We start from the raw sequence: 132,292 nt of genomic DNA on the forward strand, positions 1-132,292 counted from the left end.
AAAGAAAGGGCTAATTATATTATTATCTTATTATTTTCAACCTGAGGCTGAAGAACACAACTTCCTTCTTATGACCCATTTGTTTCCTTGTCACCCTGATACAGGGAGAACAGGATTGTCTTTGCAGACCTGAGGCAAAGCGTGCAGAGGCACCAGCAGCATTAACACCTGGGTGAGGTTGTTTTGAAACCTCATCATAATGTCGCACTTCTGTAATCCCTATAGAGACCATATGTACCAGAGTCACCATGTCCCTTCCACAGGCTTTGGATGAGAAGCTAAACTCTCAGGGAATAATGCATCAAAATATATTTGATACAGAATACCTTTTCTGAGGCAGGTATTAACTTTTCTATTGTGTCTGAGAATACCATCAAATTGAAGCTGGGCTGTAAGTGTGATGGAGATGAGGTCTCAAAAGGGAAAGGCTAGTCGATTGAAAATTTTGTTTTTCAGCCAGAACAATACAATCCAGACAAGTTTCAAGCTTTGTGGCTCCAAAAGAAAGCCATGTGCTGGAGAGAGATTATTTTGCTTTCAAATGCTTGTAGTTGCAAGTCTGTGTCTCTGAAATAATTTTCCACGGATCAGAGGAAATGTATTTGTCACATATTGGTGACTGTCTGATCCTGGGCAGAGGAGGAGCATGAAACAAACCATGTACCTTGAACATGAGACAGAAAAGTGTACTGAATATCAATGATAAGAAGTTGCTGCAGCATGGAGCAGAGCACCTCACAGACTACAGCCACAGCACATGGCATAAATAATCTGGCAGTCTGCTTGACCTTGATCCCAGACCATTCATGCAAAAAACTGGGTACTAGGGCACAACAGAAACACAGTTTTTAAGGTCAGCTGAGCAAGGGATTACTGTAAGTGACAGTTCTACCATTAAAGTCTGAGGCAAATTATTCTAACAAGCCACACTAGAATTTAGAGGGTGAAGAGTCATGACCCCACTGAAATCAGTGGTAAAACTTTTGTCTTCAGTGTGGTAGTTCCATTGAGATTTTTTTTTTTAAGGCTTAGAACTTTCCCAACTCTGAATTTAGTTGCCTGATTATGGGTCTTAAAAAAAAAAAAAAAAATCAACCTCCCAATCTTCAGACATTACTGGAGTTTAACTGCCCAAAAAGCTAACTGCAGGGATAAGGATAGTTTCCAGGGGCTCTGATTTTCTGTTTGTACACTTGTATATCATTCCTCTTTTTGTGGATCTTTTGTTGTTTTGTCCAGTTTTTATTGTTTTTAAAGACTTGTTTGATTGAAACCAAGCAGAAAGCTCTAGAAGATGTAGAGTCCCTGAAAGGCCCAGGAGTACAAGGCTCTTAAAAGAAATGAACTGGGTACAGAAAGGAGCTTGAGGGAACAAGTGACATGGCCAAACAAGTGCATTGAAGAAACTAATGATTAGTTTTACAAACACATAACCTAATGCTCCCAGAAACCTTAGGAGTGAAATAGTGACAAGTGTTATGTGGAATACTAAGGAGCATTACAAAAAATGAAGCTACTGTCAAAATAATGAAGTAAGCATTGTATTTATTGACAACTGGTTTCATTTCAGCAGTTGCTAGTACAGAAATTGTTTCACTGACATAAGCAAAGTGTTTACTCTCTAGAAATATAATATTTCACTTTCTGAAAATTAGAATTCTCCAAATCTTACTTTACAGCTGCAGTAGGTACAGAACTCCAGGCATTGAGACACAGCGGTAAAAGACCTTCTTTCCTGCCTAAAGATGCTATTGTTCTCCACCAATTTCTTCTTATTTAATGAACAGAAGAGGACTCAAAGGCTGGAGATGTTTTTGTCAAATAATGAAAATTCATGCCAGAAAATTAAATCTTAAGTAAACAAAATTTTAAAAATCTGAGGATAAACAGCTAAGAACTGATATAGCCTTAAAGTTTGGCACTGTGTACACTACAGTACGTGCTTCTTCATAAAGCTCAGAGCTAAAGGTTAAACAAAGATGTCATCATCCAAGCCAGACCAAGGAAGCTTTTTCATTGGTTTCACCTCTAAGTGGTTGCAGAAATAGGTTGGTCCTGTAGCAAGTGTTTACCATGACAGAGAACCATGGTCTGTTCTACCAATTGGGTCACCTGCCCAACAGCAAACTTCATTTTAAAGACCACCAGAAGTGGTACAGGAGTTTTGTCTATTGTGTGGGAAGATCAGAATAGAGGGTGAGCAATGAAGCTGCTTCTGTATGAGAGAGTATTTGTGGATAAAGCATGGGAGAAGCTGGCACTGCCTGTCATCAACATATATATTAAACAAGAAAGGTTTATGAAGGTCTTGTGGTGGTGCCAATAAAGAGGATTCTTTCCACCATCAGTAAATGGTAGGAGGGCTGCATTCAGTTTAAACATGCTGCATTTAAGGACCAAGCACCTGAACCATTCAAATGTATTTCTTCCTTTCCTGCAGCTTGGAGCTAGACAACTGATATCAGCAATATCTCTTCACTGATCTTGGATGCCATTTAAAAGAGATGGGTCACCAGCCAAATTCTGGTGAACTTGTGGACATTCAGGACTAGAATTGTTGTATGGTTTGTTCCCTTTCTCAGCAATGCTTCAGGAACAGAAACTGTGTTACTGACATTAGAAGCTTTGCAAGCATCATCACATCTTGGTGTTATCTATAGTTTTTGATGCCCAGGCATTCAACAAAAATAGAACAGAAAGAGGGCAGTTATATCAGAGAAATTTATATAGTGTTACTGGGATGAAAGAAGTTCTATTAAATTCCAAACAATGCTACATCCGTCCCCACTCTTTGTTTCTTAATTCATTCCTCTTGATCTTCCCAGTGACTGTCTTTGGCAGCTCTTGGACAAATTCCACCTAAATAAAAAGACAGAAAACAATGTAGCATGTTCTACAGAGATGGTTTTTCAAGACCGGCTCTCAGTGTAAGTAGAGAACTAAGAGGACTCCCACCAGTAAGAACTGCTTGCCTAAATGACCAAGTCCAACCCAAATCGAGGCAGCACACTGTGCCACATGTGAAACAATTTCTTTGGCTGCCTACATAGTCAAACATCTGTGTAGTTTCCTCCCAGCTAACCAAACTGGGTACTGAAACATGAGTATTGTAATAGAAGGATGAATACCTAAATGGTACCAGAGGTCAGAGATGAATGAGAAAAAGAATTAATAAAGGGATGTTATTAGCACAAAGTCTTTAATAATCCTTAGTTCCTATGAGTTCTACACAAGTGAACCAAGGCACTGCTACGACCTCTTTTCCTGTAGTGCTGGGATTACTGAGAAACACCAAGTGTATGCTCCTGGGCTTTCCTCTTATTTATTAACTATGAGGACCAGTAGATCAAAACATTCATATTCAGTCAAGTACTACCCTAAAGTCATCAGAGAGTGCTTGGTTGAAGATTCAATACAAAATGGAGAATTACGATTGTGAGCCTGACTTAGAACATGCAGATCTAACTAGGATATCATATAAAGCGTGTAAATTTTTGAGAGGTTTAAATAAACAATTTACTCAAATGCATGAAAAACAATGTAAACTAATGTTATTTAGGAAAGATTTTCTGGAGCCAGTGCTCTAGCTGAATCTTTACCGCTGTCTCTTTTAGGTGAATTGTGAAAATCAAAATAGTAATTCTCCTGAAATTTATGGAAGGGTTCCCTGGTTTAAAATCTCAGAAGCATTTACCTTTCTAGGGTATTTATATGGAGCGGTAGTTTTCTTGACATGCTCCTGCAAGTCACAGGCTAAGCTCTCCAGGTCACTGGATGAAAAGGTTGGGGACAGGACCACAAACGCTTTCACAACCTGTGAGGTAAGGTCAACAAAAGTGATCTGATACCATCCATTTTTAAGAGCTGATACACACGTTACCAGTGAGCAGTACTGCTTAGTCATGATGTGCAAAAGGGAGGAACAGAGAAACCAGCACAGTATAAGGAATGGTTTTGCTGAGCTTTTGCACAACGTATGTGCAGAAGGGAAAGATGAAAGCATAGTTTTCCTGCCCTCATTCCAAAGCAAGAGGATTTGCTTTATCCTCTCTGCGGGGGTCAAGAAGATGGAGTAATAAGAGGTGTCTCTGCAGAGTTCTCCCTGAAGCTGTGGGACATTTTGTTTCTCTCTGAAGTTCACAGTGAGGACAGTAGGCCCACATCATCCCTGCACATGACTGTGCTTTCTCCAAAAGTGTAGCCCAAGCCTAATGCTAGGGCAGCTATAGTTTAACTTTGGCTACATCAAGACAGCCCAAAAAGACAAGCACTTTCTATGTACTGAAATTAACAACAAGGGGAAAGTAAACATCACTGTAATGTTCTCCACAGGATGAAAAGAAACTAAGAGCAAAGGCATCTAAATGGGAAGGGATTTTGCCTGTCACCCCAAGTAGGATTACCCATGATGACATGACTGGCTTAGAGCTATATGTTATTCAGTGGAGTAGGAACTGCTTTATATAGTTATATATTTAAACAAATATATTTCTTCCCCCACCACTGTTCAGCATCATTACCTCTCCTCTGAGGGGATCTGGGCTGCTGACAACAGCTGTTTCTGCTACTGCTGGGTGCTCTATCAGGGCACTCTCTACTTCAAATGGCCCAATGCGATATCTAGGCAAGGAAAGAAAAATGTACAATTTGGTTTTATGAGCCAGTATGAAATGTTTTTTAATTGTCATACTGAAGAAAAAAACGAAACCAGACCAACAGTCAGCTACAGAAACTTTAGGCAGAACGGGAAAGCTGGCTGTGTTAGAAGATAGGAGCATTTCATGGTGGTCATGTGGTACAGGACTGCTGGGGCTATGGATGCCTCTCCATCTCTCCCCTCTCCTTGTGGCTCCTAAGCTGGAGTTCCATCCCACCCTGATAGTTGGGGGTCTGCAGCACCAGCTGTTGCCACGTTATGGTATCACATCATGAAATATCAAATTGTTTCATTTCAACATGTTAAAAATAAAATGTTTCAATGTTCTTTGAATCCAGTAGAGATGTCCTTCAATTTTAGTCAAAAACCAAACTAGATTAAAATCCCTCTTCTGCCAATGGAAACCTTCACTTTTTGTTGAAACAGATGAGATATTGCAGGGGAAACGGATACAGAGATGCCACTGACGTCATCAAGATGATACTGCAGGTCTATGAAAAGCTAATATTAAAAGCAAGTATTCTTAAGACAAGAGGTCAATCACAGGACTATTAAGTCAGAAGCTAACCAGGAACACAAAATGCAAAATTATATAATGTTAGATTTATAAAGGAAGCATGCAAACTAACCCTGAAGAAATGATAATGTCATCGTCTCTTCCAATAAACTGAAAATATCCATCTTCGTCCATAGTCCCTCTGTCTCCAGTGACATAAAAATCCCCACGTTCACTTTCTGCAGTTTTCTTAGGGTTATCCTCAAAGTGGTTTATAAACAGTAGTTTAGATTTTGAGCATGCATTAGCTATACATTATGCTATAATGCACGTAACATTAAATGCACTGCAGATTAATTTTTCAGTCAAGGATATTCAAGAATTGTACTGACTTTGCTAGAAAATACAATAAAATAGGTTTAATTTTTTAGAAAAAATCGTAACTCAATCTTGAGCAAATTCTTCTCTTCCCTTTTCTAACATTCATCAGTCTAAAGAGACAAATTACTCTCATAACAAATAATAAACCGGTGAAAAATATTCAACCTTCTGAACCACTACACAGTTGGAGAGATTTTAGGGAGATTGGTGGTGGTGAGGAATAAAATAAAGTCCTTACTACATATTCAGAGAAAAAACCAATTGGTCTTATAGGTTTGCTTCTGACAGCAATTTCCCCCTGCTGTCCTGGAGGCAGAATATTGGCATTTTTGTCTATGATCTAGAATTAAAAACAAAACATATTTTAGTCCAATGGAAGAAAAAAGAGTCCCAAACCAACCAAACAAAAAATCCCTAATGAAAGAATCTAAAGAGCAGCCAACAAACCTGAACATCATAGAGGGGAGCTGCCTTCCCCATTGATCCAGGTTTAATCTTCATTCCTTTAAAAACAGAGCAGATTACTCCCTGTAAAAATCAAAATCAACCCAACATTTTACAATAGGAAACTACTACATTCACATTCAATTAATTAAATGTATTTTCGAGACTAATTCCAAAGTAAGAAATTAAGATTCACAGGATCCTATGTATCATTGCTGCATGGTACAGATAAGCAAAATCAAGAAACTCTCTGAAAGAATCCTGCTCCATTATCTGCGAAGAATTCATGTCCTCTGAGAACCAGTCTTCTTTCTTAGATTCAAACTCTGCTCTCTTGCCTGTCACTGTCACTTGGAATTTGCTTAAGGACATTTACGTAAATATTAGAGCACATCTCCTCCCAACAGTCCACGTGAGGAGAGCCATGAAAGGGTGTTCTTTCATAGGTTATAAGGGGAGGAGATTATGGAAACTTTTACAGAAATGTGAAGGGAAAACAGGCTATGTTCTTTCAAAACAAACCTTAAAACATCATAAAGCAAAAAGGAATTACAAAGATTTAATAGAATATTGACCCTACAGATGTACCATTTCAGTCTGGCCATACACTTCATGGATGTCCAGCCCAGTCTTGCTTTTCCACTGCTCCATGACTTCTGGGTTGACTGGCTCCCCTCCACTCATGCAGTGCTTCAGGTTCATGAATTTGTAGCTTCACCCAGAGTTAAAAAACAAGAGAGGTAGTACTTAAATCTATTGGGCAAGACAAGGAGCATGCAACTATAGCCAAATAATACTGGAGAGCCGTATAGTGGGAGAGTTAGTTCCATGAAGTGGGGAAATCAGAGGATTCCTGGTCCTTTGGCTCCTGGTACAGCAAGGATATCAGTCTGTGCTCAACACTATACATATGAGTAGTAGTAGTAGGCAGAGTTAAACACACATGAAAAATAAGGTAAAATTTTTGCTGAAGCCAGCTGGGATTTAAGGGCATGCCTATAACTAACCACAGAATGATTTGCTGAGCCAGGGCCCTGATTGCTGACCCTCTGCAACAGCCCAAGTGAGAAAGTGCAAGAGGGGAGGAAGGAACGGTGGCAGGCAGTGAGAACTGGAGCAGGGGATGAGGTATAACTGCCACACCAAGTCACTCCCTCACAGTTATGTTGACACTGACTTTCTAGGATGACAGTCCTTCCCGAAGAATGGACAATTAATGTGGTAATTGAAAATTATGATAAAGAATTTAACAGGTGCTCAGTTTCTCTGTGTTTATTCTACGTTTGATCATAAAACTCATCAACACTTACAGATTTTGTATGACAGTTTTTTCATGAAGATATTTTAAATTACCACCCTATTTTGGGTCAGGCAGCTAGATCTGGGAGTTCACTAAAGTTTAGTGAGGGTAAATTAAACATTAGTAAATAAATCTTGACATACTTGGAGAGATCATTTTGCACCAGCATGCGGAACAATGTTGGAGCACCAACCAGCACGTCAATGGGGAATTTGCAGAGTGTCTAGTGAGTTAAACAAGAGGGACATATGAAGCTCAGACAAAAAACTGCCTTGTGGATGTTCAGTAAACAGGTGATACAGGGGCAAATGTAGCTCTTCTTTCTATGTAAAAGCATCATATGCTCTCTGTTGGGTAAGAAATCCTCCTACACTTGGTGTAATATGCAGAGATTCACAGTACATTTGATTGGAGAAAATCCCCTGCTAACGTGTCTACATGACACCCAGACAGCACAGTTTGGAGCATGGCCAGAATACGCCTGTCTCTGTCTACATTATAAGAAGGTTTTCACCTTCATCTTGGCTTCAGTTTCAGTCTGCATTAATACCAGCTGATATTACTTCCACAGTCACTAGAACAAAAGGCAAGCAATTAGTGCTGCTTCTGGATGCTTTTCATTCATGTGCTTATCAGCTATAAGCAAAATGTAGGAATTAACCACAGGTTTGGCCCCTTCTGTGTACATTAAATATGCAAATAGGGGCTTTACGCAACAGTTACAACATCTTGAACACAACTATGGACACAACCCTCAGGAGATCTATGGATGCTCTTAAGAATTATTTTTTTGTGACTCTTCTGCAGATTAACACATCTCCATGAGTTTTTCCTTACATTTAGGATGTCTGCTGATTCAACCTGTGGTAGTTTATGTATAAAGATGCATGATCCAAAAACCCAGGGATCAAAAACAGATGACAGTGAAGCAAGTATCCATCCTGTGTCTGCTGTGCTCCATATCACATCTGAGGGAGTCAAATCCAGCCAGTACCTGAGAGCAGAAAAAAAATGAACAAAAAGACAATGAAAAATTATTGCTTAAAAAATACCCCAACTGAAATCACAAACAAAGCAAAAAAATCCCTCAACAAGCCTAAGATTTCTCATAAGGTACATGGGCACTGGGCACTCTGAATCAGTTTATTTTATGAGCTGGCTGTAGGATAAAAGGGCACCTAACAATGTGTTTGTATAAATACATACATACACACACATACATATATCATACATATATGTATCACATCATATATCAATACATATCATAGAATAGCGTAAGGGAAAGAGAGGAGTCTCCATTTCAATAAAGTGGCTTTCCACTGGGTAGGAAGATAGGGCTGAAGCAGCAGCGTTCGTGGATGCTGTGATGGACAGCAGGTATTTCAGTTCTAAGGCTGCTGAGGGACCAGAGTGACATGTGCAACCAACATAAACTCTGCCTCTGCTCACCTACATGTCACAAAGCTTTTTTCAGCATGGTATCTCTTGGTTTTTTGCACTAAAGTATTCCAAGATGATGGCTGTCCTTTGAACCACTCTAAAGAAAGGGTAAGAGATATTAATTGAGAAACAGAAACACTGGGGGTGATCCTGCTCCCCTAGAAATCTGCTGGAGATCTAGTCTGATTTTAGAGGGAGAAGCACTGGGGCTGCACATTGGCATTTCGTATTCAGTAATTTTTCATTAGTTTTACTATGCAGCTTCAATTATTTCATGTTCAGCCAGGCTCAAACCTTTCATACCTTTCACTTAAAAGGGGTCTGAAGCCAAGACTACCCTGGGAATGTTCAGTCATCTTTGGAGAACCTGTGGTTCCACTGGTGAAGAAGATACTCATTGGGTCTTGAATCGTTGTTTTGACACAGGAATGGTCAGCAGATTGGTTTCTTTAAAACAGAGGATGCAATTGTGACTTCAATGGTTACTTTATACATGCTTCAGAATATAATTATTGCATATTGCAGAACTCATACTCCAAATAAGCTTCACAGAAGCTCTTCACCAAATTAGACTAAAATATTGTGGAGTTACACTTCTTCAAAGACAGACTTCCCCTTAAGAGGAACAGATAAAACTTCCCAGAACAAGATCACTGTTAGCAAACAACTCTGATGTGGATCAACAATCAAGGAGTCACAATGAACACTTTAATGTTGGCATTTGATGAGTATTTGTAGTTGATGAATACTTGTAAATGAGCACTTGTGGAGAACAGGTCTGCTTTCTGCATCATGACTGCTGTGTCACTAACTCCTACTCACCTGTGCAGGTCAGTGAAGTTCAGCCATCCCTCCCTACCACCTTTGGACACGATTAGCTTGGTTTTCAGAAACTGACACTCAGATGCCACTGAGTCCACAGCAGGAGCCACTGTGTCATTGGTGATGATGCACGTGGCCTTTGATGCCTGGAGTCGATATAGTATATCTTTGGCTGATAGTGTGGATATTCCTGGAATTAAGACAATTCCTGGAAGAGCAATAAAGTTAGTTTGGGATGGCATTTTTTACATCTGATTCTTTTCTAAGAAGCTAAACTATTATATTAACTGTTCCCAAACTAAGATGAATGTGCCCTGGCACTCCCAAGCCAAACAGTTATAGTGGAGTCATGCAGCTGCTTGTGTCCTCCTGTAAGGAATGAAATGTGGGCCTGTCTCGTGAATTCCACAGATCTTCCCTGACTTCTGTCATCTCCAGGCCTACTACACAGGCCACCTGTCTTATGGAACCTAGTGCAGAATCTTCAGGACTGCCTATATAATTGGTAGCTAGGCCACTCACTAGATTATTAAATTATTTTTCCTTTATAAACCGTATAAATTCTTGATCCTCTCAACTGATTTGCATTAAGCAGTTTCACCAGTCTCAGGTATGCTCACTGACCTGCTCGCATGCAAGCCACATTCACCAGCCACCATTCTGGGATTCGTGGCAGGATGACAACAATTCTGTCCCCCTTCTGCAGTCCACATACTTTAGTCAGGACATTGGCCGCTTTCCGAGACAGGAACGCCAGCTCCTCAAAGCTCCACTTCACTTCTTCTCCTTTTCCATCTACCCACCAAAAGGCAGGGTTTGATGACCTCTTTCCAGCCTACAAAACATAGGGATTCAAAACCACATTTTCCTCTGAAAGACCATGAAATTGTAATGCACAAGAATCTGCAAATTATCGAAGATACTAATATTTAACAACTGGAATATAAGCTATTATTTTTCCCTTGTCCTTAATGGATCAAGATTTGCTATGAATCAAGCTCAGATATTCTCAATAAATTCTTCTTTTCTGAACCTGAAATGTTTACCAGCCCAATTGTCTCCAGACTCATGTCCGAGTCTGGATCCTATTTCAGTTTAAGCCTTAAGTGGAGCATAAATGCTCTGACAAAATAACAGATACTGTAAATACTTTACATAAAGTATATACAGTTAAGTGGTCTCTAACTACAGGGCATCCGGTCAAATGAAGAATCCACTTTGGAGAAAGGCAATTAGACATTTGTGGGAGAATTCTCCCTAGCACGCAATATTATTGTTGTTACCTGTATTTTTATGATGTGAGTATCTAATATTATAGTATGCAGAAAGAATAAGCACAGCCATTCTGAGGACAAATCAAAGTCAAAAGGAACTTACCATTGCTTTTTCTACCTACATAGGAAGCACCAAGGGTCAGAACCACTTTTCAAATAAAGCAGGAAAGAATGAGACATTGTGTAATTTTCTAATGCAAATTGGTCCTGGCCACTACTTTCTTTGATAAAAGAAAAACTCCCGGCTTGTTTCAAATGATATTTTTAATTAAAGTATCTCATCTGCACTATGAAAGACAATATACCTTTTCAATCTCAGACCATTTATCCAGTACATCACTTGCAAAGTTAAAGTACTTCGGTATTTCCTGCTCGCCCCGCCTGACAGACTCGTACTGTGAATATACATCAGAGGCCAGCAGCCTGGGGTGTCCATGGAAAGTCCTGTTAGGAGGCTTCAGAGTCCACAAAGATTTTAGAGTTCGTAATTTAAGCAACAATTTCATGGCAGAAGATGATGTATGTAGATGCTGTAGAGTATCTAAGAAAACTAGCAAAATTGTTGCTATGAATCCTGCAACAGCAACAAGAAAAAGGAAATAATCTTGAGATTATCCAAAGACAATTCAGTTACGAATTGATGAGTTATAAATTGAAGTCACTTAGGCTAGTCACAGCCAAACTGATTTTTTTAACAGTTCAATTAAATGTGAAGTTCCCCATCCTGCTTTTTTATATTTGTTACCACCAGCTTTTTAAGGACTTACTGTACTTATCTGGCATCTTGTCTGTAGCTCAGCTGATCCTTATATATTCTTGATGTGTTTTTTGCGGCTGCTAATTGCCCACAACTCTCCTTAGTCAAACACAGCATCAGATATTATTGTCTGCATTATAGGAAGATTAATGTTTTTTACACCAGAGCATTCACTAGCTTATTCTCTATTCCTTTTCCTTCATGTAGAGCTGAAGGATGTTTTCAGACTACTTCCATCAAAATTTTCACTCTTTAGCTTTAAGTTGCTGACTGATTTATCCATTCACCACATATATATCCCAAGAACCTTCACTTCAGTAATCCCTTATGTAGGCCCCCATTTTGATTTAGACACTTCTACATTTGCTGGCTGTAAATGCCCTCTTCCATCTGTACTCAACATAATGATCCTAAAAGCTCTCAAGTCCAATTACTTTCTTCCTTTCCATTCCCACTTTTTTTTTTCTCTTTTAACATTATTATTATTATTTATTATTATTATTATCAGCCTAGATTGCTTTAGAAATGTGCTCAACTCTAAAAATTTTAATGGTATTTAGAGGCTTCTTGTAAGTGCACATCAAGGTTATCAAACATGATAAAAAAACCTGGCTCATGTCTGGAAGAGCCAGCAGTCAGAGCAGGAGTCAGTGGAATCCTGGAAGCTTATGATGATTCTAAAACCTGTGTCCATCTATTGATTCTCCTTTTTCAACCACAAAACACAAGTTACTAAACTCAATACAAGGTTAGGTGAGTGACTGTTGAAATACAGGTTAATTTTCTTTTCCATTTTTACAAAGGATGAAGCCACCCACAAACTAGGAACAAAACAATAGGTAAACTCTTGATTAAATTCCTTTCCATGTGGAATTTCTGTGGCCTGAGTGAAGTTGCAAAGTTTTGCCCTTTGTCCCAGGTTTTTAAGTTCATTTTGTGTAATTTACCTCTTGTCCTGATGTCGAAAGAACAGAGTTAAAAGTTATAAAGATTCCAAATTGAGCAAATATGCAGGCTTGTGGGAGAACATCCAACCCTGATCACATTGAAACCTTAGAAAGTACCTAATCTCGAACAAAGACAGCGCTCCCTAGATCTCAGTAGCGAGCTCCTTTGCACTTGGATTCACTGGTGCAGGATTTTCAACCTGGAGACTTAGTTTATATTCGCACTTGGAAAGATGAGCCACTGAAAGAAAAATGGCCCTACATCATTTTGCTGACCATCTCCACAGCAGTAGAACTGGAAGGAATCAGCTCTTGGATTCACTACACATGAGTCAAGCAAGCTCCTTTGTCAGAACTTAAAGATGAGTGGAAGGCCACACTGACGGCTAAAGACTACACTGTTGTGCAAATGGACCATAAATGAAGGATTATGCACCTTCTGTTCTTTTTCAGGTGTTTCGGTACTTTTTCAGTGTGCTGATTGGGTCTCCACACTAGATGAAGAACTCAGTTTTGGGACAACGGTCCCGTGTCTTCAACCATAACTACTTATCCTTGCATCTCTGATGCATGAGTCTCAGTTTTGGTTGAAATTTATTCCCCTAGAAAAAGCAATTTATTTAACAGTGGAATTATTTCCTTATTCCTTAGCAGGAGTTTTTACAGTAATATTTAATCTTTCTATCCAGTGAATGAACTCAAATACCTGGAACTTGCACAAATTAATCTTTTCAGTGGTATCTGACAGCATAAAAAATCTGGATGCAGATTTTCCTCCCAGAACAGATACACTGTCAAAACCAACAGTAATTCACGGTGTTCTCCATGCTACATGGAGGCAGAGAAATATGAGCAGCTGTAAATAATCCTATAGGATATAATTTGCTCCTGAGAAAGAATCATAGGACATGAATATAAAATTGTTATTATGTCCCTAAATGCCACCCACTTCAGAATCAGGTATATAGAGCAGAAATGTATGTGGATGGTACTTAAATTTTAAATCAAAACTCTATTAACAGGACCTGGTGGAAAAAATTATTCTAAAAAGGTTTTACTGGTGAAAAATGTTCTTTTAAATATTTCCTAAATACATCCATAGAAAATAGAAATTAATAAAGGGGTTTTATGTCATATTCTGAGATACACATTCATGTTTATTGCTTTTTCTTACTTAAGGAAACAACTGCCAGCAAAAATATCAGGATTTTTAGTGAATATAACCTTTGAGGTTGTGACCTCCACTGTTAATGCTAAAAACCGATGGATCCACTTTCATTCCTTTAAGAGAAAACCCTAATAATTTTGATTATTCTTTTTAATAATATAATAGGATATTTCTCATTTCTTAGTCTGCTCTAATTCTATGATTTAGCTACAATCTACAGAGTTCAAAGTACTGCAAAGACAAAATCGACACAATATCCTGTAAACAAAAGAGGAGAGAAGGAACATTCAGGAACACTATTCAAGATTGGAAATGGTATTCGAGATTGGCAAGATGAAAAACATTTTAAATAGGATTCCCTAGTGGTCTCCAAAAATGTCTGCAAAGTTTTGCTATGAGAACCTTCAACAGTTTTTAGCACGTTTTCACCTGCAATCACAGAGGTGAAAACGAAGAAATCTGAGGAAAAGACCCAGTAATGGCAAAGTCCTCTGAACTGCTGCAAGAATCAGAAATTGCTTTTCCTGATTTAGCACCATCTGCTTCTTCTCCATGAACAGCAATACTAGGAATTCAGACAAACGACACTTTCCTGACCTGTTTGTTGTGGACAGTATAGATTGAGAGCTGGCTGGGGTAGATCCTCTTCATTCAGTTCATTCAGCTTTCAGGACCTGTGTTTCCCAAACGATGTGCTGTAAAGATTAGCCTTTATCTGGAGACACGAAACCTGGATGGTCTGTCAAAAAGGATTTGGAGCGAAACCTTTTCTATTTTATTGTTTTCTCCTTTTGAAGTAATGAGAACAGAACATAGCACAAAACAGACCAGGCAGCACAATTATTTCTGTGGCATAACCTTTTTCTTGTAATCATTTACACCGTTGTTGTTTATAATTTGCACCTTAACCTAAAGCACTTTGTATCTTCTCTTTTTCCCAACTTTAACCATTTAAGTAATCACAAATTCATCAAGATGAAGAGAAGTAGTTGAAACAATATCTCTTTCTCTTCCACTCAGAAAGAATTTGAAAATGTTACAGTGATAGTTTTTGAAGAGAGAATATCACTTCACTGCTGATACCCACTGCAGGACAAAGATTATTTTTATTAATTTATCATTTATTTGTAGATTTGTAATTATCAAAATGTTGTAGTTACACTTTTTTTAAAAAAACTTATTTTTTTAAAGGAAGCTGTTTATACTAATTACAGTAGAAAAATTAAACCTTTGTAAGCTCCTGGATCTGTCCCTTCTCTCTCCCATTTCTCATTCTTAATTACTTGTACCTTGTCCCTTCTGAAAATTTGTAGGTTGATGGCAAAAGTGGTTCTAATATCACATATCCTCAAGCCATATGAGTGTTATCTCCTTCTTTTTCCATAGCTTGATTTTCCATATGTTCTCCTAGTGCTCTGGGTCGTGACCACATGTCAAATGTGATGTCCCATGCTTGGTATGGATGACAAAAATTTTCTGTCCTCAGTTTCCGGATCATGTCATACCCTTCCCCACTCTTTGTTCCTTAGAACCTTTCTTTGGATTTTCCCAGTAGCCGTCTTTGGCAGATCCTGAACAAATTCCACCTGAAAGGCAAAATTGCTCACTTTTAGCATTCTGATTAATCTCCCGGGTGCAGGGAAAGACACACCTTTATTATTATGGCTGGTGTAAAAAGATGGGAAGCTGCACAGCTTGGGGTTGGGACATTCCTTACCTCACATTTTAGCTGACCGCACGGGCAGTACTTGCAGGGACAAGTACCACAATCCTGAAGAGACGAGTGCTTCAGCTGACAGGACAGAGACTTATTGGTCTCTTTCCTGGTTGTAAGGGATGGATTCAAACCCCTCTGATGCCAGTAGGAACTTCCCTTTTGTTTTGGCTGAGTCTGAACAAAGCCCAAGGGCGGAACTGATAAGAGCTGAACGCCTTGCCCAGTTGAGTTGCTGTGAAAACCCTAGTACTTCATGAAAGGAAGACTAGACCCTATAAAGGTAAGTTACATTACTATTTCCTCCCTTTGGGTCCTTTCTAGCACAAAGAGTGAATGCAAGGCTACTGTTGCAACAGATTCTGTAATTTACTTTTATTTTATTTAACTATGGTAGGAGTGTTTGTCAGAATACAGTTGAAAAGAAGCCAAGGCAGGACAAAAATGTTCAATTTTTCATACAGTTAGAAGACCTATCTTTTTTTGTGGTGTACCTACCTTCCTCGGATATTTGTAAGGTGCAGTCACCTTCTTGACATGTTGCTGAAGCTCATGAGTTAATTTTTCTGGATCGTGTGATACAAAAGCAGGAGCTAAAACAACGAAGGCTTTGACTACCTGTACCACAAAAGTTAAGGGACTCCATTAACTTCCAGAAGTGGGAATAAAGGGATACATTTGTTGCCAAAACTGAGTATCAAAATTCAAAATGCAAAAATTTGACGTTTTTCTTTAATTTCCCTTTTCACTGGCTGTTTATTACAGAATGTAATGTTATGAAGGATATATTCTGCAGCACAGGATTTTTTGCTATTTTCCCACTTTTTTTTCTTCTTAACTTTATACACTACTAAACTTTCAAGAAGTTGTAGAACAGAAAAAAAGACAACTGAAAATCCCACCCCAGTGCTCAAAGAAATGTTGCAAAGTTGAAAAATATAAAAAGAGAAATTAAACACTCTGGATATCATTGCCACCATGTGCTTAGTGAGAAAAAGAGAAATAATTCGAATTCTGTTTCTTAGACAAAAAACGCCACAGTAAATCAGAGGAGCCAAACTTTTTTTCCACATCAAACCTTGCAAACAGCAAAAGAATTCTGAAATTCTAAGATCTGTCAAGGTATGGTTTTAAAATTGTTTTAACCCATTTAATTTCAAAAATCTGCAACACATTTAATTCCAAGAAAGCCTAGTGCACATACGGAACTTGATGCTTAGAATGAAGTCCATTTCTTTTTATATATTTTTTGTTCTTTTTACCTCTCCTCGAACTGGATCAGGACTGCTGACAACAGCTGACTCTGAGACTGCAGGGTGTTGTATTAATGCACTTTCAACTTCAAATGGGCCAATACGATACCTAAGGGAAAATGCAGGTATGACAGCCATAGCAAGGTAGCCATTCAATTGTCTTTCCAGATTGAATTTTAACAGGCAAATGAACAAATCTAAAAGCAACTGACTTACCCAGAAGAATTAATTATATCATCAGCTCTTCCAACAAACCAAACATATCCTTCTTCATCCATAATCCCTCTGTCCCCAGTGACATAAAAATTTCCACACACAGAGGCAGCAGTTTTCTCTGGATTATCCTGACAACGATCAGACATTTTGAAAATGTATCTGATTATTAGTGAAATGTAATGCATTTACTTTGTAGTAGTGCTAAATATGATCAAGACAATTTTTTAAGTTGTTCTCAAAATGAGTATGTTCAATTTTATGCCTTTAATTAAAAAAACCCCAGAGCTGCTTTAATTAGCAGTTTTGTGTATATGCATGAGGTGGAAAAAAGCACTTGTGTATATATAGATCCATATTCTAGGGAAAAAAAGCTGTGCTCTATCAAAATGTCCATCCATCATAGAAAATCACTAAAATGTATAACTCTTCAGAAAGACAATTTATCATTGCAGGGGGTTGCCACAATAACCCCCTGTCAATGTAAACTTTTTACCCCTAATCTTCAAGGCCAAAACACAAATGAGATGACCTACAGGAAAAACTTTACTATCTACATTGATCTATTGGGTCTAGATTACTCAAGAAAAACTCTTTGACAACAGAAGACATAATGAAAAAGTGAAGTAGTAGTACTGAACCAAAAGAAGTTTTTTATCAGATAGTGAGCAATTTTTCTGTGCAAGTTGTTTGAGGATGCTACAAATACCTTAATATTATGGGGTTCAGAAGAAGGTTAAACACATAGATAGGTTCCCCAAAGCTTATTCAACATGACCAAATGCAGTGGAGAATATATCTGCCCGATTCTAGTTTTCGCAAGTATGTGCTACAACTCAGCACCACCACAGACGGAATACTAGCTTAGATGGACCTTTGACCTGAACTGAAATAGCCATTCTTCCAGCACAGTTTTAAAGCCTGTTCTGCTTTCAGTGGGTAGAGCATTCCCATTTGAATAGTAATGTTAGATTATGTACACCACTGCCACAAAACCATATGATCATCTACACTTGAGGGTTTTGTGCTGTAGTTTGTCTTTGCGCTGTTGATCTGGTGCACAACATCTGTGTGACAGGCAACTGTACAAAGGTGTCTCTGACAACAGAAATACGCGCATGCTGGAAAGCGTACATTTTAAAGATTTAAAAGATCAATCTGTGGATACCTCTGACAGTGGTATGAGGGAGTAAGATACTTGTATTCTTTGGAAAGCCTCACTGAGCTTCTGACATATTAGAGTAGCCTTTATGAGCCTCCTTTGTGAACACTTAACCAAGAATAGGAGTGGAATGGAAGGGAAAGGAGTGATGCACTGAACATGAAGCCTATGCCAGCTGCCAGGGACAAGTCTGGAACAAGGTAAGCCCTGGTTCATGTTGCATCTTGAAGCAATACTCTGCCAGTCAGTCTGTTCCTGGAATAGCAGAACAATGTACTGATCAGGCTCAAAGCCCTCAACTAACCTGGTGATACCTTGTGAAGACCCTGGATGAAATTCTGCTCCTTGAATAAGCCAACAGAACTTTGCCCTGGGTCTCTCTTGAGCTTCTCAGCAGGCACAGGCAGACCAATTCAGACTTACCACATACTCAGAGAACAGACAGAATGGTCGCTTCGGTTGAACTCGGACAGCAATGTTGCCTTCCACTCCTGCAGGCAGAATAGCCCCATGGTCATCTATGATCTGCAGAAAGGACGTATTGTTATTGCTTTGACTAGCTCAGTGAAATATCTGTTATAGCACAGTGCAGGACAGAGAAGGGACATAGACAGCATTCCCTTACTCTTGTACCCACAACTGCAGCTGAGCTCAGATGTGACATATCAACCTACCTGCACATCATATGGGGGAACAGCTTTTCCCAAAGAGCCAGGTTTAATTTCCATTCCTTTCATATTGGCACATATTGTCACCTGTATAATAGATTATTTTTGAAAAAATTGTGCAACATCTTGTAGACTTTATTATTGTTTGCATTAGGCATGACACCTCTTCATGACTTTGTTGTGACAAGGACTAAATCAGGACTAAAGCACTGTGGTTCTCAAGCACATCGGAGAGGGGTTGAGAGGCATTTCAGGTCAGTCCTGTGGAATGAGGTTGCCTGTGCTCAGTCTGAGCCAGTTGGTTCTTCTGCAAACATTTGAATTTGCAAGACAGCAGATGTGAAATGATTACAGATCTTATTTCAATAACGGGACAATTAATTTGGGACCATATCAAGTGTAAGAGGAGAGAATGCTGAAATCTGACTCTTAATAGTTTCGTTAACATTCACTTACAGAGAAGTCTGGGATGTGAACTGATTTAATATTTTTCATTAAAACCTTGGACAGGCCAAACGAATACCCATAGCAAATGATTTTTTTTAATTTTGCCTTTTAAGTGAAGATGATGAAGGGATCTACTACAGGTTATTTGATCTGAGGTAATCTGCTGTGTTTTTTGTTGTGGGGCTGAAGTCTGTAGTCACAGTGTTTCCTTTAAACATTAAAATATGAAGCTAGTTGATTTTGGAACTATATAATCATAATTATAGATAGCCTCCTTTTTTAAAAGTTCATTTAAATGATTCTCACCTTTTCTATTGATTTATCAAGCACATTGTGCCTCTGGTATTGTTATCTTTGAAAGGGCATAATGCAAGAATTAATGCAAACATACTGTTTCAGTCTGGCCATAACCTTCCCAGATATTCAGCCCCGTCTGGACTTTCCACTTCGCCATCACTTCAGGATTAAGTGGTTCCCCTCCAGATAGACAGTGTTTCAGACTCATGAATTTGTAGCTTGAGAGGAATAGCAAATGAAATATTTTTCTTAATTCCTGAAAAGAGCAGTGAATGGCCTTAACTGAACAGCCTCCCTCAACTTTTGAAGTAAGCATGCCTGAAACTTCACAAGTTACTTTGGCAATTACAATAATCATCCTGTTACACAGTCCTGGATTGGCCTCCTAGATTGCTCATGTTACTATTGAGGATAACGTGGTTTATCTCTGTGTCACTGGATGTAGGTTTCTGGAAAAAGAGTGAGCAAAGGTGTTTTCTTGGAAGAGCTGACAAGAAGGAGAAATCTGAGCAAGAACATCAGATATTCATGGAAAGCTCACTTATGTGCCAACATCCAAGATCAAATAAAACACCAAGAATTTTCTAGAGCAAAAGGAAGGCTGAATAGGAACACAGAGTCTGAGCTCTCTGCTAAACCAGGAATAACTTTTGTCAGGATGAAAGACCTATGTGAGAGGAATAAGTATCTTACTGAAGATGTGAAAACTCCTTACAAATCACACTGACTACTCATAAGCCAAGTATTTTAGAGTGTAACAAACTGGTAGGAACAGCTACCAAATAACTCTCAGCATGTGAAAGTCTTCTAACTGCTCACATCATTCTCATGTATATGGGAACAACTCCACAGTACTCCAGTAATTCCCTGATCCAGTGCTGTCTGAAACCTTGACTTAAATTTAACTGTGAACTGTATTCAGAGGAGGTGACAACTTAAAAAAAATAATCTCATTTGTTTTGTCTCTGCTGTCTTTTCAGAGACCCATTCCTGAAGCCTGAATGGCCTAAGGTGTTATTCTCATATTTAAGAACATAGCTTTATTTTCTGAGAGCAAATTTTGCTAATTAAATTTCCTTTAATTGAAAAAAAATTAAGCAACATAAGGAACTAAGCAGTCAGAGCTGTCACAGCATTACATCCCAGCCTCTCTCTGCTACCCCTGCAACAGACAGATGTGCAGTACCTGCTCAAATCATGTTGGACCAGCATGCGGTAGGCAGTGGGAGCTGTGCAAAAGGCAGTGATGGGATATCTTGAGAGAGTCTAGAAAAATAGAATTTTATTTTGTTGAAAATAAAATGTAATGGGGAGTCTGACTCTGTAAATGTGCATGTGATTAACACAATTTATGTGCTCAACTGTCTGCCAGATGAAAACCATAAAAATGACACATACATTCAACACAGAGAATGACTATGGATTAGTGACTATGAATCCTGACCTCAGAGCTGTAACAGTCAGTGCTACTGCTGTAGAAAATATAGTACTTTCTGTCCAACAAAAATCACTCGTGTATATGAATGACTACTGAGAGTAGTAGCTCCAAGACTGTTTTCTGGTTTCCAAGGTAACCGTGTCCCAGGCTCAAGACTAAGTGACAATAGTGATCTAGACCAAAGCTTTTCCAATTTTATTCTTGGGAAAGTCTGGGTCTCCTCTCCACACAAGAGGACAATGTTGAGGAGAACAGGCCAGCTGACTGGTTTTGCAAAATGGTAGAGAGGAGGAATAGGCATTCTGACAACTCATTGAAAATTCAGGATAATGGGGCCCCGATTCAGGTCTGTGCCATACTCTGATTACTGGCCCATGCTCACCCTGAGCCCAAAGTAGCTGGGAGTCCGTATCTGAAATGAGCTTTAGGCTAAATACGGGATGAGACAGCAGTGATCCTGAATTCTTTTTATCCTGCATCTTTTACCACATCTCCTCAACACTGTAGCCATGTCATGTGGCCTAACCAGGAAGGAAAACACTTGCTCTTCTAGCTTACTGGGCACCAAAGGGAGGGATGATTCCTTGGGATGTGGGAAGTACTATCCCTGCTGCTACAAGGTACCCATGCAGGGGAGCCCAGATTGTTTGTTTCACTTAAGCAAAATGGAAGTAAAACTCACCGTATAAAATGATATGCTTACCTCTGCAATAACTGCTGGTTTGAACTGTGGCATATTGTGCACAAAGACACATGATCCACAGATCCATGGTGCAAAAACACTGCTCCAAGCTGCTTTTACCCAGCCAGTATCAGAGGTATTCCACATTATATCTGAAGGAGTCAAGTTCATCCAGTACCTGACGATAAAGCAGAGATGAAAACAATGCTTCATAGAGTGTGAGAGACTGAGGCACAGGTCTCAGCATCATTAAAGGAAAGGGTAGGAGGCTTCCATTAGAGATGTAGCATCAGCAAGTGGGTCTCTTTAGAAAGTTAAACAATCTCTTATTTCCCTTCGCTCCACCCTGTTTAACATTTCCAGTGTTTGCTTTTCTCCCGAACAGTGCAATACATCCTTGGCTTGAGTTGCAGAATCTGGATCTAGATCAAAAACCAAGCAGGTCATTTGGAGTAGGCTTTTCCCACCTTGTGGATTAGAGACATCAGCTAAATCACATCTTATTTCTCTAGGAAACTAACCAATTGCCTCTGTGGACTCTATGCCACCAACTTCCAACTCAGAATGCCTTGGGAAATGTATCCTTTGATCTTCATGAAATTTCTCACTCCTTGGGAAGCATAAATAAAAGATGTACAATGAAAGCAAATCAGTACCAAGCCACAGATTTAAACTGAACTCTAACTTTTTAAGGTATAATGCTATGGTCCAGGGTTGCTTTGGTTCTCAAGTAAGGTTTATATAATACTAAGGCACTTGACTTTATCTGGTTTTGCTATAAGGATGCTATCCTTATTGCTAGTCTGCAATCAGCCCCCTGAGCAACAGAACACTGTGTTTCATGATCTCAGCCAAGTCTTCAGGATTTTAATAACGAGGGTTTCACCATGAGAGGGGAAAGGTGAGGAGGAAGCAAGATCCTACACTCATGAAACGCCTACATTTACTGGAGCTGTTACGGTCACATTTTCAATTTAATTGCGATCATGTCACTTATTCAGGACACTGGGAGCGACTGCAAGGTATACCTGCCACTGGTTGCAAATCCGATGCCATAACTGCTGTGGGACTGCACCACCATTTTTGGAGAGCCTGTACTTCCACTAGTAAAATAGATCAGCATTGGGTCTTCACTCCTTGTCTTGACACATTTATGGTCAGCAGATGTCACCCTTCAGAAGAAACAGTATATGACAGTTACTGTACATAGTTTTTCACAAAGGAAGCAGGTTTTTTTAAGGTTTAGGAGACAAACAGGAAAATGGCCCCAAATCATATGACCTCACTAGATAGTTGCATCAGATACCACAGGTAAGAGTTAGAGAACACATTTTGTTAGCCATGAGTGTGCTCTGTATGCCATAACTTTCAAGATGTAAGCACCTACAGTACATTCCAGTCATTTTGTCTACCACTATTTTGCAAGAGCACTCAAGGTTCTTATATGGAACAGCAGATAGATGCAAAACCAACTTCTGCCTCAAGACATACCGTCTCCCAGTCTGAAGTCAATGGGGGCCACATTCAGGCTATTATGCCTTAGACACGTATTATACCATTTATGTTCAAGAGACTGATGAATAATTCTGATTGTCTGTGCTACAAAGATATTCAAGAGAAGAAATCACTGATGCCACGTTAGCTGAGCACCAAGAGCTGGCAGTGGCTATCTTCTCAAGGAATTCAAGAGGCATTAGGCTGGGCTGTAGAAGGAAAAGCACAGAACAACTGCAAGATTAGTACTTCCTGTGCTTGTCTTTTGATCACAGTAGAAGCAGACAGCTTTTAAAAGCTGGCAGGCTGCTAAGTAAGGAGAAGCTGAAAGACCTGAATACAGCTCCCAAAAAGTGTTTTTGAGGAATTTGTACTTAATGCAGTGATTACAGTGAGCTGGCAGAGGGATGCAAAAATGTAACTCATTTGTATTTTGGAAATTAATCCCAAGTCTCAGCAATGTCCCCTGACTGACACAGCATCCTTCACCTCATAGGGATGATGGTAATACTGCTTGATACTCACACAAAAAGTTCTTTGAGGTTCAGCCACCCATCTCTCCTCCCTTTGGCTACAATTAGTTTGCTTTTCAGAAACTGACAGTCAGGCATGACAGATTCCACTGCAGGTGCCAGTGTATCATTGGTAATAATGCACTTGGCCTTTGAAGCCTGGAGTCGGTATAAGAGGTCTTTGGCTGTTAATTGGGATGTTCCTGGAATAAAGACAATTCCTGGAAAAAAGCAACAAGCAATTTAGAAAATCGACCATTCGTTTTTATTATGTTCACAGGACATGACCCAAGCTGTAGAAAAGCTGAGCTACTTGCCAAGAACTTATTCTTTGAGAAACACAGGTCAAGTTTAACTCATGTTTGAAGGCAGAGCTTGGGTGGATTTGTGGCCTAGGAACGGCCTGGGATCATCTGGTTCTGAAAGACCTCCAAACCCTGTAACACTGATGTTGAGTTTTGTGTCATCCATATTAAAGGTATCTAGATGATGAGTAAGATCTAGAGTATTTTTGAGCACTTTCTTCATGATTTGTAACTCAGGAAGGAAGTGCTGAGATTATCACACCCTTAATTAAGTATATGAATAAGGCCAGCGTTTGGATTATATTTATATTTTGAATAAAGACATTATTTATTTCAGTAAGGAATGAATGCCTCTGATATGGCATAAATAGATTGAGGTCAGGTAGTTTACATACATTGCTCAGTCAACAAACCCCTCAAGCTTGGATTCATTTTGTTATGTGAACAAACATAAGTGTGGATACGGAATACAATGTGACTGAAATCATATCTCTAGAGAGGGGAAAAAAAAAATCAATTTAGAGCATTTCTATACCTCCTTTTTCCAAGAATTTCAACAGACTTGACCTACAGACCAATTTCAGTCTTCTTGCACCTTCAGAGGTGTCTACGAAATTTTACAATTGGGAAATTGAGGCACTGAGATACTGAATGATGCTTCCACACTTAAGTCCAGAAAATCTTGGATATGATAAAATTGGATTCATTGAGTCTTAACCCCATTTACACCTGCAAGAATCACAGAGTTTAAAAGTGGGACAAAAATACTTGATCATGTCCCTGTTGATGTGCTGAATTATTCCATCATGGGTGTTCAGCTGTCTAAAAATGCAATAGATCAAATTCTTCCTAAGAATTTGCAAAACTGTAACAGCAGATCAAAAAAATATTGAATTATTAACCCGTCTAGTCATGTAACTAACCGCATTAAAACTGGCCACACTGATAATGTATCTGGTCAAATCTGGTCTTAGACTGTAACCTTTCAACTTCACTGGCTTCAACTGAGGATGCTGTTTAACTGGACCATGTCTGTTCAGCACCTAGTACAATGTTGCTTTGGTTCCTGTGTGGGTGCTGCCATGCTCCTTCTATGCAAAAGCTGAATTGTACAGGGCACAGCATCATATTCCTGCTTATGTTTTTCTCAAATTAATTTAGCCCATTTTTTTTGTATCTTCTATTTATTTTCTTTCTACATTCAAGAGATCATGAAGGTCACTCACCTGTTCGCATACAGGCTACATTCAGTAGCCACCATTCAGGAATACGAGGCAGAACTGCTATAATTCTGTCTCCTCTCTGCAAACCACATGCCTCAGAAAGTATATTAGCTGCTTTCCTAGACAGAAATCCCAACTCTTCAAAGCTCCACTTCACCTCCTCTCCTTCATCATTTACCCACCAAAAAGCTGGATTTGCTGGTCGTCTTCCATCCTAGAATGCAACAGAAGATACTAAAATAAGAAGACAAACCATAAAAAGTTTCATTTCAGTCCAAAATAATTCCAGACCAAGCAAATCATCCCTGGCAACTAGTCTCTTAAAGTGATACCTATATTTCTGACAAAGAAAATAAAATAGTGCATTCTACTCTGCAACTAATACTATCCAGTATTCATCAGGAAAATCATTTGTATCATCTGAGATTTGTTCCAATGACTACGAAGTAAAAGAAAAATACTACCTTTTCCAGTCGCAACCACTCATCTAAGACATCACTTGCAAAGTTGAAATATTCCGGCAGTTCCGTTTTACACTGGTTTATAGAGTCATAATATGAAATAATCTGTGATGTAAGAAGCCTGTTGCATCCATGGAAAAATCTGCAAGGAGGCCTGAGAATCCGCAAACACTGAGGTATCCATGATTTAATAACTGTTCTCATGATAAACAATGCCTTATCAGACAGTGGGAAAAAAAGAATCAGACGGATGCCTACAGGAATCAGTCATCTGAAATGAAAGAAAATATATTTTAAAATAGCCAGGTATTGGATGCTGTCTAGTTTGTAATGTTGGATAAATTAATGCAAACCAGCTTGAATAAACAGGTTGTTTGTGCTCCTCCTTGTTTTCCCCATTATTTTATGTGATTCTTAAAATATGTTCTTCCTTTTCTGGCAAAGAAATTGTGCACTGTTTTTTCATCATAAACTTTGTCCTCTACTTTTTCAGTTGATGAATGAATCTCATACCTCTAAATTTTCACTTGCCAGTCCTTTTCTAAATATCTGTCTCTTGATTCCTGTAAATTTTATATTTTACTTTGCCTGCTTACAGAAATAAAATGCCACTTGTGTTTTGAGGACCCTGTAATTATGCTATGTCTTAAATATACACTAGATGGCGATTGACACTGAACTTACGCACCAACAAAAGTGATGAAGCTCTGACTTACTTCATTGTGAGTTCGATTTTCACTGAGGGCATGGAATAAACACAGAATAAACACCAGGCCAGCAAAGGTGAAATGCCAAAGACTTCCATTTGCTTTGCACTTCAGCTGAAGTGTGCAACTTTGAAAAAGTTACATGTAAAACAAACTTGCAAAGAAAATTCCAGCACTTCCAGTTTCTCCTAGTCTTTCCTATACAATATACAGGTATATGTAGCAGAGACAGAATGGATGATACTGCAGTTATTTAAAGCCCAGCCTTGGAAGTCAAGAAAACTGGATCTTTACTCATAGATGCAGAACCTTCTGATAAACTTGCTTGGAGTGTAATCAAGTCCTTAAGAATCAGCCCTACACATTAAATCTAAAGGAATCTTTCCCTCAATTCAATGGTGCCAGATTTGCTTTTAAACCTTTGAGTTACAACCTTCTCCTTATTTAATAGCCAACAGCACACACCTATCTCACAGGCATACTACGCAGCTACTTTCACCTTTGCATTATGTATTGCAAGTGTAGATGTAGTGACAGCTTAAAGTGTTCAATGCCAATAAATAACAGTAACTGACATCACTCATCACTCTGTGAGGCAAAACAGTGAAATGCAAACAGAAGGTGCTCACATGTGAGGCATGTGTCAATGGCTCTCGATCACACGATTTTCAGGGTGTAACAAAGCAAAAGGCCCAAGAATTGTATTTATCCTGCATCCTAAATTTCCTGTTGACTGGCCTGTGACCTCTGCAGAAGGCAGATTTTCCATAGCTCTCAAACTGTAAAGCACATAATGAAAGAACCAGAACTAGTTAGCACCGTTGAAGAAATGTTCAGAAATGTGACAATCTGCTGTATGCCTAAAAGAAAACATTGTACTTTACCAATTTTCTACTCAGTTCTGCTAAATCCCACTCCTTTCCTCACTGCAAATCTGTCCTGGTGGGACTGACTGCTGTATGATCCTCCTCTTACTGCAGTTTCCTTCCAGGACATAAGAGGTTAGAAGCCCTTTCCAACATGGTGCCTATTTCCTGGTAGGAGATTTCCAGGACGGATTTGAGTTGACTGCTATTGGTTTCAGTGGCAGACAGAGGAAAACCAGCTCTTTAAGCAAATGGTTTTGTCATCCTACCTGTGCTCTGAGAGCCTTAGGCTGCGTTCTGAGCTTAGAACATGGCCTGTTCTGTTAGTTTTTCCCTGTACTTCTGAAAGATGCATTTTAACCGTCCTAGGATGTTATTTGAAAGACATCTTTGGAAAAGAACCTGTTATGAAGAGAAAAAGACCACAAAGTCAAACAGGAGACTCTTATCTGGTGGTTTTTTGTTTTTTTTTTCTTCAGTACCTGATTGCTGCATCTGTATTTACATGTGATCTTATCTTTTGAGCAGCCAGAATACACAGCTCCCTCTGAATTCATTAGGCACCCTGTAAGAGTGCTAACAGAACATATCTCAAGGTGCATTACAACCCAAAGCCTTTGACACTGACAGGAAAGAGTTCACTTGAAACCCAGCCTCAGTCACATCAGGCATCAAAACAACCTAAATTGAAGCAACAAGCCACCCAAGATCCTTCACCCCCAAGAAAATGGAGGTTACCACATCAACCATCATTATGAACACTTGTTCCTTTTAGCAGTACCCTCCTGATACCAGATTTTTCATCTTTTATTCTAAGGGCACGAAGGAGCGGAGCGAAGCAGCACTTACTTCTCCTCAAGAGGAAGGAAGTTATTCTTGGAGGGACCCACCTGTCCTCAAGTCAGGTCTGTCCTTGTCTGTGCCAGCAGAACAACCACCAGAATACCTGCTCCCCTCTAGAGAGGCTACAGCTTTGGGTGTGCAGTTCATAAATTTCAGCACAGTTTAAGGGTCAAAGATGATTCTACTACAATTACAAACTAGCAGATATTTACAGAAATAACCATTTCTCAGTAAATGGTGTCTTCTTAATCTTTTTGTAAGATATTTCTTAAAATGTTCGGAAAAGACTAGGTAGTGAGGCCTCATAGTTCACAGACACAGTTGGTAGATATCCTAAGGATGAAAAAGTCATTTGGTCCCTTCAGTTTACTGTACAGGTAATAGCTACATGAAATTGTGCTACCCCTGAAAACCAATGGCAAAATCTTCTCGTTTAACACACAAAGGAGTAACTTACTTGAGATAAGTAAGACACTTGGCACTTAAGCAGAGATGGGAGCCTCACAGACAAGGCACTGAAGAAACACAGACATTAAAATGACATATGCAAAGCAATGAGTTTTTCCCATTCAGCACGATCTGAATCAGATCTGTAAGTAGCTCCAGAATACAACAGACAACCAAATACTAAGCAGAGGAGCAGCCCTCAAATACTGTCCCTCGTACCTCACTGTTTTGTCTGCAGCTCTGTGCTGGGTAACAGTGACAAGAGCAGGCTGTCTACTTAGAGACGTGCACTATGAATCTAGTGGTGCTTCTGCAAGCAAGCGCTTGCTCCTGTGTTCCTCACCCTCTCCCCAGGGTTCTGATTATTTACTGAAACAGTAAACCCACCTTCCCCACAGACATCTTTTTTTTCCAAATGCTGCTAAAGATGGGGAAGTAATTAACTATATTAATCTTCCAGTGGAAATGTGCAGTCGGCTCCACTGGTGGTAGACTCCGTTATCAACCTTATCAGCGTCTTGGTTTGGCTGATACAACAGCAGCCATTTGAGCAGCAAACCCTGCTGTGTAGTGCTCCTTTGCTTCCTTCTTTCTCAGTAACCGCACAAAGGCAGGACAAGATGAAGACACATCAGTTTTTCCTTCTGCCATTACTGTTTCTCACAGGCTTCTTGGCAGCAAACAGCATAAGTCCAAATGAAACAAAGCCAAAGAAAGCCAAACTCCCCAAAATAAAAAAGGAGAACAATGTACTCTTGCTGAAAAAGAGCAACTTTGACAGAGCATTGAAGGAAACTAAGTACCTGCTGGTGGAGTTCTGTGAGTATCAATTTCCACTGTCTCTTACCCTGATGGCTCTGCAGAGCATGACTGATGCTGGGGCACACAGGTATGCTTATTTTACTGTTGCTTTGTCGTCCAGTAGTCCTTGTTTGTTTTGGTTTTCTCCATGTATCTATTTCTGACTGTAACTACGGTAATTTATTCCTTCTTGGGGTGGTTAAATACCAGTCTGCTACATAAGATAGATACTGTGAGTAAGACGGGTCCTCACACAGTACTGAGTTGGTATTCTCTGCTTCCACTGCCTAATTTCACCAGTGTATGTTTCACAGCAGTGATGGAAGAAAATCTAGGTATTAAAAACAAAAAAGCAAAACAGAGAGGGCTTTTCTTCCTCTTTTATTTTCATCGGCACTTTGTATGAGGTTTTTGCCAGATGATATTTCTCCTCTGTGAGTGTTTGGGCTTCGGGGAATGTCTTTTTACAACATTTTGGTATCTGTAATTGCATTATATTGGACTCTTCCCTGAAATTAGCACTTGATTAGGTGGAGGTCGCTTTGTGGTTTTTCTATTAGGGTCATGTTCATTCCTCATGGGGAGGAAACTAGTGGGGCCTTTGGAGTAACTTTATTAGAAGGTCTGGCCATCTGAGCCTTACAGAAAGTAAATCGCAAAATCGGTATATTCTCATGATGTTACGCATCTAAAAGTTTAAGCCGCTGCACAATTTCCCACTCCACAGACATGGAGCTGTATTCATAGCAACTTGCTGATAGCAGAAACTCTTCAATCTGCATAAGACAGCAAAAACTCTGTCTCTGTTGCTTGGGCTTGACCTTGCTTCACTGTGCCATACACACTGAGCTCACTGCACACATTCACTTAGCCTTAAATTATACAGAACACCTTGCAAACTAGCACTCCTTTGGAGGCAGGCATTAGAGACAGGCACAAGATGAAAACCCCAATCTATTCCACATTTGAAAGGGATATTTGAAAATAAGGTGATATACTAACTTTACAGAAGTGCATGTAAATTGTTCTTGTGCCTCACTACCAAACCTGGGTGATTATGATAATAATAATAAATAGAGTAGTAGTAGTGTAGGTCAGTCTGAAATGAAAACACTTGTATTCTTCCAACAACAAAACCTAAATTACACTAACACAGATAAATGGACACTCAAAGGATGTGGGAGATCTAAATCAGGATTTCTTTCCCCTACTTCAGAGCAGAGTCTTGGACCTCTTTCTCTGATATCCCACCACCCTCACAACTAGCTTTCTTCAGAAAGGAAGGACAAACATATCCTTCCATTCCATGCTGCATCTTCCACAAAAGTCAAAGATGAAACGTTGCTCCCCAACCACACCTTGCTCCAGTGATCCTCACTGCCTTCTAGTTTGGACTACAGGTCACTGTGTCTATCTGAAGGGCTTACTGAAAACTCATGGATTGCCTTTCCACCAGTCCCTGCAGAGAATTATGGAATTACTCATGAGACTAATGAGCTCCACAGCCCAGATACATTATCTAGAAATCACTGGTCTCAATCTCAATAGCTCCCTTTGGAGACATGCCACTGAACTGCCTCTGGGGCACAGAAAAATTATCATGCAGTGAGGCACTGCCCCAGGCTGTAGGAAACCTGAGTCCACAATGCTGAGCCAGCTGGTGCATTTGATGTAATCATTTGCATTGCCACAGCACAAAGAGATTAAAGATTCCCATCTTTAGATGCACATGCACCTGCACAGAGAAGCCATAAAGCCCTAATATTTTATGTCCTACTCCTTAAAACAGGCCATCTAAAGAAACAATCTATGTGAACATGGAACTATTAAGGGAACTTAGATAATGAGAGAAAGCAATATTCCCTAGATCACACAGGAAATCTGTGGGGCTGCCAGGAATTAGCTTTAGAAATCCAGAATGAATTCAAGACCCAAGACCTTTCTCTTCTCGATCCATTCTCAAAGAGACACAATCAGAGAACGGGAAGGAATCCCACACTTCCCTGAAAGTGCTGGTGCTGTACCGACATAGAGAAAAGTCTGAGCTCCAAACTTTGATTCAGCACTCTAGGATCTGCCTTAGGCCTATCTATTATGAGCAAACCCTAATGCTTTCCCTGTTGCATACATTATCTACTTACCGGTCCCACAATATTTATCAGGAGAGGCCTGCTTTAATGTCTTCTGCCCAGTGACGCCCAAGTCCTCCTAATGCCCTTCAGTTCCACTCTCACAGTGTCCCTTGCCTGCCTTATTTCAGGCAAGGTTTACTATAAAAACATATGCTGAGTATCTGCCAAGCTGTATCAGGCTACCCTCAGAAGCTGAGCAAAGTACACAGGGCAAGTACCCAGCTTGGAAACAAACTAATAGCCCAGAAAACCGGCACTCTTCCACAACAAAAAAATAGCTGAAGGGGCAGCATTGAAGAGAGTGAGGAAGGACACAGGAACAGAGGTTCTGGCTTCTTCATGTTTTTTAGGAAGACACAGAGAACAATGTCTGAAAGCAATGCAAGCAGCACACAGCACTGTACCTACTGGACACAAGCCCTGCTGCCTGCCTGAGTTCCCTAATGTCAACTCTCAATTAAAAGTGCTCTTCTGATGCAGTCTGTGGCATCTCCCCATGCACGCTAAAGTGATCTAAATACCACACAAATGCCTATTAGAGCACTTGCCACCAACAGAAGGTAGATCTTCCACCAGTGTTGCCTGCATGGGAGAATTTTACTGTTTATACTATACATTAGCTGAATATAAGTCCCTGTGTTGACTTTAATTGCAGGATATGGTTGCTTAAAAAAACCCCCAAAACCAAAAAAAAACCTCAACAAAAAATCAAACTAAACCAAACCCAACAATCCCAAGCACTTTAAGAAATATCATCATCACAGGGAAAATAAACTTTGTACACCTATAAACACAAACACTAAAAGCACTGCTGCACACCACTGCAAACTGTAACCAACTGAAGTCATGTATTAACTTCAAGTTTTCCCAGGGACAGCACTGTCTGAACACAGTAAAGAGCATCTCTTATTCAATTTCTCATTAAAAGTCTTTCATAAACCTTTCCAATTTTCTGCTGTCAGAATGGTTTCCACAGGACTTTGCAACTGCCCTGTATCTATCCATGCAAGAACAGCCTTCAGATCCCCCAAACAGTGCAGTGAATACTATTCATGTTTAAGGCTTTCCCAGGCCAGAGAGGCAGAAACAGCCCACAATCTGCTCCAGCCCAGGGCCAAAATATAGTGCATCAGCCCATATCAGCAACTGACCATACTGTGACTGAGAGGAGACATGTTACATGTACCCAACTACACTGTTTCTGCAAAGAAGCGGTATTAAACTGTTCTTCATCTTCACTGGCAATATAATGGGTTTAAACACAGCAGACAGAGGCAGGGATAAAGATGACCATTTATCTGGAAGGTTAATGATGCACTGGATCATGCTTAGGGGGGCTCTGGTATCTCCATTCATGACAATATTTAAAGCCAGATTAGTCAAACAGCTTTCAAGATTGCTTTAGACATGGTTTAACTTGCCTTAGGCCAGACCAACCAACTCTCCAAGTCCCTTACAGCTCTAGTTCTGTAAGTCTTTAACTTGGCTAGTGGCATATTCTGGGAAACAAAATGGGTGCAGAGCACATGTTAACACCACTTTCTCCTGCCTATCAGAATAATTCAGGAAAAGGCCCAGACTTAAGGGAATGTTTGACTCCCCAGATCTCTGAGAATAACTGCTCCTGTCCTTTCCAGTGAAAAGTTTTCAGTTCCTAGATAAACATGGAGATAACCTAAGGACAAGCACACAAGTGGTGCAGACCTTATGCTACTGCTCTGTGTGCCGAGTGCAATCTCATTTATGAAAAAGTGATGTTTACCTTTTCTAGCAGTACATTTGTATACCCAGTGAGGCACTGGGTCAGCTGTAGGATTCCTGCAGCTGTGACTGACAAACTATGCTGAGATAATGACATTTAATAGGCAAGATAAGGGTTATCCATAAAGACAAATATCTCCTTTTCAAGGCACAAAACCTGAAGGTGATGTTATTGAAAAAAACCAAGAAATTGCTGTCTATGTATATATAGTCCATAAAAAGGGGGATTTCTAGAAAGCAGAGAGGGCATGACTGATCTTAAATCAATTATATAGATCAGATGGTGAGCTCACTTATAAAGCCAACATCCAAAGCATATTCACTCCTGTGCTAAGAACTCATTTCAGCATAAGCGGTCTCCTCACCACAGGAGGTGAATGCAAACAGTTCAAAACCACACAGAATAGGTATTCTTACAACTAAGCTTCCCGCAGGAATCTAGTGCAGTTTGAAAGATAGTGGAATGTGGGTGTGAAAGATAGTGGAATGTTGGTACCTCATTCCTGTAGGCTTCATCAGAAATCTTTGTCAGTCATTTGGGAAGAGTCACTTAAATTATTTGCAAACTATGCCTATAAAAATGAGCAGGACAGTGGAAACACAGGTACAGAGTCACTAGATGATGCTCTAGTTGCCGGCTGCACAGACTTACTGATTAGCATGGGTCCCTTATGTAGGTGTCTCTTACACATGCTGATTTTATTGAATGCTTTGAATAAGGGTCCAAACTGTAGAATAATCCTCAAGTATCCAAACTGTAGAATAAACCTCGATGTTTGCATAGCAGAAGATCTCGAGGGAACTGCAAACATCAGTTTAAAAGTACAGAGGTCAGCAGAGGACATTATGGGCTGTATCTCACCGTAGAAGAGAATGGGAGAACTCAAGGTCACACAAGAAAATTTGCAACTGCAGCAAGATTAACATCCTTCCACTCTGATATGTTAAATATGAATCCATCCTTCATCTCAAGAGTCTTCTACAGAGAAAATTATATATCTGTAGTGAAACTGTAAAAGCAGCCTATGCAGAAGTTGAAAAGTAGGACTGCTAAAATGACTTTCTGACCATGCCAGACACGAACAGCTAGGAAATCAGTATTTAGCATGACAACAGGCATATTCACAGTGACTGCAGCAATCACTAGACCATCAATACAGACTGCAGAATGAAATTGGAGGCCACCAGCAAGTAGCTAAAGAAGGAAGAATAAGCTCAACTGTTATCAAAAAGGAAAGAAAGAGTAGAAATTGAAGAGGACACTGCATGCAAGCTTCTAACTCTCCTAGTTCTGTGGCCTTATTTAATTCTTCCCATATCTGAGACAAAGAGCTGAATTGTTCTCAGACACTGGATAATTTATTTTCAGGATCTTCTGTACCCATGATCAAATGGTGGCAATCTGTTAAGATATTCCTTTGGAGGTCCACATCTGTTTTGAAAAGGACACTCCACAAAACAGTGATGACACAGGGTGGGAGGAAATTCAGTGATACTTTCAAAAGACAGGTTGAAACCATTATCTAAGGGAAAAAAATTAAAAATCTTAACAAGCCCTGAAATCATCCTTCTTATTTACAACACAACTAAAACTACTGATAATGAAGACATTCTCCCGTTGTTAATACAATGCTGTTCCAGAGCTGATGGCTTCTGGCAGCTGTGGCACAGCACACTGGTTCCCATGGTGTCCCACCACACCCACATGTCTTCTCTGGTGACATTGCCACCAACTCTGTTACCTCCCATCTGTGTCTGTCCTTGTACTCCGCTGGTGCTCACGTCTCCTTGAGTACGAAGTCTGTGATGCTGTGTTAGCTTCAGCAGCTGCTTCCTCACGACAATGCCTGAAGTGATCAGTGTCAATAAAAATCTGAAACAGAGGAGGTGAAACAAAACTCAAGAAAAGGCTCCAAATAAAAGGAGTGATGATTTCCTGCAACACTCAAGCAACTTGAAAAATAAAGCACCTGGGAGGCAAACAGAGAATGAGTGGAATGAAAAGGAATTGATGGAAAGATGAAGAGGAGTCTGATCACTCAGGAAAGCAGGGGAAAGGTGTGTGATGGATGTTTCCACATGCTTTCGGGGTAGTCAAGGAAACAGTTTTTATCTGTCTGATGAAGAAAGCTGTTCACTCACTGAACTCTGGTCTTGCAGTTATCAGGTTAATGCTACTCAGATTTCTCCTGGTCTCTGAGTGCAGTGATTACTTTTTATGGGATGGAGTCATGCACTTTTCCCAGCTCCAGCCAGGAGGTACTAACTCTACCAACTCTCATTACCTAAGCATGCTAGATACGTTACTGGTTACCTTCAACTCTGCCTATTCAGGTCATTCAGTGGTAAGAGATCATTCTAAAATATCTGTTTGGAATTGAAATATTTCAGAGAAAAATGGATCCTAAAGACACTCAGACAATCTACATACATGTCTAATGTCCATTCCCTGTATATTTGGGAAACCTCTATGTGATTTCGGCTTCTGTGTCTGGACTTCATCAACAATTTCTTCTGGCTCTTCCCAAGAGAGTCCCATTTCACTGTGCAATAAGCATTTGATCTTCCAAATCCCTGCTGTGGTAAAACAGCTGTGCATCCTTAGGTAATTAGGAAAAAGTCTTTATATTGAAATTGCCCCAGTGTAAAACATTGCCTTGAATTAGCTAGAAGGTGCTGGATCCCTAATTGTGATGTGGCTTCCTGCTCCTTATTCCAACAGCACTCTGTCCAGAGCCATACACCCTTCCTCTTGCAAAGCCCAATAACTCGGTCTAACTGTTCCGAGCTAACCCTGCCACATGCAGTCATTGTGTACCAGCACTCTTAAATTGCACAGCAAATACCCCATGTTTTATTTAAAAGCCCGTCTATCTTTACAATCATTTTAAGCAAAGATATTTCATAAAGGCTCAGCACACAGTGTCCCTAGAAGCAGTAGTATTTTTCTCGGGGAGACACGCTATTTCTTATGACAACTGGTCAGAACTTCTAATAGATATGGTTTTCTGCAGTTACCTCTAGAGCATATCGAGATACAACTGGAGATACTACTCCAATTGTTTTTGTGCTAGGAGATAACACATTACAAATGTTGGGGAAAAGGTTCGTAAGACCATTTTTATAATCCAGAAAAAGGAAATTGGAAGTTAGGATAAAATCTCTTTGAAAATCTCTCTGTAAAATCAAAATAAATTTATTCGGTGAAACAGTAATTTTACAGCCAATTAGAACACAATTTTCTCCGGACTGATGCCTTAAGGCTCATTTACTTTATTGAAAGAAGCACCTTTTATTCATCAGCATAGTATCTGAGCGCCCCCTGAACAGACATTAAGTTTTGTTCTACTAACAATAACACCCTTTGGCATGTTAGCAGCTGGAGTAGCTGTTTCAGTGCCACGGTTTTTGAGAGCCTAAGCCAAGATGGGTTTATATGTAACAGAATTTGGAAGGGTCTATCATGGTAATATTTTGAGAAAATAACATTATTTAATGTTACTCTTCACACTCCCTGCTGTAGCAGTTAGGTGGAAGAAAATGATTGATGGCTGGGATTCAGAGGAAGGATAATGATGAATAATGCAAAAAATGTAACTCAGCACTGAGTTAGATTAGTGTTTTTATCTTTCATTTATTAGAACCCATACATAAATGTGCATTCACTTTTTGGCTATAAATTATGTAGGGTAATTACAAATTCATAAATATGAAGACATTGGTCTTCACCAGGTGGGATACAGAGAAGTGCATCTGTAATTTTGTGAAAGAACCAAAGAAAGTTACATTGTCAGATTTATGCTGATTAATGTAGATTTACACATGTGTGTGCTTGTGTAAGTATATATGTATATATGTAAGCATATACAAACACACACATATATATACACATAAATGTATGAAACCAAGATTAACTTGGAGGTTTTTCATCTGTTCCTATTTGAAAGTGTATTGATGAAACTAAAAATTTTCTGTGTAGAATCTAAAAAAAAGCTTTTGCTCTTTATAATAAAAGGAATTTAACAAGATAGGGTATCTCAATTTTATCAAGAGAGACAAATTCATTTTCTTTTCCACCCAAGTTGCAAAACTGTAAAGCTCCAGGCCTTTACCTCTTATTTGAATACAGAGCAGCCGATGTGTGACTAGTTTATTTTCTTGTCCTTTTACAATGTTAACATAATTTACAGCTCCAGGGCCCAGACTAGGATGGCCCTTCTCCTTCCTCCAAACACACAACTGTCGTTTGAGCTAGAGAAGGGCTGGCACACAGCACAGCATGCAAAAATACATCACCAGTCTCTAAAAGACCATACTCTGTTGCTCTTCTTCCTTCCTCCATATCTTGTTTGGAAAAGTAGTTTCTGAATTACAAAGCTCTGCCTCAGTGAAGTGCTTACAATTATTATTAATTAGATTTATATTTTATAAGATTAATATTTATATTAACAATATTTATTTAGAGTAATACTTATATTTAATAATATTTTTAAATGGTTGGTATTTAATATTATTTCCTATTAATGAGTCCTAATGTGAGTAATATCTAACTCTACTCTTGACTTCCCTTTAACTCACACTCAGCATAGTCAGTCAAACTACTTAATTCAAGTAATTTCTTCCCAACAGAAGACTACTGCAATCTTACTAGTTTTTCACTGTGACTGGTCCGAGGACATGTGGAGGGGTGAAAAATCAGCATTAATACAAAGAAGTAAAAAGTAAAGATAATTTCTCATTTATTTCTGAGTCATAAAAGATTTTATTCAACCCTTTAAGCTACTACTTGACACAACAACCTCCACTGGAAAGTTTCACGCTGCGGCCTGTGTAACCCATTTGCTTTTGATTGACTCTTTCCAGATGTTTCTCTATCTCAATCATCTCAGAATTTGTCTGAGGAATTTGCTGAGGCTGCACGACAGCTTAAAAAAGAAGCTCCAAGAATCCAATTTGGCAAAATTGATGTCACACACCAACATGATTTGAGAAAAGAATTTAATATTCGAGAGTTTCCTACTGTGAAATTTTTTGTGGATGGCAGCAGGGAAGATCCCATAGACTGCAAAGGTAAACTGTCTTATTTGCTGATTTGACAATGATATGTGGTGATAGGATATACCCATATATGCTGCTGAGAAGAAAAATACAGAGGCTCAGATAAAGAATATGCAAGGTAGCAAACTGGTTTTGCCCTTGGTTTTAAATATACAATAACCTTCGTACCAGTACAAGAACTTAGATTAGAATTAATCTTCCAAGTGTATAACTGAATATGCTTCTCTAGATTTAGTTCACACAGCCAAATTAACTGCTGGTGTAATTCCACTGACTGCAGAGAATCACCCCAACAAGATGATTTACTCCCATTTACTACAATAAATATAAATAATTACACGAAACAAGAATTTGGTCCCAAACACTTCTAGTTCACTGCAATTCCCATGGGTAGTGTGCCTACAGAAGTTGGCTGGAGCAGCACTCTTTGCATCTAACAGTGAACTGTGGATTCACTAGCTTCCCTAATATACAGGTATACTATGTAAGTCAAGGAAAAGAATTTTGCAATTTAGCCATCAGAGGGAGCTCTTACGTGGCTCAGAAAACCCATGGAATAGTTTGAAATCTTTTACAGAAAGTTATTAAGCAAAGACAATATTGGAATAAGGCTGATTTGAGCAATCTTGGGATTATTGGAGTTTTTCGTTCAATGAAGGTATATACAAGAAATATATTTAATTTTCTTTTCCCTAAAATGACGAACTTTTACAGAGTTGACAAAAATTGCATGACTTGGACAAGCATCTGTTAGTTTACTCTGAGCAGATACAGCTGAGTCACAAGTTTAATACAACCACCAAAAAAAGGAACCTAAAATCTGCCTCCTGAGCTTGTACACAACTGAGTGCTCTGATTTCTTTAACCGCTGAGCCCCCTGTGGCTGCTGCTGCTGCAAGCTGATCTTCAGTATTTTTAGTAACTTGCTCCTCCTTGCTATCGAATTTCTTACCAAATTCCCATCATCTAGACTTGTGCAAACAGCAGCCTCTGCACAAATACCACTGAAAACGTGATTTGCCATACTGAACTTTTATTAGAGGCGCTGGTACATGAGAGCAAAAGCACCTACCTTCAGTCTCTGATTAAATATATCTCTGGCAAGTGTCCTGGTTCAGCTAGGATAGAGTCAAGATTTTCCCCAGCAGAGAGAGAGGGGGAAGGGATCTCCAGCCGGGTTATTCATACCATGCTGACGTCAGGTCCAGGGGCGTAGCCTTTTTACTTTCGCTTCTGGTTTTGGGGGTTGCCATACACGCGGCGGGCTTGCTCCTTGACCATCTAGCGGTATTTCTCTGTATATCTTTTGTCTTGTTCACTGTTATTGCTGTTTATTGTTATTATCACTGTTACTGTTGTTGTTCAGATTGTTCTATCACTCTGTTGTATTAAATTCCTTGTTACTTTAGCCCGGGTCTGTGCCTAACTTCCAGCCCGACTGGCCGCGGGTACGGGAGGGGCAACGGCAACGTGCTCTCCGGTCCCGGCAGGGGTTAAACCTGTACAACCAGAAAACCTCTTTTAAACTGGTGAACCTATGGGCTGTTTGGAAATTAATTGCCGATTTCAACCTGTATATTTGAAGTGGCATATCTCAGCTCAGAATAAAATTTACTAATCGAAATAAAACCCGTTAGAATCAACACATTTTTGCCAATGAGAAACAAGCATATTTATTCCAGTTGCATCAAATTCTGGACTTCCAGAGGCGATGAAGTCATCAAAGGCAATTTCAGCTTTCCCTTGGTTTCTGAAGCGTCTCCGGCACAGGAAGCTGTCGAGATGCTTGAAGAAGTGATAGTCAGTGGACGAGAGGTCTGGTGAGTACGGTGGATGAGGCAGAGTTTCGTAGCCCAGCTCGTTCAACCATTGCAGCGTTGAAAGTGCAATGTGTGGCCGCGCGTTATCGTGGAGAAGGATTGGACCCTTTCTGTTGACCAGTGCTGGGTGCAGCCATTGAAATTTCTGGTGCATTTTATTGATTTGCTGGATGTACTTCTCCGCCGTGATCGTTTCACCTGGATTCAGGAAGCTGTGATGGATTAAACCAGCAGCAGACCACCAGACAGTCAGCATGACCTTCTTTTGGTGCAGATTTGGCTTTGGGAAGTGCTGTGGAGCTTCATCGCAGTCCAACCACTGAGCTGATCGTCGCCGGTTATCGTAGAGCATCCATTTCTCGTCGCACGTCACAATATGGTCGAGAAACGGGTCATTCTGGTTGCGAAAAAGAAACGCCGACGAGACTTCAAAACGGCGATTTCTGTGATTCTCATTCACTTTGTGCGGCACCCATTTGTCGAGCTTCTTCGATTTTCCAATCTCCTTCAGATGCTCAGAAACAGTTGATATGCTTACCCCGAGTTCTTTTGCAAGTTCCCGAACAGTTGTGCATGTATCTGCTTCCACCAGAGCCTTCAATTCATCGTCGTCAACAGCAGAAGGACGTCCACAACCTTCTTGATCTTCAAGGTCGAAATTGCCATGTCGAAATTTTTGGAACCAAAGTCGCACTGTCCGTTCGTTAACACTTCCCTGGTCATATACCTCATTGATGTTTCGAGCAGCTTGTGCTGCATTACGTCCAAGTTTGAACTCGTAGAAGTATATCTGTCAAAATTGCTGTTTTGACATCTGAACTTCAAACCTCCAGAATCTGTCAAAAACGTAGTTTATATTATAATTTAATTATACAGCGTTAAAGTTCATAACATGAGCTTTTCAAAAATATATAACGGTACGCCAGTCGAGAAGGTACTATTCCTGAAACATATACAATGAAAATCATATTACAAAATGGAAATTAATTTCCAAACAGCCGATATTTGAGAGGTATGCTTGTGAGAACCGGTGCATCATAACACAACACAGAGTCACCCTTCAGCAGAGAGCTGCTATATAAGACATGCTTATAGCAAGACACAAGAAGTTAGGAAACTGGCTTCTGCTCTGCAATTTGTAAAAGATAGTATCAATCATTCAGAGCAAATGTACCACCAATAATGACTTAAATTACATTTTGTTGACTGGTAAATGCTTATGTACAACAACTAGTAAAATCTCACCTACAGCATATGACTTTTAAACCATTGAGCATTGGCAACTGAAAATGCACAGCATTCATTTGCATGAATGCACAACATTCAAGCGGATGACTTCTCAGACAGAACTTGGTATATATTTCATACCACAAAAGAAACTACAGACCTCGCTTAAATCAAGAAATTAACTCAAATATTTTATGGAAGAGAGAATTTTTGAATGGTTGTCCTGGCAATGGACATAGCATGAAGTCAAACCCTAGGCTTTGTAAAATCATAATTTACAACTCCAAGGCCAGCAGAAACAGGCTACACAGGCTGTTTAAAGCAACCCAATAAAAAGATTAACCACATGAAAAATATGCTGAGGGGTTATATTGCTGACATCAGCTGCAAGACCTCAATTCTGCATTTAGACAGCAGAAGTCAAGCACTATGTGGCCACTAGATACTGCTCTGTGCTTTGCTCTGCAGCCTGTATACTCCAGAGCAGATGCCTGTCTGCTTCACCTTAAGAAAACAGTATTTTAAACTAGTTGCAGCACAGCCTGCTGCAAAATGACTTGATGGCATTAAAATGGTCTGACTCAATTTTGATCTTGTCATATCGCTAAAATGCATAATACCAGGACTTACACCTTTGATAATCCACTGGTACTGTACATCTTGACTCTTCACACTAGCACTTCACACCATACAGACTTTTTCATATATAGTTTTCATTAACCCTTTGCTGGACTCTTGCTCTACTCTGGTCCAACAAAAATGTCATACTCACAGAGTCTTACAGCTGAGATTTCCGTCTCCTGAGCCTCAATTTGTGGCTCAATTCCTCTGAAAACGTCATAGCTAGAAAATGTATTTTTAAAAGAAACTCAAGATTCCTAAAACTCCTGAAAGCTTGAAGAGAATTTACCAAATAAACAGACTAACTGCAACCTCAGTACAACTGGTAGCAGTAATTTGGAACCCAAAACCTGGAACAATCCAGAATTAAAAGGACAACTTTGACACTTCAGCTTTGCTTCCTCTGTCTAAACTGAACAGTGAAGCTGCAGCACCACAGAGGTATCTTAACATGTCTGTGTGCCTATCAGATTCCTTCTGCAGCACCGACAGAACAATTTTGACACCTAATTTAATTGAACAGACAGTTCAATAAAATCTGCAATTGGTTTGAAGCCATTTTGGATTAAACGTCAGGTCGATAACTCTTTATAGCTTACTGTGATTTTGGGACACATGAAATCTTGCAGCACAGATTTTCTACTTCTCTGAATTTCCTCACCTCTATTCTCCACATGTGATTAAGCAGTTAATTGAACATACCCCCATTTGCAGAGATCCCAGAAAACGCAGTACTGATCCACCGTTGATCTTCTAGAGTCAGCAATAGTTTAGTTACTAGAACCTGAGGCTGAATTTGGATGCCCCAAGACCACTTTGAATCAGCTGTGACCTCAGTCCTGAGGACCCCAATTCCATTTGTAGTCAGCATCCTTCTGCAACTGCACTGACTCTATCCTGATTGCACAGAAATTTCTGTCACTCATTTTGATGGTCATTTTAACTCTCTTTTCCTTCCACAGGAGTCAGACAGGCCTCAGCCTTTATTACATGGGTGAAAAGAAGAACAGGACCTAGCACTGTTTTAATCAACTCTACTGATCAGGCTGAAGCCATCATAAATGCTGATGATTTTGTAGTGATTGGCTTTTTTAAGGTAATTTACTGGAAAACTCAAAAGACTGGTTTCTGTTCCAACTTCAGGATATACTGCTTGCTATTGCCACCAAATCCCATACATCCAAAAGACCTAGAACTTGCCTGAAAACCCCAGCCCTCAGTTTTCTCTGCATTTTTAAAAATTTAATTGTCTCTATCTACTTTTTCAGAGCTACATAAGCACCCCTGGCAGAGGTAAGAACTTCTCACACCACAGCACTTTTCCTGAATAAGTACCCAGGCACAGAGACCTACCACTCTGAGAGCAGCTTCTGAAAGCGTGATGCTACAGCAGTGTTTGCACAGCCCAGGACACAGGAGACTTTTCTGTATTCTCAGGGCTTCTGCCAAACCATCACAAATTTGGTGACTGGTGGGAAGAAGGCAGAACTATTGACCTATTCTTACTTCATTTTATGCTTTTCTTTGGAGAGACTTAACTCGTTGGTGGTATGGGTTATACTGCTACTAGAGTCTCCAAATGCAGAAAGTTGTAATCCCTGCCCAGCGTGGTAACCGATCTAAAAATCTAGGGTTACCTGATCACTGCATTTCTATTCAAACATGGTATAAAATCATAGACACACATAGCTGCAGGCTGTCCTGGTGAAGGAGTGTTCCCCTCCTGCTTAAGTCCATAAAAAAGCAGTAAATATTGTCTAATATACTGGAGTGCCTTTTTTTCATCTTTCCATTTGGTGATTTAAACAACTTCAGTGATACTCAGGGGGGCAGAGCACAACTCCATGAGTATCACACTAACTGTGGTTTTTAGCTCCTGCCAGCTAAGAAATCTACATGGATAGGAAGTCAAAACATTATACTGTGTATGATCCAACTCATGGAGTCCTTTCTCAAGCAGATTCCTACGAGTTTCCAGAGCAGAATAAGGTACTTAGGATTTGGGGCTGAATGATACAGAACAATAGTCTAACAGTGCAAAATAAATTTTAGCTGTCAAGGCATGCAGTCAGAAGTCAGTAAAACAGGAATAGTTTTTTCCTGCTTTTTCAATGTGTCATTGAAATCTTTAATATCTGAAAAATTCAATCAAGGATTTGCTCTGACTAGAGAGACTTTTATGCTGGTATCTCTCTGCCCAGTTAAAAGCACAGTGTCTGGACTCATATCTGAACTGATAAGGTCCCAAATGTGTTGGCTACAGTGGATAGTCCAAGTTTTATGGATGTGGAAAACAGGATTCATTACCAAAATTCCCCACAGTAATAGAGCTGGTGAACACATACAGCATAATAGTGCAAACTGTGAAAATGCTCAGAGTGCCCAGAATTTTGCTTTGCAGCAATCTGCTTGCAGCCATTTATGAAGGCAGGCAGTTTCCAGTGCTGGGCCAGATTGAGAAGCCCTTGCTATTGCAGTGATGCTGGAGCATTCCCCAAACCATGCTGATAAGCAAATATTGCCTGCAGACGTGTTTGACTGGACTCCATGATTTCACTCAGGGGCTAAAATGACAACAGATGAGCATGAGTTAGGACATGTCAGAAATTTAAAGGGTGAAAGCCAACACATAGTGTCCAAGTAAATAAAGAGCTGTATTTGGCCTTCTATTAGTCACAGATTGCTCACAAATGTGAGTGCCAGGATGTGTTGGGAGGTCTCAGCATATAAATTACTAGTCATCTAGCATGAAATAATTTTCTGATCAGATGAAATCTGGAAGCACTGTTGCCTTTCATCATGCTTATTTACTATTAGTTTGAGGGTGGACAGCACAGTGACTGTTTGACAGATGTAGGAGTCAAGGTCCCTGCCTTGAAGAGCACTCCGTCAAAGAACCAAACGCATCAGTCAGGTCCTCTTGCAAGCAGAGAGCCCTCCTCCCTAATCCTTCACATACTACCGACCGCACAGACAAGCTGCAGCAGGGGAGCAGCTGGTGGCCCGATCCTTCCCCCTCTGCAGAAGTCTTTGCAGAGTATAGAAATGCCAGGGGAGTGCAGGGCAGATGAGATTAGTGCAGGAAGGACATAAGGGACCATACACCATCCATATTGATCCAGGCCAGCCAACACTATCTGGAAAGGCAAATGCACTAGTGGTGTGACAGCACTCCTAGAATCAACCCTATTGTGAAGATCTCCCCTTGAAGGCAAACATGACAAGTTATACTCACTTTACAATTACATTCTCCTGTATCACACAAACCTTTAGGGACCTGCCTCACCTGTGGTGCTCGCTCCTACACATCCTAGCAGGATACAGGACACAGTCTTAATAAATACTCTTTCTGGGACTAGGAACTTCACAATGACAGTGTGGAAGTTTTCTGTGAAACTGCAAGAGATGTGCCTGAGATGCCTTTTGGGATGACAGCCAGTGAGGACGTCCGTGCTAACTATGGCATCCAAAAGAACACTCTGGTTGTGTTTAAGAAGGTAGGAGTACAAAAGCCTAGCAGGGAAGGTACAACGAGCTGCTGTGGTAGCTTTGGGCTATGGAAAGACAGTTTGGGAATTCTTCAGATTAAATAATTTCCTAGCTGAAATTCAAACAACACAAAAAAGATCATATTTACAGACAAGAGAGACAAGTAGGAGGCAAAAAACAACCTCTGGACAACTGATATTTTCAATCTGGCTGCCTACATTCAGACTCCTAATTTATACTTAAGGATATGGATAAAATAGCTTTATTTTCCAACCCACATTCTAATCAACACATGCTGACAGGTTCAGTGAGTTTTGCTGACATTCACCTCTTTTCCTTTGTGTTGCTTCTGGCCAGGAATCTTCTTTTCTTCCAACCCACAACAGAAGAAGTGGCCAACAAGAAGAACAAAACTATACAGAAGTAGCACCAACATTTAGGCTATGAAGTAGTCAGACCAAGCACGTCTTGAGTGAGCGTATGCCACAGATAGTGTGTATAGATATAGAAAAGATCTTTCAGTACGTTAAGATTACTGAGCAAATTAAAACTGTCAGCTGTACCTTGAATTTTAGCTATACTCATGTTCTGTAATCTAGCTGTGACATTTATTTTACAAGTTATGGAATTTCAGTTACTGAGGATCATAAAACAGCAATGCCGAGAACATTTTAGAGTAAAGACAGTTTCTTCACTCCTATAGTTAAGGCCAACAACCTCACAAACTTCACTATTTGTCCAAGGGAAAACCTGTGCATAATGAAGTGCTTGAAGATGGCAGACAGAATAAACTGGATCTAACGAGGTTAATCAAAACCTTTACTTTGGATTTGGTCACTGAATATAATCTTGAGGTATGTGTATTTCACTATATTAACAAAAGCCACAGGAGAAAGACAGGAAAGACAGGAACCCATGCAGAAAAAGACTGAGGGAGCTATTCTGCTCCTTAGCATTTGAGAATTTTGTTTGATTGTTAGATGAGGCCAGCCCTAAACACATCTAGAAACACCAGCAGAACCCAACAGACAGCTCTTAGTCTAATCCAGGCCAAAGGATGCTTCCCTCTGGCAGGATGTTGTTTCTTAAAGGGGAACGGCTGGCCAAACGGTGAACTTGCCTGAACATGCAAACACCTCCCTCCTGTGGAGCCTGGGCTGCTTCTGCAGCAACTAGGTGGGGTGGGAGGTTGGAAGGTCAGCTTCTGATCATGGAGTGGCATGAGAAAAAGGGCAGTTCTGTGCAGGGAAGGAAATGTAAGCTGCTGATGCCACCCAGAAGTGAAGGAGGTGCCCCAACCAGATCTAGTTCCTGCAGCTGCTGCAGTTGGGCCTCCCTGGGTAACACCACCTTTTCCTTTCAGCACATCTTTAGTATTAATTCTTCAGTGTGTGTTATACAGGAGGTCACACTAGAAGATCACAACAGTCCTTTCTGACTGTAAAAATCTATGAATAATGACGAGGATTTTCCTGGAACAAAGAAAACACTCAGCTGCTGCTGATTCTTCTCACTTTATCTGCTTTAAAACAAAGAAAAAAATCCAACAGTTATGGAAATGATTGGGAACTGAGTCTTAAAAAGTAAAATTTGCAATAGCAGAACTGAATGATACTGATACACTGAGCCTCTCATTCACTATACTGCTTACAAAGAGTGGAACAGATGTTGAGTCTTTTGTTTCCCAGACATCTGTGAAGATTTTTGATGTCCCTGTTGAAAATCACATCGTGCTGTTCACCCCAACGAACTCGGAGACATTCAGTGCAATTTATGAAAACTACAAGTCTGCTGCTGTGGAATTTAGAGGAAAGGTTTGTAATGCTGAATCCTACTTTGAAAATATGAATGCCAAAAGATCAGTGGAAAAACACTCACCAACACTACTGGTAAAAGTACGCTGCTGTCAGTCTATCTTCTAAGACCATCAAGCCATTTAAAAACAGTTTTAGTAACTATTCTTTGAATTTGTTAAGGACACAAGCAGAAAAATAAATGCCACTTAAAAATTATTCTTTAAAACACAAAGATCACAGAAACCAACACTAATTCTAGCTGCTCCAAATAAACCTGTTTCTGATTTTACAAATATGACTTTCTAGGAGCAACTTCCAACCAAAGATAGTTTGCTATGAGGATCTCAGAGTATTGCCTGAACCAAGAGCTGGAACCAGCTACAAAACCCGATAAATACTGCAAGGCATCTGCACAGCCTTGCTTGTAGCACACGTGTTTGCGTGTATATAAACAAGTACAGGCAGTCATACACAGAAGTATTTCAGTTTTCCATTGTCAATCACTGTGGTGCTACTCCTCCTTCAAGTATGTGAGACATTGAAGAATAGTAAGTCATCTCGTAATAAAATATCACACATTAGTATTGGTAAAGACATACAGATTATAGGTGTTTCAACTCTTTTGTCCTGTTAAGAATTATTAAGAAGAGCACTAGGAGTTTTGAGGGGTAATTCAAAAGCTTTACTAAAATAGGTGATAGCAAACCACTGTGAAAGGACATAGGGGAAAGCTCCATTCCTCCTGGCTGCTTTAGCATTTCTTATTATATAGGATCAAGGTATGATAAAGTCCACAGAGCTGCTGGTTATGGGACTGAAACTGAAAAATGGTTCTACACAATTCCTTGTATTTAAAGTTAGATCCTAACCCACTGCCAAGCTCCATGGTCCATTTCTCTAAAATGATTGAACCAAAGCTGGAAGACTCAACCAGACGCATAACTCTCTCTTTATTATCAGATTATGTTTGTCTTAGTGGATACTAACGAAACAAGGAATGGACGAGTTTTTGAGTATTTTCGCATCAGGGACATTGACGTTCCTGCCGTGAGAATCCTAAATCTGACAAGCAATGCAAAGTACAAAATGCCTGCAGACGAGGTGACTGTGGAAAACCTAAAAGAATTTTGCCAGAGCTACCTAAGTGGAAAAGCAAAGGTATGTCCATTATTAATGAGATGCCCCTCTACTACACCAGCTAAAACACTAATGAATTTGCAAAACATCCCCTTAATTTACTCTCACTGTAACATATTCATCTACAGTTGTTGAGAGAGCATTGCTCTGTATTTAACACTGAGGTGGACTACAAAGTCCTCCACTTCTTCTGTGTAGAAACTGGATAAATAATTTGTGGCCCAATATTTTAGTTGATTTCAGCTGATGTATTTTAGTGGTTTAAAAACTCCCTATGTCTCAACCAATACTATAATGGAGATGTAGTTGGGAGAGATGCAAACAATGACTGCAACCAATTTTGATGTTACAGAAAAGTCCAGTAAATAGAAAACTGACAGTTTCAGAGTGGAGTAAGATTTGGTATTTGTTGTAAACAAGTTTATCAGAGTGAAATTCCACAGGGGAGATCATTCCCACTGGTAAATATAGTAGCTGTTGTCATAATGAGGCATCCTCCTCCACACTCGTGAAAATTACATTAAAATGTATTGGTGCTCTTCAGGGTGATTTGTTTTCATCATGAGGGGAAAAGGCAGAATTTAAGAGATTCAAGTAGTAGATCTTGATTTCAGCGTTTGAAGGGAGGCAGAAAGACAGAAGAGGTGGGGATGTCACTTCTTCTCTGCCAAGATCTGCTTGAATGGCACACTCCAGGGAACAGCTTCCATGGGGAATGCGTGCCTTTCTACTACTGCACTGTGTGTAAAAGAAATCAAATTCCTGGAAGTGTTCAAGTCCAGGTTGGAAGGGGCTTAGAGCAACCTGATGTAGTGAAAGTCTCTGCCCATGGCAGGGGAGTTGAATTAGGTGACATTTAGGGTCCCTTCCATCCCAAATCATTCTATCACTCTATAATATGAAGTTGCCAGCTAATATACTGTTAATTGTAGGAGTCATGTAGGGCCTGTGATTAGTGGTGAACATAGATTTAAGCAGCAATGCACACTTTCTTTTGTGTTTTGTATCAGTTTTGAGAGCCCACAATAGGTAAGTTTTTCAGCAGGCAAGCTTCTGAACACTGGGAAACAAGCATTCAGGACAACGAATGCAAATGTGTTCCAAAGGGTCATTTTCTGATAATCTACTATGGTGTTTGTATTCAAGAGAGGGACGAGTAATTCCAACTACCAACTATGCAGGAGTGTGAGACCCCAGCTCCATGCTGAAGGGAGAGAAGGTGGGAGCACATGAAGGCTGGCTAGGATATAGAGATATAAAAAAATAACACACAGTAGTAGTGCACATTAGGTATAGAAATGTCCCATCAGTCTCACATTAACTTGAGTTGGAGTACTGTTTCTCAGTGCTCCCTGCATGTTCACAGCAGTATTTTGTTTCTGCTTAGCTACATCTCTCTAGTGAAGAAATTCCAGAGGACTGGGACAAGATGCCTGTCAAAGTGCTTGTTGGGAAGAATTTCAACAGGATTGTCTTCAATAAGACCACGACTGTGTTTGTTATGTTTTGTAAGTGCTATTGTTGTATTCAGATTTTAAACTGCTTCACAAATTGGAAGTGAAAAATGAAAGCTCATGCTTACATGCCAAACTAATCTTTGCACTTTATAGAAACTGAGTTTAATGAATTTTTGTTGCCCAGTGAAAGCACTGAAGAAAAAACTGTGTCATATCTATAGAAACATTGTGATACCTTTGCTGACTTAAGGTTGCACTGAATAACACTGGATCCCTTTAGTAAATATTTGTCAAGGCCGTATCAAATCTTAGTGTTGAAAGACAAAATGACACTAGAACGTCATGTTTTACAATGGAACATTACAGCCTGCTGTATAGTATGAGTCAGGCTGTCTTCCAAGGACAGAGAGAGAGAGTTAAGTGAGGCTGTCTGGTTATAATGCTCTAGGATTAAATCCCAGAGAGGACTTGTGGTTTAGCAAATCGTAACTCTTTTCCCTCTTCTGTCTGCAAGGGAAGTGGCTTTCCTGCTTGACTCTTCCCAGCAAGAAATCACTGCCCTATCCCTGTACCAGCCAGCAGGGATTAGTTCATGCCTTAGTTGTTTCAACAGAGCAAACATGCAGCATTAACATAAATATAGACAATTAGCTGTACTGCCCTGAATTTCAGAAATTATTAAAGGTAGTATGTTCCTGCAATCTCCTTGTTGGCTGCAGCCATTTCACTCATACAAGTCATTTTTACATTTCAGTATCATGAACAAACTGATCTAAGCAGGAATTAAACGAAGTCCTCTGGAAATGAAAGGCTGGTAAATGGGATGTAGTGTATTCAGGAATTTTAATTCCATCTAAACTGAGTATGAGCATTGTTCTCATGACTGAAGGATTGCGACTGTGTTGTATTCTACTTAAGGGGATACTGGGTTCTCAGCAGTTTGCCTTTTTACTAACCTGCATGAGTGCAGTGCTCAGAGTCAAAACACCACCATATCTCAAAATCCTCCTTTTACTGTAAATATAGTATAGTTTATGAACAGAGTTAATTTTAGTATGCAGAAAGCATTTTGTGCTTCTGGCAAATAATTCACCATGTGAATGATGCAAGACTTACTTGGGTTGCATTGTTATCTGGTATGCCTCTCCAGCAAAGTCATATGGTGAGCGTTGTGTGTTATATACATAAAAGGCGACACAGAGCTAAAGCAGCACTGCTATCAAAAATGCATTAATGAATAGCTAGCTATCACTACATTAAAACTCATGAAATTCATGAAGGGTGAAAGTCTTCAAGTAGATACTGACCACAAATGAAATTCAAAACCCTGTGTCACGGTTTAACCCCAGTCAGGGACTAAGCCCCACACAGCTGCTGGCTCACTGCCCCCAGTGGGATGGGAGAGAGAATCAGAAGAGTAAAAGTGAGAAAACTCATGGGTTGAGATAAAGACAGTTTAATGGGTAAAACAAAAGCCATGCACGCAAGCAAAGCAAAACAAGGAATTCATTCACCACTTCCCATTGGCAGGTAGGAGCTCAGCCATCCCCAGGACAGCCGGGCTCCATCACATGTAACAGTGACTTGGGAAGACAGACACCATCACTCCAAATGTCTCCCCCCTTCCTCCTCCTTCCCCCAGCTTTGTATACCAAACATGACATCATGGTATGGAAAATCCCTTTGGTCAGTTGGGGTCAGCTGTCCTGGCTGTGTCCCCTCCCAACTCCTCACTGGTGGGGTGGTGAGAGAAGCAGAAAAGGCCTTCACTGTGTGTAAGTGCTGCTCAGCAGTAACGAGTCCATCCCTGTATTACCAATGCTGTTTTCAGCACAAATCCAGAACACAGCCCCATGCTAGCTCCTATGAAGAAAATTAACTCTATCCCAGCCAAAACCAGCACACTAAGTTTAAGGTCTAAATGGGTCCCAGTGATTGTATCAGCACATGCTCTTCTGCCAAACTGTATCCTTCTACTTTCTTTTTTAAATTTGCAGATGCCCCTTGGTCCTATGACTGCAGAAAACTCCTGCCAATCTGGGATAAGCTAGGAGAGCAATATGAAAGTCGCAAAGACATAATCGTTGCAAAGATAGATGTCACAGCAAACGACATCCTGTCTGTTGGATTAGATCGCTATCCATTCTTCAGACTCTTTCCTGCTGGACCGGGTTACCAGGTGAGAAGCTCTTGGGGAAGAACATGGAGACAGAGATGCACACATATGTGTGTGTATGTGTGTGTTAGCATGTGTGCATGTGTCAGGGTGAGAAAGGAGTCTTTTAAGCAAGAAAACTTTAGTCCTCATCTACTCAACATTGGATTCATTGCTGTCAAGGACCTGTATTAGAGGAGAAATGCTTCTATTGTCTTCTCCTATGTGTGAGGCTGTGTCAAGAGCCCATGTATCATTTATCAACTTGGACCTACAAGTCAATACAGCCTTACATTCTGCTGTTTAACAACCTCCAATCTGCCTGTTGGGTTCTAGCAACAGTCTCAACTCAGAGTGAACTCACAGATACCTCCTCACCATTGCAGTGCCTTTTTACTTCAAACCATGACAAGAGATGTACTGTCACAGAACTACACTGTGCCAATTGTTTCTGGAGCACGTATGACTATGGCCTCTAAAATGCTGGTACTACTCTTGTTACATCCTCTACATTTTCATAAAACCCAAATCCCCAATCTTTCTTCTATACACTTACGCCAGTAATTTTACTTCATTCCAGTATCACAGCCTCAACTGGGAATAAATATTTGTTGTCAAGACCAATGATCTTCACAGTATGCTACCTAATGCATCAGCTATGTTACAAACTACTCAGAAAATGCTGCTAAAAAGGAGGCAAAGAAAAATGTTAAATACATTCCTCCATCCATGTAGATAATCTAATTAAAAAGAAGATATCTCTGAAGCAAAAGAAAAATTAAATTCTAAGATACTATTATAATTAAGACATTACTAAGCTTTTCATTTTTCTTCTTAGTCCTAAACTTAAATTAAATTCGAAGACATTTGCCCATGTCCTCATTTAATCTTTGAGGGAGAGATTTTCCTCTTGGATGTGCATGCACAGCTTCTAATGAATTGAACTGTAGTCCTGCACACTCAAACTGTATTTAGTCTTTATGCAGGAAAGCAGAAACCCATTAAATGCTCATAATAAATGCCAGTTTGTCAAATAATATCAGTAACAACTTTCATTAACTATTAAGGGATTGTTTCATACTTACAAATATCCTGGAATTAAACAGTATTTGAAATTCAAGTTCTTCCCTGTGCACCATGTTTTTATACTAGTTCCCTCAACTTCAGAGATTTTAACTTGTATTTGACTACCAGTGCAGGTGCCCTGTAGATGCCCACAGTCCTGCAGACCCAAGTGTTCCCGCCTTCTTTCTTATGGCACTGTATGAACAGCTGGCCACAGGCATCTGTACTCACTACAATCATAAATTATCTGAGACACACTCAAGCCATTAGTACGCAGTCATTGGAACTGCTCTCAGCCATTTCCTACACAACCAGTAGTTATACCATGAATTCTCCCATATATACTTGACCTTTTCTAGAAGTTGACCAAAGTCAGAGCACAGTATACAAATGTAGTATCACAGTGTGTCAAGGCTCAGAGTATCTACTGTGTTTTTCACTGTATAGGCACCGTCCCAAAATTACAATCCCTACTCCCTTATTCTGGCCATTAAAAAAGCAATAGAAGGGGCTTGGAGCTGAGGAGGAACTATGTTCAAAATGGAGAAAAAGAGGAACATGAAATATATATAGTCCATCAACAACAGCTGATGCAACCTTGATTTCACAGAGATCTTTTCCAGCCTTCAGTATTTTGCTAGTGTTAGAAATGCAAACACATGAGCTTTCCAATTACCTCTACCAATCCTTTGCATTAAGGACTAAGGATGAACTGAACACTGGCGCAGAGGCAGTAGGAACTCTAAAGATGAAATAACTACTAGAAGACTCTAGAAAGCACATCAAAATGCACATAAAGGAAACTCTAGAAAGCACATCAAAATGCATGTAAAGAAATCTGAACCTGCTCCTGATGAACTAAGGGAAACGTGGCTAACATAAAACCACCCAAAGCTGTTTTCTAGAACTGGCTTATCACGCCCTCTGGCCACCACACACACCCTTACACCTCCTTAAAGGCAAAGCCATGGCCTGAACACATTATAGTGCAGTCCCTTCCAAGCAGTCTCACCTGCTGTGCTCATATTAGATACTACCCTCTGAACAGAAGTACCTCTTAGGACTTCAGGCTATTAACTTCTTTCCAGCAGACTGTCATTCTTTAGTTTGTGTAGGAACAGGTTCAGCTTTTCCTTAAGTTAATGACAAGTTACCTTCTTACTTTCAGTGGATACAAAACTAGATGCATGACAATATTTTAAAATCAGGAGCCACTTCCAGTTAACTTTTGTTAAGTAGAGTTGGATGAGCTAAGAGACCTCTATCTATATCTGGGTGTTTAAGCATGTGCCCAGTTTTCCAAAGCACCATCTGAGTGTTTCTATGCTGGGGAACAGTTACAGCCAGAGCTTCAGGAACAAGAAACTAAATCTGATGAATTACGTGGAGGAGGGAGTGACCAGGCATCATCTGAGCTCCATCTGTGAAGCTGATGAACAACTCATCCACTGTGTCATCCACTCTAAATTTAAGAGAAAAACAGGCAGCCTTTCAGATAGGTTTAAGATGATTCTATTTGTTTCAATGGATTCTGTGAGAAAAATAACATTTACATACTCTTATGCACTGATTACTCTAATGAGAAGTGTTGACACACATCCTCAGTAACCAGCATAGGGATCAGCTTCTTCTCTGGCTTTACAGGTCTTTGGGATCAGAGAAACTGCTGTTCCAGCCATCATCAAAGTCGATAAAAATCAAGACTCATCTGAACATATTAATCACCTCTGGAGGAATCAAATAATCTTCCTTAAGAAACTTAAGCTTGCAAACATAAAAAAATAACTTCAAGGCTGCCACACTTTTTTATTACAAGAGAATACCTTACTGAACAGAAATACCAAACCTGTGTATACTTTTAGTGAATTCACTAGAGAATGGAATTGTTTTGTTTAAAGTCCTTTGAACTCAAATCAAGCATAAGAGTAACAAGTGTAAAGTAACAGACCATTACTGGTCTCAGTGGGAGTTACGTGAGCTTAACCCAAGTGAGAATAGGCCTCTGCCTATTTCTAGATCTACTCAGACAACAGCAGACAATTCCCAGTGTCATGCACAGAAGCTTCTACAACTTTTTGTTAAAAGACTTGTGAAAGATCCTTTCATACTTCTAGAGAGCAAAGGTATTTGGGGAGAGATCTTTAAAATACAGTATGGTGCCTAGACCTACTCACAGAATTTAAAAGCTCTAAACTGAAAGTGCTTCTCCCATTAAACTTTCTCAGAAGAAAAACTAATGTCATTGCTCATCTTCCTCCTGTTCAAGCTGTGCAACTGATAATTCTGGACTGTGTATTTCAAAACTTTTTCAGAATTTGAATTTCCATCAAAATCTTTAGACAGCTTTGAATATCAAGACTCTGTTCTTCAAAATATCTGGTAAATGTTTATCATTAAAAACAGAAAAGACACCGATGTCAGTAGTTGCCCTTGCTTTCTAAACTGAGAAAAGTCTAGAGTTTGGTCAGCCTAAAGAACTGAAATCCTCCAGCTGATTACGCTGTTATTTCCAGCATATTGTGTACAGAGTTAAATATTTAAAACTCTTTTCAGGAAGTGGCCTACGCTGGAGAGCATACCTTGGAGGCATTTTCTGAATTCTTAGAAGAACAAAGCAAGACAAAACCAGAACCAGGAGAGGAGGTAGGATTTGATCCTGACACTGACTGATCTGTTCTGTCATCTAAGGCATATTCACACCTTGTATAGGCATACCTGAACAGCTTATAGCATAGCTACATGTATGGGCTTCAGCCACTGCTCACGTCAATGCTTGGGGGGTTCTTACCAGCTCTTAGCTGGTTTCAAGCTGACTAGCTTCATGTGACCATGCTAGCTGCAGTCATATACCACTGCCTGGCAAGCACACACCCACTCACATCCTTGTTTTCATCACACAAAAACCTCTTCTCCCACTGCTCATGTTATCACTGAGTCACTACGTTAACGTTCTGGCGGTAGTAAGTACTACATGGCAGACAGGAACCTGCACCCTGACAGCAAAACTTTGTCAGGATTTTAGCTGGAAAAAAGAAACCACAGATAACTTCGTTTCAGCTGGAGTGGTTCAAATATGTATTGCCCACCTTATCTTGTCCATTCAGGGCAGCTTCTCTTCTTCATAAAGCAAGGGCACAACAGAGCAGATGTCCCCTCTCTTGGCAATCACGTTATAATTATTGTCTGATTCCTCAACCCTTTCTCCTCCTCTGTAAATAATCATTAGTTGTCCCATATCAGCCTGTTATTTAAACCCAGACATTTCACTGCAAAAAGACATACTGTAAGTGAACAACATGATCAAGCTCTGCACAGACAGCTCCAAGTAAGCCTGACGTATAGATGGAGAAACTGTCCACCTAGTATAAGAATCATGAGCTTGTTCTGCCTGGAAGTGAAGCAGATCCACAGGGTAGAAATAGTTATCATTAACGCTCTTTTCAACTGGTAGGGAAACTGCCTGTAGGTGGAGAAACAGTTTTGAGTTTTCAGACTTATTTCCACCAGAGGCTTTGATTTGCTCCTGGTGGTTACAGATGAAGAGAGAGATGACTAAACTAATACTGGGACACGGAAGTCTGCAATGAAGTACCAGACATCCAGCTTTGCACAGCCATTGCACAATTCTGTTTTCCAATACCCAAAGCCTATGTTTGGTGTCTGTCTCTGTTGCATGTTCTTTAGTGATGTGTTTGAAGCAGATCTGTTGAGGCCTACACACAGTCTTTTACATGCAATGTTAGAGCTGTATACATTCTGTCATCTCTTCTTCATGCTTTATTTCATGTTAAAGAATAAGTAAAAGAGACAGTTTAGGAAACACCATTCAAAAACATGCTCTGTGTAGCAAAAGGGGTAAGTAATTGGCATTTGCTCATCTGTTCACATTCTCCACCCTTATCTGACACCCACAAAATTTTCCCAGAAGACTGCAGTATTAGACCCTTTGAAGCACAGTGCTTGATGTGAAGTCCCCTCTTCATCCTCACCTCAGGGCATTCAACACACAAATGAGATAAATAAAAAGGCAGTTTCTTTTGAGATTGCCTAGGAGAGACTGTCTTATGCCCACCAGTTTATCAAACACGGCTTTCCAAGTTCTTATTAAACCTTCACACAAAGCCTCATCTAAGCTTTGCCATAAACCAGTGCAAAGGTTTAAAAACAAAACACATTTTAGCAACAGCTGCACTACTTCTGACCTCATTAACAAGCCCTCAAGTTCCTTGGTTGAAAAGATGAAAATTTGCATTTCATATAATCTTAAAAATTTTTTTGGAAGTAAAGAATTACTAGAGCAATTCTCTTTGTGAACATCAATAATAAGCAGCTTTGCTCTTGCATTTCTTTTTTTAAAAGGATCCTTCGGGAGGAATCAAGGAGGATCTCAGCCAAAAAGAGACTGTAATAACAGAGAAAGAAGAACTTTAATAGTACAGAGACAGAACAAAATTCTGAGGATTGTGGGGAATCCTTCCTGGAAGGAACTCACTGGAAGAATGAATCATCTCAAGTAAACACACAGCTGGATCAAAAAATAAAAGTGAAGAATTCAGTATCAACTGCTCATTATGTGTGACCTCTTTTCTGAATCCAATTTAACTCCTAGTCTTACTAGGATCAGTTGCTATGGGTTCTTAAAATATTGACAATTTTGCTTAAATAATGCCTTTATTATCAGTAAAACTGCTCTCATTTAGAAAGGTATATGTGCCATGGAACATGGATGAAGATATAAAACTTACTTCTCAACAAAATCTGCAACAGGTTTGCAACCAGTTGCTCTCCAATTTACCTTAAGACAGCCCTATTGTTTTCAAGGGAGATTAACTGCTCCCAGAAGAATGGGACAAACATTGCAAAGACCATTTCTATAGTGATCTTCAAAATAAGCAATCAAAGCTAGGGGCTATGCCCGAAGGGGCACCAAGGGGCAGTTCATGATTTTTTTATTATCAAGCTGTAGAAAACGCATGAATCAAGATATAATTTAATTGCAGTACGAAAAATATCATACCTAATACACAAAGTCACAAGTATGATTCATATTTTAGTTACGTTAAGTCCCCTAACCACCCCACACATGATATAGAAGTGCAGCTGGTGAGACTGGTGGACAACAGTAATTTCTTCCTGCAATGGCCAGATAAAGCAGAAATAATTCTGAAAATCTGAAACTTTCTCACTACATAATTAGAGAAGATAATTTATTACTATTTCATTTCAAAAGCAGATTCCTGAAGTCTTTGTTCCCAACTTGTTTATGCTAATAAGTTACTCTCCTATGTAAGCAAAAGAAAAAAGGTGAAAACTTATAGTTCATGACAGATGGCTTGTTTACTATCCAGTCTGCAATCTGTAATTAAATATCCACACTTAGAGATTTAAGATGAAATATTAACTTCTCTTTACTTCATAGTTCTCGCAAATAAATAGCACTCAACCTCCAACACACTCACCTCATGAGGCATTGGCCTTCATTGATGAGGAGTTAGCAAGAAGACACAGAAAGTAAAGCCATTTATGTTGACACTTCACAGGCAGAGTTTAATCTCTGCTGGGTCTAATGTTCGTTGTGACTGCAATTAAATCCTCTTAATGGAAGAGGATTCTTGTGGAAGCATGTTCAGTGCTAGATCACCATTACCTAATATGGTCTGCCTGGGTTTTGTAGGTCTTGGACCTAGCTTCTTCAGCAGTTTACTTAGACTATCTGAAATTGGTGAAGACCACTGATCAGATGGGCTCCACTCATTCAGGTTTCTGCCAGCTGCAGCTCCCTCCTCTGTCCCAGCAATATTACCTACAATGGGAAAAGGAGCTTAAAAGTCAGGATGGTAGATCTGAGAGATGCAGTCCACTCCTTCACTTTTAATTGTGAACCACAGCTGAGCTGTTACTATTTAAAGCAAAATTCTTTGAAGATGCCAAATAAAGTTTAATTCTCACATTTTTAGGACAGAGCAGATTTTTGATAGAACTGCAATACAGTGCAAATCAAATCAAAGTCTCACTTAGAGGCAAGAGGAAAATATGGAATCCCAGATACCAGGGTGCTGGTTTTTTTTTTTAAAGAGATCAACCGAAGTTTGCTGTGAGTGGAAACTCCCACTCCAGCTGGACAGCGTGGGATGCAGTTAACAGTGATTCTCAGCACCCTTGTAAGAGGACTTTATTTATAAATATCACAGAGAAACAATGACTTGTCAATTCAACTACTGAAGTATGCCAATACTGTTTCTCTTATACACAGCTAAAGAAGTCAATTCTCCTTTGGACATCAAACACAAGTTCCCTGGGACACTGCCAGAAGGGCCTTGCGCAAAGTAAACCTGGTCACTGCTGGATATTGGGCTTCGTTTAACTTTCATTTAACATTGGGCATTCATTAACAAACCAAAGCCCTTGTTTGATATCCTGGGAGATCAGATAAGAACGCAAATGAGACGAACTGAATCCCCAAGAGAGGGAAGTGTCAGCATGCTTTCCCTTTGCTGCTTGCAACATGATGATATTTGAATGGCAGTACCACCAGTATATTTTGAACAACTATTAAACACAGAAGCCATAATCTTTTAATTAGTTTCCTCAGAGAAAAATGGAGCAAGCAATGTTCAGCACCACTCTGTATCTGGCAGATGGGTTTACCATTCAAGATAATGAAAAAAATTAATTTTCACTGCGCTTACCCACTGTACATGAGGCTCAATCCTGAAACTGCTATCTATCTTATTATAAGGTGCAAGATTGCATATTAATGAAAACATGTGCCATCTCGGCAAATGATGTTCTCATTTCTTTTCCAGCCACTCTCAGATGTTGTGTCAAGACAAGGGGCCAAGTGCAGACTCACATGCCATGTCCTGATGCATGACAACAGCTGCAAATCTACTTTATAAAGCATCTGGTAAAAGTCAGCCTGAAAGGCAAGTCTTCAGTGGTTGAAAGTCGCCTCGCTACTGGCTGGGTTGGGTTGGCTTCCTCCAACCCTCGACCATGGCAGGATATGCCCTCCGTGCCTGCCAAGTGGCCATGCACACTGTCTCATTTTTTCCTTCGACCCAAGTCAGTTCCAGAATATTTTCCTGGAACAAAAGTTTAAAAGTGTTTTAACCAGATTCAGATAGCCCACCATCACCAAACCTCCTCTGTTGCACCAACTTCTATCAGTTTAATAAAGAAAACTTGTAACACTCTCTGTAGTGGCTTCTCAACTGTCATAAGCAGAATTGAGCACTAAATGTCTGAAATGGAATTACTTCCTCAAGATCTGCTAAGTGAAACACTACTTTTATTTTAGTCTAAACATGAAATGTATCTGTTAAATTTTAAAGAGTATATCATTATAACAGTGCTAAAACATTCTAAAAATTATTTAAACCCACGCAAAAAAGAAAAATTAAAAAAAAATCAATGCTTATTAGTCAAATTTGTCCCTGTAAATGAACACCAATATATTGAATGCACCAATATCACTGGGTTTTAATCATATGAAAAATTTCCCCATGCACATAAATAAGCCCTATCAATTAAGTCCAACAGGACAAAGTAAAGAGATAACAACGTGCACCAACTGCAGAGCTGGTTTAATCTGCAGTGTCAACATGAAGCAAGCAGTGGAAGGAACTCACAGCTAGGAATCTTATTTATAAAAATACACAAACAAAATGTGAAGCATGGCAAAGTTTAACACAAAAAAGGAGGTAAACCTGAACCATTCCCAAGAAATGCTGACTGTTTTTTTACTAAATGGCAGCCTATTCTGCCTTAAAATACAAGCTTTGAGCACCTTGCAGATAGCAGTTCATCTCATTAAGTTCTTTTCTTGGGAAAAAAAACATGGTTCAGAATTTACAATCATTCATAAATGCTCAGATGCACAGGAAAAATAATCAATTCTAAAGAGAAATGCAGTAATTCTTTTCATCTTTACAACAACTTCATCCTAGCTTAACTCCCTTGGAATTACTCTCAGCTGGCAGCAGGATAATAACCAGAAACAGAACCACAATACATTAAAAGACATTAATACAAATGCACAACAAATGCATTGACTGTTCAAAAAACCCTGATGTGTGGAAGTGGCATAACTGGTATAAATCAAAAGGTCTGGCTTGCATTGCTTGGTTTCTGCAGATATATATACATGTTATATGCTAGAAGACTGATGGGGATGGCCAGAGGGAGGTGTCTAATTCCAGCATTTCAAGCATTTAATTCAAAGACTTGGATTGTCAAACTTCATGTTAGGAAGCCTTCAACTCTGTCTTGCCTTTCTCTCACACTCACTCCTGAAAGCAAAGAGAGGGGAGTTTGCTGCAAGGCCACAATGATTTTATACAGCAATATTAATGAAAAGGAACAATTCACACATACTATTGTGTTAACTCAAGTGAAGTTTGGCTGATGGAAATTACTCAGCTCAGATGTTTGAAAAGCATTCATGTGGCTGTGTTCATTTAAAACTTTGATTTGGGAAATGCTTTAAACCCAGCTGTCCCCTGGGCTTGTGGCCACGCTATTGCGTCTGTGCATCAAGAGTCCCACACAAGCTGACAGTCATTCACTCAAGTCTGTGTCCGATTCAGAGGGCTTCCAGGTGGATTTCACTGCTCACGTTTCACACTTGATTCACAACATTGGGGAACTAGTGACCGAAAGGCCAAGCCAAATTCAGCTTTTTCATTAGTCTCAGAGGAGGCCGCTGTTTCTTGTGGCACAGTGCTGGACCAAGAGGAACACACATTGCCCAATGTGCCCTCAGTTTCCAGTTTCTGAGAATGACCTTTGGAAATATTTGTTTTATGTAAAACATTGACAGAACTAAAGCTGTGCCAGCTCTGCTGCCCACCCCTCTTGCCACTGAACAAAGATGCAGTGGTTGCCTTTTAACCAGAGCCTGCCAGCCACGCTACCCTGGGTCCTGGGTGGGGAATTCACCAAACATGGCCCCCCACCATTCACATGTTGGATCTGTATCTGCACTTACACACCATGCAGTGAACAATTAAATAATCGAGTTCTCCCCCTCCCCAGCAAATAACACCTTGCTGCATTGCATTCGAGCTCTCCTGGGCAAATGCATGTTACCAACAACTGCAACCAGTGAATAATAAATATTAATAAAGCATTTAATTGGAATCTTATTGAAAAGCACTTTCACCAGCACAGCGGGCAAGACTCCCCTTGAACAAATGCTGTCTGCTTGCCAAGTACAACATAGGTAGAATCATAATTAGTCAGCAGAGGCTAAGGACCATACATGTGTAAACATCACTGCTGAAGCCTGAGCTTTTCAAAGCATCTATTTAACAGACTGAAATAATTTGGGAATTCTCCCTAAATTTCCCTTCTCTGGCCTTGTCATTTCTGAGCAGGTGCAGGTTATTTCTTAGCACGCACACTACATGCTAACAGAGTCAGACACTGCTTCTGAGCTAAACCAGCACCCTGGGAAAGCATTCCCTCCAGTCTCTACATCCCTGGTCACGTCATCTACGGCTGGCAGAAAAATAGTTCTTTAAGACCAGTAATGAATGAAAGGGTTCATAAATATTGATTAACTATCATTCCTCTTTACTTAGTTTGTCACTGATGGGTTTCTGCCTGCCTCACTCTCTTTCCCTCCACAGCATTGCTATTTGCTGAGTGAGGAAAAAATCTGCCTTCTTCCACCACTACCTGATCCTTTTTTTAAATAGCAATTTGCCAAAGTTTAGTAACTTTAACAAACCAAGACATTTGCCCAGAAAACACATCTGCTTGGAAGACTCCAAGCACATTGCAAAAATCTGTATCACTGTTTTGCACTGGCTGCCTAGCATCAGGTGCCTCTAGGAATACTTGGTTTATGGGTGACAATTACAGCCTTTATAAGAGCTAAGTGTGGGATTTAATAACTTTCACACTGGCGTTAAATACATGCCTCTAGTCTAAACTATTTTTGTTCTGGTCCTTAATAATTTCCCATGTAACCCTTTACTAACTCATTGAAAGGAGAGACTAGACACTTTTTAGTGTGCACTTTATTTTCCCACTTGAAACCTTTTCACTGAGATGGTGGTTGGCATAAAAATTCTTTCGATGATTTCTCAAAGAGCACATGGATGTGGAAACATGAAGGATGAGCTCCCTCAGCAATCAGAGGACTTCATACAGGACAAGGAAGATGGCCTTCTGTTGAACAGTCATTGGTGAAAGTGAACCATAATTTGCGATAAGTGAAAAGAACATCTATTTGGATAAATTAATACTTTCATTTTGAAATTAATATAACTTTGCAAACTGAAACCTTCTCTTCTAACTGACAGCCACTGCGGTTTTGAAGTGAACAAATTCTCATTTATACTGGCAGCATGCAAAATACTTTTCCAAATATGTTTATTCTTCTACAACCTCATTCCTAGTGATTTATCCAAGCACAACACAACAACATATTTCAATCATACAGTCAGAGATGAGAAATAAGGTCATATGACTTAGGAAAATCACACTGAGTGGTTAACAACAGAAACTGAAGGCAATCATTCTGTACAGGAGTTTAAAGTGTCAGAAAAGCTACCCAGGTGCAGTGTAAAGGGATGAGCAAACAAGTAAAAAGGCTACAATAAGCCAAGCTTCCCAGGAAGCCAGTACCACGAATGTCTTGATTAGCACTGCCCACACCACCTCTCTGTCTGCTCCGTTAATGCCACCTGCTGGTAAATCGGAAGATCTCTGTGTTGGCTCCTTGGGGGATTTACTGACCTCGGGGACAGAATACGGAGCATCAACTGGGCCAGAGAACATCGTATTTGGGAGAGAAGGCACCTCATGAGCAATGCCTATGGGGAATCTAAGGATCATAGACTCGTCCACATATCCTCGTGAAAGAGAACAGTTGAATGAAGATCTACTAGATCCTTCATACCTGTATGTAACACCCTCACCAAGCTCCAGGGCTGCTAGAAAGATCAGCGAAGTGCCAGTGCATTTTCACATAAATGCACTTAACCAGGGGCTTCCAGTTAATTAACACTGACATCAAGCTATTCAGAACAGGAGTAACTTTGGCCTGTTGGAAGTGGCCTGACAGATGAGACTTTAAAAAAAAGAAAAAAAGTCAAGGAAAAGAAAAAAGTACAAAATTTCTGAAACCAAGAATAATGCTCAACCTAGAAAGTTAAATTGAAAATATCTCAACCTCCATCCAAAGACTGACTATGTCAAAGTTATCACTGTATGTCAATGCGTAAAAACACAACAATGTATTTTTCAAGATTATCAAAATATTTTGTCCAATTCTACAAACCTGAAACAACTGACTGAAACTGAACACATCAAAATATGTTATATGGGACATGCCAACTGATTCTAACATTGGCCGAATTGAACTCCTCACATGAAAACACGTCACGGCAACAGAGCTACCATGTTAATATGCATTGAGAAGGTGCAAACACAGCATTGCTATGTCTATGAAGTGGGTTAGTGACGTTTACAGAAAAGATAGAGTTCAGCCATCTATACTGAACCACAGTCCCTACAAAACAAATTCACAGCAAGGGCAATATCCCAAGATAGCATCCTGATCCTACTAAAACAGCCATTATACATGGTCTTGATTTTTGCTTTTTTTAATATCCCACTGGCTTATTCCTCCAAGATGTTCCTATTGTGGATGACTTCCAAGATCTGCTCAGTTCTTCTTTACCACATCTTTATCACCATTATTTCCTCTAATACTTCTTTAGCATCCTGTCTCTAGTTTCTTCAATGCTCTCTATTCATACAGATCACTCAAGACTCTATCCCATCCTTTCTTTCTGGGACTAAAACTGTTGTCTCTGAAGGAGTATACACTAGTGCTTACAGAAAGGTGATCTGTGAGATAGTGATCTACTGATGCAAGTGTAGAGTAGGTTACAGGTGACCAAAGATCATTACTGTACAAAATGAACTCTGTAGGTGGAGAAAAATCAAGCCCAGGCAGCAAAGCAACAGTTTATTTTGATCTCTCTGCACTTTTCAAAGCTAGGTCAAAAATGTAAGAATTTGTTCTTAATTGATTAACTGATTGATTGACAGTGTTGAAACACCATCTGCATTCAATATCAGGAGACTGGTTGGGGACTTCCCACTACCACCAGTCATTTTATCATCACACTCAAATGCATTTACACATTTGTCATGGAGGCTGACACACAGACATTCTACCATCAGTGTAACTCAACAGGTATTTGAATTAACACTTGCTTGAACTGATTAAAAATAAAACCTTTACAAGTTTATGTAAACACTATTAAGCCTGTTTATGTTCACTGACTGTATTTTCCTTAGCTTGCACTATGACAGTTTCTCATGCACTTCACTTTCTGGCCACCACAGCTGCTGCACCACAGCTGTAGAATTGTGGGGAATTCCCCTCCTAAACCAAATTCATGAGAATTCTAAAGCATGGAAAAGTGTCTTCAGAGTCTTGCATTTTGTGAGATCTGAATTTCATAACTAAAACAAATGGAGACAGTTTTTTAAACAGTAATTTCAAAATCCCCTAAAAATACAGTCAAATAAAAAGTGACATGACAGTAAAATATGAACTATGACAAAGAATGACTGGAAGTTTAAGGGAAATGCCATGCATTCAGAATGCTATCTATTCCTCCTAATGTCTGTATTTTCAATGAAATACCATTTCAGTGACTCTGTAAGCACAGGCAATACCTTTCTATCAAGCTCAAACAAGTAACACTTCTTACTTGGAGGGTATGCATCAGCACTTGCAGGCTGGCAATAGCTTTGTTATTTATGCGCAACTTTTTGCATGGAGCCAACTTTGCTAGGGAAACTCCAAGAATTAAAACAGTTTCTTTAAAATTAGACAGATATTTCCCCAATGGATCTCAACTCACCTTTCATGAGGAATTCCTCCAGAGTTCCTCTGTCTCAGAAAGTCAAAAGTGAAATCTGAGGTTGGCTGAGCATGAAGCATGGCATAGCCCACAGCATGGTAAATCACTTTGAACTGCCTGGCTCTTCATGGCTGCATTTACATTTCTGCCCCTGACCACACCACCAATCCTCAGCACATACCTACAATGCTTACTCCTGATGAAAGTCAACAGAGGGCTATTTCCTATCACAAGTCAATAGACGTGACATGGATTCCCCTCACACTGAAGGACATTCTTCTGTGTGCATGCAGCTTTGTGCACCTTCATCCACTGATTTGTGAGCTGCCTATACATTACTGGATCATTCACTTACTCATTTCAGAGCTACCTCCGTGAAATGCTGGGGTTTCAACCCCCAGCCCCAAATTAAGGTTGACATATGGGTGATTCCCACAGCCCTTCCCAAAGAGGGGGTGAGTTTGCCTTTAGGCTTCCCCCCAGGGTGCTGCGGCCTGGCAGGGAGAGCCATTAAGTAAATGAGCCCCAGGCATCCGCATTAAGTAAACAAGGGTCAAGTGTCCCACTGAGGGATAAAAGCTGGGACCACTTACAGGCAGGGCAGTGTCTGTCCGTGAGGTGGATGCCCTATGCAGAGTTCCCTGTTGGGGAAGGACCTCCCACCTCCCTGGGGCTGGGCTCCAGTCAGGTCTGGCCTTTGTAAACCTGGGCTGTGTAGAGATTCAGTCTGTGGCTTCCTTGGTCTGATGTATTTGGCTTGTTGACTCAGTTGTCTCCCATCCCTTCTATGGGAAACTGCATTTCACCATTTATTCCACCCATTGTTGGTTGTGTAGTGTCGTTATTGGGGTCAGTGGGATTGATGTCAATTATGTATAATCTGATTGACTTGTTTGTACCCCCAGCACTCACCTATGTACTGACCCTTTTGTATCAAATACAGTTTGGTTATTGGTTCATCTTTATGCTGGCTGTGTCCTTTATGCTAGGCCTAATAACTGGCAAAACACTCTGTTATACAAATATGGATGCACTACTGCATAAGAATCTCAAGCTGCTGCTTACTGGGAAAGTACTACACATACTACAGAAGAACAGGATACTTATGGTCCCAAACCAGTATATGCAACTCCATGACAACCTCTCCTTGCTTTGAGACAGAAGACTCATCTAGCACCACTGAGCATCAGGAGGTGTTGAGGCAGGGTTAGCTTACCAAGATAAATAGGCAGATGCAAAAAGCTGAGGTTCAGTTTGTGTGAGAGTTGCAGTTTTGTCAGTGGATGGGAAACTTTTCCAGACTTGCAGCTTTCAGGAGCAGCAGGGGTTCCTGCTGCCAGTTCTTTTCCATTTTATGGATTTGTTGATTTTAATGTTCCTGTTGTAGAAGAGCTTTGATGACAACAGCAACAGGGTCAGACACATGCTCTTCAACTAATGGGGCTAAGCTGACTGATACACATTGAGGATCAAATAATTATTTAAAGTTAATTTGAATGATACTGTCCTAATTCTAATTTTCATTTGCTCATGAACATGACCAGCTACTAAACATACTCAATTAAAAGTTGCTCAAGTTGCTGTGTTGAACAAATTCTTCTTATTTCTCTGAGTTATTTTTGACTAAAGAAGTTGGTTTTCTTCTTTCCCCTCTGAGGAGGCAAGAGGGAAAAAGAGTATGTTACAATTTTACACTCAATCACTGTCATGAAAATGAGGGAGGCAGAGTTTGTGTTTTCCCTGCACAAATCAGCTTTTTTTTTGTACACAAACACCACTAATTACCTTCTCTTCATGTCTGAATATCAGAAAAATTATCTATATTTAGCAGACTCAATATAACATTAAAAGTAGGCTAAGGCTTTAGAGCAAGACACAATGAACATCTTGTTCAAAAGAATCCAGCATTTCTCAAAGCTTAATGCTATCAATCCATTTGCTTATAGAAAGAAGAGAATGAATTTGATTAAAATTTCTGCCATCCTTTCAATCTTATAGGTTCTCAGCAGGAATCTTTTAGAGGACAACCTGAAAGCCTTGTGTTCTGTGCATGCTATTCCTTCTGCAGATACTGCTTTTCTACATATACATCACACTCAAGCAGATAACAAATGATACAATCTCTTACCTTCATCATTCATCACGTTGTACTCCTCCTAACCTCACCTGCTCTTTTAGGTACTGTCACAAAGAATACCGGGGAAAGGGCAGAGTGCAAGAAAGATGAGGGAGATTTGCAAAATGAAGAGATACCATGAGACTGGTGGGAGAGCAAGCCACTGACTTGGCCTGTCCTACTTCCTTGATGAAGAAAACCTAGAAATGGTAAGTAGGACAGGCCAACAAAAGATCATGAGAGGAGGTACATGTAAACATAAAGAACTGAAAAATAAAGGAGAGAACTCATTTTATAAGAGGGGAGAAGCTCAGCTGCTGACTTGTCCTGCATCCAGTCCTACATACACAGCCACACCATACCTAAGACACCTCACACACAGAAGACCAACCATCAGTGCAAGTCTCCCCATTCCATTTCTGAGAAGAGCTTTTTATTTGTGTTTCATTTACAAAGTCTCTACTTTGGGGAAACAGTTTTAGTGCAGTTTTGCTGAACCCCAGAAGAGTGTCAGAGTGGAGAACATTCCAGCTAAATCTAAACTGAAAACTGTTAATATGATATAAAAATGATACATTTCCCTGAAATTTTTCTGATCATGAAGTTTCCAGGAAAATTGTGCAGTATGCACTGTGGATGTGTTACACCAGGCTGTGCTGGGTTATTTTTTCCAAGTACATCAGTTATGTTGCCAGGAAAAAGACCAAGTACAGCTGAGAAATTAGAACATCCCATGATGGGACTTGCCTCATCTCAGGCCATGACAGGTAAAACTTACATTTCAGGAGTGGGAGAACAGCCCTCATTCACATTCTAGAAGACACCAACAAGTGAGTTTTAACTAAAAGTACTGTAATTATCCACTTTGCAATAGATAATTATCACTGTTTCTAATTAAAGATAGGTAACTGTACAGGACTTTGTAATCATGTGAGATAACCTTTGCATCAAAACAAGACATGGCCCACACTTCCTCCTTTGTGCTGCATAGCCACACAGGTTCAAAGCATACCAAAACCATTTCACCTCTAGCCAGCTGTACCAAGAGCAGAGGTACAGACCTGTATGAAGAGGCTCATACCCCTTATAAAGCTGAATTCACTCAGGGAACTAGCACACATACATTCCTTTTGGTGTCATAAGTAGCATCTACAAGGAGAGCTTGCCAGGCTGGCTGCCATCAACCATTTTCTAGTAGACTCTACAAAGATCACCAGATACATAAATGAAGCTTCAGTCAAATGGGTCAAGCCTATTTCAACAAATTCACTTTGATGAAAAGAACCTCTAGGAACTGGCAGTGCAGGCATTTCATCTTAACCCCCTTCATAATAGTTTCTACAGTCTCAAGCCAGTCTGCTTGCTGTGACAAACCCTTTACCAGATGCCCTTTAGCTTGGCCAGGTAGCCAACCATAAGCCAGGCAGAAAAATCCCAGGCAATCACTTTCCTAAACAATCCCAAATTTTACGGGCACGAGTGAAAGCAGCTATGCCAGGGAATGATCTGTGTGACCATCAACATTAAAGTTAGGCAGTAAATTTACTTGATGAGAACCAGAGCTGCACTTTCCAATCAGCAATTTGTTCTTCATTCTCAGACTAGCCTGTCCTCAGGGCTAATAACTTTGGTGGTTTTATACCCAGAATGAACTTGCCCTTGTGTGCTTATGGCTGTTCCTTCAGTTTCTATGTAATTTCTCTCCTTGCTTCAGCACAGATAGGAAAAGACAATGATTGCTTCAAGACAGCAGTAGAGCAAGGTAATAGTGAGCAGTGATGAAGGAATGTGGATGGGAGGTGTTACCATGGCAACGGGGGGACAGAGAGGTTTCCAGGTTTGGGAAAGCAAGTAAATTTTTCATCACACTCAAACCACTCAGCTTTGGTTCTACACTGAGCAGCTCTTGCGAGTTTGGGGTGGGGGACAGGAATTAAATCAGCATTTGGCCCCCCGAGAGCCATTATATCATGGCAAAGGGTAAAGGATAAAGAGCAGCTGAGCAAATAACGATGAAATTCACACTGGTGTTCAGATCAATGTCTTCAGTATAAATTCATGCTGCTGATTTTGCAGTGGATCCATAGATCCATTATGTTTCAGAAGAACTTATAAGAATCTCATTCCTGTCCTTTTCTGAAACAAAATGTTTAATACCACTTTCCCAAGCACTGGCTGCATTTACCATATATGTGTCCTGTAGGCATTTCCTTGTATTTCCTTGCCAAAACTGACTCCAAGAAGCAAGAGCAATACATGATGATAGCCATGGGAAGAATCACATTACAAGCAAGGAATACAACATGTCTGTGGCTAATGAAGAGCATCTATTTATGGTATTAACAGTATTAGCTTTGCCCCTTTTGGTTGCTGTAGATTTTTCAGATAAATGGTATATAGCATGTGGGATGCACAGACAAGCTACACACGTGATTATGGTACAGCATAGTTTGAGTACAACATATTCTCTATCTTTAACAGACATAACAGTCATTATACGTGTTACTCACACCAGCTATCATTTATATTAACTGTTGTTCCTAAAGAACCCAGCGTAAGTACAGAGAAGACCAAAACCAGAACCCCTTTTCCCCCACTAAAGTTACCAAAAGATCAAACATAGTGACTGACCATCTAATGTGACTATACTATAAAAGGGAGCACCAATTTTCATTTAAATGTATAATGAAATAGTAAGAAGGTTGCAGTGTTCTTCTGAGTTAAGATTAAAAACTCACTGCAAGAGTAAATGTATGTGTGTGCTTAAATATAAAAAAGCTGTTAGCCTAAAGGATGAACCATATGAACTCTGCAAGTTGGCAGAAGATTTACAGAGAAGCAAATCTGCCAATTTATAGAGATCACCTCCTGGGGCATGCAGTCCACAGTAGTTATAATTTCTGAGAGACTGTGGGAGCGCTATTAGAGGGAAGTGTCATTTGGAGTAAAGAAGCAAAACGCAAGAAATTATATTTGAATATGTAGGTCTGCTGATGGTAGATGTCTCTGATGGTCAATACAAATATATTTTGGAGAAAATAATGGTAGCTGTAATGTCAAAGGCTGATAATAACAGCAAGAAGATGCAAATCTTTCACCTTCTGAGGGGCATGATATAGTTGACAGTGATATATGATATAATTCCTCCCCTTGCTTCTTAGGGAAGCTGAGCATGACAGATAATCTTGCACTGGTTTTTGGAGTAGATAAATTCACCTGGTAAGCCATGAAGACCCTTGCTGAGGTCACAGAAGTTTTTTGCAGAATATCACGTCACAGCTGCAGTCATTTGTACTTTCCAATTTCTTTCGGATTCCCTCAGCAGCACACAGAATACAGTCCAGATCACATTTAAAAATTAAAACAACAGCCTAGGAGCAGGAGGTTCATGGTATCTACCCACCATCAGTAGTGCACAGTGAGGCATGCAGGCTGCTGCTCACAGCAAACAAGGCCTGCCTCTGGACCACAACTCACCTGGAGCAGGAAAAACCAAATCCCTCCACACCTGCATCCATATATGACTTTGCACTTGTGAGATGGGAGCATTAAAAGACTGAACTGATCCCTTCACTCACTGACAATGAATACAGCTGTGATGTCCAGGTTTTCTAGGAGCAAAGGATGCTCCCTCCAAGCTGTCCCTTAAATAAATACAGCAAATGCCCCCCACCCCCACCCCATTTTGTTTGCCTCCTCAAGTGCTGCACTGGTTTTGGCTGGGATAGAGTTAATTTTCTTCATAGGAGCTAGCATGGGGCTGTGTTCTGGATTTGTGCTGAAAACAGCATTGGTAATACAGGGATGGTTTCGTTACTGCTGAGCAGTGCTAACACACGGTCAAGGCCTTTTCTGCTTCTCTCACCACCCCACCAGCGAGGGGCTGGGGGTGCACAAGGAGTCAGCAGGGGACACAGCCAGGACAGCTGACCCCAACTGACCCCAACTGGGGAGATCCCACACCATTTGGCATCACGCTCAGCATGTAAAGCTGGGGGAAGGAGGAAGAAGGGGGGAGACATTTGGAGTGATGGCGTCTGTCTTCCCAAATCACTGTTACATGTGATGGAGCCCGGCTGTCCTGGGGATGGCTGAGCTCCTACCTGCCAATGGGAAGTGGTGAATGAATTCCTTGTTTTGCTTTGCTGGTGTGTGTGGCTTTTGCTTTACCTATTAAACTGTCTTTATCTCAACCCATGAGTTTTCCCATTTTTACTCATCTAATCCTCTCCCTCATCCCACCAGGGCATGGGGAGTGAGTGAGCAGCTGTGTGGGGCTCAGCTGCTGGCTGGGGTTAAAGCACAACAGCTGCTTCAGCAGTGCAAGGCCTGCGGTGGAGTCTCTGCAGTCTTGGGAGCAAACTCCATAGAATAAGTGCCCTATTAACAAACATCACATACTCAGAGAAGCTCTGTTATCAGAGGCACACAGTACATTCCCAGGCACCTTATACATCTCATTTCCCATATCTGGCCTTTGGTATATTCCACTTTCTGGTAAATGTGTAATACAGCCAGGGGAATGGCCACTACCAGCTTCAGTCAAATCTGCAGGAAAAAGAGTCTGATGTTTCCTGAGAGTACACTATGTCATCCGCTGATCTAAGGTGGGGGAAAATCTGGAATGACAGATTTGTCTCAGTCAGATGATACATAGCTACTACTTCTGTGTGAGCCTAGATGGGCCCCAGGGAAAATGAGAGGGCACAAGTGGAGTAGCTGTAGGCAAATGGATATGATCACTAGCTTTGTATCTCCCACTTAAACCCCAGAGAGCTGGTTTTTGGCTGTGTATTAACTCCCAGGAAGACTGAAATTACGTGGTTTGAACTGTTACAAGCAACCTTATCAGAAATAACTCCCATCATACCTGAAATGATGACTTTCTTAGACAAGCAGAGGACTCCTCTCCCCTTCCTGTATCACCTCAAATGATAATCCTACAATTTAACAGATTATAGCACTTGGAGAAGCAGCTGTTTTCACTTCTAAAATGGTCTCTGTCAGTTCCTGCACTCTCATTAAGAGCATGTTTACATTCACAGTGGGGCAGGTACCTCCTAAACTGCCAGGTTAACACCCTAATAGACTTTTGTAAATCAAGATTTCACTTTTCCTTATTCAAATCTCAGTCCCAAAGGGGATTTTCTGTTAACAGTGGTCTGGAACAAACCAATGTGGTGACTGCAGCCAGATGGTCTAGCAGGAAGATTTCAATCGGCATACCCAGCAGTTTCTATGGAGCAAGGACTTCACTTACACATTGCAATCACAGGAGGGAATGACACTGTGCTGTCTAAATGTATGCATTTCAGGTGAGGTAACATGGGCTGAGATCAAGAACAAAACAAAACACTATACATTAGTGTTGGCCAGCAGCAGTACTAGCATCGGTGTATCTCCCACTCTATTACATTTAGGGTGCATCTACACCCCAAACCAAGTAGACTGCAGTGGTGCCTGAACAAGTAGCCACCACCCAAGGGCCAAAATCAGAAGCCAAAGAACAGCACTAGCATGGTGCTGGGCCTCAAATCATTAAGCCCTGCTGACTGCAGCTGATTTTAATCAAATCAGAATGCAGAAGTTTTAGGTGAGGGATTCTGGTAAGGGCAGGGGAGCAACAAAGAGGTTTGCTGGAAACTGGTTTGCAGGACAAAGAGGATGGACAGATGGATGGAAGTGGAGTAAAGTTCAACAGCTACAGTTTTGAACCTGAACTCCATTCTAAACTTCTATCCATGTGGCAATTATGAATACTGTCCACAAGGCACCACAAGACTATCCTCCAGGCAGCAAGCCTGATCAAGATATTGCCTAAGGTGAGTTTGAAATCTGAATACCTCAGATCTGAACAAACAGATGGTCCCCAGGTGCTTCAGTACCTCTTTAGCTGGGATGAAAAAGAAAGGAGAACTATTTCTCACTTACCCAGGCTACCGCTGAGTCACATCTCCAAGCAAAACTAGTGATATTGAATACATTTATTAAAAGCCTCATTAGCAGTTCCATATGATACCATGACAGCAAATCAAAGTAAAATATAAACTATGGTCGCTGAGCACTTTCATGCAACTATCACCCTCTGTCTTGCTACAGAAAAATAAACAAACACTATCATTTCTGTTTGGGGGAAAAATACAACAAAGTGAAAGGAACCAAACAGAAAAGATACAGGCAAACTCTGCCTTCAAGACTTTTGGGGCTTAACATGGAACAAATACCTTACTGAAAACAGAACCACAAATTGTGAATTTCTGCATTTTCTTTCAATTTGTCCTAAAATACTATCCATCACACCTCGGCAGACAAACACACTGCTCACCATTGGGATCATCTCTGCCATGAGCTAACAGAGGTGAGCAAATGTTTTGCTTTTGCCGTCCTTTGGAAAATCCTGTAGATCTACTGGGAAAGGAAAATTCCCAGCTCAGGGGTCCCTCAAACCATAAGCAAGCAGAAAAGCCTCAGCAGGAGGGTCTCACTCTGAGCTGTTCCCAACAAGTGCTGCAGCAACTCTTTCAGGGCTGCAGAATAGAAGTTTGGGCTGAGCAACTGAAATGCCCTATGGTCCAGATTCCAGCTTGTTCAGTTAACACAAGGGTCAGGCCAGCAGAAAGATGTGCTTTCCAGCTCATGGCCTTCAACCCACTCTAATATTCTGGGAACTCTAGGCCTCAGGAAAAAAGCAGAAATTATTCAATTTAAGAGTGTGATGTCCAATCTTTGCTGGCCCATGGGCAGTAGTACTGAGCCAGGAACTGATGAACTGTCGCTGCCCATAACAACATGGTTTCTCTCCCTTTTAACCTAGGCAGTGCCAGCAGCAGCAGCTTCCTATGGCCACAGGCAGTGGCTGACAACCCGAGACTGGGAAAATACTCGGTGGGAGCTGAAAGGAAGACTGGGGCTATATTTGGTGCAAGCCTATTGACATGTCTTCTTTTCCTGGACTGATCTAACAACAAAAACTTACACAAAAGTTGTTTAGGTTCATATCTGGGAATCAAGGGCAGGAAGGTTAAATTAATATTTGTTCTGGACCACAGCTGCACCCTATTACTGATGCAGAATAGATTTACAGGTTAATCTTGAGGAGGCTACAAGTAGTTCTTTTTTACACCACTAAGTTAAGGAGGAGAATCATCTGTAAAGGAGTCAGCCAGGGACAAAGTGTTTTTCACGAAGCAGTTATGAAAAATGCACCATACCTTGGGAGAAAAAACCCTCCAGAAGTGTGAAACTGTATTCCAGTTCCTACTGCCTTTCCTGATTCACTCCCAAGGCACACACCAGCCAGGCTGGCAGACCTTCCCCCTTCAACCATTAAATAAGCCTCCAGGTAAAAAGACACAATGGTACAACAGAACAGCATACTGTCAGAATTGATTCCTCCCAGCCTTCAAGCTGACTCCTTGACTTTGCTTTATTCAGTTAGTGCCTATGACTATTACAGCACAGGCGCTATGTGTATTCTCTTTTGATATAAACTTCTCTACATAATGGTGAATTTAGGCTACTTGACAGGGGAAGAAAAAAGAACAACAGCAAATAATTTTATTCTTACAGAAGAATCTATTTGCAGGAGAAAAGAGCTGGTAAATTGCTGCCATTTTACTGTTTTGTTTGAATAATTTTCTGTAGGAGAATTTTAAATGCCTTGTGTATCAGGAAGGGGCAGCTGCTCCTTTTTCCAGATGGGTATTATGGTACAAGGCACTGATACAATTTGGAAGATGGACTATTGACTGTTGTGAAATGATGCTGAAAATGATGCAATCAATTTAATTCTCTAATGGCCTAAGGAAAGGAGGGGAAACTTTCTGGGCATTGTTTGACCTGCCTTATGAGCGGCTGAAAATCCTGTTCTGAGTAATCAGAAGATGGATCTCATTCTACACAACTTTTTTTGATTCAGTAGCTGAAGAAGGAAGAACTGAATCTCAATTTATAATTCTAGTTCCTTCCACTATTACTCAAAATGAATGAAGACAACAGCTTTCGTTCCAAAAACTGAAGTGCTTCAAGCCTTTAGATGACCTTCAAGAGAACTGCAAGATAGTCTGACTGGAGTAATCAAAACTTCTCAGCTTCAATTAGACCTTGTAGAAGTGTGTTATTTTATCAAATATTTTGTGTCAATTAATTAGTTTGAACTTTTCTTTTTTAAAAAAATAAATATAGCATGAGATGGCTTTATTGTAGGATGAAAGAAGACATCAGTTCAACTCCCTGTGCTGACCAAGTCAAGGATATCTGGGATGACAAATGACCTAAGCACATGAACCTCTGTGTGTGAGTTAGAGGGCGAGCAAGGGAGCACGTGCATCTTGGTGTCCCACATAAAACTGGACTTTCATCCTGATAATATAAATTATGGCAATTCCACATGCACATAAAAATGTTCATATTGCTCCACAGCAGAATTAACACGTGTTTCAAAACGTGAAAAGCTCCTGATATTGGAATTGCTGCCCTTTCATCAATAAAATGCTGACAGCAGAAAAGAGGGAAATTGTCACATCCTCTTGATCAATACAGGTTGTTTCAGAGAGTGTGTGTACTACAGAAACAATTATTTCTGTTGCATCACTGTGTACAGTAAAACCAGATCATGTTCCTCTTTTTTTAAAAAAATGAAGATTTTTTAAAAATGAACAGGAAGACTACAGAAGATAGTTTTACCTCACACCTGGTAAATTGAGGTTCCTTGGGCACATTCAAAATATGTATCATTTAAACAAACCAGACCTGGGTTCAGAGCACTGTCTGATGCTCTGTGTGTGAAGAGCTCCTGTGCAGCTGCAAGGTCTCTCCTGAGCCATACCATGGGCAGTACTCTTGGGATGGCCATGGTATTTCTCTCCCTTTACTGTATCATGAATTATCACTAAGTCTGCTGTCCCTATACACATTAACCTGAGCTGCTCTCTATCACGGCAAGGTTCAGGGGGCAATTGTAATCCAAAATTTGTTTGCCTGCATTAGCTTGGTGCTGTTTGTAAAGGACAGCTTGGCTATAAATGTATGAGACTAGGATTCATGAGATCTGTTTTCAACTTTCAGTTTCACTATAAGTTTCCTGAGCAGGTCATTTAATTCCATTAGAGCTTTCACCTACCCTAAGCACACACTAACTGCTTAAACTGTAAATTACCCAAATGCAGGACCACCTAACACCGAGCTAGCAGAGTGGGGAACAGCTGGACTCTGGTGCAATACTGCATTACAAACATTAAGATACCAGGCAAGCTCCTCCCAGCCAGTGCACCCCAACTGGGCATTTTTCCCACTGCTTCACTGACAGTCACAGGCTGAACATGCAGTGAGATGCCTCTGAACAAAAAGTCAGGCTTGCAGCTTTAGGAACTTGGTTTTTGCATGAGGACGTGCAAGGAAAATGTCTGGACCTGATGCAACCTTGCTGGTTCAGCCTGCCTTCCCTGTATCCACCACACGCTCCCTTTATAACAAGCCTTCAGGATAAACAATGCCTCAACATTTTTGATTAAATGCTTTTCAAGCTCTTAAAGTCCCTAGCAAGCGAGTTAGTTTGGTCTGTGATATTGCATTATACAACAAGAATGATTGATTGAAAAAAACCTTTTCCCCTTTCACTCCACAGCTATTTCCACAAGTATTTTGATTCTGGCAAGAAGTATGACATTATTGATTTGCTCTGCACTGCTTGGTCTGGAGCCTCATCTGCAAAAGCATTATTCTTTATTGCTTCAATAATTTCACTGAGTGCAGAGAACTCCATTGTATTTTTTTTTACTTAGCGTTTAGTGATTCTTTAAATTTTTTATGTGCTCTGAAGCTGAATATCAGCCATTTGCAGAAATGCACTGGAAGGTAACCAGAAATTCAGATGTCTCCATAGACCTGGGACTACTACTCTTCCTGATCCAAAGTTCCCCACAGACGTTTTGCTTGGTCTGGGACACTGACAGCACACTGCATTTACACAAGATTTAAAGTGATGAGGAGGAATGGACACGGAAGGGAAACTGATTGTAAACTCAGGACAGCACCCATTTCTGTGCTCAAATGGCTCCTGGTCATTAGAATTAAAAGTAGTGTTTAATAGCAAATCCTAGCAACAGGACTCAAAGCACCTTCATTCTACTCCTTTTCCTTCCAAAGCCCTCTATGGTGCTGGATGCACAGCATATTCCAGACCACTGAAAGATCCAAGGGTACTTTAAGTGTACATTTTTGGCAGATTTCCAACTGCAGATCTGCCCTTGTAGCCTGTCCAGGTGTGGGGACTCTGAATACAGAATTTGCACTTTGACACAATATAGAGTTTAGGTTGTCTGCTGTCCTCTTTGGTCTCCACATCAAGATAAGTCTCATGAGAAGACAAGACTGCAGCTGATGCACTGATAGGAAAGGGTGCCAAAAGGGTGCCACTTGTTTGCTCTGATAGAGGAGTTTAGGATAATGCCTTAAAAACCATGCATGATTTGAGCATTTTCTGCTTTTTGAGAGGTGAACTGTAAACCCAATGGGATTGGAAAATATGTGCCGGGAGAAGAAGCATCGACAAAGTCAGGCTAAGAGGCATTTATCCTAGGAGCTACTTCCACATCAAGGAAAAAAGACTGACACTGTGCTCAGAAACATGTTGGAGGTTCCAAGGAAAGACAGTGCTGTAACCCACTCAAACTAAGGGAAGCCCAAGAACACACAAATACAGCCGGGTGTGACTCAAAGGAGCTTTGGTCTGGTGGTTCTGTAACAGGCCAATATCTACCAGGAGAACCACTGATCACTGCTTATTTTCACAGGCTGTTTCCTTGTCTTTCACCCACATGCTGTAACCCAGCTTGCAAGCTGAGGACCAAAACTATTACAGTAAGACAGAAAACCTCCCACTCTCATTAGAGATGTGAATGAGCTGTGATCTTCACATTAAGTAGCATTTTAAAGTTTCCAGGATACTGCAACATACAGAGTTATTTAGCAGCCTGAAAAGGTCACATCTACTCTGCCTCCCACCACTGTTTACCGAGCACAGTAGGCATCAAAAACAATAGGTCATGTATTTTCATGCTATAGACTGGGAGGGGAACAGGACAGGATGGACAGGAATTAGAAGAAAGAATGTGTTTGCAAAATAATGAAACTGTGAATGGGGCAAGCAGACAGCAAATGCATCCCGTTATGTAAAAGTTCCCTTTCACTGACCTTAAGAGGAACACTGAACATTTTCCACATCTGAGGAATCAGATTCAAGCTTGAACACTGAACCTAACGAATCCCTAAACTAAGATTTCATTATACACAACATCTGCCCAGAAGCCATTGTGCATCTCAGTCTTTGCTTTATGACCAAAGAAATTAACAGCTTCATGTGAGGCGTCAGGCAGCAAGTTCATAAAACCAAAACCCCAAAGCTTCTCTGTGTCAAGCTGCTAACTTGTCTATTTTGGATAGCAAAGGGTGTTCCAAAGAAAAGACAATATTATACGCCAAGATACTGCACTGTGACACTTTAAAGATGTATAGTCTTATAACAGATTGTGTGATAATTTTCCCATGTAGAAGATAAATATCTTTAGAGGATGTGTTTAGAGGAAGGAGAACAATATAAAACGTGCAATGCTGCAAGCATATACTGAAACTCAATATATAAAACCTCTTCACATGTTTTCTCTTTCTCTGAGCAGCTGGATGATCTGATGCAACACAGCTGACTCATTCCCACTGTCACTACCCTGGACTGTATTTCCACAGAGTGGAGACAAAACTGTCCTAATAACCAACCTTACTTACTTCTAGAAGTGCTTCACTAACCACCTCCTTCCCTACCTCAAATGGAAAAGATCTCTCTTTAGAGCAATGGAAATTCCACCCCAAATCCTCAAACAAGCAATTCCTCCATGGAGGCACCCAGATCTGATCCTGCTTGAACATGCAGAGCCTGGACTGCCAGTAACTACGGTCCCCCAGCACGGTTCTGCTGCATCACCCCTTGTGAACACACACACAGACATGCTAGTGAAAGGTTCAGAGCAAAGCCACATTAAAACACTCAATTCTGGTTTTGTATGAGTGAAAACTGGGTCAGCTCCACTGAAATCGGTAGAATGCTACCTCTCTGCGGGAGAGCTGAGCACGCACACGACCAATGTGATCAAGCAATGCCCGTTTATTACAACTAATTCAGCCCTTTTATAATGTTCTCCCGCACACGTGAGTAACATGCAGTACAAGTCCTCAAGATCGGACAGTTAACTTAGCCCGTGCTTTAAACCTTCTTCTGATTGGATAAAAAGTGCCACATCAGCCTTGCCAGGCTTCCTGCCTCTTCTGTCCCAACCCCTGCCAGGGGTTGTTTGTCTCGTCGAGTTTCTCCCCCCTCATTCAGGGTCACATCCTTATCGCATTCTTGCTCAGGCTGAGGCTCTTATCAATCTTGTTCTCACGCAGATTGCTCACATGTCCATTCTCTCGCAGAAAGCCCTCTAGAATACCAACACCTCTCTACACCAGTGAAGAGTTAGGCTCAAAACTAATTTTGTCATGTTTTTAAAGATTGTCCCAGTGGTTTTAAACCTATTTCTTTGGTTGTGCATTTATTGACCCTATTTAAGAGACTTTTCAGTTCTAATCTGCACATCTGTTCAATGCAACAACAGGGCAATTACAAAAGCAATTTCAAAAGATACTTCTAGTATTTAGGACTGACAGATCCTTGCAGGTGACAGCTGTTTTGCCACGCTGCCAAGTCCACAGCAAGCTCTGTATCACACCCAGAAGGGCTCCAGGAAAACAACATACAAACCACAAGTCACTGTAACAAAGTGGAGACTTTGTCAATGGATACAACATCATACAGTCCTGCCAGGGTGCAGGGGTGACTTGGCTCACCTCACCTCACCTCCAGCACCGCAAGCTCCGTGGCACCATCTTACCCATGTGCTAGCAGCTCCATGCTTTCTGGATGCAGAAAGCATGCCCTTTCTTCCTGACACGTTTGCCACATAGAGCATCTTTCCTAATGCCACTGGGAGAAAATGAAAGGAGGGGGTAAGGGTAGAGGGCATTATTGCTGTGTTATTTATACCTTTATGAATTTAGCCTAAGCCTTTAGTTTAAGGGGTACAGTTCTGCTGACTTCAGGGAAATTAGGGCCAGTTTAAATACCGTTTGTATTATTTGAGGGTTTTGCCCATTTTTTTTTCCTTTAAATTAATGCCTACATTTCTTTTTCAGCATTTAAAGCAAACCTTGCTGATAACAGCTGGATACTAACTGCCATCCTGCAGGTCATCAGCCAGCATTGAACAAAGTGGAAGACATTGCCTGCACTGCTGCAGTATCTGATACTGATCAGACCATGCTAACAAATTGGGATGTGCTCGGGATCACAGCTGCTCTTCAATGGTCCATTAATGTCTGTAGTGCTTTAAACCCTCTCTTTTGGTTTTAATCTTTAGGGCAGTCAATGTCATTATGGTAATTGGCTTCTCTGTCCCAACCTGCTTATACTGTATTGAATGATGAACTTTAAGAACAGTTTCCTATCTGACTGATTTGCTGGGTGAGCTCAGGCTTTTAATTTTGTATCAGAAACAGGTTGGGTCTTAAGCCTGTTATGAATAAACTACTGAAATAGGTAAGAGGCTCTAAGAAGTCATTAGACTGAGTAATTTTCTCTCTAAGTAAACAGGTATACTTCCTGTGAAATACTACACATTTCCTTCTTTCATTATTTCAGTAAAAAGAGTATGGTGTAAATAAGCTTTCTAAGCTAACAGATGAGTTTGAATGTCTACGTGAAGCTCAGATGTTGTAATGTTCCCATATCTAACAATATTTACCACTACTGCAAATGTTGTTTACAGGTTATTTTGACTTTGGATCTGTGAGTCAAAGGAACTTACCTGCTCATGGTTTGCAAAGTCTAACCCCTCTGCAAGCGCAGGACTGGCACCCAATATATTTAGCAAAGACTGGAATACAGAGTGAAGTTAGGTGGGACTTTTGCTCCCTCTTTGTTGCCATTTTCCTAAAGGCATTCCCCCCACTGCAATCCTAACCAGTACCAGCTGTAGGCAGCTACCTGTCAGACTCATTGCTAGAGGCCTCACTACTGCCAGTCACTGAAAGCTGACTTCATTTGCTGACTGCTAAGTCCTGTAAAGAACAGCTCCACAGCTAACAGCAGCATCTCTTCAAAATACAACTGCCAATACGGTAGCGTTAAAAGCTCTTGCCTGACTTAATTTAAAAATCACATAAGGTCCAGAACATACACTTTTTTTGCTACTTCAAACTGCTTTTAAAATTAAGAAAGAAGATTAATTAATTACTCATGGGGGATTACAAAGGGGACCTGTTTCACAGGAACACAGAAAATCACTACACAGCAGTGGAAAATAATATAGCCACTCCTCCCTCACACCAGCAAGTCAGTTGACTGAAACCACCATTTATTATTGCATCATCCGAAATGAAGCAGTGCATTAATGTGCTTTGTCAAATAAGAAATGATGGAGATCTATCTAGCATTTCAAGAAAAAAGATGGAGCTTGTGTTGACTCCTGAATTCAGTATATGTAGGCTGCATTCACTCCTTTCTCCTGCTCTGCAGCAGGAGGGCAGGCTGGGGACTCTCTCTCTATCCCCTGTCAAAAATCTTCTCTGGCAGTTGCTCATTTCTCATAGAAGCTTATTACCTTTAATAAGGAACAATGTTATTAGACCACAGTGAGCAGATTCGTTACCCTCTTTGCCAGACTCTTTTCCCCACAGACTGTCCTTGTTTGGTTGTTTTTCCCCCAGTAAAGGATAGCAAATCAAGTCCGTCAGAAAAACATAAGCCCTTGGCTATGTATTTTTTCTGACACATAGATTACTATTTTTAAGAGGGTCTACTTTTCACAAGTTCAGTTCATTCCTACTACACTTGTGCTTTTATTCACAAGTACAGCACAAGCTCCTTCCAACTCTGCATTTTATCTAACTTCATGTGTCATTTAGTTAGGAAGAGGCTGCAAGTGCTACATTTTCCATGGTTAAATATTTTATAAAGTCTGCATTTCACCTAGCCGGGACACAGTGATCAAACCAAAACAGAACCTCACTCTTTTGAATGGTCTCTGTTAAGAAAACAGGAACAGGACACCTCAAAACTACACCAATGTATTACCAAGCACTTTGATTGCAAAGTGGTTTTGGGGCTCAGATAGCCTTTTTGTTCTCTTTGGACTTTAAGTTAAGTAAGGCCATCTGGACCCTCCACCAAAACTCTGTACAGTCATTTATTCTAAACTGATCTTAGATAAGTAACAGCTAGGACACAGCTACGCTGGATGAGAGTTAGGCCCTAAGAATACAGTGAGATATTCCAGCATGTTTCCTGTATTAATTTTCTCCAAAAACTTTGCCTGATGGTTTGAAGCACTTGAGCCTTTTTTTTTTTTTAATCTGAGGTCAAAACAGAAGATTAACATGTTTTCTGTCAACAGGTTATGTGTGTTTACTGCATATCTAACTCCTTAGTAGATTTGGGTAGTGTTATATCCAATCTACCTACCAATGTCTGACTTTCTGTCTGGATTTGTGAAGGAACATAAATCTGGCAAACGATCGCAGACCCATTTTTCTTGAAAAATCTAATTTTATTTTCAGAGATTAGTGCTGATTCACATAGTAACTGAATTTTAAAAAGCACATTTTCAGATGTTTCGATCTTACAAGTGTTTTTAAATTCAAGAGCTTCATGCACAGTGGAAAAACATTCAGAGAATACACACAAAAAAGGGAATATAAATTAATTAGGGTTCAGTTCCTGACAGAAGCTGAGCATCTGCTGAGTACACAGATCCAGTTTTCACTGGGAAATAAATAAATAAAAATCAAACCCTAAATTAAATCCATTTGTATTACAAGCATTCAGAACCATTCAGGACTGGGCATTTGTGATCTAACTTTAACACAAAGATAATACTAAAGATGTTCAGAGTTCACTGCTGTAAGCAGCTTTTTCACATGAGTATTCACATGAGTATAGCATTAGCACTAAGCAGTTTGGGACTTCTTCAGAGAAAGCAGGAGCTGCCTGTTAGCTATAACCTGTATCATGCCCAGTTTTGGTGATGGTCTCAGGATATTTTACAGTATCTCATACCATAAGTAGATCAAAGTATGATAATTACTATTAAATGCAGCTGTACAGAGTTTACTTCCTTGTCAAGAAACAAATTAAGATCCTGGGATATGTTTTTAGTACAATTCTCAGGGATTTAGTTCTGTGATTCATCAGAAGTAACCTTCCTTAAAGTCTTCTATGTTCACTGAAATTTTCACTGTTGCTTGAGACTTTTCTGTCATCTCTCCTCTTCACAATTTTTATTAACAAATCCTTTTCAAAATCATCTTTGTGCTTTATGCTGAGTATTAAGGACACCCTCCCACCTGGGCCACTCAAGTCATTAAGGGAACTCTGACACTGCACATATTCTTTTTCCCTCTCTCACCTCCCCAGATGTATCCTGACATGCCTTACAAAAGATAGGAGCACAAATCCATGTATGAATGGGGCTTAGAAGATCATTTAAGGAAACAGGTTTTTAGTACAGATGACTCATTGCTAAATAGACCTTTATGGCAATATATATTTTATACATATGGGACCTACAATAGTCCATCTAAGAACCATTCTTTGTAAAGACCAGGTTTCCAAAGAAAACAGTTATCCAAAAGGTGTAAACATGAAAACTGTCATTTCAGAGGGTCATTGGTTCTTAAGAGCCATAAGGAACATATATAATCTTTAAGGGTGATCACTTTTGCAATGCAGAGGTAAGTGCAGACAGGCTGGTGCTCCAGATCAAAGCAGTGTGCAAACTGTGCTGTTTGTGTGATGCCAGTACCAAGGCTATTGATAATGTAAACTGTCATTATTGCTAACTAGGTTCTTGTTGACCTAAAAATGCCAGCAACTATTCAAGACACATTTCATATGATAATCCAGTCTACTTGTGATATACTGGCAGGGCAGATCTTTCGTTGGCGCAAACCTTGGAAAATGATTATTTCTCCAAAGCCCTGGTCTTCAAAATTTCATCCTACACAGACAGCCTTTGCTTGTAACATGGAACCTATATCTTAGGAGAGAGAAACACGAATAAATTTCACAGCTCTTACTGCTCTAGGATGTTGCTGTTGCTCATCCATCCTTTTCACCCTCTCTTTTTTTAAAAAAACAAAAATCTCTCACTAAGCCGCCTGATGATAACCTGCTGGCACATTCCAATATGGGATCAGAAAACAAAACCAGCAGGGAAATATACACCATTACAAATTGATAATTGAAAAGGATAAGCAGTTAAATTCTGAAACTAAATCTATCATATGACTGAAACAGTACAGGAGGGTAATTAATAGCAAACTGCAACATTATTACAGCACTACTGCAGTGCAATTGTATGGGAATACTGAAATCCCTGGAATGTGAGAAGAATTTAAAACCCAGCTGATATGACTAAATCATCACTCAGTGAGTGGGGTTGCAGGTATGAATTGTGCTGAAAAACTGGAGAGTGGCAAAACTCCACTATTCATTTCATTATCTTGTTTCCCCTTCCATCTCTTCCTCTTCCCTATTTGATTTTCCATCAAATTTCTGGCAAAATCCACATCCATTTCCATTTAAATGGACTACTCTCTTCTAGCTAGCAATAACTTCTTGACATGAGAATTATCTCCTTGCTTTTTCATTGACTTTAATAATATACAAGACTAATTAATTATTTTGCAACAGATTAATTTGAAACTAGAATACAAGAAAGACAGTGGATGCCATCTTGTCAAAAGAAGAAGTTAACAGTAAAGTTGATGATCAGTTGACACAGCCAGAGACAGATCCACAATTTAGAGTAATTTTTATTACCTTTACTTTCTTAATCAACCATGACTACCAATTAATATGTAAAATGGATCCAAGAGCTCTACAAAGGTACATTATTTTAATCTGGATTTAGTCAGAAGTTGAAGCAAGTCACTCTTTTGTGAAGGTTAGAAAAATCTCACCTGAGCCACAAAATGAAGATAAAGTACTGAAATGTCAGCTGGACTGGGAGATTGTTCTTTGCAAAATTAAACAACTGTAGGCTTCAATGAATTTTTAAGTGAGTAAGTTGGGCCTACTTCAATACAGTTCTGCCTTTCTAGTCTGTACTCCTGTACTCAGCTGTTCCTCCTACTACTTTAGAGGTGTTTTATGGCCTTCTGGAAATAGCTGTCTGGGAAGTTAGTGCTTGCAAAAAGTACCTAGAATTCTGCAAGGTCTTCTCTGAAAAAGTGAGTATGTAAAAAAGCATCCCATGCAACAAATCTACTCCTACAGTACATCATATTATTTCTACACCCTCTTCTATTCTGCCTAAATGAAAACTTTCATTTGAGAGGGTCATCAGCTCTCAAGAGCAGTAAGGATGCTCTTGAACTTACACAGGAGTTGCAGACTAACAAGCTGGTGATGGTATGTTACACCTGGTGTCCATGATCATCTGTACACAAGGAATCCCCAGCTGGCAGCCAACAGCATGGTAATGACTGGAGGCACTGGAACCAGGTTTTGATTTCCATTGTTACCTGTCATCTCCCCACTTGTCAAGACCAGCTTCTTACAGGCAAAAACTCTTCATTCCACTGACAAGCTCTGTGCCAGTCTTTTGCTCTCTGTACAGGCTATTCCTTGGCCACCACAGCTAGGAGTGTTTTCTCCTTTGTGTGTTTCAGGAGCATAATTAACATGGGGTGGGGATCCAATCATCATCTACACAATAAAAATGAGGGGAAGTATTTTCTCAACCTGAGGCCATAGCTGTATTATTTACCAAGATACAACCAACACCCTGAGAGGTTATTAACTATAAGCCAAACATCACTTTTCAGAAGCCAGGTTTTGCCAGAAATGACATCTATAGCAAGGTTTTGCACATGTACTTTAAATCAGTGAATAATGTTCTGCACACATACAAACTCTTGTGAAATTAGGACCTAAATAACTTCAGAAATACAAATGGAAATATCCACTAGACTACTGACATATCACACAATGCTGAGTACATTTTAAGATGTTCTTATTTTCTACCAGCATTGTATGAAAATACATGCACTATCAATAAAATGAGAATGCAGCAAAATCATGGGTTTATTCAGAAGTTTAGTGGCTTTGCCAAATCCATGTTCCCACCAGATCAAACATACCACACTTTAGATTGGCATTTAATACCGATATTTGTAGCCTGCAGGAATAATAAATGAAACTAATTAAGTTTAATAATTCAAGAGAACCTGGCATGCCTGATTGCTACATAAAGGCTAATTATCTTTCTCCTCTTCCAAATATCCCCCCCCCCCAATTATTCTGGAAACTTCATAAAATGTAAATACATTAAGGAAAAAAAAAATCACAACGGCCTTTCAACATACAGCAAACAACCTGGGACAGATTTACTGCTGATGCAAACTTGACTAAAATCCTACAGACTAAGAGTAATGCCTGTTTTCACAAGGAGTCAGCTTAGTCATAAAGGAGATTTATTTTCTTATATGTCCTCTCATCACAGAAACAGGACCCAAAAAGCTACCTTAGACAGGTCTTACTAAATCCAAGTCATCAGCTACTCTGCTGCAGAGACTTCAAATATTGCAGTATCTGTACCATTTGGTTCATGTGTGTTGGCATGCAGTAACTTTTAATGAAGATCTACTTCATTCATTCAGCAGTGGAATATTTAAAAGCATGAATGTTTCTAGAAAATTACTGCTCTCTTTTTTTCCCCACATTTCCCAGTCAGGGATATTATCAAAACACTAGTATAATTAACTATTTAAAACCTGTAATAGTATCTTAGACTGACAGAAAAACAATTCATCAGTTAAGAGAAGATAAAATTGGGAGGTTTTATCAGAAGCAGTGGACTCAAGAGGGGAAGTATACATGTGAAGACTGCCCTGGATGGAAGTTATTCAGTGTGAAGCACTTCAGACTAGCAGGTACTCATACAGGAAGCAATATGCAGGGTGTTTCTTCCTAACAAGGAATGTACCACCGTTTTAAAAAAAAAAAAAAGAAACAATCCCAGCTGCACCTATTCATTTTCTTTCAAAATCTACTTTGAGCCAATAGTCTCTTGCCAAGGTGAAGAGTTAAAGAAAATACACTTTAACAGATGATTAATTTCCTTTGCGGTACAGTGAAAATCTTTACAGCCAGAGGTTGACTTAGATTACCTTGCTAACTAATAAAGAGAGCAGGTTTTTAATTAGGTCGCCTAAAGCTCATTCTTCCTTCATTATTTATGATTCCTCTTTTGCACAGTGTAATTACTACCACTAACATATACACATAAAATAAAAAAACCCTACACACATATATGTATGTATCAGTATACAGAGAGAACATCACGTCAGTGAGAAGCAGAGACATTTCTTCCTCCTGCATAGGCATTTTTACCTAATGGTGCAAAAAGAGACCTGACATGTGGAACATCAGCTTTGCTCTTCTTCAGATCCATCTTTTCCAGGGACAACTACAAGATACACTTAATAGTCAGGCTGCTGGGGCACCCAATGTAACTATTACCACAGCATTCCTATATCCATTTGGCATCCATGGTTTGCCTGGAAGTTCTTCAAGACAAGGCTGTTTTCTCATGTACAGTGCCTAGCATGCTGGGCCCTGACCAGCACTGATGGATTCTCAGCAGCACCATTAAACCCACCATTTTTTGTTTGTAAAATACATACATTTGCCTGACAGGGTAACATTGAACAAGGTTGGCTCCCATATTCATGTTTGAAATTACTGGAGATGGTAGGTTTCACATGTATATACTGTGGGATGTGCAGAGAGCTGCATAAAGGCTGTGAATTGTTTACACATTTACTGTTACTCATTTCAGATGAGTTGCCTTTGCTCACAAAGTCCCATGTCTGTCCACTTACTATGAGCTTCGGGGAGACTGTGATAAGCCAGAAAACATCAACCCAAAGCATGTTTTAGACGTCCATCTCACAGAGGACTGGATGCACGGCAGCACTGAGGAGCACGCTGAGAAAAAGAGGGCTGTGACATGCAAGAGAGATACCAAAGCCAAGGAGCTCATCTTGAATTTCAGGCTGTCACGATTTTCAGACAAAGATGGCTACTGAATACAAGCAAGTAGAATATAAGCCTACACGCCACTAAAATTTACTTCCCAGACTAAAAGGCTTGCTTGCCAAGTCTTCAACTGTTGTAACCACTGCTTATCCCAAAGTCTGCAAAGGCTCCATAACCTCCACCATATTCAGTTTTGTGAGTCTTTGGGACAGGCTTTGTTGTTTTATGTATTTCACCTCACTATGGTTCTGCTGTGCAGGTTTCTTCCTTCTCCTCAGCTGTGCCCAGAGAGAGCATTTAAGGCCAATAATTACATATGCACAGCACATCCTCCTTCTACTCTATACTATGCTTTTTCAAAGTTTAATAAGCCTCTGAAAAAAAATGAGCACTCCTGTTCAGTAGCATCTGGGTGTAATGAAGTTGGGTTTTTTTTTTGTTTGGTTGGTTTTCTTTGTTGTGTTTTTTTGTTTTGTTTTGTTGTGGTTTTTTTTCCCCTAAGAGTTTAATTAATTCACTCTAGCACTCTGTCTATGCAGATATACTGCTACCTCTATTTGGGACAGGGAAAAATAAAAAGACCGTGGCATTGTTCATTTGTGTTGTAGCAATACTAAAAGCCCTGTCATTGATCAAGCAATGCCTTTGTATCCAAACAGATCAAAAAGAGTATCTCCAGCCAGTGAGCTCATAATCTGATATCACAGGCAAGTTTTTACTGTTATTTTTAATCTTTGGTTTGGGAAAAAAGCTTATTATGTTCAGGAATTGCTTTCCTCCATGTACTTTGCATGCACAAATCAAAAAACCTGATGCCAGTCCACAGAAAAAGAAAGCCCAGGGGAAAAAAAACCAAAACAACCAAAAACCAAACAAAACCACATTTGCTTTTTGCTTTAAAGCACATAAAAGGGGGAGTATAAGGCAGACGGGCAGGCTATTTGTGTAGCTTATAAACATATGGTACAACAGCTTCCCATTAGGAACGCAGAGGTTTGGTTTTCTGCTCAGATACACTGGCATGCAAGGTGCCTGCTGCAGGGGGAAGGACACTGCTAAAGGCCATTTCTTTGCAGCATGGATGCAGAGAAGCAACTTAGGATAATCGACCTCACAAAACAGGCAGCTTCATAGCTACAGTGAAAAGTATATTTAGTGGCTTTTCTGTCACATACCCACCAAAAATCCATGCTCAGGGACCCACACAACATTCTCATGGCTATCTACAACTGAAGACCTCTGGGGTCACAGGTAAATTAGTACAGATCTGTGTCTACTTGGATACAGGTCCCTCTCTTTTGTTCACATCAGCCTATTTAGATTAATTGTGGGTAAAACTGGAACATAGAGAGGTCACACTGTGAGACAGCCAGTAACAGGACAGACATACTGTTTCCAGGAAATGGAGGGAATTGCTAGAGATCCCCCTTGGCTCACTCAAGAGAGCTTTCTCCCCATTGGGTTTATAAAATTTAAATTACCTAATTCCCAAATGATTCTTGTTAACAGTCTGGTTACTTGCCTTTTGTAAAACTGATACAAGGTTTCACTGATTGAAGTGAGTCAGATCTTCACACAGAAAATTTTGTTTCTACAGGGAATTACACAGCCAAATTTTGGATTCTCAGCAGAATTATGGTACACCCAAAATTTCCCTCACTGTAACAATAGAAGCTCTTGCCCTTCTTTTGGCAGCTTACCTCATATTGCTAGCGGTTCCTCAAATGTTTAAATTTTGTATTCCTAGAAACCTGGTATTCCAGTCTTCAAAAATATGCCACCTCCCCAGAACATGGAATGTATTTGAGAGACAGCCGCAAGAGCCTTCTCTACTTCAGCCTATCTCTACTTAAGATATGCTAGAGCATAAATTCTTATTACAGATACTTACAACCATGTGTCACAGATACACTTCAGAAGAGCACACACAAAAACAGTTAACCCAGAGTTGTATGACCCACTGACATACTTCCTATTTTATTTTGCTCATGAGGGGCCCTGATACAGAGTTCGTGATGGCCTGTGAGTCTTTCCTTCCTCACCAAGCAGAGATAACTAACACAGAAATTTGCACGTGTACACACATGGCTTTAAAGAAAGAAAGATGTACTTGCACTAATGAATTCCATGAACATTCAATGCACAGTATGTTCTTGCCTACAAGCATTCAGTCATGTGGTTGCAGCTCTCCTGGCCATGCTTATAATTGCCCTTAGTTGATTTACATGTCGCATTTTAAGCACTAGAGATGAACGCTGAAGTTGCCTGCGGGTTTGAATCCTTTTGAAAACATTGTATATCATGGCAGGGGAGGTAGATGAAACAGTTCTCTGACAATATAACACCAGGAAGAAAGTTCCCTCCAGTAGTTCTGCAGCTTCTATTCCATACATCAATGACTAATTTGGACTACTATAACTTCACTTAGGCCAATACAGTTGCATTGCGAGGAAGAATTATGCCATTGTGTCTGTACAAAGGCTTATTCCCTGCTCGTTGCAAAAACAAGTGCCTTTTAAATATATATACATCGGTGAATTCAGATTAGGCATGAGGAATATTGATATTCTCAGCCAGTCAACAATAATGGGACAGATTCCAGTAGCATTACTTGATATGTTTTTGATAGTCTATTACTTCAGTGGGGCTATTGTATGAAGCATGTACTACTCAGTACAAGTAAGGCTACCCAGAACCTAACCCTATATTAGTTATTCACCTATTAAATTTTGTGAAAGGCCATCCTTTAAACTGCCAAAGGCATATTCAAAAGTAAATACATATGCAGAGTTATGGGTAAGCTCCTGCCAAATACTGGCATACAGGTTTCACTCCCTATTCAGGATATACAATTTGTAATATTCTACTTAACTTTAAACACATGCTTAAGTCTCAAAGAAATTAGAGAACTAAATGCCACCCTTTGAATAGATGCTTCTGTCCAGTAAGTCTGTTGGATCAGAGGTCTAATATTTACCAGAATGCATGTTATTCCTTATTGACTCACCAGAAAAAAATCAGTTCCTTCAATATCTCTTCATGTAAATTCTAATCACTTTTTCAAAGTCAAATCTTTAATTACACTGTTCCTAGGAAGCAGGGTGAACAGGCCATTAGCAATGCAGTCATAGAACAAAACTCTATTAGGAAAATGACACTTTCACTTCAGTAGACTCAGACATATACCAGTGTAGTTCATCTGACTCTTACATTCTAAGTAAAAACAGGAAGATACTGCAACAGCACTGAGATCCAAATGCCCTTGATGACTGTTCATCAGAGTTGTAATTTATCCATGTATGATACAGTAAAATTATACAGAAATGCCAAGGAGAAAGTCTAAGTTTACTGTAAAGAAGATGTGACACTATTTCATTTTTGCTAGTGTTACAAAATTTCTGTCAGAAGCAGCACTTTCTTCATTTGCATCCACTGCAGGGAAACAGATTTTTTTTTCATTTTATTTAGGAGAGCTCCCAGGCAACTTGTGCAACAATGAACTTGCAGTACCAAAACACTGAACAAACTGATGAACCATGATAAAAATTACTTACATTAATTACAAAGTTGACAGGCAAGGAACTGGACTCATTCAATGCATACACTAGTTCATAGCACCTAGCAATAAATCTAACCAGTATTATAAATATTGCTGCCCTCTTGGGTATTGGGAACTGCTATCCTCTTACATCTTTCTTCAGAAACACTTGTGCAGTCTCCAGGGTTCAAGCGGGACTGCAGAGAATTCAAGCAATATATACCAACATAAGGGTTTGTCAAAACAAGAAAGATGACGAGCAAGGAGAACAATGATGAAAAGAGGAAAAATACCATTACATTCAAGTTATAAAAGTGTGAACAGAAAACAGATTTTAAACAGTAAGTGGAAAAAGCAAGAAAATTACAGCTAGAGATTAAAAGAGTACAGTGGCTGGACCTTGGTGACTTGAGAGTTTACTTGAAGAGCCTGAATTGAAACAAAAGCTCCTCCATTTGTATTAGTAATGGAACAATAATCAAGCCTCTGGGCAAAATATGAGAGCACGGCACATCAGAGCTGAAGTGCAAGATGTGAAAATTTTATGCTCAATCTTAGAAGTGAAATGTTTTTAGCTGAGGAGGTTATTGTAAACAGTTTTATTTTAAGAGTTGTCCTTTGAGAAGCTACTACACAAAAATGCACACAGAAGAAAGCAAGATGCTCTTCTCTGTTTGAACTTTGCCTTAACAGCAGAAACGCTGTGTGCTATTTATTAAAAAAAAGCCAGAGTGCCAACAGCTCTTAAAGCATGCCCACGCATTTCAATACTTTTAAAAATCCCAAATAATCAGCTGATGCCCCTATGAAGAGCTGCCGAGTCTCTTACTGTAAAGATGTAAGTACAAGCCGCCATCTTTGCTTTATACATTCAGAAATATGGATGAATTCAATTCCAATTTTAATACCCGTGGTCAAAGAACCCTGTAAATCTCTCATGCACAAGAAGAAATAGTCTCCATGAATCTTCCATCTCTTCAATAAGCAATAAAATGCACCTTAATTGTTTTGGAGATTGATAATACTTGCTATTTAAAATGGCAATGTGGAAATTGCCAAGTGGCAGAAGTGCAGACACTAGACAACAGGGTGCACTGAACTTTATGGGCAATGGCAATTGTAATTTTTAGGAATATTAAATTTCACAAGCATCAGTGCTCTTCTGTGAATTTGAGGCTAGCTGGAACAATGAACCATCTCTTGCTAAAGATGGCAATACAGAAGGTTAACCCAAGTTCATCTTAGTTGTTTATGTGTCCCGTACAGAAGTTGCTCATACTCAGCTCTGATATTCTGGAATCACCCTCAACCTAAATCACGAGTAGAAGAAGATAAATTCTCCTTATTTAATGTCCATTTTAAGTTCACAAAACAGACTTCTGGAGCCCCACTCCCCTCTGCTTCCCACCTCTGGCAGCAACTCACCTAATGTGGTATTAGGATCTGCAACATGAGCTAAGGCACAGGCCCAGGGATGCACTTTCTCTAAAGTATCACTTGGCATGACTCTCCTCTTCAGCTGGTTATTTGATCAAGACAAATTGCATCACAGCAGAAATACTGTTCATGGGGTTTTTTTTCCCCACAGTATTTAACAGTTAATTCTTTTTTTTTTTTTTTTTTTCTGCCATGAAGACCTGCAAAAAAGCTCCGCCAGCAACTCCCCCCTTCCCCACAAGCTGCTCTCGCTTCTTGGTTTAGTCCAGCTAAATCCAGGAAATAAAACAGGAGCTAAGCAGTGTTACCCTCAAGCATTAACATACTGAAAACTGAACAAGGAAAAGTTGCAGGCTCCTCCCTTCACCTGGGCAATGGAAGTGGACAGTTGCCACCAGACACAGCCAAGCTCTGTGCAACATCTGCGTGCGGCTCAGCCCATGGGCGCCCCAGCTGCCAGCACAGCCGCCGTGCAGGGCAAAGCCACGAGAGCCGGGCTGTCCCCAGCAAACGTCCCCTGGACATCATGACAAGGATCTAGTCACTGACAGAAAACCTCCAGGGAGCACGTGCTAGTGGAAGCGTGCTAATTTGTTGCACAAATTGCACTTGGCCTTTCTTTTCATACGAGATAAGCCGCCAAAGGGGAAAACGACTTGCACAGAATACCAATTTCAGGGTGGCTGGTGCTCACGTACAGCACTCGCCTTTTGTGAGGCAGAGCCCGGTACACGACGGCGCCGCCAATGCCCACAGACGCGAGGCGGGCCGCCTTACCTCCGCTCCGCCACCGGAGCAGGTTTCTGCCTCCACACGAAGCCCCGCACCTGCTGCTCGCCCGGCAGCAGCCCAGCTCCCCTCAGGCACCGCGCCTGGCAGCAGCCCAGCCCCGCCCGGGAGGAACGGCCCTCCCGCCGCCCGGCGGTGCCTTTGTGGCCGGGCCCAGCCCAGCCCGCCCCGCCTCGCCTTGGCGGGAGCCGCGGGTGAGGCCGCCGAGGCGATGGCCCCCGCGCCTCTACGTCCCGCCGAGGCAGGCGGCGGGGAGGGGGTGCCGCCGGCCGTTGCAGCTCCTGTCTCCGCCCAGCGTTTTCTATACACCCCCCTTCAGCCCTTAATGGGCTCTGTTCTCCTCTCACCACATTTCCTGTAGCCTGCTGACACCTTTCTGGTTTCAAGAAGGCCAGAAAAAGTAACAACCTGAAAGGAGTGGAGTAAAAGAGCAAGCAAAGAGCCTGGTCCTAAAGATTAAAAAAACCCCACCCAAACTACAAAATACACTGATACACAGTGATTTCCTGCCACTGTCAAGAGTTCTGGCCGCTTTTCTGCTTTCTGTGTTCCTGACTTTAAACTTTAGTCCCCTAAGCACCACTGCTGCTGAGTACTACCCAGCTGCAACAGGCAGCCCTGGCCTTTAGTGCCACAGAATAAATAGCTCCAAACCAGACCAAAAAGGGAGCTGGAATAGGTATATGTTGATCCCAGGCCCCAATGCACTCTCATTTTTCTCAAAAGGATAAGAAGACTGCAGCAACTACAGCTCTGCTCGGAGAGGTCTTCTCCACCTACTTACCTGCTACTTAAGGATGGGCACTCTGCAGAGGGTTTGCTGACCCCAAATATTAACAGAGATTTGATGACACCATCCAGCCAACCTTTACAATGCACCTGGGGGGATGCTGGTGTTCTGCCCTTGACAGTTCTCCTCACAGAAATGTCTCGGTTGCTCTATAGGAGACAGCAATAAATTCAGTGACGTACTCAGCATGTACAGATCCTGGACCAAATATAATTTTACTGACATGCATGAAGTTACATCAGAATTGATTCACCCCCATAAGTTAGACTTTAGCTCACTGTCTGCATCCTTGTTGCCCTTCAAAACCATGTGCACAGTCAGCCCACAAGGACAGATTCACTGCTCAAACTCAAGCCCCGGAATGTGCTCCCACAGCCAGGCAGAACAGGCCCACATGCCCAGGTTCACCTGGTGCCTTGAGAGGTTGTAAATACTGTGTTAAGGGGCTCAATACACCACCATGGCATGTCCAGACAGGCTAGGCAAAGCATCTGGAGCTCTTACATCACGTAGAATATGAATTAGTGACCTAAAGGATCCAAATAATTCTGGTGGGAATGCTCCTGATAATCACTGATTTATTTATTTATTTATTTATTTTTAAAGAGGAGGGGGATTGACTTTCCAGAAGCTCTTTTCTTGTTGGCGCTGAGGCAGTGTGCCCTTGGCTTCTTGTGATCAGTGGTACATTCAGCAGTAAGCACTCTCTTTTGAGTCTCATCGATATTTTCAAGGGTAGGTGAGAACTTCACTCCTTTCGAGTACCACTCAGACAAAGATGAAAAGCTTGTGAGGGTGCCAATTATACAACCTGACTGAGCTGCCTTGTCAGTGAAGAGCTTTGCAGGATGCTTTCTGGCTTTACAGGATGGAAATTCAGCTTTTATTCAAGTAGTCTGATTTGGTGACTTCACTATTTAATCCATGTAGCCACTGTGATCAGTCAGAAGCAATAACTGAAGGCAAGGTTGCTCAGATTAATTCTATCAGGATTTCACTATGTTGACTGTTCTGTATCACCCGGGTAGCATGCCAGTGAGACCATTTCAAGACAAGACAATGATGCATGCTGCACTGGAGATGACATATGCTTACACTGCATGACAGAGCCCAAAGCTGAGATATTGGACAGGCCCCAAGTAGGTTCCCACAGTGCAGTGGGCACGCCAGAGCTGGCCTGGAAGTGGCATAGCCACATTCATGCTGAATTACATCCAGATCAGTAAAACCTGTCTCCTGGCTTATTACTATGGGCCCTGTACCAAGTCATATACAGCCATACAGTTTCCCAGCCTAAAATGGCTTGTGCACAGCTGACTGTATCACCCAGAGGCAGCATTTTTCCTCTTCTTCATCTATGCATACATGGACTCTATTAGAGTGCCTTAGACTGCCAGGCCTTTGGGACAGGGACAGTCCCTTGCTTATGGGTCTGGATGATACCTTCCATCTTGTGGTCTCACTCTTGAGTGCGCAAATGCACAAATGCTCCTGGAGGAATGACAGCTCTTCCTTCTATAGTAGGAGGACAGCAATAAAACTGCTGCTCTTGTAGAAACAGTATGAAAAAAACTATCAGCAAAATCTATCCAAAGGAAAAAATAATGCTGAGCTTATTAGCCAAGTTGAATGCAAGCTTAAAAATATATCAGTCTAGACCTGAAAATTTATGTTCAAAGCCACAAATTCAGAGTTAATTTATTATGCAGTAGATGTACAGCTCCACTGAGCTTAATGGGATTCGTTATTCTATTAAATGGGCTTTTCCCTCAGAGCACCTTGTTTCATTAGACCATTTAAGAGAGGTTTGGGTGAATGAGGTGTGTTAACACAACACAGCCACACCAGCTGCCCCTTTGTTTTGCACACTAAAGTGCTAATTCCTCTTACAGACTGTGAGTGCACCTGTACTGCACTCCATGCATGAGGCTATACATGTACTATGGTCGTGGAGGCAAGGAGAGGTAGTAAGATTTCTCTTCAATGAAAACCAAAGAGAAACTGCAGAGAATTTCACAGATCCCTTGAGAGAACGCTTTGACTTGCCAATGGTCTCCAGTGTGTTTAGAGTTCAAAACTGGAACTATCTTCCTCGCACTAACAGTGTTGACAACAGGTTCTCCAAGAGCCAACTAGCACTTTGGGACGTGGCAGATGTATACAGATCTGTCTATAATTAATAACACTTTGATTCACAGCAGGACTAAGTGGACCCAAGTCTCTCTCTGTTTCCTGTAAAGTGTCTAAAACCTAAGTGTCAACACAGAAAAAAACCCACAAGGAAGGCAAAAGGTAAAGCTCCATTTCATGGAAGTGAAACCAAGGCATTGAAGCAGCAAGTGACCCTGGCAACAAACCCAGGAGTGAACCTGAGACCTGCTTGTTCATTCAACACCTAAAAGAAACTCCTTTTCTGATGGTCCTCACAGAGTCCTACCCTAGTGTGCCCAAACTGCATGTTCTCAATGTCCCTCTCTGATGAGAAAAGAGATTCTTTCACTCCGGGGCTAATCGGATCATTAATTTTCTATCAACTTTAATTTTTTAAAATGAGAGTTCTTTGCCATTCTGACCAGCAAGTTGAAGGTAAATGCTATAACCTTAGTCAAGCAATGCATCCATTAACAAGACATTTTGCACCTGTTCATGGTACAATCTTATACTACACAACTGACTGACCTCCATATTCCCACTGTTTACAGTCATATAATATTAAGATATAATATTATGATGTTTCCCAAGGAAAACTCAAAAGCCATTTCAGCAGCTATTAAGCATTGTCAGTGAAACTCCATTTGTGGTGAAGAACAAAATAAACCCCACAAAAGTGTCAAGGAAAAGAAGAAAGTCTGTGTCTAAATTCCTGACAGCATCAGTAACAACAGATCTGCTGTGAAATGGCATGAGTTTTCCCCAGATAGACATTTTGTAACTTGTATAGAATAGAAATCTTGTTCAAAATTAATGTACAGAACAAGGACTGAACAAATTAATAAAAGCTGTGGGACTTGAAAAGAAATGGTTTATTTCTCTGTCATTTTCATTTGTGTGTGTATTCATGACTGTGTGTAAATCTAAATACATTCCCAAGCCTGAGGGCAATGTTGATTCAGAAACACAGAACAAAAATTAAAGAATCAATGACCTGTTGAAGTAAGTGGCAAAACTCCCTTGACTTCAGCAGAGACAGAATTTTGCCCCAGATATTTGGGCCAAACTTACTAACAGCCAGAAGGTAGTAAATTTGACCTCTGAAATACAGTGAACAGGAGGACGAAAATGGTCTTTGGATTGTCCATCTGTTCTGTAAAATTTTCCTGAAAATGTACCAGGCTCAAAACTTGGTTCCCTACCCCCACCTCATCATAATCTGGTGACACCTCTTTTGCCACCAGCTCAGGCACAGTGTAAACTCCTTAAGTAGACGTGTCAGTCTAGAGTTCGGTGGAGTAATTACATAGCTTCGTGAGAGATAGGCCAGATCAGAATTTACTTTCAAGATGTCACAGATGACCTCATGCTTACTTTGTGTTAGGAGTGTGCAGCAGGGATATCAGTGCTGACTAGCTCATGAGGTATATATATCTGTGGCACCATGTCCTGCTTAGTCACTTCCACGTGGAGACAAGGCTATGCTGGTTACCATGATTTCATCCCTGAAGTTTCTCATCTTCTCACACTTGCAGCTGCCATCCTGAGATATAGAGAAGAACCCCAGTTACTCGTTTCCAGGTAGAGGCACTTAGAAAAAGAGAGACCATAATTCAACCTCTTTAATGTATTCAAACTGGTTTCCGAGCCTGAGTTACAGAGAACATAAATGCCATTAAGTGTGCAGTGAAGCCTGCCAAGATATCTGTTGATCTCCCTTGGTGGCCCACCAATGCCTGCATGACAGTGGTGTCCTTCCAATTTATGTCACTGTAGCTGCTCTGGACTGCACACTGAAAAACAATCTGGATGTCATCAGCAGCTCCCTTGGAGACCAAGAAGCCTGGACAATTTCATTGCTGTTGACTGTGTGTATTGTTAAAGGACCGTGTGTGGAAGATGTCCTCAGAGGTCTCAGTCACTGCCTCAACTCTAAGGACTTGACCACCCCAAGTAACCTAACCACAGACTGACTGGGGTGGGAGGCTGTGAGGCTGCATAGGGACAGCCATTCTCTTGAACCAGGGTATGTGTTCCTGAAGTGTCCTGTGAGGATGGTGATGGCATGGCATTAGTTCCCCACAGACCCTGTGTAGTTCCGTTCCATTTCTAGAAGTTTTGCACCCACTGCTGGTGGTCCAGTGTCCCCAGCCAAGCTTGGCTCAGCACCCAGACCCTGTGGCTGGCTGGGGCAGAGTGGCTGTAGCCGCACGGCACAGCAAAAGGCTACTCCATCTCTGCTGCATCAGGGAAAACGAGGTGCAGAAGGAAAGGCACTGGCTCATTCCAGGAGGCTGCTGGATCCTACAAATGAACCTTCTTTCTATTGGCATGAGCTCAGCTCAGCTCTATCCTCGTTACTGTGATACAGAGCAGCAGTAACACCCAACAGCCACCAGACAGGTAGGATTTAACACCTTCCTTACAATAACAGTCTTCAGGCAGAGTGGAAGTCACAGCAGAACAAAGCCCCAGTTTAAGGTGGAATGATGCATGCCTGGGACAACCCCTACTGCTCTAATTTTTCTGGTATTTATGTTTCATTAGCTAGTGCTTCAGAATGGCTCTGGGAGTAAATCCCTCCCGGATAAGTCCCAAGGTCACTTCCATAGCTGCAGGAAGGAGAAATGCGCCGAAGCCCGGCCAGCTGATAATCTTTTGCCTTGCTCATGCCAATTGAATCCTTTCTTCTCTTGGACGAACTTATCCTGGAGCTAGCTAGACTGTAGGGCCCTGTTAAATAATGATGATTATGTTCTTTTTGCTCACTGCAAAGAACAAAGAATTATAGCCCCTCATTTAGAGCTCATTTCAAAACCATGAGATTCTGTAATTGAAAGTGGCTGAAGCTAATTTGATAACCCAGTTCTGAACACAGCCGACTAACTACTTTCCCTTTGTCCTTTCAACAGTAATGGCCTTGTCAGGAAAGTCTTCTGTGCTACTTTTAAGAGGGCAATTATGATGGAGGTTGAAAACTATTGTTCTGTGACAGGCTGCAATTTCAACATTACCTTCAGGTTCCCAGCAAGGCCAGAGGGCCTTGGTTCAAATTTGAACCTATGGCCATAGGTTCAAATGCCCTCCAGCCACATCTGCCCTCTGAAACACTGGCCCAGTGCTCACTCTCTCTGTGACCGACACTATTGCTCTCCCCAAGATGCAGAGCTCCATTCAGGAGAGCATCTGATGCTTCCCAGATGATGTGGTTTTTTGCTTCACTCCGCCAGGATGGGAGGGAGGAGAGTGCTTAAGAGGCAGGTAAAATTTCTAGAGCACACATGGGAAGGAGAGCAACTCAGTTTACCCCAGTGAATAGCCACATGTGAACAGACCACAGCAGGGGCACACACAGGTGTGCTGCTGACAACACTGGCAAAACACCTTCCATTAGGACCACACTCACGTGAGCAAGATACCCCAGCAATGCTTCCTGCCCTCAGAAAGGTCAAAGCAGCCTAAACGGGCAATACAACAAAAGATAGAAAATTAAGGCTAAATGGAATGCCTGCCTAGTGCTCCATCTGCCAAACTGCTGTCTCTCCGACTGCTTTGCTCTTGTGATTAACAGCCCTGATCCCTGAACATTTACCGGGTACAAGCAGCAGTGCAAGAAGCCCCTTTTACCTCTAATTCCTGGCTGTCTCCTGTTCACATCTGAACCTGGGAGTGCAGTGGGTTCAGGGGAGGAAGAGCAGCTTTCCTTAAGCCTCCTTTGCAGCGCAAATTGCAAGATGCATATTTCGGGTGTATTTTGGATTCTGGGCCTTCTCCATGGTAAATGAAGGAAATGTAAATAACATGGCAAACATTTCTCTAGCCATAGCCTAGAGCTGTGCTCAAAACTGCTCTGGCTGTTGTAGTAATTAGCATAAGCAAATTGCTAAATTGTGTGCTGTGATAAAATGATGGATTACAGCATGGAAGAAATCATTAACACATTGATTAGCAGCACATGCCTTCAAAATCACTATCTAAGCAAATTCTAAGGATTGTGGGAGCTTTGTAAACGTTACAAACACTGCCTTCCATAAGCAAGAATCAGAAAATATTAATATATAAATCACAAAAAGTACCAAAATTAAATTTAAACTATTAAAGTTGGTTCTCATATGGCTTCTAATATTTACTGTAGCTGTTCATGTGGGCTCCTGTGTTGTGTCTCCCTGTACTCACAGGGAGAAGGCTGTAACAGTGTCTGCTTGAGGCAGGGCCTGACACTCTGAGAGCTGCCTCCAGGTTTCCTGGCGCATGTACTCCTCCTTTTGTATTTCTGTCTCTGCTGCATATGTTTTAAGCATTACACAGCAATGGATGGTTCAATGGTGTGTTCATACCATGCGATGTATACTGCCTAGCATAGAAAAAGGATCATTTATATAGTTAGAGCATGGATAGTACCATTATTTTATTTTGCAGAATAGTTTTGCTTTGAATGTAGTGGGAATTTCATTTTCTTCTTTTTTATTAAAGGAAATGTTTCCCTGAACTTACATATTGAAAGGATCTTCTGCCCAAAGTCTATGTGGTTCACTGGCAGCATGTGCTGCTAGGTATTCCCTCACAGTGGCTTTAATAATCAAAGCAGCCTGTTACTGCCAAAGCTAATAGCAGTAGGTTTCACTTCTTATTCAGTACAAGCACTCGGTAGTTTATAAAACTACTCATTTGAATGAGTTTCCTTTTATTAGGATTAGCAGGCCAATGCCATCCCTCCTCCCCCATCTCCCCCCCTCTTGTTTTAAATAAGACGAGACACACATATTGAATTTTAATACATCATTGTAACAAAAATGTGTGTGTCAATAGTGGCTAGCTAATGTGAAACAGGAATACAGGAGTCTTCCCCATAGCTCTGTGTCAGCACATATACCTAATCCCAGAGGATTCCCAAATTCATTATTAGCAGAACATAAAATCAATACAAGGCTGTGATTTCACTTACTGACTTGGGTACTGCCACAGTAGAGAAGATAATACCTGCAGGTCTTGCTGTGGTGCTTACTGCTGGAAAATACAGACACTCACAACCACCGCTGGTGGGGAGGATAAACCCGTGTGCAGAGTGCTGAGGTGCAGGGACACCAGAGGCTCTCTCTGTGTTGCAGAAATGTGCAGCCCAGTCCCTCCCCACCTCTAACCACACTCAGTGCTCCTAACCGCTGTGGCTCAGAGAACAACCTCACCTAAAAAAGGCCTGGTTGTCACAGCTTGGACTTGGGGAGGCCTCTGCTCACTCCTGTGCATCCCTCTGCCTGCGTCTTCTGGCATTTCTAACACTTCTCTCCCTATACGCATGGAGAATGCTCTGTGCCAGCTCCTGAGCCTGCCTGTGCTTCTTTCTTTATTTCTGACACGATTCTGCCTTCTAAAATGTGCTTGTCTCTCTTATCTGCTGTTAGCCCAGTAGAACCAAAGGTTTAGCTATTCTGATGATTTTACAGATCCCACAGCACACAGCCACGTCATTAAATGTGTTTCTGGGTCCTACAGTGGACCGGATGGAAAGAAAAGAAAGAGATCTGAAAAATCTTTGCATTTGTTTTGTCAGAGGTGAATATCAGTGATTCCCTCTGGTTTACTGTCGGATTAAATCATGGACAAGGAAACTAGTGACCAGTGATTTCAAGGTCTGCATCTCTAAATGGAAGAGAGTTTCAATAAGAGGGTAATTTATTTCACTTAATTAAACCCACTGATTTGCAGTATGAATCCATTCAGTAAAATGCTCTTTTAATAAGTAAAAGAATACCTTTCAAAATTTAAAGATTTGTAGATGTGATCTTCAGTTTCCACTTCAGTTCCTGCTGCAAGGCAGTTCTCAGAAATCAGAGACAAAGCATTCTTCTCCAAGGAGAGTCCATTTTATGAGTGCCTGGTGGCATACTTAACTGTTCACTGTTTCTCTCCCAAAATCTAGCATCTCATTGGAATTTTTTTTTTAACTAATTAGGCAATTTTATACATAGTTCCAAGAGTACTTCTCAGGACGGTATTAATTTTAATGGCATCTTAAAATGACAAATTCAAGATATGCCACTAACAGTGAATATATGTAGTTAATAGATTTTCTTGCTGCACTTGCTTGGCATCACATTTGTCACAGCAGTGGTCCTGTTTTGGCACCATTCTCATCCATTCCTCATTCACTGATTTTTATATCATAACATATCTTTCACTAGCAGTATAATGTCTGCATTACCATACAGGCAGTGTCACATACTTAACAAAGTCTTCATAAACATTTACATCAGCAGCTGTCTGTGTTAGACATCAAATGTTATTTTCTGGAGGAGTCTGCAGTTTCACCTACTATTATGGTAAATCATGTTCCAGAAACATTCTCAGAAATATCCCTCACAAATTTAAGTGTCATAACTTCCACAAACAGCCGTCACCTAACCAGACATAGGAAATGGTCTTTGGTTCTTCGTCAGCCATAAGGAATGTGCAGTCCACAGGCAATGCTGATGAATAACGCAGCAGCCAGCCCCTCTGCTAGACAGCCCCTCTCAGACCAGCCCGACTAATAGCACAAGTCCCTGTTTTCCTATTTTTAGTAGGATCTTCCGGGTTTTGTCTTTCTTCAGAAACTCCTGGCCACCTGACATTGTCTGTGGCTGTTTGAAGAATACCTGCTGTTTCGCAGTGACACAGAGCAGCACAGTTCTTCTTAAATTTGTCTTCCATCCCCTTTGAGTTAGGAAAGCTGGTTTGTTAAGACTAGACTTTTGGGTACTTATTCAAATGGAGTTTGGACCTAAAAGCTGTGCAAGAGCAAAACCAAAGTTTGCTGCCATTAGTCCCAGAATAATGTGGAGACTGAAAATTTGAAACCCAGGAAGAACAGTTAGATTTGCCAGTTACATTTCAACGATTTCTTTTGAGTACTTACACACTTTTTGGGTACTTCATGCTGGCAGTAGTCAAGAACAGTATAAAACTGCAGAGTTAAAACCACTTGCCGTGCCCTCCAGCACACTGTAACTATTTGGTTATCTGCTAACCTATGACACCTGTGTTCCTTCCAGAGCCATCTGGAATTTGATCGATTGAGGAAGAGGAAACGAAACCTCTGAAAAGTCCTTTACAGTACAAAGCACTTACTTCAGTGTTTTACTTACAGTTGTCTCTCACTGGAGCTTAGTAACAAAGCCTACAACTGAAGACGCGCTATCCAGCGGGGGCAAGGAGTAGGTATGAACAAGGATGGAGGCTGCAAAAGGGCTCATGTTTTCTGGCCTATCTTCTAGCTGTTAAACGAGCATGGGGACAGTGACATGGAGTGAAAAGCTGATTTGGCAAGTCTAGGAATTAGCCCTCAGGTGGGCCAGCTGAGAGAAACTGTCCTAGGTATCCTTGGAGAAACCAGAGTGGAGGACCTCACGTCCAGAAAGAAAACATCTCTAGCTTTCATGAGAGGAGGAAGAAAACATCTGGCCTAGATACAGTAAACAGGAGGAATGCAAGGCAGTAAGGCTCACACTGCTACACAAATCTCCCCTGCCCGGGCTGTTTGCAGCGCTTCCCAGCCAGCACCTGACGGCAGCTAGATACCAGGAGCCAGCAAACACCTACGGCTGAGAGAAGGATTTCAAGACACAGCATCCTCCTTAGGCACAAGGCTATAACATTTTGGTGTATTAAACATTATAGTTGATGAAATCCTCGTTCCACTGAAGGCAATGCCAAAACTACCTCTGACTTCAGTGGAGCAAATATTTTTCCCATCCCACTGTCTCTGCGATCAGATCTGTTTCCTGTTGTTGCCCATTCTAGTTTTCTGAAGCTCTTCCAAACGTTTTCACAGGAAATTAACTGATTTCATCTCTTCTAGTTTTAACACTTCTGTAATATAATTGTATTCTTTGTCCTAAAAGGAAACTCCGACAGTATACTTTTCAGGTTTTCCATCTTGCACAGTTCATTTTTGTAAGAATCAATAAAGGTCATGCTATTTAAAAATGCACAGCCTGAGCAGAGTGCAGAAAAGACCACAGAACTGCTCAGTGTTTCCACAGCGATGCATGTATTTTTTTTTTCATCAGCAGATGGTACGGCTGACATCTGCAAAAGCAAAGGGCATAGCTGGGTTACATCTCAGGTTATGGAAAGCAACAACATCTACTGTGTGTCACCTGTTTGGACTACATAATTCATCTTTCTCTGAGAACAAAGTGCTTCCCCTATGCATAGAAAATGATTGTGTTTCCTATTTATGACAAAAGTGATGCCTCGTACCCCGGCGGGGTCAGAAGAGCAAGGGCCTATAGTATTAACAACCACGTATCAGGTACTGATGGTCATTTGACCCAAATGCAGAGGAAAACAGCATACAGTAGGTTTCCAACCACTGAGCAGAAACTGGTGAATTTCAGATCACACTAGTTGTATTCTTTCTGGTTTTACTGTCCAGCATTGCTGAAAAGGGCTTTTTATAGCTCTGTTGTGATTCAGTCTGTGCCAAGTGCTTCCCAGTCTGGATTCCACCCCAGGTATTATACTTCTGTGCATTACTTGAGTGTACTGACCCAATATACAGTATCACATATGAGGGACATCTGTGGAGAAGGATATTCTTGAATGCAGAACAAACAGTTGATGCTGTCAGATGCTCTAATCTCTGCACCAGTTCTGTGCATTCAGAGCAGCTGATAATGCAATTTGGTGTTTCCCTGGAAGCAGGCAGAGGCCATGCGCTTTCAGAGGAATAGATGGCATGACTGCAACAGCACCCCAAAGTTCAGTCCCACCCCCTTATTTGTACTGTATGAAAGATAGTCTGAATGTGTGCTTTCTGTCAGGGACTTTTCTGCATGCTAGTGATAATGTCGCCTTGTTCAGAGAGGTCAACAAGAACAGTACAGTGTATTTTCCAATTAAATGGTCAGAATTACTTAGCTGAGCCCTTTTATTTAAAAAATAAAGAAGTTGCTTAACATCTCAGCAAAACAAGATCTCTTTGGCTTGATTCAGGCTTGCATCTAAAAACAAAAAGGGCAAAGTGCGAATGGCATCCTGTCCTTGAAGTGGGAAATAAACCCAAAAATAAGGTTACACTTCTCTTAACTCCCTCCAGATTTTAACTCCTGATGTCATAGTACAGCACTGAGGATCTCCTGTCTTGAGCGTTTTTGATTTTTCATCTGATGTATAGCATAGCCTCAATAGTGTAGATCTTCACAGCTTGATGTGAGACTATAGGACTTCACAGCTTTTGAGAGGGCCCAGAAAATCCTACAAAACAGCAATGAGATTAGAAACAAGCAATAAGGTACAAATAACACGCATAGAGGCAGCCCAATCACTGTCTTGTTATTTTATATATAGCTAATATTAATAACTATCAAAAGGGTAGCACTCTACTATTAGACAATTGATCTCTATCCCCTAAATCAGAGAGGCTGTTGATAACCAGCTCATGGAGGCTACCAATTAGCACAAATGACAAGGAACAACAAAGAAGGATTTTCATGCATAATTTATGCTTGGGGGTGTCTTTGATCTCTAGGAATTGGGGAAAGCTCTCCCTATTCTTCCTAGTCAAAGCAATACCTCTGCAATTAGAGCATTAAAACCTGGGCTGGGGGTACCCTGGGCACCCTTTTCAAGAAGGAAATCAAGCCTTTGGCCTGTAATCTCAGAAGAAAATGGGATCTTAGAAAGACAGTGTAATTACCGTTGGGAGTACCTCAAAACTGAAAGGGAAAATAGATGCGTTTTAGCAGCCCAGGGACCTTGAAGCCAGCACTGTCTCCAGTGGTACCAGGAGGAAGGGCTCCAGGACTGCATCCTCTGCAGATCAAGACCCTGAATTGCTGGGGACAGATCAGTGGAGTGACTGACACTGCAGGGCATTTAAGGAACTCCTGAGTAGTCTGTAGTTGTTCTTCCCTTTTTCTCTGTTGGACAGAGAAACTTCTCCAAAGCACCTGAGACTGTGCAGTAGACGGATGATGACTTACAGGGTGGGATAAGAGCAGGAAGCAATAAACTGTCTGGCTGGATTAATAATATCGTTAAATAATAGCAATACGTATTTTAGAGACTCATTTTGCAGGGGTCCAGACCTCTCATTTTATGCTCCTCATTCACTCTCTCCTTATAACAAGCCTGTATCTTACCTTGTGCTACCCTGTATGACGTTCTTGAACACTCCTCTTCCTGCTGGTTAAGGATGAAGAATAATGGACAACTAAGCTAACTATCTAGTGTGATGCTATCAGACACAGCATGGATTTAGCAATAAGCATTATGTGCCATCAGCATTCATTCTGTTTGAAAGGCAGTTTCTGCCTTTGCCAGCTCCTTCTGTGCACTTCTGCAAGAAGCCTGCCAGCAGGGCTATGAGAAGAAGGCTTGGGAGACTTCACCTGACATTAACACTTCATTAGGAGAATAGTTTCCTGCTAAATGTAGGAAGGTTGTTTCATTGAGGGGGACACCCTCTCCTTTGCTTTTGAAGACAAGAAGGCACTCCTGCTTGGCTGGGTCATAGCAGTCCTGGGCTGCAGCCACTGTGTAGAGGGGAACAGGGCTAGTCAAAAGGACCTCCACGGACCATAGCAGGAGATTTCCTCAACCTTGTCCTCACCCACGTGGGATGCAGGAGTGGGCTCCTGTGTCCAAGGAACACTGGGAACTAAAGGCCATTTTTCAGCTGAAAACAGTGAGAGCTGCAATAATGGCTCCTGGTCTCTACCTCTCCCAGGCCCATGAAACTGCTCTGAGGAGAATTGTGTACAGCACTCTCGGATATTTGCCTTCTGGGCAGTTTTAACTGGATGTGAAGTGCTGTCATCCTTCCTCCTCAGATCCCTGTACAAGGCATGGAGTTGTTCCTGACTCCAAGAGCCATATAATCATAATAAATGCATTTGCTGGAAAAAATTAAAAAACAACAGGTGTCCTTCAGAGCCCTCAATGACTGTTAAAGGAATTTACATTTGTGAATAAACAGCAGTAGAAATTATTTGTCTGACAGCTCATTATTAAAATTAAGACCTGCATAATCCTGGCAAAGTCAGTGGTGCCCAATATGACCTGCTAAATGCTGGTCGAAGAAGTTAATGTTGCTTAAGGGAAGTTTTAATGGAAGCAGTCTATTTTTTTTAAAAATACAGTATAAATATGTTTTGGAGCTGTCTTTGCAGCTGTTGAAGTCAATGGCAAAATCCCATGGCTTTCAGTGAAGCAATGAAACAACTTTTAGAGACTGTCTACAGGTGCCCTGTGCAACATCAGAGTTTTGAGGATTTACACTTGGAGGAAGTTTGGTCCTATACAGTCAGATGTGCTCCACCAAACAGTACCCGAGCCAGAAGCTGCACATCCACTTGGAGAAAATTCTTATCTGCTACATGGCCTTCCTATCACCTTTACAGAACTTTTTTTTTCTCTGCTTGCAAAACGAGGATGCTTGTGTTCATCTGTGCTTCTAATGTGCTTTTAAAGTTTAATACACTTCGAAAGTTTCTCCCTAGTGTTCTTGTTAAATTACCCAATCTGAGGTATAAGATATCCCACAATGCCATAATTTCAAGCAAGACCTTAAATTGAAACCCTGATCACTTAGCAAAGAGCATATACCACATATGCTCAATGATGCTTACTGTGAGCAATGTTAAGTAAGATAGGAAAGGTTTTAGCTGACTAGCTTTTTTTTAAAATATATTTTATTGCTACTCAGAAGTCAAGGATTGATAGGTAAAACAATGCATTTGCAACAGATTTGTCAAGATGTAAAAATATTGATTTTTGAAGAAGCTTGCCTACAGCGTAAAAGTAAGTAAAAGTTAAAATCAATAGGGATAAATTAAGACTTCTCCAGCTATATAAATGTTACAATAACAGAACCTTTAATGCATAAAAATCCTGTACATCAAATGACAAAAATAGTTTAAATTTACTTTTTACTTAAATTTTAAAAGGCAAGGTAAAACATCAATTATCTGCCACTCTAAATTTTGAACAGTAGAGTCTATTATTTTTCCAGAGTACCAAGACTCCTATCGATGCTCATTATCCTCACACAGTCACACTCAGCCTCTGCTGTACCAACATAGGGCTGCACAGCTCCTGCTTGTCCCAGGGGCAGAGAAACACCAGTCTGACAAACCTTATAACCTGTTGTGTGTCCACATCCAAATGCTTTCCACCTGCCTATAAGCCATTAGCCCAAACTCCAGAGCCACATTCTGCACATTCGGACCCCTCTGAAGAGGGTAGGAGGTGTTAGGACCCAGGACTCAGCCCCCCTGATGGAGTTTCACACCTAGTGTTGTTCACCACTGTGGTTTAGTGATGGGATAACTCTGTTCTGGGCCTTTTTGCTAAATTAAATGCCACTGTTATGACGGTATGTCCTTATTTACTTTTTCCCTCCAAGTTGTATAAGACATTGTCCTTCAATAACATCTTTGCTACTCCTGGACCCATATGACACCTCTTCCCGTCTTGTTTTCCCCTTCTTGTTTTTCAGTGACTCCAGCGAGTTTCTAGCATAGTTCCTTGCTTGATCAAGTTGTCCTCCTGCATTTCTCTTCGATTATTTTATCTTAGTGATGTCTGGCTGAGTTAGGCTAGAGGTAGTAGAAGAGTATGATTTCCTAGGGAGCAGGAGCCATGGCCATTACTCCGACCTTACCCCATGTTTCCTGGAGATTTTGGCCTGATAGCTTAAAATGTGTCTTAGTGTCTCAGATGACTAAATGAGGATAGCACTACCTCTCACAGGCACTTTTTTGTACCAGTATGAATTTTGTTATTTATGAAACTCTGCTAGTGACCTAGAGAAACACTCTGTATTGTTCGGAATATCCCATGACTGACCACAGAAACAGGCAGGTGATCAGCCTTGTAGGTGGTCTGAGAGCACAGGTGTGGTGGGTGTTTGAAGGAAGAGAAAGGACAAAAGTTCATCTTCCAAATGGCTGCCTGTCTAACCAACAACCTTACATTTACCCAGAACTTGCTTGTCAGGGAGGGTCAGCAGCTACTCCCCTTAGGTCTGAGAAAAGATTGCTTAAAATACTTATGACAAGCTTTCAGACCATACATTTTTTGCAACAGTTAAACTATTTATGAGAAGTTGCTCAAATGAGACTTTTCAATTGCTTATGTGGGAGGAAGCATTTGGCAACCGGACAGAGAAAACCAGGGTTTTTTAGGAGATGCTTTATCCCCAAAGTGCAATTGTTTTGTCGCACATTTCTTTCACTCTTTCAAGGTTGAAAAGTTTTTGGCAGCAATAACTGTAGAGCTTGCAAAAGACATGGTTTCCAACACAGCGTGTCAGATGAATCTAATGAGACAGATCCTTGGCGGTTTTAAGTGAGCACAGCTCCACTGACAACAGTACAGCAAGACTGATTTACACCTGCAGAAGACCCAATATGTTTTAAACTGGGAGGTTGCAGTTATAGCTCCAAATACAACTTAATGGCTCATGTCTTTACTCTGTTTCAATACTGTGTACGATGCCATTTCCATGAACTGTGGTAATTGGATATTATACCATTGCAACAGTTTTGGTTGGTTTCTTCTTTCTCTTCATCTTTTTATTGGAATTATTCATGCAATTGCACGTAAATAGATTTCTTTTACAGCTCTTGATGTAAAATGACTTTTTAATGGTATTTTTGTTGTATCTGCTCCAGCTGATGATTAGGCCTGAGAATAGGAGACACTCTCTAGTACACTTTCCTGACTTGAGGCTGGCAACGGTCCTGGTGCTCAAAGGACTGGACATATGCAAAAGTTGAGACCATCAGCCTGATCTAAGTGCAAGTGTACTATTATAACACAAAAAATGTGTTCTTAGTTGCATGCAAACTGTGTTTTCCTAAGCAGCACAGAAGAATTTTTCCCTCTGTAGTAAATAAGGTTTTACAGCCTGGATTGTACTGGATGTGATATTATGTGACTATTCATTCATCTTGAACTGATAGATGGAGAGTCTAAATATTTGACTTAATATATTCGACATTCACACCCAGGAGCGTTCACATATATGCAAAACTGAGATTTCCCCATGCAGGCAAAATTCTGCATGCAGGCAAATGCAGAATTTGACAATGCAACTTTGTGCTCACTTCTGCTTTTAAAGACTTACACAAACAGTTGTAAACAATCATAAACTGACAGGCACAAACAGTATATGCAGAGACTTCACATAAACAAGAAGAGATCTGGGACATGCTGTGCGAGTTCAGTCATCCCGTGTTACTCCCCGGTAATATATGTCTAGGACAAGTGGACTCTATGGCCTATTCTGTTTACCTGAAAAGGCAGGTCTCCCATTTTCATAGCTTTTCCTTAGTAGCAAGGTAATAATCAGGTCCTGAGTGTTAAACTGAAATCAACAAATCTGTTTCTTGTATTTATTAAAATTCCACAGTATGTAGGCCCTCTAAAGAGTCATTAAGTGATGTGTTCTTCACAAAAAATTTAAATTGAACTAATTTCCTTGTATAATTCTCCATACAGAGCTTCCCAAAATGTTTACATTTGCAATAAATCATTACAGGGATTGTTTTAAGTCATTTGCCTCCAGACAAAATAGACATTTTGGAACATTTTGATTTCTACTGTCTCATAAATGAAGTGCTACAATTCTAAACTGAATATCCGGCATCACCATTATTTTTCCTTGCTTTACATCCCTCCTAGAGGTTCACTATGACATAAAAATATAAATTGTTGTAATATTTTCTGCACATAGGGAAGCATTTTTGTTTTCCTCCAAGTTTGTCTTTCAGGATGATGACTTACAGTTGGTTGTCTTTTTTTGTTTTCCTAAGTATGTTTAGTTTATAAAAGCCTGACCTCTAATTAGGGGCTAATTCATTGGACCTGAGAAATGTGCTGTAATAAATGAGAAGTGTGGATTTTTGGACAGAACCCCACTGATTCTGAATGGACCTTACCCTTGAATAGCCTAACAGACTTGACATTCTTGGTTTATTTAAAACACTGATGCTTTTAAATTTGAGCTAATTTATAGTTTGTTGTATTTGCAATTATTCTAAATGAAAACGTGCCAATGACTTATACTATGGTATAAACACTCCCCATCATCACCAAGAATATTTTAATTGATGAAACTGAGAATCATGCCAGCTCTTTTCGGACTGGACACTTTGACAACTCATCATTATTTTACAATTGATCGAAGTACTCAAGTTTACTGTTTCCGACTGCTAAGTCTGCAGTTTGTAGCAAAAGTCCCTGTAGTCTCTGACACTATGTCCATCTTGTGGGACACAGATGCTAATGCCCGGGACACAACCTCATGCCTCCTTTGGGAAGGACACGGGTGTTTATCATTCACGCCTCATTCACTCCCTGCTTAGTTGCCATTGCCAGCACCAACTCTGCCAGCGTTAAGAGATATTTCAGCTGGGATCACCAGCCACTGTCAGTGCCAAGACACATAAGGTCTCTTTGACCTTAAACTAGGGTCAGAGAAACACACTGTAAAAAAGTCCATTTCATGATCTTATCTCTCAGTCTTGCATCTAAATGCCAGCAAAAATGAATGCTTTATCTCAGACATGGTTCCTGTGTCTCTCTATGAAGACCTATTGCTATGGAGCTGTTTAACCATTCTAACTGCATTCATTCATTCATCACACATGTCACTTATCTCTTAGCTTCTTGAAGCATTACAATTTTAAGACTTATATTGTATGAGCTGTAAATACATTTGATGCAGTTTCCCTGCTATTGAACATAAAACTAAGAGTTTGGAAATGGAAAAACACTAAGCCCAAGCACACTTTGTATAAATAATTTCATATTATACCAATGACACTCTGGGAAAAAAAAAATGCAAAAGTTAACTGAGTTTCAATGCATGCCCACTAGGTACATACAATTTAAGAGTCTTCCTTTACAGGGAATGCCATATTTCAAAACATTAATTAAATAAAGTTATAATATTTCATATTCTTAAAACAAAATTTATATCTAGTGCAGTCTATTTACATCATCCCTCACTGAAAGTTCCCATGTGAAGATTTAAGACTGCTATGTGCAGACCAGCAAAAGCAGCCTAGTTACCCAGACTTGAAGCTTGACAGGTTATGCCAGGCTTCTGCAGTCCCACCTACACCTTGCAAAATAGGTTGCAAAATACTTCACAAGAATATGCAAATCCTGCTTCCTGATCCATTGCCTCCTCCAATATCATCTTCAGTTTTAAGCACATTTTTATAATTTGACGAGGACTGTGTTAACCCAAAGAAACTTTGCCAAGTCTGCTGTGATTCTTGCTCCAAAATGCTCCTGGATATTCAGTATCATTATAGACGTTATATAGACATCATAAAAGAGGGAACAGGTGTCTAGCTATACCCCAGTCCTTCTCTAGCATCTATAAGATGCCTTCACTGCCATTTAGCTCAAGCCTAAGCCTGCTCTCAAACCTAGAGTCACTTAGCAGTCATGCTTTGTAAAGCAGAATGCACTGAGGTGCAAACTAAGCCTGAGCTCTCTGGAGGGATAGTCTGATCACCTCTGGCATCTTGTGTAGACTCAAGCCCTTGGTCCTGCAATCTAGGACTAGGCACTGTGTATGCTACATCCCAGTCTCAGATCTTTCTAAGTCCAGACATAAAGGCAAACTGAGAACAGAAAATGCACAAGCTGTTGTGCTTGGCATGCCTGAGCCCACCTGCACACCCACTCCCCACTTAACATTCTCCAAAGGTCACGACAGGAGAATCCCAAGGACTATCTCATCCTTACCACTGCTCCCCTCGCTGCCTCTCCCCCATGTACATTTAGTGTTTTTCCAAGCACTCAAATTCTCATGGTCATCCAAACTGTCACACCTCTCACCCAGCTCACCTGAGCCAGAATTTGCTGGTTTTTAATTTTTCAATGACCACAAAATCTTGTGGCATGTTTAAATTATCTGAAGGTGACTTTAAAATAACTTTTCCTGAAAATCCCTCTATGCAAGGCAGCAAACACCACTTCAACTATTAGTTTCTAAGACAGACCCAAAGTGCCCAAAGAGTAAGTTGCCTGAAATTCCCAAGTGAGTCAGGAGCAGATCTGGCACCTGAAACCAGAGCTGCCAAGCCCTCCTGCACTGCCATAACACCCCGCTAACACTGCTTGCTTTGTCATTGCTGTTTGCACAATACAAACATTCTCAAATCCGGTTTGCTCTCTAAAATGAAATACTGGTGCAACTCTGACCCCTTGCAAGTACCAAACAGCTTACCGAGCCCAGGCTGATAACCTGTTTCCAGAGCTGTAAGACTTCAGCAGAAGAATCAGAAAGATCAATGGTTTCTCTTGTCCTGTCCTCCTTTTCAGATTTACAAGGATTTTCCTGTCTCCTGATTTACAGAGGCAACGTATATCAACACAAACACCCATCAGGCAATAAAACCAGCTCAAACAAGACAAAACCTATTTATCTACAAGGAAGATAAGTGTCTGGAAGAATCATGAATGATATATGTTGAAACCACAAAGACTTGCTCATCTACATCAACGTTTCCTGAAGGAACTTAAGTCTTCATTTTGCACAGGATTAATATGATAACCCTGGGTATACCAGGCTCTGAGCAGAAGTTCCTACCTGCCCACAAAGCCAGTTGAGCTCCTGAGTAACACAGCTGAGGAGCACCAAGGCTCTCCCAGCAATCTCCTGACATCCCAACATGCACCAGCCCCAGCAAACCCTGCAGCAGCGGGGAGCAGAGCTGAGGGGCAAGCCCTCCAGAAGGCATCCACTGTGCTACGGGAAGGACATGGACATCCAGGCAGTGAGGCAAGAGCGAAACTAAACTTTTACTTCTGTGAAAGGTCTGGGTGTGCCACTTGTGCCAGAGGATGTGGTAAAGGTGGAAAGTAATGGGAAGGGATCTTGCCAAGTCATATGGACACTGCACTAGTGCTTCTCCTGAGCTGCAGCCTGGCAGCCATGCCGTTGGGGTGGAAATGTGCTATAATCAACAACAAACTTTAAGAAATCTTTAAGCACAGTAATTAGTTACCAAATTGGAGTCATTCTTGAGCTTTCTCTTTAGCCATTTGCCTTTCCAGAAAATCTCAACTCATAAATGCTGCCAGAGTACATGCCAAAAAAAGTTTCTCTCTCCCTATGTTGTAGTCCTGAACCGATACTAGAAATCATTCATTACTATCAGTTTCAGAGCAGCTACATCAGTGTTGTATAACTTCAACAAAATCTAACCCTTCTTAACGAAACATCCCTATGCTTACCCATAGCAATGTCAGCTCCCTCAGCAATCTTAATTCAAAATTGATTGTCTATCTCTATATTTTGGGATTAGCTTGACTATACACATCAACACTATCAATTCACAATTCACAGTTTATGAAGCCAATTTGCCAAAAAGTGACTTTATACAAACAAAGTCAATGTTTGCATGCCTCAGTATCTGGTATGTGCTCAGCTGCACTGAAAGTGGGTTCTGAATAAACGTGGGAAGGAGATAGCAAGAGCACCAGCGACTGAGTCATGCAAGCCCTAATTGTGTTTGCATAAAATCTACCTGATTGGCTCCCTAATGACGTACATCTTGAGTTTCCACTGATTGTATCTGCTTCTGCAGTTGAAACGGACTATGCAACCTCAACACCCATATTTAGAAACATTTCGATAGGACCTCTAGGAGAGAATATATACAACTTGCTAAAGATGCGAGTTTCTTGTGGGACTCTCTGGGTCAAAAGAAACCTTGGGATGTTCCTGTTCCTTCATCCTGGGAAGCTCTCCACTCTCACTCTGCCCCCTTCCCCTTTAACAGCTCAGTCACAGCACCATCAGTTAGGATGGTTTTTGTAGGTTTGTCTTAACCAAAGGTCCCTGTGAATACTGCTGGCACAACTCCCTCCATAGATGAAAAATATGTCCTGAAGAGTTCTGCATGTTCACTATACAGGCTACACCCACATTTACCAGTATCTGAAAGAGCTGCTCTTCCCTTTACCTCCACATTAGTATCTTCAAGGAGACTAAATAAAAATTAAGAGAAAAAAAATATTCCTCAAAGCTCTTCTCAGCTGTGGTACTTGGCTCTCAGTGACTGGGCTAGTGGAGAAAAAGAATTACATCAGAGTCAAGGTCTATCATTTATAAAAGAGAGAGGAACACTGGCCTTTGTACTGAAGCAGTGTAATGAATAGAAGAAAATACATATGGAAGAAATTATCTCGAGCCTGTGGAGTTTCCTTTATTTTATTCAGGACTTGATTTAACTCACTGCTTTCTAAATAGATTATGGTACTGGTTTCATATCTAGTTGTAGGTTTGTTGTTGTTGTTTTTTGGGGAGGGGGGTTGTTTTTATTGTTTGGGGTTTTTTTTAAGCCACTCTCAGTAACTATAAAGTAGTCCTGGATTAGATAGGAAATGTGTTTCACCAGAACACTAATAAAATGAGGGAGTGAAGTATTTGGAGATAGGAACGTACCTTTATATGAATAGGATTAGCTTCATGTTATACGATAGGAAAACGCGTGCAAATAAAACTTGCTGTCATTTGCTTTTTCTCCCTTTAGTCATGTTGCTAAAAACTCATTAGTACAGAGATCTCTGAGAAAATCAACACTATCCCCAAGAAAGGAACAGCAAAGGTGCCAGAATTAGCCAGTTTCTATTATTTCTGCTTGATTAAGTAGATTAAGGGCTGAAGATCATGCAGTGCATCACAACAGTGCTCCATATTTTCCATTTCTTCCAGTAAGATCTGACATTTACAGTCTGCTGAAGTACAGCACCCAGCTTGCATCTACTGTGAACTCATACAGCTCCACAAAGTACTGGTTATACCACGGACCACTGGCTAGAAGTCAGGATAGGTCCTCACTGGAATCCCCACCTTTTATTTCCAAGCACTGGGCTAGTGAAGACTGATCTTGTCATCTTCTTGTTAGTACTGGACAGCTTTACATAAAGTGGATGCTTTCAGGGTTTTTTTACTTCTCAGGTTTTTCTAGCTTTGAAAGTCTTCCTTGCAGTCAGCAATATATCATCAAGGCTATAAAATTTCTTTGAAGAGTAGCAGAGTACTCTTGCTCAGGATTTAGGATTCCACCAGGTCAGTCAGACTTCAGTTTAGGAAAGTTAATAGAACAAATATTAGTTATTAATTAATTTTACCTTTGAGAACTCCAGTGCAAATCTGATACAAGCACCCGAATGGGTCATTAAACGGACGTCTTCATTTCAACACTGTTTGCAAACTACCGCTAAAGTGGCAACACATAAAAAAAAATATGCAAAGCATGATTCCTCACTTTTAGTAACATTATTTATCAGTCCGTTTTGCCACCAAAACACAATCCAGATGTTATTTCAGCCCTTTCAGATCTTTATACATATGTCTCAACGCAGAGAAACTCAAGCTGAATATGCATCAGTAATTACAAGAGACATCTGCAGGACTCCTTATTCCATTTGAAAATTCTTCAGCTATTCTGTCTTGGGTTTGTTCATGTACTTTAAACATGATTTGGCAAAATAATTATAATCAGAGATCAGATCAACACTCTTTGTCATAATGTGCTGTCTTTTATTTATCTGAAGATATATATTACTCCCTGCCTCACTGGATTTCATTTCCGTGTTAGTGATTGTTTGTGGTATTCATTCAAATCTTGTACTTCACATCTTAGTATTAATCTTTATTTCTTTTGTCCTTGATTGGGAATCCCAGATTTAAAAGATTCTTTAATTTCAGCAGCAGTCTCCTCGTGCTTTTCATGCGTGTTAGTCTGATATCCAATAAGTACAAAATGCTCCTCCCCAGGAGAAGGCTGATGGTGAAGTTACTTCTCCCTTCTGCTCATCACTAGGGCTTTTCTCAGAAGAGGAGGACTCCTTCAGTACACATTCACACTTGATTTGAATCTCATTCATACTCCCAGAATACGTATCAAAGCAATCCTTTGGGTCAAAGATACAGAGGAACAGAGAGTCTCCTCCCGCGGAGCCAGGAGATAGCTGTGATATCCCACAGCCTCCCAGGGACAGCTTGCAGCACTGAAGTGATGCTCCCCATGTGTGGGAGTTTCACAGCCATCTGAAACCCAGCAAGAGCAACAGCATAAACACAGCCCACTCATCCATCCTATACCAACCTAGCAGAGTCAGCTACCCGTGTGCCTGTGCACACTAACTGTTACTCAATACTGCTTACACTGTTTACTGGGGTAAAAGCAAGTGATACAGCAACAGGCTAGAAAGAAGTTCAGGAGACAGAGAACTACACTGGATCTGGCTTCAGACATCAAGTAGTGGAGGTAACAGTCTGGTGGTGAATTTAATGAAAGACATAAATTCCTCTTCCTTCAATAGACTACTGCACAGCCTATTCACTATGTTCCAAAACAGGACACAAACTTTTCACTACACCAAGGGCTTAACTGAGAACATAAAATACTCCTGAACAAGATAAACTGAGACCTGTCTGCCCTAGATGGATGCTGGGGAGAATCTAATTGAAGAGAAACAACAGAAAGGGTGAGAAGATGTAGACTTCTGCACCTACATGTAACCTGACCAAGGAATTCAGATTTCTGAGCTATCAGGTAGCACTGACAAAGGGCCTTACCAGAACTTAACTTAAAATGATCCATTACGAAAGAGGTAAGTTAGGTTGCCTTCCACTCATGTCGTTGGGATCACAAACCTATATGGTAGGGCATGCCTTGATGTTGATGAAGGGATCATCAAGCATATAGCTCTATAAAGAGATGATAACATACACAGAAAACAAACCCCAGAGCCCTTAACTAGAACAAGTCCTAAAACACTATCTAAAAAAGACACTCACAGTCTACATTTCAAGGATAGCAGTAGCCTTCAGTCTCTTCATTAACCTTTACCTGTGTCTCTTGCTACCCTGGTCTCAGCTATACAGATACATCAGGTTGGGTTTGTTCTCCCCGGCATTTTCCTATCTGGAACCACGACATTTGACATTTTAGAGGACTCAAAACAGAGCTAAAAAGAACAACAACCTGGTTTAAATTCAATAGTGGAAACAACATAGAACAAATTATCGTGACTGCTGTAGCCAGCCTAAGTGAATGTCTGTCTTTCCAGCAGCCATCCAACCACCTACACACTGGCAAGTAGGTTTCAGCCTGCTTCCTACTAGGTTCTGGATGAATTTTTGTCTCATCCTCTACTGTGGCAGTTTTAGATACTTCTCTTTTTTCCCCCATCTAAACTCTTCAATTTGTATGACCCCCACAAAAAAAATACAGCTTGCAGAGGAACAAACCCCTTTCAATGCTGAACAGGGGATTTGCCTATTCCACCTTCAGCACAATATACAAACATCGTGGCTGTTATTATAAAAAGAGCCTGGTAACAAATCTACAGGCAGAACATGCAGTATTACAGGCAACTCCACAAACTTCATTAAGTCTCTAAAAGATTACAGTCTAACACAAATACATACCCATCCCATCATTCTTGATGTCCAGAATTCAAAATACCACCTTCAGGAAAGTCCAGGGAGGCTAATAAGAGGTGAAAGACAATCACCACCCATCCCAACATTTCTAAAAGCAGCTGGTATTCATAGAATTATATGATATTGAAAGCAGCTGTAGGTACTTTCAGGTGCTTTTTGGTGTGTCTGTGGTGCTAGGGCCCACATGCTGTAAATCACAGGATTAACTAATTAGCATGAGATTAGCTAACATATATTTTCTTTACAAGCACAGGGCCATGGAAGTATGTAGTGCCTCTGTGGTCTAAAGTCCTGCAAAAAATCATAACCTGTAAGGAGTTACTTTTCTATAAGCATGTAGAGTAATTGCTTTGTAGCTAGAATCTCTGATTTAAAAATGAGGTTTTCTTCTCATTTCATCATTCCTTTTATTAGGACACACACTACTCCTTGTCCCAGCAGGCAAAGTCATGCATTCACCAAAGGTGACCTTCTAGGAGTGACTGCATTTACTTATCTATCTGATGTACAGGATACAAGAACTGGGGAGCCTGCCTGCTGTTTTACAGAAAACAGCATTCATCATTCCAAAGAGAGCCTTATTATACTTATATTAAATGATGTTAATAGCACCTAATGGGGGGACCAGAGATAGCAGATAATGTCCTCAGCTGAAAGCTGGGGAGCTGAACCTGTCTGCAACCTGACCACTTGTAGGGTGAAACTTTATCATTGAAACACACAATTCGAGTGACTTGGCTCTCAGGACAAGCAGCAACATATCTTTATGCTGTCTAGTCGTTTTGACCATAATGACAAGTGAATGACATTATCTGGTGATGATCACACTTTCTTCTAGACAAATCTGAGCACTTGGTTGAACATTAAGCTAATTTGATACACATTGATTGAGGATGAGGCTAGAGACAGTCATCTAGTTTCTCGGCACTTCAGCTTCCCATTTGTAAAATGGATATAATATTACTTCAGGGGTGATGTAAGGACAAGTGAGTTCAAATTTGCAAAGGTCTTCATAATTGTTACTGTTGGGAATAGGAACAACTGTGATAGAGCTGTGATCCTGATTGGGACAGCACACAGTGCGGCCTTCCCCATAACACCACATGCAGTATGCTTCAAAGTGCTCTGTGCCCAGGCTACAACCCCTGTAAGCCTTACCAAAGAATATGTATCTAAGAGTCCTTCTTTATCCATGATTCTCATTTTTTCTTAATGCTGTATATATAACTATATCTGAGAGCTACAGATACAGGAAACTCCAAAAACCCACAACCGCCTTTGTTGTGTAGCACAAAGTGATCTGGAATTTGATTTCTGGTGCTACCTCAATCCTGCAAATCATCACAGTTCATGTCCTTGCACACTGGGGTTTTCTGTCTAGATAGGTTTTCCAATTAAAATGAGACTCTATTCCTAGCTAGTGGTATATGGAATAGATCCATATTTACAGGTTGGTTTACTCATTCTCATGAAGATTTGATAACACAATTTACCTCTTGATCTCCTGAAATAATATTTAGAATCCAACTAACATCACCCATCCAACTGAAAAGGTAAATATATCAACATATAGACACATAAACATGCCTGTAAGAATCTCTATTAGGTCAGTGCTAACCTACCAACCTCAGAATATTTTCGTGATACATGAAGACCCTTAACTTAAACTTAGATCTGCATAAAATGAATCAAGAATTAATTCCTACAAATAACCAGGCAACTCTTAATACAGGAATTATTTCAGTGATTTTAGTGGAGCTGTCCTGAGCTACACCAGCTGATGCATCAACTCACTGCAGTTACTTATGGTTGTAAAACTGCTGAATAAAAGGCTCCAGAGAAAAATGTCCCAGCACATTACTCAATTATTTCCAAAGTAGAACTGTAAATCAGCAAGGCTATCTACACTGGATTTTAGACTGAGCAGATCCTTAGCTTTGTGTTAGTTCATTAATGCTAGGGAACAGCTAGGGTGTGACTACTCAGTGTATTTACTACACTTTGGAAAAGCATCTTATATGCTGCACATCATGTTCCTCTATAGCTAGGCTCTCTAATAACCAGTTTTGCTTTACAAAGATATACGAGAACTATAAACAATATTAATACCTCCAGGTTCAGCTTTTATTATTTTTCCTTCACAGCAAAGCAAACTCAAGCATATGAGTATATACAAGATGCAATAGAAATGTAAAGCAGAATACATGAAGTTCTTATGAATCAAATTAATAAATTAATGTAAATCTATGCCTACACTGTTGTGCTGATGTATGCAGATTTCTACCATTCTTTTACAATGCCACCAGGTTATTCACTGGTATCCACACTAGGGTATCATCCCCCACCAGGCATTATAGATTGGCTTGGGAAAGTGTGTAATCGAAACACAAGGCAGCTGCAGTGATGCTTGCATCTAATTACTTTGGAGCATGGACTTCATTCTGAACTCCTGTCCCAACAATCTCTTGTCACCACAGCACTCACCCATTAGGATGTCATGATTAATACCACCTCCAAACATCCCAGCAGTGGAGGCAAAATTCAGCTTTGACTGGTAGCAGGAGGAGAATGGGAGGGGGTGGGTGGGGTGAGATTTCTCACTGGGAGATCCAGGATTTTCAGAGTCTGGTTGGAGAGAAGTTGGGATGTGACAGTGGGGGTGAGCAAGGGAAGCAAGAGTCGGTGGCAAGAGCAGGAGGGGAGACACCAGGGGGTTTAGGAAGCTGTTGGGAAAGGACAGCTGGGAGGAACAAGTGGGATTTATGAGGGGGGCTGCTGAAAGGCTTGGAAGCAAGTGAGGCATAGCCCTTCCCTGTTTCCAGATCCTCTCTTCCTTCCCCACTGTCCCAGGCATGGGATCATGCTGTTGTAGTCCTACCCCCAGCCAGGCACTGTCTGCCGGCACCCTCTGCGGGGAGGCTGGGGGGAAAGGACACATCAGGTAGGGGACAAACCCCCAGAGATTCCTCTTCCTGCTGCCACGGAGGATGGGGAAGAGGATGAAGCCAGCACTGGCAGCACTGGTGAGAGCCTCCCACTCCTCCCTCCTTCCCTTGCAGAGGGCTGTGGGATCTGGAAGCAGGGCTGAGCTCTTCCCATCCCTCCCTACGGGACCATTCCCCGCAGCCCTGGACAAGGAGAGGTGTCCCCTGCAGCCTGCCAGGCCCGGCTCCTGCCTCCTTTGCCCCAGCTTTGGACCTCCTCTGTTCTTAGTTCAATCTGAAATATTATATTCAGAATTACATAACTGAATTAATGTCTAATTTAGCCTAACCTCATCAATGATTAAACAATTAAACTTATTATTGCTCTTCTATCTAATCCAGGAGGCATTGTAATGAAATAGTGCGTCTGGAAGGAATGGAAACAATTGAGCAGTTGCAGACAAAGGTCCAGAGGAAGGATGAAAACCCAACAAGGGCATTTAACGAGCGTCTGGGTTACCACTCCAAAGACCTTCACTCTTTCAGGCTTCTCAGCTCCCTCAGCATTTGCAGACAAGATCATTATTATCAGTTATCAAATGCTGATTGTAAGGGTGAAGTACAAATTAGTGCAAATGTTGTACCAGGGAAGCTGAGGTGCCAGATCCTTCCCATCTGCAGGCAATGGCCACCCCAACACTCCGAACTGATGATGGTTTGGGACCTTGGTAGTGGAGAGATGGCCCTTCCTCCAGAGCAGCTCAGCTCTGACCCAAATGAAGTCAGTAGAAGGATCCAGCTTTCAGGAGCCACCAGAGCACACTTACATCACTGCAGCTGAGATCCATAAGGGAGTTGCTTTGATGTAACCGAGAATATTCAGTGATAAGGAATTACCAGTGAAAACACTTCACCTTTTGAGAATGCTTTCCTCCTTTTTCTGCCAGATTTTGTTGGCATGCTGTCACGCCTGTCTTTTCAAGCATTTTGGAGAGTTGGTCATTTAAGGACTAGGAGGAAAAATCAGTAATGCACTACTTTGGCAAGGCTCTGAAGCTCACCTTCATTTAAAACCTGCCAACAGTTCAACCAAACACAAGAAAGTTTTCATTAAAATATTGCCAAAACACAATTCATTCTTTTAAAAGATCATATCCATGTTAAAAAAAAAAAAATCAATGCAGAATTGTTAGTGAAATCTCTACATCTCAAACTTAAAACTAACATTCCTTTTTCAAATTTTCTAGAAATCTGGAGGAGGTTGAATTAAAATTCCTGGACCAAAATCCCTCTCTAAATCTGTTAGTCTGCGTAGCATTCAAACCACAGGATCTCATCACCAGCTATGATTAGATGCAGCCCAGGCAACAAATATTATTTGCATAGTTGGCATCAACAAAACCTGAACCTTTTCCTTTAGCTCACAGTTAATGCCATCTAAAGCTAGTGCAGAGCATAAGGCTACTTCCTCTACACATCTTGTTTGTTTTGGTTAAGATGGTATAATTATCTGATCTATAATTTACAGTGTTATTCAGAACAGTATAAATAGTTTACTTTATTGCTTCAGGACCACAGTGTGTCCAGATAACATCAGTATTTTATTTATCTCTGTTTATGTACGTATTTAGTTATCTTGGTGCTTATTAAGTATGGAATTATTGTAATAGCAGAAAATAAATAGCAACTGAAAAGAAGCAAAAGTAAGACTGGAAAAAGATGTGTCCAAAATGGTGCCTGCTCTTTCTCTCCCTCTCCTGCCTGCTGAGTATCTTAAAAAGAGTGTTTTCAGGGCATTTCCAAAGAGCTAAAGCCACCTCGATGACATCAGAGAGTGGATGCATTATTCTCATTAGTGGTGTCTCTCACATTTCCAGAAACTGTAACGATTTTGTCTTAACTGGCAGATCTGAATTGAAACACTTGTATTTTCAGGGTTCTTAAAAGTAAATGAGATCCTTAAGGGTGTCGTTTTTAATCACCAATTTAAATTCCATCATCTTGACAGTGATAAAAAGTGACACCCAAAATTCAAGCAAGAAAGATGGTTTGACAGGTTTCCTTGAGTTAAAAGGAGCTTCATGCAAATAGGCATGTTTACAAGAAGGGAAACAACTTCCTAATTTATTAAAAAGTGACTCGGGTAATTAAACAAAAATTGGAAAACTCTGTGTTGGCTCAATTTTATCTTAATATAGCAAGAGCATTAACAACCCCAGTCTTCTGACACATTACATAGTGATGGTAGCTTCTGAAGCATTTAGCTTTTAATGTGGATTCCAAGCTAAGTGGGCTAAATACATGCAGAAAATAGCAGAAAATTTCAGAAGGTTTATGAGCCTGATCCTGCACTGCTTGTGCATCATGAGCTTGAGCAGATTCAATTCTGTGTGCACATGCATTATATGAATTGTTCAATCATATTTACTTTGGACTATGTAGAAGGAAAAAGAAAGTTTATTCTCTGATAGATGCGAGAAGGAAGACATAATCAGCACTGTTAACTTGCTATTTGATTATTCAGTTGTTGTCTCATCAACACAAAAAATAAAACATATGAATTATAATGTAGGTATGGAACATAAACATAATCATAAACATATGATTATGTTAAAATCATATACCCTCGCTCAAAAGTCATGGAACTTTTCCCTTTTACATACAGAATTAGTTTCTGAAATTTAATGATACTCATATAGAAATAGCAATGGGTGATTTCAACAAAACTCTTTCCCTGCAGCTGCTCAAATTTTGTCAAGTTTTAAGAGAGAATCTACAGGGGGGTTTCATATCCATAGCTAACGGAGAAGTAAGGGAGGAAAAAGTGCAGATCCAACATTGTAATGACAAATTGTACTGAAGATTTTGGTGTTCCTTGCTCAGCCATGGAACTCATTGAAATTTTGAGCAATCAACTTACTTTAAAAAAAAAAATCTAAATAGCCAATAAAGAAAGGCAAAAAATCCACTTTTAAAATCATTTTTCCATGAGTCTTTTCCCTTCCACACGATTTTCACAAGCTTCCCAAACCCAATTCACTTTCCTAGCTCTCCAGGTACTATAATACATTGTCACAGCTCTCCTGTCGTGGTACATCATCTTTCATGCCACTATACAACCACCACAACGACAGCACCCCTTAGTGGGACTGCTGTCATGATGTGATATAAATAATTATAAGGATTGCTTGGAAAGGAAATTTCAACTCTCACAGCCCCTCACCTTGTCTTTGAGAAATAAAGGTGGTGCTGAAAAATGGAGTCATATGATTTATGTGCAATTTGATGCATTTGATTTTTTTTTTTTTTGCATTTCACCCTAATTTTTTCTAATAGTAAATTGTAGTGTTACTACATCCTATGTAATATAAGGTGCTTAAAGAACAAATGAGTACCAAAGGGAGCAATTTTCTGGGACATATATATAGGCTTGTGCAGGTAGCCCATCATTACTACAGTTAGCATTACACAGTTCCTATCCCACTAGAATATTCAAGTACAAAGTACTGTAGGCAGCAAAATAGCTGCCCCGCCAGCAGGCCATTAGTTAGCTCATGCCAGACACTACATACATTATTTGTGGCAGGCTTCTACTTTAAGAATAATGATAAAAAAGCTTGCAATGAGAATAAGCCCCAAATGGTCCATCACTAGGAACTGCATGGCTTTTGCAAATACTTCGGTCAGCCAGCCTGATGTGCTGGATTAAACCCGGCACCAGCTGAACAAAATACTGAGGTCTCAGGCAAAATAACATGATTTATTTAAAGAAAGATAATGTTCAACTTCTCTAATGTCAGAAAACTTCAGAGCAGAGGACCTCTTTGAACCCAAGGCTGAGAGACTTCACCACTATGAGCTACACCCTGGTCTGTGAGTGGATTAATTCAAATTGTTCTTACTTGTAGCCTGGGCATACTCAGGAGCCCCAGCCATGAACAAGTCCTTTGTGCACAAGGTCCTACAGAAATACACAGAGAGCAGGGAGACTCAAGCTCGGTCTGCCTGGATTCACCCCAAACCCAGAAATGCTAGTGCAAAACCATCCCAGTAGAAATCAATCACTGAGGTTGGGAAGTTACATCCATAAAGTCCCCCACACATACATGTGCTGGGCACACAGATACACAAGCACATATTGAAAACCGAAATTTTTTAATAGTGGTGATGGGGCGGGGAAGTGAATTACAGGCTCTTAAAATGATTACAGGGACTTGTTCTATTATAGAAAACTGAGAATGTGTAGAAAAGCAAAACCCAAGCTTCACACTTAAAGGATTTTTTCAGTTGCCCATGAAGAGCTCAGTCTCTGCACAAAACAATGGTGTTCAGACTGCAGCAACAACTGCCACACAATTGATGGGCTCAAGAATAACAAGCTGATGAGTGGATTTGGCATCCCTGCAGCCAGAGCCTGAAAATTTATTGCGCTGGAGTGGTGTACGTCAGTTTTCTTTATCACTGGAGTCCCACAGCAGATTTATAGATGATGACGTTAATTGAAAAGGAATAAAGCAGCACATTCTCCTAACAACTGGGGCTCCCTCAGCATCTTGCCACCCAGTCTGACTGGCAGCCCAGCAGTCACTGCTCTCTCACTGGGGGCAAGCACCTGGCAATGAGAATAGCCCTACAGAGAAACAGGGTCACAGCTGGGCTCTTTGTTGAAGGATGCTCTAACCCAAATGCCAGCTATTTCTTAGGAATCTATTAATCTTCTACAGCTCTAATGCAGAGTCATTAAATGCATCCCCTTGCTTGCTTCTCATGACCCAAATGGTTAATGATGTCTCCTTTATATGTCTAAGAGAAGATAGGCTTCCTCCTTCTAATTCAGACTAATGTCTACTCTGCAGAGAAATGAGAGCCCTTCCTCTGCTTTACAGCAGTCCTTGTTTCTGTAACACAACCTGGCTCTGGTCTGGTTGTTTGAGCCTTCCCACTGCCATTTCCATTACTACCAGAGAGCCATTCCATGTGCTTTGGTTTTGGGTCATTTGCCAAGTTTGTGGTAGGCATTGACTGATAGAAAGAAAACCCTAAAACCAAGCAGAGTAGCATAAATAACCAGCAAACTGTTCTCTCTCCTGCGTGTTTAAAAATAAATGGGAGTTGTGCTTGATAATCTTTCCTGAAGGCCAATGTTTCAGCAGGATCACAGTCTGCCTGCATAAAATTTCAGTCTTGGAAATGGGCTGAAACTTTGGTCTGCGCTCTTTCATCGAGTTAATCCCAATCTTAGCTAAGGAGTCCAGTGAAGGCAACATTAGGAAGCAGAGCTCACCTCAAAGGAAGGGTCTGGGTTCCTGCTCCCCATCCCCACTAAGCAGGTCCCCAGGGTGGGACACGCCAGCCTCTCTCTGTTCCCTTTGAAGCCACAGAGATTCATCTGGGAGCAGAGTCAAGGCAGCTCCATCACTGCGGAGAATCCCACTGGAAAGCCCAGGTTCAGGGCTGTCTGGCTGAGGGGTGGGCTCATGGGCTCTCTTGAAGGAAGCTGCTTTCCCAGGCTCCTCTGCAAATTCCTGACTTCGAGGGCGAGCAGCTGCTCACCGCTTTTGAGAGGTTTTTCAGGGTTATTGTGTCCTGATGGATACCTGCGAGTCCTGCCACTGACTCAGCCATCCTCCCCCGGTGCCAGGGACCGGCCAGCTCCCTGCAGAGAGGAACAGAAAATGCCATCCCAGGCAAAGGTAGTTTCATTAAGGAGAGAAACCTTGTTATTTCTTCCCCAGATCTTACTGGCTTTTTGTTGTTTCCATTAACTTTTATGAGTTTAATAAACATGCCCGATTTTAAAAAATAAAGTATTTTCCCAGCCTTGCAAATTGGATTTTCCATCTAGTCCAAATGCAACAGCTGTTTTAAACTGCTCACCAAGCGAAATCACTGAAACAACACTTTTGAGTATTTTGTATTATTTCACTGTAACAAGTAGATTATTTGGAATATAGCCACTAAATTAATTGTGTTCATTGTTGTATAAACCCAGCAAAAGAGCAAAAATAGCAGAGTAAAAACATCTTTACCTATGTGATGATTTTAAGTAAAGTCTTTTCTGCCCAGCAGCTCATTGGCCAAATCTTAAACATAGTGACTCCATTCGTTAGTGCATTAAATCTCAGTTGTGATGGTAAAAGTCAGACTTAAAAATAGCAAGACTAATGCGGTGACTTGATGAGTCTTTATATAAAATCATCTGGAAGTGTTAATGGTGCCCCTGTCGCAGAAACATGTAAATGATGGCAAAGAAAAAGATATCATGGCCAGATATAATCTAGTTTCCCTTTCAGTTTTCCTTCAGAGCTCACCAATCGCACAATTACTGGAGCACAGTGGTAGCTCAAAGTCACCTTTGTTAAACCAGCCAAGCTTCAATATACGCATGTCCCTGCAGCCCCGGTTCTGCACCAACGTCTGGCTGAATTAAAATAGGTGTGAATCCTTCTGAAAACTTGAAAGGTCTTTGCAAGGACTAAAAGTGTTACTTGATTACAAGTAAGATGGCAGTTGAGAAAAAAATCAAGCTACTTTAGGGATTGCAGGACCTGAAAGGCAGTCCAGTTGTCCAGAGGTCTCTAGAAAATGAGGTCAGGTACAGCATGCTGCATAATTACTCACACTGGGCAAAATGCAGACAGGAACACTGGGTCACTATTAAAAGGCAACTCCACTGACTTTTAATAGGTCCAGAAGTGAAATAGGAAATTGGAAACCTGCAAATACAGCATCTATTCAAATGCCTTTCCAGTCATCCCAGAATTATCATTTAGGAATACTTGGATTTTTATTTAGCCTTTGCGTGATCCTACTTTATCCAGCCTATTCCAAAACAAACCTATTCAGTTTACAGCTACTGAAAGACCCAAGAAAAATAACACCCAGTCTTTGACAGAAATTGAGCTGCCTTTCCCAATGATTCCCATATTACTGCACTGGGGTAAGTTGTAATGAGATATGGGCAGTGAGATGAAGGGCTTCCCCTCTCCTCAACTCATGTTCAAATTATTATTATAAAACCATTTTCCAGCAAACCATATTTATTTGGCCCAGGCCCTAGAGCAAAAATTCTCTATCTGATGTTTAAATAATGACAACCAATTTGCAGGATACTGGTAATCTTAGATCAATTGCCCACAAGCTGTTTAAAAAAATATTAAAAACCCTTCTCTGCACACTACTCAGCAGAATGTGAGCGGGCTGCAAAGCAGTGGGAAAACTGCAGAGCAGGGAGAAACTGGGAGAATGAGACCAACAGGCTTTAGGACATTGTGCAATCAGCAGCTGCAGTCCATAAGAAAAAGCTATTAAAAACTGTATTTCCAATGAAAACATTGTCTTTACACCTGTAAGCTATACGCAGTGATTAATTTTTTCCCACTTTATTCTTCGTTTTCTCTCTTCTGGCTGAAATGTTTGGGTTTCAGCTCAGCAGGAACACATCTCCTTTCAATCCACTTCTTCCTAAGTAAGACAAGAGATGGTGTGGGAAGGGTGGCTCTGAAGTGGCCCTGAATGGCATGGCTCAGCCTCCCTTTGAGGCAACAGGACCAGCAATAACCATACCTGCAGTGATTAGGTCAAGACTGCACCAGTAGGTCTGTAAGGTCGGACACTATTGATCGCATAGGAGACAATACTTGTACAAAATAAAAAAATGCCAGGAGGTCAAGAGACACTGCTCCCTGTCTCAGCTTCACCCACCCAGCGTGGCCAGCCTCCACGCACCCCTTGGGGTGCTGCCTACTGCAGGCAGGGCCCTCAGATCTGCCCTATGCACGCCTACCAGCAGGACCTAGGTGTTTATATGAAGCTCTTGAAGAAATAACAATAGTATTTCCCCAGAACTGTAAAACTATCCGGCAAAGTTCCACCACAGAGTCAAAATTCTTCATAAAAATCTATATGGCATCCAAGTCATCTCTACGTAGAGCCCTCTTCTCTTCAAGCTCATTCCAGTTTACAAGCTGGGTACTTAAGAAAAAAAAAAAAAAAGCACAGTAATTTGGTTTTGCCTCATAAGCAAGAGTTACAAAAATACTTGGTATTTTTAGTACAATCTGGGATATTGTAACTGGGCTACACAAAATACCTCATTTTCTAACTTTCATTTCTCAGCATTAAGATTAACTCTGTCCTTCACTCTTGCTGTATGCTGCTGAGGCCAGACTCAGTTGTGCTGAATCAACAGGAAACCGGACACTTTGATGGTTTTTTTTCTGATGACACCTGATCAACTTAAGGTTCTGAATTTCAAAATATTCTAGTAACAAACATATCACTGGTGAAGATAAAGTGGCATTATACAACTACTACTGCTGTCATCCACCTATATGCCTGGCTAATAAGAGCATTCTGTCAGAAAACCACATTTAAAGGACTTGATCAGACCTCAGCTGCAAGGGAGAAAATGCAAAACAAACCTGATGATTTCAGTGACAGTTCAGTGATTGAGTGTAAACAAGATGTGAGTGTGGAGCCACCTCCTTTTGCTGGCCTACAGCATCCTTCCATCACTAGAAAGTAAGACATGGAGCTCCATCAGGCAAGGTGGCTGCAAAGGCTTGTTTGGTTCTTGCTGCATGTCCCAACCGAAGTCAGAGCTTTAACTTGGGGAATATAAAAGCCCCAAGCACAGAGCTGGAGGGTGCCCTCCAGCAATAATTCAGCCTCGCTGGAGACAGTCAACTTAATGCAATCTTAATGTGATAAACTGCTAACTTGATTGGATTCAATGAGATGTAAATTATTAGATTCAATAAGTACACAGAGACCATTTCACCTTACATTCTGCTCAGGAGGATTCTGCCTCCAGTCTCCTCATCATTCCTGTTAATTATATGCAATGCATCATAGAGATGGGAACGATTTGTGACTGAAGTCGTCCTCTGACTCCTCGCAAGTCACCACAGCAGTCCCTTCTGTAAGTAATGTGTCTGACTGATAAAGGACTTTTTCCAGAATAGTTGCAATCACTTACGGACAGAGGTTGATCTTTATCATGGACAAATTTGAAGTGCAAAAACCTCTATTTGTCCAGATTTCTAGAAAATTCCCATATGCTTAAGCCAGAGAATGTCTTCTCATGTGGATTCATTTTTAGTAATTAAAAACTTTCGTAA

The 132,292-nt window shown here is 40.7% G+C and overlaps 3 protein-coding genes across 3 annotated transcripts; 1 reads left to right on the top strand and 2 right to left on the bottom strand.

The window, feature by feature from the left end:
- Positions 1-2,772: 2,772 nt before the first annotated feature.
- Positions 2,773-11,320, bottom strand: LOC141966418 (acyl-coenzyme A synthetase ACSM4, mitochondrial-like). The gene is made up of 13 exons (XM_074919110.1): positions 11,120-11,320; positions 10,165-10,375; positions 9,541-9,748; positions 9,022-9,165; positions 8,116-8,272; positions 7,422-7,501; positions 6,567-6,690; positions 5,982-6,062; positions 5,773-5,874; positions 5,287-5,414; positions 4,521-4,620; positions 3,695-3,814; positions 2,773-2,859 (listed from the first exon to the last, which is right to left on the bottom strand). Exons 1-13 carry the CDS (start codon positions 11,318-11,320, stop codon positions 2,773-2,775), a joined length of 1,743 nt encoding a protein of 580 aa, XP_074775211.1.
- Positions 11,321-15,185: 3,865 nt separating this feature from the next.
- Positions 15,186-25,759, bottom strand: LOC141966402 (acyl-coenzyme A synthetase ACSM4, mitochondrial-like). Its single transcript, XM_074919073.1, has 13 exons — positions 25,559-25,759; positions 25,098-25,308; positions 23,580-23,787; positions 22,589-22,732; positions 21,582-21,738; positions 20,627-20,706; positions 19,535-19,658; positions 18,703-18,783; positions 18,452-18,553; positions 16,870-16,997; positions 16,663-16,762; positions 15,899-16,018; positions 15,186-15,272 (listed from the first exon to the last, which is right to left on the bottom strand). Exons 1-13 carry the CDS (start codon positions 25,757-25,759, stop codon positions 15,186-15,188), a joined length of 1,743 nt encoding a protein of 580 aa, XP_074775174.1.
- A 2,551-nt stretch (positions 25,760-28,310) lies between these two features.
- On the top strand, positions 28,311-57,368 carry PDILT (protein disulfide isomerase like, testis expressed). The gene is given in 13 exon segments (XM_074919707.1): positions 28,311-28,348; positions 28,773-28,885; positions 29,016-29,237; positions 37,976-38,182; positions 42,801-42,934; positions 45,198-45,335; positions 46,071-46,181; positions 47,016-47,141; positions 48,084-48,281; positions 49,648-49,768; positions 51,715-51,896; positions 55,491-55,580; positions 57,297-57,368. Coding segments are annotated over 13 exon segments (1,752 nt in total).
- The last annotated feature ends 74,924 nt before the right edge of the window (positions 57,369-132,292 follow it).

The sequence above is a fragment of the Athene noctua genome, chromosome 15, assembly GCF_965140245.1.
Source record: "Athene noctua chromosome 15, bAthNoc1.hap1.1, whole genome shotgun sequence".
NCBI lineage: Eukaryota > Metazoa > Chordata > Aves > Strigiformes > Strigidae > Athene > Athene noctua.

What these genes read in the sequence shown, in the direction of transcription:
- LOC141966418 (XM_074919110.1), bottom strand. Translation starts at nt 11,320, where the DNA reads ATGAAATTGTTGCTTAAATTACGAACTCTAAAATCTTTGTGGACTCTG. An exon ending in TGTATGGCCAGACTGAAATG is followed by an intron (nt 6,063 to 6,566) that starts GTACATCTGTAG and finishes TGATTTTTACAG; the next exon opens with GGAGTAATCTGCTCTGTTTT. An exon ending in GTTTTTTCTCTGAATATGTA is followed by an intron (nt 5,415 to 5,772) that starts GTAAGGACTTTA and finishes AACCACTTTGAG; the next exon opens with GATAACCCTAAGAAAACTGC.
- LOC141966402 (XM_074919073.1), bottom strand. Translation starts at nt 25,759, where the DNA reads ATGAGAACAGTTATTAAATCATGGATACCTCAGTGTTTGCGGATTCTC. An exon ending in AACCTCAAAGAACTTTTTGT is followed by an intron (nt 22,733 to 23,579) that starts GTGAGTATCAAG and finishes TTTCTTCTGAAG; the next exon opens with GGTGACATCTGCTGACCATA. An exon ending in GTCTGTTCTCTGAGTATGTG is followed by an intron (nt 16,998 to 18,451) that starts GTAAGTCTGAAT and finishes GATCGTTGTCAG; the next exon opens with GATAATCCAGAGAAAACTGC.